The 144,179-nt window shown below is 40.3% G+C and overlaps 1 protein-coding gene and 1 pseudogene across 4 annotated transcripts; one reads left to right on the plus strand and one right to left on the minus strand.

Moving 5' to 3' along the window:
• Positions 1-589: 589 nt before the first annotated feature.
• UBE2W (ubiquitin conjugating enzyme E2 W) lies at positions 590-97,226 on the minus strand. Of its 4 annotated transcripts, XM_021665916.2 has the most exons (8): positions 97,125-97,141; positions 86,874-86,906; positions 49,664-49,755; positions 43,158-43,260; positions 31,364-31,519; positions 26,796-26,871; positions 15,386-15,470; positions 12,956-13,726 (listed from the first exon to the last, which is right to left on the minus strand). In XM_021665916.2, the coding sequence occupies exons 1-7, from the start codon at positions 97,137-97,139 to the stop codon at positions 15,412-15,414; spliced, it is 534 nt and encodes a 177-aa protein (XP_021521591.2). In that variant the 5' UTR covers positions 97,140-97,141; the 3' UTR covers positions 12,956-13,726; positions 15,386-15,411. The 4 variants fall into 4 exon arrangements, with proteins under 4 accessions (XP_012306324.1, XP_021521591.2, XP_064240353.1 ...); XM_012450901.2 differs by lacking the exons at positions 12,956-13,726; positions 15,386-15,470; positions 86,874-86,906 and adding exons at positions 590-1,014; positions 10,067-10,073 and having other exon boundaries at positions 97,125-97,226; XM_064384283.1 differs by lacking the exon at positions 86,874-86,906 and having other exon boundaries at positions 97,125-97,226.
• Positions 50,774-51,417, plus strand: LOC105716306 (large ribosomal subunit protein uL22-like; annotated as a pseudogene).
• Positions 97,227-144,179: the final 46,953 nt, after the last annotated feature.

The raw sequence follows: 144,179 nt of genomic DNA on the forward strand, positions 1-144,179 counted from the left end.
CTGGGCGACAAGGGTGAAACTCCATCTCAAAAAAATACCAATGTTTTTCAAGTTTGTTTTAAACAGCAAACTTTCTTCTAATGCAAACTTCTATAGAACATCAATATGAAATATAGTCACGTGTGTCCCTGAGGTAACTGCAAGAAACTCCTAGCGCTCTGAGAAACAGCTTGAAAATCCTTGGCCTAAACCACAGAGAAAGTTCTATTCTCTTGTATCTTGAGATGAAATCTTCTTTTTATTTAGACAAGATCTCACTATGTTGCCAGGCAGGAGTGCGGTAGCTATTCACAGCCTACTATTTGAAGTGGTAAGATCAGTTCTGGTTACTACACTTTAAAGCATCTTTGAAAATCTTGATCCTACAAAAGAATGATGCAAGGATTTGAAAATGTATCATATTAAAAATCAGTGAGGGAGATGTTTTCCTACGTCATGAAATACGTTCTTGAAATATGTACTCAAAAAACCTGAACATATCTGGAAAAGAGACCAGGACTTATTCCGTGTCTCCAGAAGGCAAAACTAGAAAAAAGACATAGTGTGTGTTAGTTTGTTAGGGCTGCCATAACAAAGTAGTTCAAACTGGATGGCTTAAAAGAAACCAGAAATTTATTGTCTCACAGCTCTGGAGGCTGGAAGTCCATGATCAAGGTGTCAGCAGAATCATGTTCTCTCCCACAGCTTCAGGGAAGAACCTTGCCCTGCCCCTTCCAGCCTCTGATGTCCCCAGCAATCCCTGGCATTCGCTGACTTGTCAACATATCACTCCATGACTACATGGTCTTCTCCCTTTGTGTGTCTGTGTGTCTGCGTCTCTTCTCCAATTCTTAGGACACCAGTTATATTGGATTAAGGGCACATTCTACTTTGGTATGACCTCACCTCAACGAGTGACATCTGCAATGACTCTATTTCCAAATAGGGTCACAATTTGAGGTACTGGGAGTTAGGCCTGTAACACATCTTATTGGAGGACACAATTCAATCTGTAATAGATAGTATGAAGGCAATCTGAAATATATAGTTTCTGAATATCACAGAAACATGTCTTCAAAATGTGCTCAGGTGTCTCTGTGTGTGTGTGTGTGTGTGTGTGTGTGTGTGTGTAAGACATGGTCTCATTCTATCTCCAGGTTGGAGTACAGTGGAACAATGCAACCTCCATCTCCCAGGCTGAAGCAATCTTCACACCTTAGCTTCCCAAGTAGCTGGGACTACAGGTGCACACCACCACATTCAGCTAATTTTTTTTTTTGTAATTTTGTAGAGACGAGGTTTTGCCATGTTGCCCAGACTGGTCTTGAACTCCTGGACTCAAGCAATCCACCTGCCTTGACCTTCCAAAGTGTTGGGATTACAGGTGTGCGCTACAACATCTGGCCTGGAAGAAATAACTTTCTAATAATCAGATTTATTCGAAAGTGCAATGATTTCTGAGTTAGGTTAATCCCATAAATGAAAGTGATCAGGGTGATCACTTCAAAGACATTCAGAAATAATTTATTCATTAATTAGGCTTTTGGACTAGAAAGTATTAAATTCCTGGCTGGGCACAATGGCTCATGCCTCTAATCCTAGCACTTTGGGAGGCTGAGGCAGTCAGATCCCTTGAGGTCAGGAGTTCGAGACCAGCCTTGCCAACATGGTGAAATGCTGTCTCTACTAAAAGTAAAAAAATTAGATTCTGTCACTGTAACTAAGGATGAATTTTCTAGAATTTTATGTAAATAAAGCCATATGGGATATGTGCTTTTTTGCCTGGCTATATTCATTCAGTATAACTAAGATTTATGAAGATACATCAACTTCATTACATGTATCAATAGTTTCTTCCTGTTTTATTGCTGAGCAATATTCCATTGTATGGAGATTTTCCTTATCTGTTCACCTACTGATGGACATTCGGGATGTTTCTAGTTTGGGCACATTACCTAAAACATAAATGTTTGATATAAACATTAGTGTACAAAGCCTTTTGTGGACATATGCTTTCTTTTCTCTTGGGCAAATAGCTAGGTGTGAAATGACTGATTTGTATAGTAGGTATGTGCATAACTTTTAAAGAAACTGCCAAATTATTTTCCAAAGTGGTTGTACAATTCTAAATTCCCACCCGCAGCGTAGGAGAGATTCCATTGCTCCACATTCTTGCCAAAACTTGGTATGGTCAATGCAGTGAGTGTGTAGTGGTATCTCATCGTTTTTATTTGTATTTCCCTAACGACTTAGAGTGTTGAGCAGCATTCCAGATGTTTGTTTGCCATTCCTGTATTTTCTTTGGTTAAGTATCAGTTCAAGTAAAAAAAAAAAAAAATTACCCATTACTTCATTGGGTTTTGTTACTGAATTTTAAGTTTTTTTTTTTAAAGTATAAATATATCCTTTATCAGATATATCAATATAATTTGCAAAGATATTCTGTCGTTTTTATAGTTTGTCTTTTGAAGAACCTGTTTTAAATTTTGATGAGTCCAACCCATTCTTTTAGAATTTGTGTCATAGTTAAGAAATCTTTGACAAATCCAAGACCTCAGATTTTCTTTTTTTTTTTTTTTTAAAGTTTTATTGTTTTTGGTCACAATTTAGGTCTACGATTCAGTTTGGGCTAATTTTGTACACAGTGTTAGGTAAGATTTTTTTTTTTTTTTTTTGCATATAGCTTTCCAAATGTTCTAATGCCTTTTGTTGGATGGACTATTGCTTCACAGAGAAGTGTCTTGACATCTTTTTTGAAAATCAGTTGGCAGGTATTTCTGGACTCTCTATTCTGTTCCATTATGTCTGTCTTTTTTTTGAGATGGAGCCTCGCTCTGTCGCCCAGGCTGGAGTGCAGTGGCACAATCATGGCTCACTGCAACCTCCACCTCTCTGGTTCAAGCAATTCCCCTACCTCAGCCTCCCAAGTAGCTGGGATTACAGGTACCCGCCACCACATCTGGCTAATTTCTTTGTATTTTTAGTAGACACAGGGTTTCACCATGTTGGCTAGACTGGTCTCAAACTCCTGATCTCAGGTGATCCGCCCACCTTGGCCTCCCAAAGCGCTGGGACTACAGGCATGAGCCACCACACCTGGCCATAACGTGGTTTTTTACAACTCAAATTCAACACTTCCACCACACTGTTCTTTCTCATACCTGGGCCTTTGCAGTGTGGGCTTTATCTCAGATGCTGTCATCTTCACATTCCCACCTTTACCGGACAAAAACTCATCCTGCATTTCATCATGTCCCCTGAATTCTCTCTTGGATTCCCTGTGTTGATTGTTCCTGCCTTGACGGTCACCCAGCACTTCGTGATTACCCCAGGACACCACATGTCAAACTGTATTTCAATTACCTGTCTGCCTTCCCTGCCTGATCACAGTTCATTGAGACTCAGTAGGCATTCAATATTATTTGAGTATAAAGACAAACAAGATAGGTTCTCATTGAGAAGATCCCAAGTTATGCTAGGCAGATCAGCAAACCATATCAGATCATGTCAAACTCCTCTAATGCTTTCTAGGTCTGTTTACATTGTTTCTGCTGGTTGTTAATCATGGTATCTTATTTCCTAGAATGTGATTAACTTTATGTCCTAGGAAGAAAGTATCTTCCTCCAGAGAGGATTTTCATTTGCTTCTGCATGTCACCTCCTGAGGACACTGACAGTTAGGAACCACACCTTAATCCAAGTCCAAGGCTTGACATTCCCTGAACCACCCTCAAGTGGATGCAAGTCTGAATCATGGCTGGTTTACTTAGCTGATCTTTACTATAAAGTAGACCTACTGGGTCTAGCTTTAAATTATTTCTTGGCTGGGTGGGGTGGCTCACACCTGTAATCCCAGCACTTTGGAGGCTAAGGTGGGCGGATCACGAGGTGAAGAGATCAAGACTGTTCTGGCTAATACGGTGAAACCCCATCTCTACTAAAAAAAAAAAAAATTAGCTGGGCATGGTGGTACGCACCTGTAGTCCCAGCTACTCAGGAGGCTGAAGCAGGAAAATTGCTTGAACCTGGGAGGCAGAGGTTGCAGTGAGCTATCGCACCACTGCACTCCAGCCTGGTGACAGTGTGGGATGCTGGGGTAGTAGCTTGGCCTTCTTGTTTTAGGCATATCCTGGGCAACTATCCTTGTGATACTACTGCCCACACAGTGGGTCAGTTTCATTACTATTTCTTCCCAATTGATAAATGCTCCGAGGACAAAAGCAACTCTATTGCTGGGCTCATCTCTCCACTAGTGGAAACTGAAGGACCAAATTACTTAAATCTTACCCTGACTCACAAGGACCTACATCATCCCAAATACCCTGCTCATCCTGAATCAGCCACGCAGTTCTTTGTGCTGATTTTCATGCAAGCTTGTCTCCTGTCCTAGCTTTTTGTACTTGGGAACTCTTAAACCCATTTACAAAGTTTACAATTTTCACACCATCAGAGTATTTTTATGACATGGAGTCTTGCTCTGTCACCCAGGCTGGAGTGCAGTGTGTGGTCTCAGCTCACTGCAACCTCTGCCTCCTGGGTTCATGTGATCCTAGTGACTCAGCCTCCTGAATAGCTGGGATTACAGGCGCGTGCCACCACGCCTGCCCAATTTTTTGTATATTTAGTAGAGATGGGGTTTCTCCATGTTGGCCAGACTAGTCTCAACCTTCTGGCCTCAAGTGATCCGCCTGCCTCGGCCTCCCAAAGTGCTGGGATTACAGGTGTGAGCCACCATGCCCAGTTCATGACAATATTAAAAGAAAATAAATCCACAGGGTGCACGTGGAGGTTGGTTACACGGATGTATTGCATAAATGCTGGAGGTTTGGGCTGTATTGAACCACTCACTCAAACAGTGAACACAGTACCCAATAGGTGGTTTTTCAAACCCTGGCACCCATCGCCCACTCCCTTTTGGAGTCCCCTGTGTCTATTTCTATCTTTATGTATGGCAGTACTTTTAGCAGACGTTTCTGTGATATTCAGAAACTATCTGCACCTCTTAAGGCTTGTCACATTTTATATGATATGCTTTTCTATTTATTACCTTCCTTATTACATAGGCCCTTTGAAGATACATACCTCATCTCCCATCCTTCTTGGCATAGGAAAGGTACACAATAATTATCTGTTTAATGTTGGTTTTTAACCTCTACGAATGTCAGGTTTACCTTTATGATTTTACGGTTGAGATGCATTTAGTTTAAAACAATTTGTGACAATTTGCCTTGGAAATAAAGATATGAGAAACACCTATAAAACAGAAGCCAAAACGAATGAAGAATGATTAATGATTTATTTAAAAGTAACTTTCTCAAACTCTCTGGGATAGAAAGAGCAGGGTATTCTGCTATAACATTTTACTCAGATGGTGGTTTCAGACTTATGTTTCAAAATTGCTAGCACCTAAGTTTCTTTGAGAAAGCTAGGATAAAAATACAAGTATAATCAAGTTAATTCAATACACACTTATTAAATGCCTATATGCTACAGGTACTGTATGCTAGGTACTGTGTGCTATGTGCTGGGGCCACAAACACAATTTCAACACTGTCCCTACTGTTACAAAGTTCAGGATAGATGACTGGCAGGGGGTGGGGACAGAAGAAAGGACAAGGATGACAACCTTTCAGCTACCTTTGAACTCGACATTTCATGTAGAAACGCAGATCATGAACATTGTAGGAACAGGGAAGAACATTAGCAAAGGATAGTGGAGGCTTGCATTGCTACTGCTTATCAAACAAGGTTTGTGAGGCTGAAGAGCAGCCCAGGGACACCCAGGCCGGGTAGTGAAAGACCCTAAGAGTTAGGAGACTGGAGAGAGGGTAGAAACCTCAGAGATGTTTTCAAGTTACACTCAGCAGGACTTGAAAAATGCAAGAGGAAGAGGACTTCTCACGAGTGTCACTGCTTGGTTAACTAGGTTGGATAGGTATGTCATAAAATTATAGCAGGATAAAAGAAACATTTTCACTGGGATATGGAAACATAAAATTTTAATGTTGAATTGGCTATCTGCAGGGTACAGCCATCTGTATCAAGTACTTGCCTGATGAAACATATTCACCCACACGAAGTCCTTGAAGGCCAGGTACAGACATGAAAAGATACTTCCTCAGTTGATAAACTTTATTAAAATATTTCCATAATCCACTTAACTGTAAAGGGTATAGGGATTCCCACTTATATATTTCACGTTATCCAGGCAACCATTAAAAATAAATCACACAGGCAACTAAAAAAATGGTTGAAAGGGGCCTGAAACAGGAGAGAGAACCACTGTGGCTTTGAGCTTTACTATCCAAGTACACACAACTCTTAGCTGTGTCACTTGATCCTTCTATTCAGCTTATGTTTAATCTTGTTATCTATTATGTTAGTGTGAAAATGAGTAAGAAATACAGGGAGGACATCAACAGAATCACTTACCTAGAATAGCTTAAACTAGTGAAGAAGTCAAATCCTACCATGGGAGGTAGAAATTACTTTAAGGATTATAATAAAGGAAAAGGGCACCATCAAAGTACAAAGGAAGATGGATCATGTATTTATCTAACCATCTACTAATATAGTTGTGTAGGACGGCAGGAACAGCTTGAGACATGATTGTTTTTATGGCAGAATGGCTGCCTCAATGACTAAGGTGCTCCTGAGGCAAGCAGATCCCCTGTAGAAAAGAAAACTTATAATTACCAGCAGAGCATATTTAATTCTGTTGGGAATAACAGATACTGAGATAGCCCCTTCTTGCGATTATTTCCTTTCTCTTCTTGCAGCTTCAAGAGTCACTCATTTAAGTCAATTAGTTGATCTGTTTGTATACTCCAGAAAGCATCCAGAAGTTCTTTACAGTATGTCCGTAATTAATTGTAAAATTTGAAGTTCAGCAACATCAGACTCACGATAACTCTAAGCAAGTGCCCAGGTCTCCATTTCCATCTCCTCTGAAAACACTCAGTCTTTAATTGTGACTTATTAAAACAAAAAGAAACACTAAATCTATGTATATATTACAAAAAGATGATGTGTTAAATAGGTGGTTTAAGTGACTATCTTCATTCTGTTGCACTCATTTTGGAAATGGATATGCTCCTGTTTCCATAATCCTTTAAAATGCAGTCTTTTGCAAAGAGAAACTACTGTACAAATAAAGTTTTACATCATAAACTAAAAAGAGGTCTGGTATGTATCCAATTTAGTATTCAAGTCTATAGAAAAAATTCAGTGACAACTGCTTTATTATTAAAAGTTATGAAATTCCATAAAGCACACAAAGTAATCGGCATTCAAGTCTGATACATGTATTTAAAAATATATAACATAGATTTATCTGTTTTAACATTTATATTCTATTTAAAAAGTAGTGACTTTACATATTTTGCAACTTGAATTTATAAAATACATAAATCCACCTTATTCAAATCCTCAAGCATGAGCTTCCATTCCTATTAATAAAATGCATAATCTGTAGTTCTGAATGATGAAAGGAAAATGGTACCAACTAAAATGAACAAATTCATTTTGACCTGAACATTAATTTAGTTTTTGGCTACTCATCAACTCAATAATCCATTCAAATAATTATCTTACCTTGAGCCTGACCATCAATTTGCCCTTACATAAGCCATCTGTGGTTAACTATGAAGAGATGCATTTTCATGGTATCTGACAAAATTTACCAAGTTCTTTATGGTAGATTTCAGGCTTTAAATTGTATGTTTCAGGCTTCAAAAGAGGGAGGATAATTCAATCTTTCCACATACCAGAAAATCTGACAAGTAATGTCATTTTGAAATCATGCTTTTGCCTTTGAGAAAACTTAGAATTGTTGTAGAACCCATAAGAAAATAGCTTAAAATTGTTGTAGGACCAATCTTTTCTCAAAACCCAGAGAGTATTATGTGCCAAGAAATAGAACAAGAACTGGATCTCTCCTTTTCCCACCCACTCACCATATAAAACCGGAGTTCCTGAGGTATGATAAGATAGATCAGCTCCTATTCAGCATTCCTTCCACTATTCAAAATACCCTGGTATTTTAACAAACATTTTTTTCATTAAAAAAAGTCATTTAATCATTCTGAAGACTCATCACAAAATACAAGTCACAATATTAACATGTGAAAACTAAAATTACAATTAACATCTCACCAGGATCATAGAACCCTAACTTCAACTTTCAGGACAGAGAGCTGTTTCAAGTACTTCTAGATTTTGTGTGCCTCTAATAATAATAATGCACATAAACCTATCTTTAAATTAGCAAACAGACCAGACATGGTGGCTTGTACCTGTAATCCAAGCACTTTGGGAGGCTGAGGCAGGAGGAATGCTTGAGCCCAGGAATTCAAGATCAGCCTGGGCAACATGGTGAGATCTCGTGTCTTAAAAATATATACATGTATGTCTCCAGGCATGCTGGCATACACCTGTAGACTCAGCTACTCTGGAGAGGCTGAGGCAGAAGGAGAGCTTCAGCCAAGAAGATCAAGGGTGCAATGACTGTGCCACTGCACTCCAGCCTGGGCAAGACCCTGTCTCATAAACAAAAACAACCCATACACAATTCATGTTGAGAAAGCAAGTCTCCCAAAAATTATTTTTAAAAAATAATTCCAGGCTGGGCACGGTGGCTCATGCCACTTGAGGTCAGGAGTTTGACACCAGCCTGGCTGACACTGTGAAACCTCGTCTCTACTAAAAACACAAAAACTGGGCAGGGCGCAGTGGCTCACACCTGTAATCCCAGCACTGTGGGAGACCGAGGTGGGCGGATCACGAGGTCAGGAGTTCGAGACCAGCCTGGCCAACACAGTGAAACCCCGTCTCTCCTAAAAATACAAAAAATTAACCAGCACGGTGGTGCGCACCTGTAGTCCCAACTACTTGAGAAGCTGAGGCAGGATAATTGCTTGAACCCAGCAGGCAAAGGTTGCAGTAAGCTGAGATCATGGCACTGCACTCCAGCCTGAGTCTCTCTGTCTCAAAAACAAAACAAAACAAAACAAAACCAAGTATTAGGTGTGGTGGTGCATGCCTGTAATCCCAGCTACTCGGGAGGCTGAGGCAGGAGAATCGCTTAGACCCAGGAGGTGGAGGTTAAAATGAGCCAAGATTATGCCACTGCACTCCAGCCTGGGCAACAGAGCAAGACTCCATCTCAAAAAAATAAAAAATAGTAATAATTCCACATCTCAAAATGACTTAGAAATTTAAAGGGAAAAATAATTTGTAAGGGCAATAATTAGGCTTTGGGAGTCTTCATCCAAAAATAATAAAAATTTCCTTAATATTAGTAATGAAGAACTAATTACAGCTAACAGCTCATTTACCAAGTAATTATTCAAAAAATTTAGCCATCCATTTACTGATGAACTGAAATCAGTATCAGAAATTCCATGTGTTTTATTTGTACGAAGAAGAGCCTTTTTTTTTTTTTTTTTCTGAGACAGAGTTTCACTCTTGTTGCCCAGGCTGGAGTGCAGTGGCGGGATCTCGGCTCACCGTAACCTCCAACTCCTGGGTTCAAGCGATTCTCCTGCCTCAGCCTCCCGAGTAGCTGGGATTATAGGCATGCACCACCATGCCCAGTTAATTTTGTATTTTTAGTAGAGACAGGGTTTCACCAAGTTCGTCAGGCTGGTCTCGAACTCCTGACGCCAGGTGAGCTGCCCACCTCGGCCTCCCAAAAGTGCTGGGATTACAGGCGTGAGCCACCACACCCTGCTGGAAGGAGAGCCTTTTCATATTTTTCAAAAATTTATGGCATAATTTTAGTATCTTCTTTCTCTAGATTCCCTAACCTCAAAAAAAAAAAAATTAGAAGTGAGAAAGGGAAACTGCTGAAGACTAATACATTGGACCTCTGTGGGAAGAGACAGAAAAATAGGAAGAAAAATAAAGGGATTTTAAAAAAATTTAAAAAGGACTACGAAGAGGACTGTGGCCAGTTGGTGCAGATTAAAAGACACCACCTTCACAGACCTCAATCATGCACAGGCAGTAAGGACATTACTATAACACAGAACAGTATAGTCGCCAATTCTGATAATGAATCCTCAGAAAAGAATAATACTGGTTAAGCTTCAGTTCTTTTTGAAAAGCAATTTACATACACAGTTACACATAATTGGACATTTTAAGCATTCAGCTAAGATATGTACAAAAAAATTAATGAAAGTGAGATCAAGAAATATAAGCAGCAGCAACCATAAAGGCTTAGAACTAGTGACACTGAATTCTTTATTTAAAAAAATTTTTCAACACACAGTACCTCCTCTTCTCTTCTATTTTTAGGAAGAAGTTATAACAAGTTTTAAATATCTCAATTCTCAAAAACAATAGGTTTTTAAAAAATAAGACTTGATTACTAGAAACAGTATGTAGTTACATAACCATTTTCATATCACTACTCATTTCCATTATTTACCAATTCATCTTTGATGCAATTTGGAAACAATTAAGCAGTTACTAGACACCTGTTTTAGAATCTGAAGACAGGATTATCCACCACAGGAATCTAATGATATATATATTTGCATACATTTAAAATTTCATAAGGGAAAAAGTGATAAACTATTCTAGTTACTTTATACCAAATATTGATATTTCTAATCAAAACAACAAGGATTCAGATCTTTCTCCAGGTGAACTGTTGACTATATAAAAGCTATTTCCAGCACTTTCTCCTGGGGATTAAAAATGCTTTATTTCCCTGCTGGGTAAAATGATAAATTACATATCACAAGTAAGTCCTTCAAAAGTGAGTATTAATTCCTTAAGAGAACAACCATAAAATGTATTTTTAAGAAAATTATCTTAAAAACTGAAAACAATCCTTCTGTTTAAAACCTATGACATTAATCCCTACTTGACCAAAAAAATAAAAAAAAAAAAAGGAAAGGGCACCATGTTCATGATCTAAGCGTGCATAAATAAGGAAGTGAATTAAGTTATCACCGTCTTAATAGAATTTGGCAAACCAGAAGAATGGACTAAAAATAAATAAATAAATAAAAAAGAAGAGTGTATATTATCTTCTAAATATGAAAGTCTAATTCTGTAGGCCTATGTAGCAAATAGTGCCCGCCAAGGGAATGCAAGGAGGAGGCAAGTAGCATATTCCTATATACATTTTCTTGATATTCTGGTTGTCTTTCAACAATACATTACAGAGAAATATTCTTTTTATTATTACAAGCCATTCATTTATTGTCCTCTGTAGAGCAATGACTCAGATAAATGCCTTATGACTTTTCATAATGTAACTTAATATAAATTAAATCTAAGTGCAAGGAGTTTTCAATGATTCCTAAATTCAAGAGAGTGTTGTTAATCTGACTATGAATTTTGAATGTTTGTGCTCCTATGTTTTAGAATATTTCATCTTATTTTCTTCTCTTTAAACCGTAAGATGACTGAAATTATCTCATTTTCCTCTACTTTCCTCTGTTTCATTTTAGTTGACTTTATGGTATTTATATGTAGAGAGGTATGCTGAAATATTGTTATAAAAACTCAATTGAGGCTATATATGACCTATTACTCTATAGCATAGCATTGTTAATCTTTGACCCAGTACATTAATTCCTTTGGTGAATAAATGTCACCAGTCATTTCTTTATAAAAGCATTTTACTAAGAGGACCAGCAATATGGAGACAGATTTCTCCCTCACCCCCAGAAAAAGATCAAGTCAAACAGTAGTGTAGAGCAGTTATGTAAAATATGAAAATACATAATTTACCACTGCAATTTTCATATTAAAAGCAGTTTAAAACTATGAGGAATTCAAAGACTTTCTATCTTGGTTAAACAGGTCAACCAATAAAACTGACAGAGATCACTATGAGAATTTATATATATATCTAGTCAAGACAGAACAAAACTGTTTATGATTTTTTAAAAGTGGTCATTGTTAACTAGCAGTATATAAACAGTGTCCACAATTTGGTGGCTGGCCACGGCTTTAATTTTTTTTCAAGTTATTTCTATAGCAGACATATTTTTGAAGTCTACCCACACCCCTGAGTTCAGTAATTATACTTTTAGAGTGTAAAATTATATGCCCTTAATTAACAACATGTACAAAGCTACAAAATGTCATCTATACAGATTAAAAACAATTTTAAAATATTATTTACCAATTATTGATTGAATGGTTGTACTGGGGTACATATTTCAAACCTTTCAGCCAACTGGCTTTTAGTTTTAAGCCCAAATTGATTCATATATTCACTGCAGGATATTTCAAAAAGAGTGCAACAATAAGGCATTAGTAAAAATAACACTGTAGTAGAAACAGATTTTGCATATGTGAAAAGGTAATTTATAAAATACATTAATCACTTTTTTTTAAAAAGAACTCAGTTGTAGTATCATTAATTAACTCACATGGTACTGAGAATTGGACCTTTCAACAATTTTTTTTTTCTATAGAAAATTTTATCTTGCTGTAAGCAAAGTCTTTTCAACAACAACAAAACAAAACCCTCCAGGAAAAACTATATGGCTGTGAGACAAATAAGCAAACATACCATTTGATAGTGATTTTTGCCTAAATTTTAAAATAAAAATGTCCACACTCTTTAGTTAAAACATTAAGCCTCTGTCAAAAATGTATTTCTTATTTTAGGGTACAGGATTAAAGGACAAGATGATACTTACAAGTAAAGAAAATTTACAAGAAAAAAACAAAAGTTTTTCAATAAAAGTATTGTAACATTCAAACTTGATTTATAACAAAAGAAACAAGATTGCAAACAAAAATGTTTACGGGTTTTCCAAACATAAATAAATGAAATAGTGTTTAGGCAGTAGGGCTCATGCTGATGGCTAGCAGGAAGTTAACAGAGTATAATCTACTTGGAAAAAAATATTTAATGTACAAATAAGCCCAAATTATGGACTGCAGCAATTTAATCATCACTGCCATTTTTCTTACTTCCAAAAAAAAGCCTTGATTAAACCATTCATACCCTATATTACTCATACCTTTATTTCAGAGATTGAAGAACTATATACAACAAATGAATTTATTTTCACCATAGGGATAACATACTGTACCTCTCTGCCAATGTTACTTGAAAATCTTCCATGTCAAAACAACTTGACAGCAGATATAAACAATTAAATAAATACGCAATGATCTTTCATTACAGTCCTTTAAAGACGCATGTTAATTCATGCTGTTAATCTTAGGATCACAGTGCATAGAATCCAAATATAAACAGTTGGGGTGACTTTTAAAGTAATGTTGGATCCCTTACTTTATTTATATTCCCACTATAACCGATAAGTTCATTTCATAGGCCCTATCATGCATTAATCATTGAGTGGCAGGAGTTAATGAAACTTTTCCTGTTACAACGTCCATTGCCGGCAATGAACGTACCAAAACCGCCAAGGAAGTCATTGTTATTGCACAATACATGAGGACCTGGAGCTTTTCCAAAAGCTTAAAAAAATAAAAATAAAAAATGGAATTATATTTGACGTTTCCTGACACCTGCATTAATACTGTATGACTAATAAAAGCATGTCAGTTGCCTGGACTGAACCAGCGATCAACATGCGCCCAGAATGCACACGAGTAAAAATGCAGTAAAAGGAAGAAGTCTTCATTGCCTATAGGTCACTTCCAGTCAAAGGTTAAAGTTCAAAGACTGAATGATCAAAGTGCTCATTTTCTCAGTAGGACTATCTTCTGCTAGGAGGATGATAACAGTGGCATCAACAAGTATCATCTTTAAGAAAAGGAGAAAAAAGATAATTAAAAAGTCAAGTATGTTTAAGTAAATTCTACAAGTTTAATATGGAAATAATTTCAATTAGCAAGAAGTACATAGTTTAAATGTCTGATTTGCCTCCCCCAAACCTGTGAATACAAAGTGCAATATGCTTAATTATACAGTGACAAACAAATTAGTTCTTTCAGGGAAATAGTAGTTCACACAAACCTTAAAAAGATACGTTATTAATACATTCTATTTAAAAATAAACTGATATGTGTTAGCACATATTCAGGATGTATCAATCTTAAGAGAATTGTTTTATGAGCAACAAGCTAACACTGTAATGAGACAGGAAGTAAACTCCTAACCAACAGCGTCATGCTATTGAACACAGAAAAATACATGATGTGTCTTTAGACATGAAGTAACCATTCTTCAATGAGATACAATCTCCAAATCAATAAATTATTGAGATTAATTTCCCTTTAGAAAATAAACTTTCAGGCTGGGCATGGTGGCTCACCTCCGTAATCTCAGCACTTTGGGAGGCGGAGGTGGGCGGATTACTTGAGGTCAGGATTTTGAGACCAGCCTGGCCAACATGGTAAAACCCTCGCTCTGCTAAAAATACAAAAATTAGCCAGGCATGGTAGCACGAACTGGTAGTCCCAGCTACTGCAAGGGAATAGCTTGAACTCAGGAGGCAGAGGTTGCAGTGACCCAAGATCACACCACTGCACTCCAGCCTGGGAGACAGAGGGAGACTCTGTTCCAAAAAAAAAAAAAAAAGAAACAGAGAAAGAAAATAAGCTTTCAGCAAGTATAGATACATATGCAAATAGGGTCATTAAAAAAACTCATAAAATTATTTAACAATAACTTCTGATAGCCTCAGCACATACTTATGTAACACAGACAACTTTAGGATTATTTATTTTACAAAACTTATTTCACAAAACATATCTGAAGGATTTATTCTGAGGATGAGTTATTCTTCAGAAGAAAGCAACATAAACTAGGCTGGGCACGGTAGCTCACACCTGTAGTCCCAGCACTTTGGGAGGCGGGCGGATCACGAGGTCAGGAGATCAAGACCATCCTGGCTAACACAGCTAACTCATCTCTACTAAAAATACAAAAACTTAGCCGGGTGTGGTGGCTCACACCTACAGTTCCAGAGGCTGAGGCAGGAGAATTGCTTGAACCTGGGAGGCAGAGGTTGCAGTGGGCCAAGATCACGCCATTGCACTTCAGCCTGGGCAACAAGAGTGAAACGCCATCCCCACCAAAAAAAAAAAAAAAAAAAAAAGAAACGAAACGAAACTGGTGGCCAAGAGTTGTGAAAGTACTCAAGGAAAAAAATTCTGAAAATCCTAGCCAAAATACTTTACAAATTGTCTGATATGGTTTGGATATCTCCCCCTTTAAATCTCATGTTGAAATGTGTGACACCCCATGTTGGAGAGGGGCCTACTGGGGAGGTGTTTGGGTCATGGGGGCAGATCCCTCAGGAATGGTTTGGTGCCCTCCTTGCAGTCATGAGTTCACATGAGATTTGGTTGTTAAAGAGTCTGGGACCTCGTTCCTGTCTCTTGCTCCCTTCTCTTGCCATGTGACTTGCCTGCTCCCCCTTCACCTTCCACCATTAGTAAAAGCTTCCTGAGGCCTCACCAGAAGCAGATGCTGGTACTATGCTTCTATACGGTCTGCCAAACTGTGAGCCAAATAAACTTCTCTTCTTGTAAGTTAGTCTCAGCTATTTTAGAGAAACACAAAACAGATTAATAGACTATCTCATGTTATAATTGATATACTGCTAATTAAAAACCAGTAAAATCTGACTTCTAAGCTCGGCAAACTCTAGAGTATTCCATGATACAGTAATTTCAAGGGGAAAACAGACTGGAGTTTAAAAATAATCATCCCTATTTCATTTGATGCTTTTAAATAAATAAGAATAGTATCTTTAAGAAAACAAGTAGATAGTTTATATCCTCTAAGTTTCACTCAAAATTTTCTTGGCAATGCACAATAGCTCACACCTACAATTCCAGCATTTTTGGAGGCGGAGGTAGATGGACTGCTTGAGCCCAGGAGCTCAATATCCAGTCCAGGCAATATGGCAAAATCTTGCCTCTACAAAAAATACAAAAAGTAGCCTGGTATGGTGGTATGCATCTGTAGTCTCAGCTACTTGGGAGGCTGAGGCGGGAGGATCACTTCGAGTCTCAGTGGTTGAGGCTGCAGAGAGCTGTGATCCCCAGGCAACACTGTCTCAAAAAAAAAGTGATGTTCCGGCGTGGCACGGTGGCTCATGCCTGTAATCCCAGCACTTTGGAAGGCCGAGACAGGTGGATCACAAGGTCAGGAATTCAAGATGAACGTGGCCAAGAAAGTGAAACCCCGTCTCTACTAATACAAAAAAATTAGCTGGGCATGGTGGCGCGTGCCTGTAATCCCAGCTACTCAGGAAGCTGAGGCAGGAGAATTGCCTGAACCCAGGAGGCGGAGGTTGCGGTGAGCCGAGATCGCGCCATTGCACTCCAGCCTGGGTAACGAGAGCGAAACTCCGTCTCAAAAAAAAAAAAAAAAAATACAAAAATTAGCCGGGCATGGTGGTGCATGCCTGTAATCTCAGCTACTCAGGAGGCTAAGGCAGGGAATTGCTTGAACCTGGGAGGTGGAGGTTGCAATGAGCCGAGATCATGCCACTGTGCTCCAGCCTGGGTGACAGAGCAAGACTCTGTCTTTAAAAAAAAAAAAAAAAAAAAAAAACCTTGTGATGGCTATAAAACAAACTTAGGAATATGAAAAAGTTCCTTAAAACACCACTTCTGCAATAGAGTAACATTCTATAGAGTTTCAGTGTGAATCCTGAAACTAACACTAAAACTACTCATACTTAAATCTCTAAGCTAAAAGATGGCGCTAAATTCTACCTAACATGCCAAGATGGCACTAAACTCTACCTAATATGTCAAACTACTGGGGATAAATTTTAGGGTGACACAAGATAACAATGTATACAATAAGAAAAGTTAAAAAAAAAAAGTGATAGATAAAATTCAATTTGAATATAATGTTATCCAGTTAACTACTAATAAATTTGTTATCTCCAAAGACATACCATCTTTGATAGGTGGTAGCATAAATGCATCTTTATTAACTTGTTCATTGCAGGAGGATTTTAGTATAGTAGGTTTCTGTAGAATGTGCTACCAAAATGATTAGGAAATCTTTGTGAAGCTATTTTCCATATCATAATCCCTCTCTTAGACTGATATACTACCCACTTTGAATACCCTAGTTTAGAAGAAACAGATGATCTTTAACAGCTGGATCCACAGGGACTTGCAGGGTTAAAAATCCACGATGGCTATATGTAATCAAGAGTTTATTAGCAAACTCTAAGTATAGATACAAGTATGAGCCAAAGCCATGGCCATCCTTTTTCTAAATAGGAGGGCCATAACTAAGAAGAAAAAAAATTATCTGTTAGTAGAGTAGAAATAACATAGTTTGCTAACAAGATGAAAGTATTATTGGATACCAGGACAGACTAACTCCAAAAACACAAAAAACAAAAAATGTTGTCACAGTAAACCCATTTTGGGTTGAGACAAATACAGGCTGACAAAAGGTGGTAAAAGAATGGTATGTTTAGGCTGGGCACAGTGGCTCACACCTGTAAATCGCAGCACTTTGGGAGGCCAAGGTGGGTAGATAACCTGAGTGAGCGAATGCATTCTCTTACCAGGTCCACGAGGGGGCGTAGTTTTAAGGGCAAGAACTTCCCAGTGCCATGCCCCACCCCCCACACCCACACCCATCTCTCTCCATCCAGGAGACTAGGGAACAAACTAAGAGTCAATCACCCCAGCGGAAGTTTAAAGGAACTCCTTTCATTGGCCAAAGGAACTTGGGGAGGTGGGAATTTCTCCCAGGATAAAATTTCTCCTTCACCCACACCAGATTTCCAGCTCTCTGGAATCCCCTCCCACATAGTGGGAAATCTCTTTCCGCTCCTGGATTTTCTCCCTCTGGGGTCCCCTTCCACCTAGTGTGGAAGCTGCTTTTCCTCTCCTAAACCCCATCTCTTTCTCTCAATTTCCTTCTACTCAGTGTGGAAGCTGTCTTTCCTCTCCTGGATTCCATCTTTCTGGATTCTCTCACTCAGTGTGAGAGGAACTTTCCTTCTCTGGTTTTCCCCCTCTGGGAACCCTTCTCACTCAGTGTGAAAGTGGCTTTTCGTTCTCTCAGTGTAAGAGCTAGCTGTTTCTTCCTCTCTCTCCTTTTTATCTTTCTCTATCTAAATAAATCACTTTCTGCAACCACTTTTAGAGTCCGGTATTTTACTTTATGAGCACACTGCGCCGTGGTCTCCTCTCGTTCTTGAGAGTGACAGACCAAGAACCTGGAGACACGTCCTCTCAGGGAAGCTGAGGACTCCCCTGAACCCCTGAACCCCAACATGAGGTCGGGAGTTCAAGACCAGCCTGACCAACATGGAGAAACCGCATCTCTACTAAAAATAACAAAAAATTAGCTGGGCATGGTGGCACATGCCTGTAATCCTAGCTACTCGGGAGGCTGAGGCAGGAGAATCACTTGAACCTGGGAGGTGGAGGTTGCAGTGAGCCCAGATCATGCCACTGCACACCGGCCTGGGCAACAAGAGTGAAACTCCGTCTCCAAAAAAAAAAAAAAAAGGTATATTTAACCTCTTGGCTACAGTTATCTGTGACAAGATAATGGCTTAAAGAAAAATCTAATATTAATCATTTATATTTTTCCTGGAAATACAGAAGCCTCTACTAAAATTACACTTTCAAATATAACATATGAACTATCAGATTCAAAGAGGCAACACCTACCATGGCTAACTTCACTGGGCTTCTGGGAAATGTAAATGAGAGAGAACTGTATTAGAAAGAGGTCATTTAGTTTTCTCCTGAGAATAAAAACTATCAAATAGTTTCCAACTATCATGGAAACCCATCTCCTTGGATATCCCCAGGGACAGAAGACTAGAAAAAAAAAAAGGAACACAGTAATATAGGTCAGTAGATACGAAGTAGATGCTACCCCCAAGAAAGAGAAGAGAAGAGATTTACAGTTTTGTCTCTTAACAATTTAGGGCATTAAAATTTTCCTTTAATGAACCAATTCAAGAAATATTTCAAAGTAGAGAGACAACAGACTTGTTAACCAGCAGCAAACAGAAGGCACAAACAAACTGAGTAAAAGTCTGGAGTCAGGAATTTAGTAAATGGTTTTGTAACTCTTAAAGGTAGTACAAATAAAGTTCACAACACAGGTAAATCTATGGACAGCAACTATATAGCAGAAGAAAAGGAGTTTGATACTACTAGTCTGAGACAATTTTATGCTCCTGCCCTCTTACAATCTTTGTATTTCTATAGAAATGTTCCAGCTGAACAGAATGAGATTGTAGTCCATGGTTTTTAAAAAATGATATTCCTCTACACCTCCCCCAAATTACAGAGTCATCATTTTGTTGGACATGCTATCTAAACATTATGCCAATTCATTTCCTATAAGCCTAAGTCTCTGAAGCCGGTCTTCAACAGCAGCCTTAATTTACACAGGGTGAGCATCCCTAATCCAATATCCGACACTTTTTAAGCGTTAACATGACACCTAAACTGGAAAATTCCAGACCTGACCTCATGTGACAGGTCACAGTTAAAACGTTGTTTCATGCAAAAAATTGCTTAAAATGATGTACAGGTCCGGTGCAGTGGCTCACGCCTGCAATCCCAGCACTTTGGGAGGCTGAGGTGGGCAAACTGATTGAGTCCAGGAATTTGAGCCCAATCTGGGCAACATGGTGAAATCCCATCTATAGCCCTCTCAAAATATAAAAATAATTAACTGGAAATGGTGGTATGTTGTCTGTAGTCCCAGTTACTTGAGACACTGAGGTGGGAGGATCACCTGAGCCCAGGAGGTTGAGGCTGCAATGACTATGATCGCACCACTGTACTCCAGCCTGAGTGACAGAGTGTGATTGTCTCAAAAAATAAATGAAGTTTTGTGTAAAATTACCCTTAGATCATGTGTTTAAGGTATATGTGAAACATACATAAATTTCATGTTTAGATTTGGCTCCCATCCCCAAGACAGATCATTATGCACATGCAAATATTCAAACAAAATAAAACAAACTGAAATCCAAAACACTTCTGGCCCTAACCATTTCAAATAAGGGATATTCAACCTACAGTTCATAACCAACCATTCAATTTTCTAAAACTTTAAAAAGAATAGTTCCAGCCACAGATCTGTTCTCCCCTCTGTGGGAAGCAAATCATTTATGAATTTAAGTTGTATATGCCCGAGACTGACCTCAGAAAACAAATAGATCAATATAAATAATGGATTTTAGTTGGCTACCTCATTGAAATTATTTTTATGGTCTCACAAAGAGACATACATAAGAAAATTCTTCAGTCCATCTATATGCTGAGGTGAGCTGTCTACTTCGAATACCTATTTTGGTTAGGCTTCTTTATTTTTTGAACCCTATTCTCCCTGCTCAATTGATTATTCAAAGCCTAAGAATCCCCTCCACTCCCCTACTGCCTTAACTGGTAATTAATATATTTGCATTTCAAAGCAGGTGTGACTTCAATTCATTAATGAATAGAAACTATAAAAGAATTCTGGAAAACAAGTTGATAGTCAACTTCAAGTAATAAAGAAATGTGCAGTCACTATCAAGACAACTTTTTATTTAATATATCCAAAGACCTCTGAACACTAATGGGGTGACTTTTACATGGTAACAAATCACTGTGTGCTAAGTAAGAACCTCAAAAATTAAAAATAAATAAATACAAGGTATGATGCATATAAAGACAGTAACAGTGGGGTAAACAGTGACTGGCCTAATTCTTAAGGGATTCTAACTAATAATCTAGAAAACCACAAATTTAAGCTGAGAGAGGTCTCTTCCAAGAAATTTAACACTGGTATCTGGTAGCTCAGCTTTAGCATGTCAGCAGAGTCCTCCTCCTCTTACAAAACTAGGAAATGAAGTGAATTTCAGATTTGTTGTTTTTCATTAGCTGTGCTTCCATCCTGCATCCAGCATCCAGGAAGTCCCCTTTGGAGTATATATATATATATAGTCACTAATCTAAGCCAAAACCTCTCTTGCCTCTTTGCTTAGATCTGACAAACACTGACTCACCTTGATGCAAGTATGTTGGGAAACACCACACAGGAAGACCGTGGACCTTCAGACCTGAGGCATACAATTCCACTAAGTTTCTAGAAATTGAAATGCTAAGTGTTTCAGTGAGTTTATCCAATTCTTAGTAAGCCTTTGTTCAGTCTCTGATCTTTCTGCCTTGAAGGTCACATAAGGAAACTGGCCTGTTCTGTAATCCTTTGAAAATTAGATGATGCTAAGAAACATCAAGAGTCCGTATTTCTTGGTAACTTGATGTTATACTGGAACTAAATCAGCTAAGCAGACAAAGGTATGCTGACTTGTGGAAAGTTCTAATAAACAAAATTAATGTGTTAGGCTTTTTATAAGAGTATGATTATCTTTGGTAAGATCCAAATTTATCTATAATGCTCCAAATTTATCTATAATGCCAGGAAAAGCTATTATTCACATTGCCTGTGACTGCTATTCTGATATATAAAAAGAAGACAGTATGTGCTACACAGGTGAAATGCATTAGCTTTTTAAAAGTGAAGGAAAAGTTCAAAGAAGATTCTCTGCAGCCATCCTAGTTGGATGATAGAATAACTGCTTTACCATCATATTACCATTCTTCGATTGCCTATGAAAGTCACTTTCAAAACAAAGTCTTCCCTTAAAGGGAGAATGGTGGAGGGGAATGATTCAAACATTCAGTGTTCAAGGAAGAGGAGAAAATATATATTAAGAAATAAGACCTGTAATCCCAGAACTTTGGGAGGCTGAGGCGGGAAGATCACGAGGTCAAGAGATCGAGACCATCCTAGCCAACACGGTGAAACTCCGTCTCTACTAAAAATACAAAAAAAATTAGCTGGGCGTGGTGGTATGCGCCTGTAGTCCCAGCTACCTGGGAGGCTGAGGCAGGAGAATTGCTTGAACCCGGGAGGTGGAGGTTGCAGTGAGCCAAGATTGTGCCACTGCATTTCAGCCTGGCGCCTGGCAACAAAGCAAGCCTCTGTCTCAAAAAAAAAAAAAAAAAAAAAAGATAAGAATGGTCATTCCAAGTCAATAAACCAAAGATATTTTAAAGAGAATTATCTGTAAATGAAAAAAAAAAATTATATGTACCCAGGATTGGGGACTGGACTAGAACAGTCATAATTTAGGTGAATAAGAATCCAGTGCCTTTTAAAAATAGCTTATTTGCATTGGTGGGGAGAGGTGAATGAAGAAGGTATACCTTCAGTCAGTTTATAGGAAAAATGCATTACTGTATGAACTTCAGACTATTTTATATTACGTAAAAGGTTAATTTGGTTTGAAAGCTTTTGTTTTGTTTTTGGTACTTCTCGACTTACTTAAAAATTATGTCTCCAAACTACTAAAAAGAACTTTATACTTCTGTCATGAAAGTGTGGATTTCTCAGTAACGTAAAAAATGTTAACTCTGTGAAAAATAACTTCTATTATAAATTGTAATTTAAAGAACTAATCCTTGTATTTCTGGTTTTAACTTTCCCCATTTCTTACTCAAAAGCAGTAAGAAGAAACTGTGAAGTTATTTTGTTTTGTTTGTTTGTTTGTTTTTGAGACAGAGTCTCAAGCTTTCGCCTAGGCTGGAGTCAAGTGGCGTGATCTTGGCTCAGCTCTCATTACAACCTCTGCTGCCCAGTGGGTTCAAGCGATTCTCTTGCCTTGGCCCCTGGCATAGCTGAGATTACAGGTGCCTGCCACCAAGCGCAGCTTATTTCTGTATTTTTAGTAGAGATAGGATTTTGCCATGTTGGCCAGGCTGGTCTCAAACTCCTGACCTCAGGTGATCCGCCTGCCTTGGCCTCCCAAAGCACTAGGATTACAGGCATGAGCCACTGCGTCTGGCCAAAACTCTAAAGTATTCTTAGATGAAAGACTTCTTATAAATCCTTTCAACCATATAAGCCAGCATTAGAGGGGCTAGAAAACCAATTATCTTTTCGAACTTTCTCTACTAGGGAGTAGTAAATAAAGGAAAAATAGGAATATCCCCTAACAATGGGGTGAGAAAGTAGGAGAGAGGGGTGTATTTTAAAAAATATATACATCATAAAAATAAAACAATGTCTTCTCAAGTTGCATGAAAAATCTCAAGGTGGTTTAAAAACACTTGTGGAAAAGAATTTTTCTATTATTAGTAAGACTGAATCTGAACCAGAATTACTGGAGTCTTAACTTTGACACTAAAAAATAATTATGTCTGGCTGACCAGGCGCAGTGGCTCCCGTCTGTAACCCCAGTATTTTGAGAGGCTGAGGCGGGCCGATCACCTGAGGTTAGGAGTTTGAGACCAGCCTAACCAACATGGAGAAATGCCATCTCTACTAAAAATACAAAAAATTAGCTGGGCGTGGTGGTGCATGCCTGTAATCCTAGCTACTTAGGAGGCTGAGGCAGGAGAATCGCTTGAACCCAGGAGGCGGAGGTTGCGGTGAGTAGAGATCGCGTCATTGCACTCCAGCTGGGGCAACAAGAGTGAAACTCCATCTCAGAAAAAAAATAAAAAGTATGTTTGTCAAGATTCCTAATTGGCTAATCTTAATTTTTGATGAATGTGGTAACTTACTACAGTAGGATAAAGGGGTCTCTGACACTCGGGATTTTTTTTTTTTTCTAAAGCTTTTTTGTGGAGGCATGGAGTGAAGAGGCTTAGTGTTTGGTCCTAAAAGGCAAGAGAAGGTAAAAAGAATGAGAAGTCAGCAATGTAAATTGACGTAAAAGGCCATTTAATTAAAGTTGGGTTTTATTAACAATTTGAAGGGAACTTCAGTGTCCAGTAAGAATTAAGCGTGTTTATTAATGAGTCTATTTGGAAACTGTCAAATAATCTCAGAAATAATAGTTCTCATATGACTAGCTACATCAGAATTATCTGGGGGTATCTTAAAAATGAAAGCAAAACCAGCATTCCAGGCACCTTAACAAAGTTTATTAGGTTCCTCAAAGGAGAGAGTACTTAACAAGACTTTGCTGAAAGAGCTCCTAAGAAGAGAGTTGTGTGTGTAGCAGAATTAATTCCAGGCAAATAGCACATGTAGAGGTAACAGATGGCGGACTAAGAAACTGAGTATGTAATAAGTGCTACACTGAATATTTCACAAATATAACTTTTCTTAAGCATTACTTTTTTAGGACGATTCTCTGAAGTTTAATAACTGAAACAAAAGATTTGCTCTTGAACTTTAAGCTTGCTAAATATTGCTAAACTGTTTCCTTAAAGGTTATACGAACTTGCTACATATCACCAGCAAGTATGAAAACACTTTTATTCTACTCTTTACTCTCCTTCAGTAAAGCATTTGTTTTATAAAACTCTGCAGATTCAGAAAATGAGTTTCAAAATCTTAAATGGGTAATTATTTTATTAAGCTGCACTTTTTCGCCTATGTTGTCATTTATCCATAACTAACTTTTATAAAGTCTTTATTTTTAATAAGCTATAAACATTTCACAATTTTTTCAAACTTTATAATGATAGTGGTTTAAAGTTATTAAAGTTATAAAAGTTGTAAATTTTCATGTAACTGAAGGTTTAATTTCTTTGTGATTCCTTTTAAATTCAGAAATTCTTCCTTTCTCCAGGGAGCTGATACTCAACATTGAAAAAAACATTTTTTTGTTGTTATTTTAAAAATACTTAGGCCAGGTGCGGTGGCTTACGCCTGTAATCGCAGTGCTTTGGGAGGCCAAGGCTAGTGGATCACCCTGAGGTCAGAAGTTCAAGACCAGCCTGGCCAACATGGTGAAACCCCTGTCTCTACTAAAAATACAAAAATTAGCCGGGTATGGTGGTGTGCCTGTAATCTCAGCTACTAGAGAGGCTGAGTCAGGAGAACTGATTGAACCCAGGAAGTGGAGGATGCAGTGAGTCAAGATTGCACCACTGCACTCCAACCTGGGCAACAGAGTGAGACTCTGTCTCAAAAAATAAATAAAAAATAAATACAAATACTGAATCTACAGGAAGTATTTTATGCAGTGAAAATATTATTTCTTTCCCCAAAGGATTACCAGTTTTCCAAGATGATTACTTATTAAATAATCCTTCCCCTTCTCACTGATTTGTAAAGCCTTATTTATCATATATTCAAATGTTATATACTACAGGGTCTAAATAAGAGGAATTGTATTTCAGTGATCTATTCTTCCATTAATATGTTTTAGCATCCTGTCTGATAGATTAATTCTCCTCCATTACTTTTATGTTTCAAAATTGAAACTCTGCTCTTCTCATCTACTATTTTTTCCCAAACTTTTCAAACACCTATCTCCCTCCCCACCCTGCAATCATTCACTGGATTTTTAATGAACTCCGTTGAACCTGTAAAATATACGTATTTTTATTTCACGGCTCTTAAAGTTTTGTCATCTTCTAAGTCATATGTGTTTCTCATTGATATTACCCTAAATTTTCACATTCCTGTCTCTCAGGAACAGCATATTTCTTTGTGTTTTCTAATTTGTAACTTCTGGCACAGTTGCACTGACTCTGGTTAGCTACACCAGTTCAATACCTGAGAAACTCTTCTTTTTTTTTTGAGACGGAGTTTCGCTCTTGTTACCCAGGCTGGAGTGCAATGGAGCGATCTCGGCTCACCGCAACCTCCGCCTCCTGGGTTCAGGCAATTCTCCTGCCTCAGCCTCCTGAGTAGCTGGGATTACAGGCATGCGCCACCGTGCCCAGCTAATTTTTTGTATTTTTAGTAGAGACGGGGTTTCACCATGTTGACCAGGATGGTCTCGATCTCTTGACCTCGTGATCCACCCGCCTCGGCCTCCCAAAGTGCTGGGATTACAGTCGTGAGCCACCGTGCCCAGCCCTGAGTAACTCTTAAGTTTTTAATTTACTCAACTTAGGTGAGGATACAAAAGGTTTCACATTGGATAGAAGAAGATAAGCAGGGAAAGCCATAGTTGAATTCGTTTTTGCTAGTTATAATTTCGTATCAGGTTAACATTAAGGAAAAAAAAACCCACACCAAAAAAACCCAAAGACAATACTCTTTTATATAGACCTCTTATTTATATTAGCCACATTAAGCCTAACTGTCTACTCTAGTCTATGATTAGGATGAGCATCTAAATCAAAATATGCACTGATCGGTACATTACAAACTATAGCCCAGACAACTAGAATAGAGAGCTTTCTTTAATTTGAGGAGGTACCTCAAGCCCTCCCCCATGCCATGGGGGATTTACTTACTGTGATTCTCCCTCCCCCCAGCAATGAATAGTACCAGAACTAAATGAATACACTAGGCATCAAAACTTCTATTTCAAACAACAGGTTTCCCAGTAACTAGTTCATCCAGGCTGGAGTACAGTGGCACAATCTTGGCTCACTGCAACCTTTGCCTCCAGGGCTCAAGAGATTCTCATGCCTGTCTCTGGAGTAGCTGGAATTACAGGTGCATGCCACCATATCCAGCTAATTTTTGTATTTTTAGTAGAGACGGAGTTTCACCATCTTGACTAGGCTAGTGTTGAACTCCTAACCTCAAGTGATCTGCTTGCCTAAGCCTCCCAAAGTGGTGGGATTACAGATGTAAGCCACCATGCCTGGGCTCCCAGTAACTAGTTCTAATTTGATCTAAAGATTATTAAGGACTTATTTTTTGTAATAAATGGTAGAGTCTCAGAATATCAAAGTAATTTTACATTTTACTTTTATGATGGTTATAATTCTGTTTGCCCCATTAAAAATCTAGTGTAATTCATCCATTAAATATATCAGAATATTTTAAATAATTTTCTTCATATTACATAAATGTAACACCAATTATATTTTCCCTTCTTTTCCCCAAGTCTTAGCAAACATAATCTTCAAATCAAAATGCTAAAAAGTTATTACAAATTCAAACTGCTTACCATGATACCACCATTTTGTTTTCTTTGGATTCTTGTTACATGTTCGCACATAAAAAGAATTATCTGGTGGTCGTCTCTGAAACAAAAAAGAATTTAAATAGACAAGTCAAAAAACAGTAAAACTAAGGGGGAGACAGTTTTAATAAAAGCTTAAGCAAAATTAACACAAAATGCATAAAAAACAATATAAACATGGACAGTATATCTAAAAGAATAAAAACTAAAAATGTATTCCAGGAAATGTAGATGCTTAACACCTGAATTTAAAAAAAAAAAATAAGGGTGTTTGTGTGTGATCTGCGTTAGGTTCCAATGTTATCAGGAGAGAATCACTATTACACCAGAAGGGGCAACATTAAGTTGCAAACAATTTTGGTTTGATGTATCTTATTAGTTCCCTGGAAATAATTTAATAAATACCTTTGTGAGCTCATTAAAAGTCAGTCCAGGTGAGGTGGCTCAGTCTGTAATCCTGGCACTTTAGGAGGTCAAGGTGGAAGGATCACTTGAGCCCAGGAGTTCAAGACCAGCCTGGGCAACATAGTGAGACCTCATCTCTATTAAAAAACAGAACTGGGCAGGAATGGTGGCTCACGCCTGTAATCCCAATACTTTGGGAGGCCGAGGCAGGTGAATCACCTGAGGTCAGGAGTTAGTGACCAGCCTGGCCAACATGGTGAAACCTAGTCTCCACTAAAAATACAAAAAAAATAGCTGGGCATGGTGGCGGGCACCTGTAACCCCAGCCACCTGGGAGGCTGAGGCAGAAAAACTGCTTGAACCCTGGGGGCAGAAGTTGCAGTGAGCCCAGATCGCGCCACTGCACTCCAGCCTACGTGACAGAGTGAGACTCTGTCTCATAAATTAACAAACATACAAACAAAACAAAAAACCAGAAAAGCCTACTAAACTAGATTTGTCTAGAGAAGTCGAGCAATACACAAACCTCCACAAAGAACTATTTTTTTACTATAATAGAATAACATCAAAGATAGACGAGAAGATTCAGTTTCTAAACAATACTTGAGAAAAAAAGGGAAAAAAATATATATTGGCATTTCTACTATAATTGGCCTCTCTGCTGTACTTACGCCCTGACTAGAACAATATGAGAAATATATGGCAGCTCTGCAAGACAGCTACATCAGATGCCAACAACACTGAAGATATATTATGGAAGAGATTTTTCCTGAAATCTAACCACAGACTTTTTCCTGGATACTAATCAGACAAAAGAAAATGTTACTCTCTACACAGACTTGGAAACGTCAAATTTGTATCAGAGCTATATTAAAGTTTATAAATATGATAGCTATCCTTATCCTTTAGTCTCCTTTATGCCTACTTTCAGAATCATCCTGATAACTTAATTATTTTCCTATCCTTAAATATTTTATAGTGTATACATAGGATTTATTTTCAGACTTAAATCTGCTTCGCTAAGCTAATAAAAATGAGAGATTAAGGGACTCCTTTCCTCTACCTGAGGCTAATGAAAATAAGTGAGTTTGGTATGACATCATTTAAGGAAAGTCTAACCAGAAAGCAATGGTGAGTAGGACTCTGTGATAGGACGGAAAACAGCAAGTCAATTTGACACTTCTAAAACTCATATATATAACTATCATCCTAGCTGAGCCTCATAATGCCCTTGTGTGTTAATATTAATTTCATTTAACAAAAAAAAAAAAAAGTTACAGCACAAGATATTAAAGTGTCCCAAGTTTATCTGGGGACACAATTAGAGAAAATTCCTAAAAAATTAATATTATGAAATTAGATACTTCAAGGAAGGGATGATTCTACAAAGTCAAATCTATGTTCATACGGAACTGGTACTACTACAGCAAATAATTTCACAAATTCATTTTATGTATATATTGATTAGAACCCAAGAATCATCGGAAAAGTCTTCAAAAAATATTTAGAAAAAAATACTCATTCTCATTTGCTTAAATCACCTATCTCCCTGATACGTGATCAGGGAGATACTGTTCTTAGAAAAGAAACTATACAAAAGAAATCTGATGAATTTGTTTTAGGAATGAGATACAAACTGGAAAGTGTGAACAATGTAAGTGTATTATAAAGGCATGCGAGTAAAGTGGCATTTACTGAAAGGCCCATGATCAAAATATCAGAAATTATCTTTAATCCACTGTAATCTAATGACATACTGAATTTAAATACCTTCAGCTCATGGAACCACTCCTGACTGTGTAAAAGGAAACTGAAATAAAAGGATTATGACTAAAGTATCAAACACCTAAAGTAAAATATTTTAATAGTAATAGAATTAACTATTAAAGTAAAGCCCATAGAACCATGTCTACTACAGACTAAAATTTACCCATTTTAATAGTAAAACGTGTAAGTGGGTATTTAAAATACTGCTTTGTTTTGTTTTGTTTTGTTTTCTTTGAGGCAGAGTCTTGCTCTATTGCCCAAGCTGGAGTGCAGTGGTGCGATCTCAACTTACTGCAACCTTGGCCTCCTGGGTTTAAGCAATTCTCGTGCATCAGCCACCCAAGTAGCTGGGTCTACAGGCATGCACCACCACACTCGGCTAATTTTTCTATTTTTAGTTGATGGGGTTTAGCCATTTTGCCTAGGCTGGTCTCGAACTCCTGGCCTCAAGTGATCCACTGCACCTTGCCTAAAAGACTTTTTAAGATTTCTTTCGAGCTAGATCCCCTCAATGCCAAAGAAAATTTCCTTTTCATCTTTGTAACTTATCACTTAGCACAGTAAAAATAGCACATAATAGTAAATTTTTTGAATTTTATCATATTTCATGGAAATCTTGACTTCCAGATCATCTTGGTTAAACATATTATACAATGGTAACAGTAAAAATATAGTTTATTAGTGCTTTAAATGGAATGATTAGTCTTATGCTAAGTATGCAAGAAACACTAGTAGCAGACAATTAGAATGTAAGGGGAATAGTGAAGGTTAGATGATGACGAAGGAAATATACAGAATACAGTCATTCTCTAGTTTTTAATAATAATACATTTAAATGTAAACAAAATCTAATAATCATAAGGCACATGCAAGACTATATACAGGTATCGCTGACGTTCACCTCTTCATAACTTTCTTATTAAATCCTGTTGTTACCATCTTACCTTTCTATAGACTTTAAGCCTAACAGGAACATAGAAGGCTTTGTACCCACAAACTGCTTTGCCCTACGCATAAAAGTTTAATACTTGTGTGTGTTGGGATGGGTGAGAGGAGAAAATATAAAAGCAATAAGCAACAAATGAGTAAAAACAAAACAAAAGCAATTTAACCCATTATTTCATAGAGTGCTTCAGGTTCTAAATAACCTATCATTTTAAAATGAACTATTATCTTAAACGTTCTCCAAATACTAATTTAATAAAAATGACAATCAGTTCAATTTGGAGAACAGAGAAGAAAACTGCAAAACACAAATAGCTCCCTAACTACTAGGGCAAATTTGTTTTTCCTTTAAACAGAACGCAAAAGGAAACCCTCATGGGGACTTAAGAGGGATTTTAAAATGTAGAAATACATGAATATTATGCTATACTAACCCTCAAGCAGGAATGACAAGAGGACCAGAAATGCACAGAGGATTCAGACACATTTAAAGGGTATTCTAAATTTATGTATGTATTTTAAATTTACTGTATTATTTTTGAGATGGAGTCTCACTCTGTCACCCAGGCTGGAGTGCAGTGGCGCAATCTCGACTCACTGAAACCTCTGCCTCCTGGGTTCAAGTGATTCTCCTACCACAAGTCTCTCACACAGCTGGGATTAGAAGTGCACACCATCACACCCAGCTAATTTTTGTATTTTTAGTAGAGACAGGTTTCACCATGTTGGCCAGGCTGGCCTCTAACTCCTGACCTCAGGTGATCTGCCTGCTTCGGCCTCCCAGCAAAGCGCTGAGATTACAGGTGTGAGCCACAGAAGCCAGCCTACATTTTAAATTTAGTAAGTGATTTTTTCTTTCTGTTTCCACGCCCCCCGCCGCCCCCACTTCCAGTAGACAGACACAGAATCTGTACATTAATAAAGGAGAACAGGAAGAAACATCCTGAAAATTCTACTGGTAAACTGGTCTTCCTCCTTCAACCTAATTATTAGGATAGGAAAGCTCTGGTTCCTGAAAAATTCCCTGAAACATGCTGGTAGGGTGGGAGCTGGCAGAGGGGAGAAGGAAGCTATGATGCATATTTCTGAGGCTTTCCACTGTGAAATCCACAAAAAGAATTTCTCGTACACTTTTACCCCGTGCATGCTTTTGGGAATAAAATCAGATTATTTAAGAACATGTGCACACATTTCCTGTTTAAAAAAATATGAAACAGTAAGTCTGGATTCTACCCCATTCAACATTTAAAACTTCTTTTTGGAATGAAAGGTATCAAAATAACTTTCCAATTTATTATTAAACATGAAATTCCCTATAGTTTTAAAACAAAAAGCATAAGTCCTTCCTCCAAATAAAAATAATTACGTATTAAAATTGTTTATCTACCTAAACTGAGAGAAGAGATATTTTCTGGAATAATTCTGAAAAGTCCTACCTTTTCTTTGCAGCTGGAAAGCATGCTAATAATGCTAAGACAAACTGATTGGACTGAGAGCGCTGGGGACCAGTCTTCTGTTAGAATGGATAAACAGATATGACCATTGCTATAAACATGAGGATGAACAGGAATATTTTCACCAGTAAACATGACCTAAGAGAGAATAAAATTCCATTAAAACTCAAATATTCTCTATTACCGAAAACTAAAATAGTCTCCACATTTAACAAGTATTGACTGTACAAAAACAAAATAAAAACAAACCAAAATCAGTGCCAGGAATATGATAAACAACTGCTTATTTGTTTACTCTCATTAACTCAGTAAGTACTGGTTTCACTGAATGAATAACCACGTAGTAGGGAAAAGAATCCAAACTATTTTTTATTTTGGTTATTTTTGATAAATTCTCCTTAAAAATTCTAAACTACTACATATTTTTTCCTATAAGAATGATTTTTTCAAATTCTATTCATTGTTCTCTGCATATAAAAATCAAGTATGTTAAAATTCCAAACAAAAATATTCAATTTTGGGAAAATATGAATGACAGGTGGTAGGAACACTCCTACTACTACTACTACCTGTAACAATGTTAGCTCTAAGGTGCATGTGCAAAGGGAAATGATTGCTATATATTCTACCTCCTCTAAACTCACACATCCATTATGACAGGCACAAGTTACTAGCTGTTAATCAGTAAATAACTGTGTGCCTAGACAAAAAATACAAAAGCTGACCAAGTCTCCCAACTACTTGCTGTTCTACTCTCCTTTTCCTTTTACTCAATTCTTGTAACACTGTTTTTCCTTTCTCTATCTTGCCTCAGCAATGTTTTGAATGGTAATAAATCCATTATTTTCTTCCTTTGCCCTAATAAGTCAGTAAATATCCTATAGTATTTTTTCTTAAACTTGTTTACCTACACAAATAGGCAGGAGAATAAATTCATATATCCTGAGGAATCTGTAAGCATAGTCCAAAGTTGTTTGAAGAAAGCAGAAGTCTTATGTTTATACTGTGTACTATACTTATTCTGCAGGTTAGCAGTAAGTCCTAACTGCTGATCTAGCCATTCAAAAAAAAAAAACAAACATAGCTGAAGATCTGGTTAAAAATACAAATTTGAGGCCGGGTGCGATGACTCATGGCTATAATCCCAACACTCTGGGAGGCTAAGGGGGATAGTGGATCACCTGAGGTCAGGAGTTGAGACCAGTCTGGCCAACATGGTGAAACCCTGCCCTCTAATAAAAATACAAAAATTAGCCAGGTGTGGTGGCACGCACCTGTAATCTCAGCTACTTGGGAGGCTGGGGCAAGAGAATTTCTGGAACCCGGGAGGTAGAGGTTATAGTGAGTCGAGATCGCACCACTGCACTCCAGCCTGGGCAACAATAGTGAGACAAATTCAAGTGTCCTACTTTCACAGATTCTGATTTAGTAGATATGAGATTTTTATAAAGCTCATCAGATATAAACCAACAATTCCTAAATCAGATTTACAGCATCTCTCTCAGCCCTGCAACTTGCCTCATACTCAACTATAGCAGAGTATTAGTAAGGAGAAATCTTACCTTAAATTATAGCAGAAACTGACAAAAGATATACATGTATTGCTTTAGACATACCCTTTTCTCTTTAAAGAGCAGAAAAAAGAACCAGTCAGGTAAGTATAGAGTAAGGTATGCTGTAGTTTAATACAGAATATGTTAAAGGAAATTACCATAAGCTAAGGTTTTATAGACTCTAAGTATGTAGCTATGAATCTGATTTTGTCACAATTTTACAAAGACTTACATGTTAACAAAGCAGTCTTTCGTAAGAGTAGGAGTCTTCTAATAATTCAAATATATTAACTAACATATGGGACACATTTCCTTGGCTGAGGCTAAATAAGACAGCAAAAGGCATTTTTTTCCCCAAAGGAATGATTTTCTATACTTGGATGTTTCTTTTTTTTTTTCTCTCTTTAAATTCTGGACATTGACCCTCTAATTCCCACTTTAAAAAAAAAAAAAAGCTAAAAAGCTAAAGTAAAGTCTCAAAATGAGAGAAGTCAAGTCACTCATCCTACCTAATTACACAAGGCTCCTGAAAGGACTTTGACTTTGTAATGGCTATGCTCTAAGCATGCCATTTATCTCAATAGTATCTCTCCGTGCTAGTGCCCTCTTCATTACTTTTTGCTAAAAAAAAAAGTATTGCTCTGTAAAAGAAAACATGCTTAAATGGTCTTATAGTTCTACACTTTGAGTCTGTCCACAATATTTTTTAATACAATTTTATTTTTAATAAATATGAACTATTGTTTTTACATCATATGCATCTGATATTACCATATGTTATAGATACGGAAAATGGGAGTTTACAAATCTTACAGAATATGCATCTGCGTTGGGGTATTCATTTTGCCATAAAAAGCCATTTGACCAGTAGGATATTTTCATTAAAACACAAGCAATACCCAGGAGTTCATTATCTGGCCACAATTGTTTTTTAAAAGAGATTTTTTTTCCAGTAAGGTCTGTTTCAAGATGTCAAGCACAACAGTGATCTGAAAGTGCAAAAAAAAAAACAAAACAAAACAAAACAAAAAACAAAAAAACTGCCAAATTATCTTCTTTGGCAAAACTACATCACCAACCTTTAAAAAAAAAAAAGAAGCAACATGAAGGTAACCACACAATGTTTCCACCAGCCAATTCAGAGCACAAAGAAAGTAGTATTTACCCTAAAGAGAAACGGTTATAAACTAAAACACTTGGCCTGAGAGCCAGAGGTAGGCATGAACCAAAAGGAACTCAGAAGAAAAGAGAAAGAAAAGCGATGAGTAGCAGTAGAAAACACCTACAGCGGAAACAGTAGACATTCTGTAACCAAAGAATAGAGCCAGAAACAAGACGACAGAAATAACTCTGAAGTAAAATGGGACTCAGATAAAAATAATTCAAAGCTCAATAACCTTTAATAAAACAGCAGGGGCTTTTTAACATTCTCATGGAACTTTTAGCAACCTGAAAATTTCCCTAGCAACCAAAACAAGGGAAATTAATTATTTGCATATATTATATAATAGGTAACCCCGAGGGCCTAACTGGCCAGATACAGAATTTTAGAAGTTTATCTAAACATGGAAAGGGTGAATTTATATGCCAGAGGTGAATTTCTGGAAGAAAAAAAAAAAAGGAAAAATTTTTCAATAGTTCATTCATATAAAAGGCAAATAAGCACAGATTCCACAAATAGTATTTTTTCTTTTCTTTTCTTTTCTTTTTTGAGACAGAGTTTCGCCCTTGTTGCCCAGGCTACAGTACAAGGCGCGATCTTGGCTCACTGCAACCTTCTCCTCCCTGACTCAAACAATTCTCTTGCCTCAGCCTCCCAAGTAGCTGAGATTACAGGTATGCGCCACACCACCCAGCTAATTTATTACAATGGCTTAACAAAAATCAATAATTGAAAGTACCCTTGTAATTGTACAATTCTATATGTTTATACACTTTACCAAAAACCACTGCATTATTGCTAAGAACAAAATAAAGGATGGATATTAGGTAACTTTCTAATATGAAATTCAAGAATTTCCAAACATCAAACCCAGTACTGAAAGACCTTATGGTACTGAGATCTTACCACAAAGGAGGTAAACTACTGTTCAGACTACTGGTGCAGAGGTAGTTAGAAAGTCAATCACCTAATATGGTGTCAAGCTAGGTCAAAACATAGTATATACAAATGAGCAGTACAAAACAATATAATTATAAAAGCCAATCTACAATATGGATACCAATGTTTTTCCAGGGACAGTATGAGGAAAATGTGTTCTGTGATTACAATTATAAGCAAATGATAGTACTTAATGTGTAACTACATAAACTGACCATACAAGCAATGAGTTTATTGTTGTAATGGAAACTAAATCAGATATTTAATTATGTATAACATATGATATAGGTAGTCTACCATAAATGGCAAGTATTTGACAAAAATGACTGGAGACTGGAATTTTAGCATAGCTTTCAATCCCATTTTCTCTTTTTAGTCCTCTCATATATATCAGCAAGCATCCATAAGTGTTCCCTGATACTCTGTAATAACCAGTACCATGCAACTATAGAAGTACCACAAAGAAAAAATTATTGGGCACAATGAAACTAAACTTGGATTCCCTTGGATGGTAATCATTCTCTTTATACTCTGTGTTTTCTCAGCTTACCAGTCTAATCCTCCGTCTTCCTTCTCCTTGACCCCCAAGTCTTCAGTGAATAGGGTTCACTGCTGACCTTCCTTCTGGGGACCAAAGATGCTTGACAATTTAAGGCAATAAAAATTGCTACTCAAAGACTTTGGAAAGCTTGAACATCACCTCATGAAAGAGGATGGAAAATCAGACCAGGAAAAAAAGACAAGATGAGGACATCATGAAAACAGGTCTCGATTTCTGCAATTCATGAATTTTGAGCAACAGAAAAGGGTCTGTGGTAAGGGGGCATAAACAGGAGAGGATTAAAGCTTTATAATTAAGACAATTGTACTTTCAGCACCACTCTTAGTATCAAAAGGGCTTCAAATCAAAGAGACACTGTTCCCTTCCCTCTAAAATAAGTATTTACCCTACTTCTAAAACACTGAAAATTTCCTCACCAAATATTAGTTAAAAATCTCAAAAACAATAACCCTGTGTAACTGGGAGGTTTAAAGGTAGTATAAATCGGGCGCGGTGACTCACACCTGTAATCCCAGCACTTTGGGAGGCTGAGGCAGGTGGATCACTTGAGGTCAGGAGTTCCAGACAAGCCTGGCCAACATGGTGAAACCTCGTCTCTCCTAAAAATACAAAAATTAGATGAGCGTTGTGGTGTGTGCCTATAATCCCAGCTGCTCAGGTGGCTAAGGCAGGAGAATCGTTTGAACCCAGGAGGTGGAGGTTGCAGTGAGCAGAGATCATGCTACTGCACTCCAGCCTGAGCGACACAGTGAGACCCTGTCTCAACAAAAAATAAGTAAAGGTGACATAGATGTATTTGAGATTTGTTCCACTCAAATAGAATGTTATAACAGAAAAAAGGGGTATAACTACTGGACATGTAAAGTAATGGAAGAACTTTATCTTGGATGTAGACACAAAAAGTAGTAGTAGTGTCAAGATACTAAGCTTGAGGACTTCCGAGTTTTGTTTTTTTTTTTGGTTTTGGTTTGTTTTTGAGATGGAGTCTCACTCTATTGCCCAGGCTGGAATGCAGTGGTGTGATCTTGGCTCACGGCAACCTCCAACTCCTAGGTTCAAGCAATTCTCCTGCCTCAGCCTCTGAGTAGCTGGGACTACAGGTGCATACCACCACGCCTAGCTAATTTTTGCATTTTTAGCAGGGGTTTCACCATGTTGGCCAGGCTAGTCTCAAACTCCTGACCTCAAGTGATCTGCCCTCCTTAGCCTCCCAATGTGCTGGGATTACAGCCATGAGCCACCACACTCAGCTGTGGACTTCAGAGTTTTGATGGAGATGGGCCATCCCTCCTAATACCTATGAGAGAAATGTCAAGCTTCTTTCACACTGCAAGATTCTTTTTGATGAGCCCCAAAATATCCTTCCACTCTCTTCTCCTGCTGTAACCCCCACATGTATTGACACATAAAACTACAACAGCTAATATGCTCACAAATCTAAAGAGGCCAAGTCCTTTCACACCTTGCCCTATATTTTTCACATAAACTCTTTGTCCTTTAAGGCCCAGTTCAACCTTGGTTGTTTTCCCTTTTGCTCCCAAAGCATACAATTCAAACTTCAGTTAACTGTCTGTACAGCTGCATACGCCAAAAATCATGGAGTCTTCCATGACTCCTCTCCCTCAGTCATACTCCAAATTAATCCATAAGCAAATCCTGTTGATTCAACCGTTAAAACAGGTCCAAAATATGACCACCTTCCAAAATGTCCACTGCTACCCTTCTGGTGCAAGTCACATCATCTCTCACCTGGGTTACTGTAATGGTCCATCTCATCTCCTTGCACCTTTAGTGCCCTGAACAGTTTTTATGCCACACAACAGCCAGACTGTCCCTTTTACCTTTAAATAAGACTATGTTGTTTCTCTGATCAAAATCTTTCAAAGGCTTCCTCATCTCACAAAGAGTAAAGTTAAAATTCTTACAATGGGCTGTAAATGTCCTATACAATCTGTGATGACCCCTCCAGTCAAAATGATCTCTCTGACTGATACAGTTTGGATGTCTGTCATGTCCAAATCTCATGTTGAAATGTAATCCCCAATGTTGGAGGTGTGAGAGGTGTTTGTGTCACTGGGGTGGATGCGCTCATGAATGGCTTGGTGATGTCCTCGACAGTGAATGATTTCTCTTGAGATTTAGTTGTTTAAAAGTGTGTGGCACCTTGCCACTGACTCTTGCTCTCACACTCACCATGGGAGACACCTGCTCCTTCTTTATCTTCTGCCATGATGGTAAGCTTCCTGAGGCCATCACCAGAAGAAGATGGCAACATTATGCTTTTGTACAGCCTGCACAACTGTATAAACCTCTTTTCTTTATAAACTACCCAGTCTCAGGTATTTCTTTATAGCAGTGCAAAAATGACCTAATACACTGACCTAGGCCTTACACTCTCCTTCCTGTTTATACACTACTCCAGGAACCCATCCTGAATGTTCCACATTTAGAGCCTTTGCATTTTGTCTTCACCTGTTCTCTCAACTCTGTCAAATGGCTTACTCCTGCACATCTTTCAGATCTCTCCTCCAGTATCACCTTCTCACTGAAATCTTTCCAATGACTTTATCCAGTATTTCAATACCCTCATCCCCCTTCCTGTACTTTTCCCCCACCATCTACCATACTATATGTATTTAACTCATTGCTTACTGTCTCTTCCCACAGGAATGCAAACTCCATGTAAGCAGGATTTTTGTTGTTTTTGCAGTTTCAGTCATCACGGAATCACCGGCCCCCAGCACAGTGTCTGTCTCATGATACATGCTCAAGAAATACAGAATGAATATTTACCTATCCAAATACTAAACAGATTATAAACTGTTTAAAGACAGGCTCAATGCCTTTTAAATCTCTGTATTCTCTCTCCTCTCTGAGGAAGAAACAGTATTTGATGCCAAATACATGCCCAATATATGTTGAATTAACCAACCATTTCCCTGTATCCTAAGAAAACAGAATATATACATAGAAAGATATTTTCTGTATGGCTGACAGTAAATGTACATTAGTGGCAAGCAGTGATGAAAAGATGCCTCATCTCTGTTTCCATATTAACTGACAAATTATTTGTTATTATTCTTTCTTTTAAGGCAAATGACTGAGCCAAACATTTCAGAAAAGTGACTTTTTCATCATAAGGCAGGACACAACATGAGATATTAATACAAATAGGAAGAGGAAAAACACAACAAACTATAATGGTGTGTAACAGCCTTACAGATCTCATTTACAGGTACAAAAGCAGTATTTTCACAATGAGATTAATCTATTCTAGAAATATTTCCCAAATTCTACTCTTGTAACTAGTGATAAACTCAGTACTGCTCATGTCATGGAAAGGTGAAAGACTTCTTTTTCTTTCTTTTTGAGATCTGGGGTCGCCCTACACTGCCCAGGCTAGTCTCAAACTCCTGGGCTTAAGTGATCCAGCTGCCTCAGCCTCTCAAGTGCCTGGACTACAGGCATGAGCTACCACACCTAGCCAGAAAGACTAATTTATCTAACAAACGCTAATGCTACAGAGTTTCATCAAATAAAATTGTGAGGGAATTTTACTGCCCTAGAAGACTGATTCCAGCTGCTTTCCCAGGGCAGTGGATCTCTGGAAAATTTCAGTTATTAGAAAAATCTTGATGTCTATAAGCACATCAAGCATTGATGTTTGACCATTATAATTATGTTAAAACCATACAGATTATGTATAAATACATGTTTTAAAATGTTAAAGTATTACTGGCCTAAGAGTAGTTTTGTCATTTTCCCAATCAATGGATATTAGAATATACAGCCTCTATGCCATGAGAGGGACTAACAGAATTAACTGATATTAAAAAAGGAATCCTCACTGGGCGTGCCTATGATCCCAGTACTTTGATAGGCCAAAGCAGGTGGATCACTTGAGGACAGGAGTTCGAGACCAGCCCAGGCAACATGGAGAAACCTTTTCTCTACCAAAAATACAAACAAATTAGCCGGGCATGGTAGTGCATGCCTATAGTTGCAGCTACTCGGAGAGGCTGAGGTGGAGGGAGGATGGCTTGAGCCCAGGAGGCAGAGGTTGCAGTGAGCCGATATCATGCCACTGCACTCTAGCCTGGGCAACAGTGAGAATTTGTCTCAAAAAAAATAAATACATAAATAAATAAAAACAAAAAAAACAGCTAGGCATGGTGGCACATGGCTGTAGTCCCTGCTACTCTGGAGGCTGAGGTGGAAGATCACTTGAACCCAGAAGCTGGAGGCTGCAGTGAGCTATGATTACACCACAGCATAGGTAGGTTACTTTTTTTGATCTACCCCATCAAAAAAAGTGAATTAAAAAAGGAATCCTCATATTTCAAAAAGGGTAAAATAACTGGCCTAGAGCTTTCAAAGGTATCATTTATTCCACAAATAATCTTTTACTTTGAGAGAAAATTACTACATAGATAAGTAGGCATTTTTTCCCACACTGGTACTTGCATCTAATTAACAGTATGGTAAAGGAGGAAAGGAAAGACTTGGGTTTGGGTCTTAACTGTTCTATTAACTAGCTATTACAACATGAACAAGGCACTTCACTTCTACGAGCTTCAATTTCTTCACATATAAAATGAGGATGAATTTACCTCCCCTAACCACTTCATTAAAAGATGTTAGAAGACAAAATCAGAATGGAAGTTAAATTACGAAGTATTATAGAAATAATTGTCATATAGAATGCATGGAGGTGCAAAAAAAGTTAAGTTTGGATGTGACTACACAGGGACTTGAATGTCAGGCTAAAAACTTGATTCCATAGGAAATAAAAACCATTAGGAGGTTTTTACTGTCAGCGGGTGGGGAATTCTGGGGAATGTGGGGTGAGACAGAGTGCTGTGGAAGTGAAGTGGGGGTGGGGGGTATATGTGTGGTGTGTAACCAATGAGATAACTGTGCCTTCAAAGAAATCTAATGGCACCGTAAGAGGATGCATAGGAATCCAAAGACCTAAAGGCTACTGTAACCATTCAATTAAAAGATAAAAACCTGGATTAGGCAGGCACGATGACTCACATATGTAATCCCAGCACTTTGGGAGGCCAAGGAGGTAGGCTTATCATTTGCACCTAGAAGTTCGAGATTAGTCTGGGCAATGTAGCAAAACCCCATCTCTACAGAAAAATACAAAAATTAGCTGGGTGTGGTGGTGGCATGCACCTGTAGTCCCAGCTGCTTGGGAGGCTGAGATGGGAGGATCACTTGAGCCCAGGAGGCAAAAGCTGCAGTGAACTGAGATCGAGATCACACCTCTGTACTCCAACCTGGGTGACAAAAGTGAAACTGTCTCAAAACAAAACAAACAAAAAAACGGACTACAGCACTGACAATAAGAAAGGAGTGGGCTACCTTTCAAATGCAGGAGGGAGGAGTGTAGAAAAAAAGAAAAATTTAATACAAAATAGATAGGTGGACAGTAATCCAGAATAAAGAAAAAAATATTCTTTATTTTGTTATTGGAAAGGTCAAGTCTAGTTGTGTTAAATTTGAGATGTCTGGAGGTACTCAAGTATTTCAACAAGGGTGTGAAATTAAGTCTTAAAAAAAAGAGGTGTTCCCAGAACTGTAGTTCTGGGAGTTAGCTGCTTAAGGCGACTGAAAGTGAAGGAAAAGTGAGAAGAGTAACAGAGTGCTGAATAAAGAACCTAGATAATACCAATGTCAAAAGCGCGGACAGAAATAAAATCAGGGAAGGAGAATAAAATGAATCTGAGGTAGAACGACAGGGAGAAATTATTACAAACTTACATAAATATTAAAAAAGAAATACAATATTATTTTTAAGTTTGATATTCGATTTAGAATTAAATATTAAGGAAAGAGTTTAGAGAACATGTTTTTGACTTGGTTTCATGCTTACAGAAATATTATTTTCCTCTGGTGAAAAATTTGTAAGCTCCCAGAGTAAGCCTTCCCCCACTATCTCCCTAGTCAAAAGCTTCTGAGTTGGTGTGACATAGTCTTCCTTCCCATACCATCAATGAACTTAGTTGAAGATAGACAAATAGGCTGAAGATGAAGAGGGACTGAGATCCCATTGTCTTCACACATTCATAGAAATGATGCTGACCAGCCAGAATGCAACAAGAGAAAGTGATGACAATCTTCTGGAGAGATGTTTGTTTTGACTTTTTATCATAGTCTATAGACGCTTATTATAGACATCTAGAGGTCACAACAACACATACCCTTTCACTTAAAACAATTATGTCTTTATTCTTTACTTACAGCACAATACAAAAACTGACTTCTATCTCTTCTCTTACATGACTAAGAAAAGACTAAGCTGTGTTTGGTATATTGTTTAAAGTAGCAATGAAATACCATTTTCCTCCAAACAGTATACTTCAGCACCCAACAAGCTAAATTTTCAGTATCTGGGAAATATTTCAGGTATTTGGTTCTATATTCCAGAATAGCTCATCAGCTAGCAATACCAGAAGGAGTTGTCATTATGCTTATCACTTTAGCCAACAGATATCAAAAGCCTCAAATTTTAAAAATGAAGTGCTTTGTTAGAATAATTCTCTGAAGAATAAATAATTATAGTAACTCAGTTACTTATCTTACAAAGCCAGAAATCTGCAAGTCATCCTAGAGTCTTCCTTTCTCTAACCTCTGATTAATCATTTACCATATTTAAATAGCTCTCAAAAACATTCCTCTACCACCATTATCCCTTGTCTAAGTATTAAGCTATTAACTAAACTGACTGGGCATAAAATTATAATAATCAGACTTTGGGTGGATGTTTAGATATTTAACATCTGGTGATGTACTCTGCTCTTCCAGTACTAAGAGGTTGCAAAGACTGCAAGTCAATGCAAAATCAAAGTACTCCTTCCAAAGAAAACTTCTCTCTTCACGATGTGATTCTATTATCTGACCTATGGGAAGTGCTTCAGTTATTCCAAAATGCCAACTTCTCCCACATCCTAGAGCGGTTGTCCCCAATACTGCTGGCACAAGGGACCAGTCTGGTGGAAGACAATTTTTCCATGGATGGGGTCGGGGGTTGGATGATGGTTTTGGATTAAACTGTTCCATCTCAGATCATCAGGCATTAGATTTTCATAAGGAGCATACTACCTAGATCCCTCACTTCTGTAGTTCACAATAAGGCTTGTACTCCTATGAAAATCTAACGCCACTGCTGATCTGACAGGAGGCAAAGCTCAGGCAGTAATGCTGCTCACTTCCTGCCGTGAGGCCCTACTCCTAACAGACCATGGACCAGAACCAGTCCAAAGCATGGAGGTTGGAGACCCCTGGCCTAGACACCTGGTTAGATTTCTATTCCCTTTTCTGCTAGCATTTATGGATAAGAAACAAGCAGAATAATTTTAGAAGCACAAATGCAGTAAAGCCCTAATCCCAATGAAGTGTAATGTTCATAGTATCTTGCTTATATTACAAATAAGATATTGAAATAACAAATCCGTCTACATACATATAATTGATTTATATATTTTTACTTAGTCAGACATCACTGGCATTTAGCTATCTTAAAAAAAAAAAAATTTAAAGCAAGGCAATTACCTGAGGAGAGTCAAAAGGATATCGACTACTAAATTTAAATAGAAGTTGAAACTTTTCCCCTTCATATAAGGTACCTGGTGCACCTTCCATGTCTACAATCCACCTAGAATAGAAAAGGCAAATTAAAAACTTAAGATAATACAGACTGGGGTAAGGAGGAGAAAAGAGAACACCAACTACTTCCTATACACTAAGCACTGGGACAAGAGTTGTTTATTCACAACAGCACATGCCAGCCTCACAATAACTCTGAGTGAGTGTTAATACTCATGACATATCCCTTTCTCTGACACTCAGGGGTTAAATAACCAGATGAAGGTGAGACAGCTAGCAAAAGACAGAGCCAGGTCTAAAAAAGCAAACAAAATAAAAACTCAAACTTAGGTGTGCTGACACCAAAGCCCGTGCTCTTCCTACTTGATTTTATACTACCTAATTTTTCTAAAATATCATTTCTCCAATGCTGATATTATGTATTTTACACATAATATCAAACTAATTAACTGCCTTTCTGATTATTACTGGTGGAAGCCATGGAGAAATACGTATAGACAATGACTACAGAGAACTATACCTGTCAGACTTATTTTTCTCATCAACATTCTAGAGAAGATTAACAGGGAAAGGGGAACTAAACTGACATCAGTCCACTTACTCTGAGAGTTAAGGAAAGCTTTGTAGGGCCCTTCCTTTATCTCACACTATCTTTCAATTGTTTAATAAAGCCCAGAATAGATTTCTATGGCATCTATGCAAGCCTGCTTTATTTTCATATGTAACAATCATAAATATAAATGTGTTTTTATTTTTAGTCTATATACTATTTCTTGCTATTTTAAGATGGGGGAAGAATAAGGGATAATGACAAGCAAAGATAACAGGACAGCAGCCAAGCACGGTGGCTCAAGTCTGTAATCCCAGGACTTTGGAAGGCTGAGGTGGATGGATCACGAGGTCAGGAGATCGAGACCATCCTGGCTAACATGAAACCCCATCTCTACTAAAAAAACACAAAAATTAGCTGGGCATGGTAGTGTGCACCTGTAATCCCAGCTACTCAGGAGGCTGAGGCAGGAGAATCACTTGAACCCAGGAGGCGGAGGTTACAGTGAGCCGAGATTATACCACTACACTCCAGCCTGGGCAACAGAGCAAGACTCTGTCTCAAAAAATAAAAGAAAAAAAAGATAACAGGGCAGCATTAGAAGCAAAAGTGAACTGAAGTCATTAACAATGAGTTCCTATTTATAGCTCTGTCACTTATAATTATTGTACCCCTATCCAGTTCTCTTGAACTATTCAGGTATTAAACTTTGTTGTATTTTAAAATACAAGAAAACAAAAGGAAGACAGAAAACACAGTGCTGGGATTCTAGTCATCACCACATATACCATAAATTCCTTTAGGAATATGTAAAATGATAAATATGCTTATTCTCTAAAAGAAATCAGCTACAGTATACAGACTCTTAAGAACATAGCTATTCATTTTTAGAATGCATGCTGAGTACCATACATGGTAATGAAAGATATGACCACAGACCCAAGAGACAATATTTGATAGTGAAACTAGACAGTTATAACTTAAGTTATACTGAAGTGGCAATTATAATTAATCTTAACTAGTTCTGTAAAGCCTCTCCAGTTTTAACTACCTCAATAATAAAACAGACAATAATTACCTCACAGTGTTGCTGGAAAGATAAGTGACCCTACATATGTAAAAAACCTAGCACATTCCTGACTCAGAGCCAATGCATGGTAAATTAAATACAAGACAAAAGCTGCATACAGAACAAAAAACTATCTCTCTCTCTTTTTTTTTTTTTGAGATAGTCTCACTTTGTTGCCCAGGCTGGAGAGCAATGGTGTGATCTCGACTCACTGCAACCTCCACCTCCCGGGTTCAAGTGATACTCCTTCCTCAGCCTCCCAAGTAGCTGAGATTACAGGCATGCACCACCATGCCCACCTAATTTTTCTATTTTTAGTAGAGACAGGATTTTGCCAGGTTCCTCAGGCTGGCCTCCAACTCCTGACCTCTTGATCCGCCTGCCTTGGCCTCCCAAAGTGCTGGGCTTACAGGCATGAGCCACCACGCCAGGCCCAAAGAAACTCCCCCTTTATATATTAGGTCCTTCATAGTCTTTTAAATTCCTATTTTTCCACACACATCAACTAGGCAGTGATATTCCCAAGAAAAATGGTGGTCTTTCGTTCCGCTTAAATTGTAATTTTAGGACACAAAACATAAATTTACATATGATCTATACTAACAAGCACAGCTTTTAAATAAGAGCTAAGCAAGTATCTCATCAATCCTTGTAGTATCTGTTTGACAGGTCAAAGACAGCATAACTTCCAAGAGTTTCAGGTACTTTATAATAATTTTTTATTTTTTGAGAGAGGATCTTATTCTGTCACCTAGGCTGGAGTGCTGTGGCACAATCAGGGCTCACTGCAGCCCTGACCTCCTGGGCTCAAGTGACTCCCACCTCAGACTCCCAAGTAGCTGGGAACACAGGCGCACACCACCATGCCCAGCTAACTTTTTAAATTTTTCTTTTTTTAAGTAGAGATGGGGTCTCCCTATGTTGCCCAGGGTAGTCTGGAACTCCTGGGCTCAAGGGATCCTCCCACCCTGCCTCAGTCTCCCAAAGCATTGAGATTACAGGCACGATCCACCATACCAGGCCTAATAACTTTTATTAGTTAATAAAGTAAGATGTTTAGTGTAGAAACTTCAGAAAAGTATAAATAAAAATCACCCAGTGATAACCACTGTGAAAGTTTTTGGGGGTACACATCATTCTAGTCATTTTGTTTCCTAGCCTATATGAAATGGCAGTCCAATAGCTGTATTTTGTGCACACTTAAATTACATAAATTTAAACCATCAGGGTTTGTGATTCCAATCATGAGCATATGCCCCAGATTAAGGATGTGATGAGACTACATGTGTTGTTCTTTTAATCAGTCTCAGTTCTTTAACACCTGTGAGTACCTAGTAATCTGTAATTCTAATGTTTAAGCATTAGAATGTTTTATTTCTTCATACATCATGGTTCCTAATCAAAGACACAACCATCTATTCCACTCTGGAGGAAAAACTGGCTTTGGTAGATTTATTAAAAGAGAATACATACCAATAAGGTCTTACTTAGGGATTTTTCAAAGATAATTATAACTATACAAAATTTTTACCTTACATGCTGACTGTAGACTATAACTCAAGTGATGCCATTTTTCACTGCACTGCCTTGATAAATCTTTTCCATATTATTGATATTTATACCATTCCCAAATTATCCCTAGAATTAGTAATGCTGAAATGAGTATAGTTAGTTCTAAGTCTTTTTCTAGATCTGTTCCTTTCTTAGGATGGTGTGTAGTAGGTCAAATAGGATAGTATTCACATTGTTTAAGGTCTCGATACATGCTACCAAATTGTCTTCCAAAAAGTTAAAAAAAATTTTTTTTTCTGTGGGTTCAAAGTAGGTGCATATGTCTATAAGGCACATAAGGTATTTTGATACAAGCAAACAATGCATCAGGGTAAATGGGGTATCCCATCACCTCAAGCAGTTATCCTTTCTGTTACAATCCAATTATACTTTTAGCTATTTGAAAATGAACAATAAATTATTGACTATAGTCACCCTTTTGTGCCATCAAATACTAGAGATCTTATTCATTCTATTTTTTGTACCCATCAGAAAGCTTCTTAATGTGCTTTCAACATCCTCTTTATGTATCTTCCACTCCCATATCCACATTTCATATACTCTTAAAAATCTGCTTCTTTATAAGACTATAAGATGGCACAAAGGTAAAACTTTTATGGTTCATTTACAGTAAATCATTAAATCATTTTAAAAGAAAAATTCTTACCTGACCAATATCTCTAAATGATAGGATTTACTCTACAACAAAGGTATTGTTGCTTTGGCTGCTATAATTTGTGGTACTACCTGGTAATCTATTAAAATGTTTCTATTTGTAAAAACTTAAAACATTCCTTCAACTTTTTATAAATTATTGTGTTGTATGGTTTCCCCATTCTCTCAAAAAAGTAAAGGATGAAAGAGGAAGTAACCTCATTATTATCAATTTCCTTGAGAGCTATAGAGACAGCTAATATAGAGACTCCAGATACTCTGAGGTAGGCTAATAAAAGGAGAGAGGAAAAGGATTAAAATGGGGCATAATCTGCATCAGGATGAAAAAAGCGTCAGTTTCATTTGAATAATAATATGCAACACAGCTGGGTGCAGTGGCTCACGCCTACAATCCCAGCACTTTGGAAGGCTGAGGCAGGAGGATCACCTGAGGCCAAGAGTTTGAGACCAGCCTGAACAACATGGAGAAACCCTGTCTCTACTAAAAATACAAAAATTAGCCGGGCGTTGTGGCTCATGCCTGTAATCTCAGCTACTCGGTGGGGAGGCTGAGGCAGGAGAATCGCTAAAACCCAGGAGGCAGGGGTTGCACTGAGCCAAGATGGCACCATAGCATTCCAGCCTGGGCAACGAGAGTGAAACTGTCTCAAAAAATAATAATAATAATATGCAACAAATGCCACTCTAAATGTATGCTCCATTTTTGGTTGTTTTAGAATAAGAGTTTCATATTTTCTATGTATGATATATACAAAAAAATCAGTTTAAAACTCAACAATATATATTTTTTTTTTGGAGACAGAGTCTTCCTCCATCACCAGGCACCAGGCTGGAGTGCAGTGGTGAGATCTTGGCTCACACTGCACCCTCTGCCTCCTGGGTTCAAGCAATTCTCCTGCCTCAGCCTCCCAAGTAGCTGGGACTACAGGCGTGCGCCACCATGCCCAGCTAATTTTTGTATTTTTAGTAGAGACGGGCTTTCAGCATGTTGGCCAGTATGGTTTCTATCTCTTGACCTCGTGATCCACCCGCCTCGCCCTCCCAAAGTGCTGGGGTTACAGGCGTGAGCCACCGCGCCCGGCCAAACTCAACAGTATTTTTAAGTGATTGTTATAGAGCTAAAAATATGTATTAACTTTTTTCAAAAGAGTCTACACATCTATTCATAATATTCTTGAATGTTTTTAAAGCTCTGACTCCTGTCTTAGGTACTGATACAAATGCCAATGTCAAAGGTACCCAGAACTGTTCCCTCTGCAAGTTATATGACTTTTGGTCACTTATACTCCCTGGACCTAGACTACACTAAATATTTGAATTGGCTCATTGTCCTACAAGTTGGTTTACAGCCAATTTTTACCTTATTGGCTACTTTTCTTGAGTTTTTTTTTTAGTGAAGGATAAATTATTTTAGATTTCTCCAAAATTTCAGAACATTTACTACAGTCTAACAAAATTATTAAATAAAAAAGATAAGGAGACTGAGGTGGGCGGATCACCTGAGGTCGGGAGTTCAAGACCAGACTGACCAACATGGTGAAACCCCGTCTCGAAAAAAAAAAAAGATGATTAAGGACTGATTATACTGGTTGTTGAGATTTTAAGATGATAACATTAAAAATATTTCAGACTCAGATGTTCGTTTTTCAGAGAGGCAACTCTCTCTACTTTTCTTGATGTATCTGGGAAGGGCTTTCTGCTCCAATCCCAAGGAAGGACCTGAATTAGAATACTTCTGCGTCCCCTCCTATCCCTCACTTTCTTTTTCATTCTCATGGCACAGATTTTTATATATTCAATGACATTGCTGAGAGTCACACTTTCTCTTAGTTGCCCTTCTGTACAGGATGCAATTAATGTTTTTAGGGCATGGGATATCTCTTGACTATTACTTTCTTCATATCCCTAAAATGAATATTTTTAATTTGATAAACATCCTCACACCAAACGGTTCTTTAATATTATAGATGAGAATCACTTCATAAACAAAGTCAGACAAAAACAGTGAAATGCTACTCAGTTAAACAAAACTTTTTAAAAATTTACCAAAGAGGTCGGGCATGGTGGTTCACGCCTGTAATCCCAACACTTTGGGAGGCTGAGGCAGGCAGATCACAAGGTCAAGAGATGGAGACCATCCTGGCCAACATGATGAAACCCTGTCTCTACTAAAAATACAAAATATTAGTTGGGCATGGTGGCAAGTGCCTGTAGACCCAGCTACTCAAGAGGCTGAGGCAGAAGGATTGCTTGAACCCAGGATGTGGAGGTTGCAGTAAGCCAAGACAGGGCCACTGCACTCCTGCCTGGCAATAGAGCAAGACTCTGCCTCAAAAAAAAAAAAAAAAAAAAGAAAAGAAAAGAAAAATTAATTTAAAAAATTTACCAAAGATAGTTAAAAAAAAGTTTTACAAATTATGCAATAATGTGTATAATATGATACTGATTACATACATATAAATGCATAGAATAAGATCTGTTTACTGTATTTACCTCTTGGTGAAAGAAAGATGAAATGCGAAAATAATTTTGTAATTTTAAAAAGTAGGTGAACATTCATACATTATCGATAACAAAGAAAGAGTAGTTTAAAAACTAAATACTTACTGTGTAATTGAATTCTGAACACTCTTTTCATTTAAAGTCATCCCAGGTGGTGGATCATTTTGCAAAGCCAACAGTTCTTTCTGTAGTCGTTTCTAGAAAAAAAAAAACAGTTTTTTTGCAAAGCCAACAGTTCTTTCTGTAGTCGTTTCTAGAAAAAAAACGACAATAATAATTCGTCCTTTTTGTTTGTTTGTTTTGAGACTGGGTTTGTGTCACCCAGCTTGGAGTGCAGTGGTGTGATCACAGCTCACCACATCCTCAAACTCCTGCGCTCAAGGAATCCTCCCATCTCAGTCTCCCAAGTAGCTTGAGACTATAGGTGTACACCACAATGCCCAGTTAATTTTTTTTTTTTTGGTAGAGACAGGGGTTTCACTTTGTTGCTCAGGTTGGTACTGAACTCCTTAAGCGATTTTCCCAACCTCAGCTTCCCTAAGTGCTGAGATTACAGGTGTGAGCTACCACACTTGGCCTGTTTTAAAAACAACATCCTTCCAGTTATCCTTGATAATATCCTTCTTCAATCTGAAATTATTGATTAAACTTCCTCCAAACGTCCATATCTTTCCCATTTACTAGTCCCTTATATATTCTATATACCTATTGCTCAAAATTCGAATAGCCTGTCCTATAATTCACAATCTACTGTCAAACTATTTCAACACTACAGCTTCCAGGCAGCTGAACAGGAGGAGCTTCCTGGAGGGTGGCACTCCTGGAAAGGACATGGAAGCTCCACATTCCTTCCCTCGTGCATCTCTTCATCTGTATGCATTATGATATTCATTACTATAAACCAGTAAATACATCCATGACAGTAACAGTGGTTCCGACAGCAGACACCAGAGTCTCAAGAGCAGAGCCAAATGGGTGGCTTTCCTGGAGAATCTGCTGGAAGACTTAGAAGGCATGAAAAGATTTAGAGAATTTAAACATAAAAATATCAATGAAGAAAATATTTTGTTTTGGCTAGCATGAAAAAATTTTTTTAATGCATGATAAGCAGATGCAGGAAAAGGCAAAGGAAGTCTATATGACCTTTCTGTCCAGTAAGGCCTTGTCACAAGTCAAAAAAAGAGTCAGTCTTTGCTCAATCAAAAGATCCTGATGAGTTCTCCCAGAAGGCACCGTTCTTCCTCTTTCCCTAAGCAGCCTGAGGTAATCTGTGAAAATGGTTCGCTATTCACTTGATCCGGAGAAACCCCACAAAGTCATGCAAATCAAGAGGTTCCAATCTTCGTGTTCACTTTAAGAACACACGTGAAACTGCCCAGGCCATCAAGGGTATGCATATACGAAAAGCCACGAAGTATCTGAAAGATGTCACTTTACAGAAACAGTGCATACTATTCCGATGTTACAACGGTGGCGTTGGCAGGTGTGCCCAGGCCAAGCAGTGGGGCTGGACACAAGGTCGGTGGCCCAAAAAGAGTGCTGAATTTTTGCTACACATGCTTAAAAATGCAGAGAGTAACGCTGAACTTAAGGGTTTAGATGTAGATTCTCTGGTCATTGAGCATATTCAACTGAACAAAGCACCCAAGATGCGCCGCCAGACCTACAGAGCTCATGGTCAAATTAACCCATACATGAGTTCTCTCTGCCACATTGAGATGATCCTTACTGAAAAGGAACAGACTGTTCCTAAACCAGAAGAGGAGGTTGCCCAGAAGAAGAAGATATTCCAGAAGAAACTGAAGAAACAGAAACTTATGGCACGGGAGTAAATTCAGCCTTAAAATAAATGCAACTAAAAGAAAGAAAAAAAAAAGAGAGATCCTGGAAGAACCACATCCTCTGATGTTCCGGGAACTCCAGACTAGATCTTCAATCTCATGAGGTACAACAGCTACAGTTTATTCTTAAAGTTTGACTAGATTTCTGTTGTTGTTGTTGATTTTTTAAGAGACAGGGCCTCACTCTGTCACTCAGGCTGGCATGCAGTGGCATGATCCCAGCTCACTGCAGCCTAGAACTTCTGGGCTCCAGCCATCTTTCTGCCTCAGTCTCCCGAGTAGCTAGGACTACAGGTGTGCAATACCACGCTTGGCTAATTAAAAACAATTTTTTTGTAGAGACAGGGTCTCACTATGTTGCACAGGCTGGTCTTGAACTCCTGGTCTCAAGTGATCCTTCCACCCTGGCCTCTCAAAGTTCTAGAATTACAGGTGTGAGTCACTGTGCTGGCCCTGATTTGCTTTTAAAATACAAGTAAACTGTAAAAGAGGAGAAAGTTCAGCCTGATGCTCAAACTACAAGTAGAAAATCTTCTAGAATTGTTAACACCAGTTCCCAAAGACTGGCAGATTTATGAAGGAAACAAGTAGGCTGGTGTGGTGGCTCATGAATATAATCTCAGCACTTTAGGAGGGAGAGGTGGAAAAACTGCTTGAACCCAAGAGTCTGAGACCAGCTTTGGCAACACAGTGAGACCCTGTCTCTATTTTAAAAAAATAAATAAAAATTAGCCAGGCATAGGGGCATGCACCTGTACTCCCAGCTACTTCAGAGGATAATGCAAAAGGATCTTTTGAGCCCAAGAAACCAAGGCTGCAGTGAACTGTAGTTGTATCACTGCACTACAGCCTAAGTTAGAGAATGAGATTCTGTCTCAAAAATAAAACAAAAATAAGAAAAAAAAAACATAATAAAAAGCAAAAAAACTTACAATTGCCTTGTTATGTACAAAAACTGAAAGGTACAAAACTCTTCAATGGGATATGTGTATTAACTGCTTGACCAGTTAAGTTTTGCACAATGGCTAATCCTACATTTAAAAAAATTGCTTTGAAGTTTCAGTTCACAAAACGATTTCTTCCACACTGGAAAAAATATTTCAACACTGATGCTAAAGCAGTTTAAAAAAAACTTTCAACACTAAAGCAGTTATGAATAATAGCCAGTTATCTATAAAACATCAAGACTTCATAGCTACTATATTGAGGTTATAGGTTGAATAACCCTTATCTGAACTGCTTGTGGCCAAAATTATTTCGGATTTACCTGATGAGCATCCCAAATCTGAAAATCCAGAATCTGAAATACTCCGATGAACATTCCCTTTGAGTGTCATGTTGCTACTCAAAATGTTTCAGATTTCAGAGCATTTCACATTTCAGATTGGGGATGCTCAACCTGTGTAAGATCTTAACAGCTTGGGTTAAAAGTGCTTAAAAGGGCTGGGCTTGGTGGCTCAGGACTGTAATCCCAGCACTTTGGGAGGCTGAGGCAGTCGGATCAGGAGGTCAAGAGATGAAGACTATCCTGACCAACATGGTGAAATTCCATCTCTACTAAAAAATACAAAAATTAGCCGGGCGTGGTGGTGCAAGCTTGTAGTCCCAGCTACTGGGGAGGCTGAGGCGAAAGAATCATTTGAACCGGGAGTCAGAGGTTGCAGTGAGCAGAGATTGCACCACTGCACTCCAGCTTGGTGTCAGAGCGAGATTTTGACTCAAAAAAAAAAAAGTGCTTAGAAGTTTTAGCTGTGCTTCCTTTGCTGCTTTCTAATTATAAAAGCCACGGTTCTCCATAATCCTTAAAGAATGTCATTTCACAGACAAGCTTTCCAGAGAAGTTCTAAAAGTAACCCTTTACGCAAAAAGCCTTTTGAAAATGTTAGGCTTTGTGATGAGAATCAAATCAGAAGAAAAAAAGAAAATAAAATATTAATAAAATGTTAAAAGATTCTATATATATAATTTTTAAAAAATTTAAGTAATTTAAATCTATAATCTATTTGTTTTCTTAAATAGGATCACCTGCACATGGTTTAATATTTCAAGGTTATTGTTACGAACATCATTTCTAGAACATCATAATACAACATATTATGATCTGAGATATGTTGAGATTTTCTTCTTACATACTAGGTATCCTAAAATGGCTATGTGTTTTGCATACTTATTTGTACAGCTTTTTATTGTATGCCTCTTCCCTTGTTATCATCAGTGTCCATTCTTTTTCAGTGTAGAACAAGGCAAAAACAAAACAAAACAAACAAAAAGCACAGTAGTCCCTAATTTATGAACTATAAAACAACCAAATAAACAATGTTACTAAAATTGCATGCAAGATTATAAAGATTCTTACTATGTCTTTTTTTTTTTTTCCTCAGAAATAGGGTCTCACTAAGTTGCCCAGGCTGGAGTGCACAGGCACAATACCACTACTGATTGGCACAGGAACCTGGGTCATTCACTCTTCCTGAGGCAACCTGGTGGTCCCTCACTCCAGGGAGGTCACCATAATGATGCCGAACTCAGTGTGGACACCCAATCAGCATAGCACAGTACAGCCCAGAATTCCTAGGCTCAAGTGATCCTCCTGCTGCAGCTTCCCAAGTAACTGGTACTACAGGCACCACCACTGCACCCAGCATAAGTCTTTTCTTAAAGTGAAGAAGACAAGTATGGATACTTGTTCATTACTTAAGAGTTCTCTGCTTAAAAAGTGGTTCCTTCAGGCTGGGTGCAGTGGCTCATGCCTATAGTCCCAGCACTTTGGGAGGCCAAGGCGGGCAGATCACCTGAGGTCGGGAGTTGGAGACCAGCCTGATCAACATGGATAAACTCCGTCTCTACTAAAAATACAAAAATCAGCTGGGCATGGTAATGCATACGTGTAATCCCACCTACTTGGGAGGCTGAGGCAGAAGAATTGCTTGAACCCGGGAGGCGGAGGTTGCTGTGAACCGAGATCATGCCATTGCATTCCAGCCTGGGCAAAAGGAGTGAAACTCCGTCTCAAAAAAAAAGTGGTTTCTTCTTTTTTTGAACAGTGAAATATTACTATCAGTATGGTAATGTTTCTAGGTCTTTTCAATTTATGACACTTTAAATAAGCTTAGCCATCCAACACCACTAAAGATAGAAAACTCTGTTGTGAATCGCTGTAACAGACTTTAAATTTGCTTAATTTGTTTTGAATAAAGACAGACAAATTTACGGCAAATTTCTTTTTTTTTTTTTTTTCTTTTTTAATATGAATAAGACACAGGTATTGAATGCAGGGCATAATTGAAAGGGAATACATTCTTGAACACTAATATTTTCTTTTTTTTTTTTTTTTTTTTTGAGAAAGAGAGAGAGAATAGGAAGGAGAAAAAAGGAAGAGAAAGAGAGAGAGAGAGAATGGGGAGGAGGGAGAAGGAAAAGAAAGAGGGAGAGAGAATGGGAGTATTGCTTTCTTGCCCAGGCTAGAATGCAATTTAGTAATGGGTATTGAAAACCTCTTTTATACTGATAATTATACTTAATGATGTAGTCAGGAAGGAATAAGGGAAGAAGATAACAAACAAACAGCCAACCAATATTTAATTTAAACCTATGAAATGCTATGCGATTACTGAGGAGTGATTTACTTCCAATTATATAGTCACCTTTGGAATAGGTGTGAGGTGGTAATGTATATTTTGTGTATTTGAAGTGGAGAGTACTATAAATATTTATTAAGTTTACTTGTTCCGGGTCTGAGTTCAAGTTCTGAATATCCTTGTTAATTTTCTATCTCGTTGATCTATAGAATCGTTAGCTCTTCTTGTTGCATTGATCCTTTTGCCATTATGTAATGTCATTCCTCGCCTCTTTTGATCTTTGTTGCTTTAAAGTCTACTTTATCAGAGGTGAGAATTGCATCTCCTGCTTTTTGTTTATTAGTTTATTTTTACTCTCTGTTCAATTGGTAAGTCTTCCTCCTTCTCTCTGAGTCTTTGTGTATTGTTTCATGTAAGATGGGCCCGGATGCAGCATACCGATGGGTTTTGGCTTTTTATCCAATTAAAATATATATAAGTTTAATACCAGCATTTGATGCTAGCTGGCTGTTTTGCCCATTAGTTGATGTGAATTTTTTATTGTGTTAAAGTTCTTTGCTTTTTGATATATTTTTGGAAAGGCTGATTTTGGTTGTTCCTTTATATGTATAGTGCTTCTTTCAGAAGCTCTTGTAAAGCAGGCCTGGTGGTGGTGAACTCTCTAAGTACTTGTTTGTTCGCAAAAGATTTGATTTTTCCTTCGCATATAAAGCTTAATTTGGCTGGATAGGAAATTCTGGGTTGAAAGTTCTTTTCTTTAAGGATGTTAAATATTGGTCCCCATTCTTTTCTGGCTTGTAGGGTTTCTGCTGAGAGATCTGCTGTAAGTCTGATAGGTTTCCCTTTATGGGTAACCTGAACTTTCTCTCTAGCTGCCCTTAGTATTTTCTCCTTCATTTCAACCCTAATAAATCTGGCAGTTATGTGCCTTGGGGTTGGTCTTCTTGAAGAATATCTTTGTGGTGTTCTCTGTATTACCTGGAGTTGAATATTACCCTGCCTTGCCAGGTTGGGAAAATTTTCCTGAATGATATCCTGAAGAGTATTTTCCAACTTGGATTCATTCTCTTCATCACATTCAGGTACACCTATCAAACGTAAATTAGGTCTTTTCACATAGTCCCATATTTCCTGGAGACTTTGCTCATTCCTTTTCATCCTTTTTTCTGCATTCTTGTCTTCTCGTTTCATTTCACTGAGCTGGTCCTCGACTTCTGATATCCTTCCTTCTGCTTGATCAATTCGACTGTTTAAACTTGTGCATGCTTCGCGAAGTTCTCGTGTTGTGTTTTTCAGCTCCATCAATTCACTTATATTCTTCTCTAAATTGTCCATTCTCATTAACATTTCGTCAAACCTTTTTTCAAGGTTCTTAGTTTCTTTGCATTGGGTTAGAATAAGTTCTTTTAATTCACAGAAGTTTCTTATCACCCACGTTTGGAAACCTGCTTCTGTTATTGGAACACCCGTGTAATCTATTAAGCCTTGTTCCGTTGCTGAGGAGGAATTGCAATCCCCTGTAGAGGGAGAGGCATTCTGATTTTGAGTATTCTCTACCTTTTTACGCTGGTTTCTTCCCTTCATTATATATTTGTCCGTCTGTCGTCTTTATAATTACCGACTTTCTAACTGGGTCTCTGACGTCCAACTTGTTGATTCCCTGCGCCGAAATCTGAGCAATCCACTGAGCCGGCCAAAACAGCGGTGTTAAGATTGATGGTGCTTTTCTGCCCGGGAATCTCCGGACTCTGCACCAAGAACTGGCGTGCTAAGGCACCAGCAAAACCGCCACGCCGGCCACAAGAGTCGCCCTGGCGACCCGTGGAGCTCCTCCACTGGGAATCTCGTGGTCCGTGAGCAACTAATATTCGTCTGAAAGTGTGGCGTCCTCTCGTTCTTTGCGCTTTCACTGGGAGGTACGTGCCCGAGCTGCTAATCATCAGCCATCTTGGATCTCTCTCCCCGGCAAATTTCTATGTTAGAGTAAGGTTTTCATTATTTTCTACTGATATTAACAAATGAGGGTTCTGTGATCAAGTATATTTTTTAAAAAACTGGGTCAAACAAGAATTGGCCTCTTCAACAGAACTTTTCATATACTAACTTGTACAGTGATTGTCCAAAGGGAGAAAGATGACATAAAGAGGTTTCCAAAAATAGCTGGGCACAGTCATGCATGCCGGTAGTCCCAGCTACTCAAGGGACTGAGGCAGGAGAATGGCTTGAGCGTCAAAGTTGAAGTCCAGCCTGGGCAACACAGCAAGAACTTGTCTCTAATAAAATTAAACAAGGCCAGGCATGGTGGCTCAAGCCTGTAATTCCAGCACTTTGGGAGACTGCACTGCAACCTAGGCTACAGAGTGAAACTCCATCCCAATAAAATAAACAAAAAACACAACAACAACAACAAAGGAGGTTTCCAAAGATAAAAGAACCTTTTGAGTATAGAGCATCTCAAAGAAGCTTTATCAAGGATCATATTTTGGGAAACACTGCTGCAGAAATCTTTCAGATCTTGAGAACTTTACTAGGCCAAGAATGATAGCCCTTCTTAGTAGAAGCAAGTATATAAAGGAGAATCAATCTGTATAGCTACCAAGCAAAACACAAGAAAACAAAAGCAAACTAAAAAAGGCTTTATTGGTATCATTATCCCTGATCTCCTGAACACAATGGTGAAGTCTCCCCACCCTTAGACTTCTTACATCGCCACAAAGAAATGGATCTGTGGTAGCCAACTTTCAGGAGAATTTCCAATGAACTGTAAAGGTCCTAGTAGTCACACCCTTGTGTACTTCCCTCCCAATGGAATACAACAGAAATAGTATGTCACTCCCAAGATTAGATTATTTTTAAAACTATGGTTTCCGTCTTGGTAATTCTCTCTCTCAAATCACTTGCTCTGGAGGAATCAAGCTATCATGCTGAGAAGAGCCTAATTTAGAGGCCTTCCATAGTGAGGAACTGAAGCCTCCTACCAATAACCATATGAGTGATTTGTAAGTAGATCCTTCAAGTCAAGCTTTCAGATGACTACTGCCCTGGCCAGTATCTTACCTGCAAACTCAAGAGGGACACTAAGCCAGAACCAACCAGCTATGCCTCTCTGATTCCTGACCCTTGAAACTGTGAGATAACATTTGTTGCTTTAAATCGCTAAGTTTAAGGGTTTGTTATGCACTGCATAACACTTACCTATCACTATAGATAATACAGGACCACTGCTCCATCCTCCCCTCCATCCCAGAAGAGACTGTCATCTACTTCCTCATCAATATCACTAAGTCACAATCTAAGACATTCACTGGACCATGTTTTTTTACTGAGGGGGTGGAGTTACATTAAAAAAAAAAAGACAATTCATGCCAGCCCCCAGCCATCTTAGCTACTAGGCAATAAACTGCCTTGCATATTCACATTCTTTGCAATAGAGAGAGATCAGCCAGCATTTGGGGAGTTAAATGAGTACATACATTCAAAAATAGAACATTTTTTAAAAAGAAACAAATAGTGGAAGGTCAAACAAAGTGTAGTATCTATTTTGCAGGTTCATAAAAACAGAGAATTCACCCTTAGGTGTATCCTTCCGGGAACAATAGTTCATTAGACAGGGAAGGAAAAATCCTGAAGTCATGATTCTAAGAAACTAGTTCTAAGTTTCCCAAATGTGGACATAGAAGAGCTGAAGAAGAGTATTTAAAGAGTCACAATGTAAAGACAAATGAAAACTCACATTTTGTTTGTAAATATGAAGAACTAGTATGACCTTTTAGAAGTCATATAATCCAGAAAGCTACAAACACATGAGGCTGCATTCACCATACAACTGAAGACAAAATGTTAACAAATTTGATAAGAAACACTAGTATTTAGGACAGAACACTAGCTAAAGCAATGACACCACTGGCTTATAAAACCATCATGGCAATACTGCTTTCTCAGGCGGTAGGGAAAATGACAACTACAGACTGAGATAACTACAAAATGGAAAATAACTGCAGAATTAAAGCAACAGAAACACCCAGAAACCATAGAGGAAAAAAGGGAAGAGGACATGAAAAATTAGTGTTCAAGTAGTTCATAGCCAAATGTTACCCTTGTCTGTCCCTAAATTGGTGAGGTATAGGAAAATTAATCACAAATATATTACAAATATACCACTGTCCTCTAAATCTAAGACACACAATCAATTGTAAGATGTATCATTATTTTATGTAACATCAGGAAAGAAAAACTGCTGCCAATTAAACAATGACACACAATTAATAATACATATCCTAGTTTGAAAGATGTTAAAATATGGAAAAAATGCATTTAAAAAAATTAAGTGTGTAAGGTGGAATGGCTCATGCCTGTAATCCCAGCACTTTGGGAGGCTAAGGCAGGCGGATCACCTGAGGTCAGGAGTTCGAGATCACCCTGGCCAACACAGTGAAACCCTGTCTGTACCAAAAATATAAAAATTAGTCCGGCATGGTGGCACGTGCCTGTAATCCCAGCTACTCAGGAGTCTGAGGCAGGAGAATCACTGGAACCCAAGAGGTGGAAGTTGCAATGAGCCAAGATCATGCCACTGCAATCCAGCTTGGGCAACAGAGTGAGACTCTTATCCTTAAGAAAAAAAAAAAAAAAAAAGGCTGGGCATGGTGGCTCACACCTGTAATCCCAGCACTTTCAGAGGCCGAGGCAGGAGGATCACCTGAGGTCATGAGTTCAAGACCAGCCTGACCAACATGGAGAAACCCTGTATCTGCTAAAAACAGAAAATTAGCCGGGCATGGTGGCACATGCCTGTAATCCCAGCTACTCAGGAGGCTGAGGCAGGAGAATCGCTTGAACCCAGGAGGCAGAGGTTGCAGTGAGCACCACTGCATTCCAGCCTGGGTAACAAGGTGAAACTCCGTCTTAAAAAAAAAAAAAAATTCTGAAGTGGTATTAAATTTCCCTAAGTCTACAGTACCAGAACTACTTGAAAAATAAAACTTCATCAATTATGTTTCTGAGTAAATTTTTTTTTTTTTGACAGAGTCTCGCTCTGTCACCAAGGCTGGCACCGCAACCTCCGCCTCCCGGGTTCAAGCAATTCTCCTGCCTCAGCCTCCTGAGTAGCTGGGATTACAGGCACACGCCACCACACCTGGCTAAATTTTGTATTTTTAGTAGAGACGGGGTTTCACCATATTGGTCACACTGGTCTCGAACTCCTGACCTTGTGATCTACGCACCTCAGCCTCCCAAAGTGCTGGGATTTTACAGGCATGAGCCATCGCGCCCGGCCGAGTAAATTTTTTAAAATGATTTAAAAGTATATACTTTGTAGAGATGGGTTTTAGCCATGTTGCCCTGGCTGGTCTCAAGCAGTCCTCCCACCTCAGCCTCCCAAAGTGCTAGGATGATGGGCCTGAGCCACTTCGCCCAGTCCCTGAGTAAATTTAAATTCCCCAAACGATTCTTATCTCTGTATTTAACACCTACCCCAAAACACATGCCTTCAGCAAATCTTTAAATATGCACTTTATTCCCAGAATTTGCAAATGAGTACACAGATATAAAGGCGTAAATTTATTTGCAAACGAATCTCGGCCCAGCAGAGACTGTTCCCTTTTTCTTACTCTTCCATCCAAAAAAGCCAGCCAGGTCCAGAATTTACGTTCTTTGTAATTCTTACATGTTTTGAAGCATCTCAAATCTGAAGTAAATCTGAAAACTCTAGCCCCTATCTTGTGTTGGCTCAAGTCTGCAAAGCACCCAGGAATTTGAACTCTTCAAAGATACCCAAATAGGTTTACAAATTCAGTAAGAGGATTCTGACACATCTAAATACCACAGAGATCAATGATTACACACTATTAGAATTGGCTGCTGTCTAGTTCTATATAGTTCAGACAGCAGCCAGCTCCCTTTCTCTCCTTCCTCACCATAAAAATAAATCAATGATATGAAACCACACTTATTTACTCCTTTTTTTTTTCCTGGTAAGAAAACCATCTACAAATTCCATAATTAAATATTGTCAATGACAATGTACTGGGACATACCACAAAATGGAATGCCAAATCCATATGTCATCATACCATGGTTAAAAATCTCTACTCTAGATCACTACAAGAGCCTGGGTTATGTGACCCTCAACTTAACAGTGACACCAGCCAAGGCATCATAGCTTACAACTGTAATCCCAGCACTTTAGGAGGCCAAGGCAGGAGGATTATTTCAGCCCAGGAATTCGAGACCAGCCTGCACAACATAGTGAGACCCCGTATCTAAGCAAAAAAAGAAAGAGATGATACTGGTTCAGTTCCTAAAACTATTTTCTACTTGAACGCATGTGAAGGACTGCTCCTGATATTTACTCTCCCCTATGACTGGGACTTACTACAGGGGTTGAGGAGAAAATTTATATAACATCAAAAAGATGCCCAGCCTCTAACTGACTGCTTTCTGGAACTAATCAGACTGACTGTGGGCCACCACTTCATTTACATGAAGTGAGCACCAAGTCGCCAATGGGAAATCTCTAGTAGGTATTTGGACCTAAGAATATTTCATATCAAGGCTGGGAGTGGTAGCTCACGCCTGTAATCCCAGCACTTTGGGAGGCCGAGGCGGGCGGATCACGAGGTCAAGAGATCGAGACCATCCTGGCCAACATGGTGAAACCCCGTCTCTACTAATAAAATACAAAAATTAGCTGGGCATGGTGGCACGCGCCTGTAGTCCCAGCTACTCGGGAGGCCGAGGGAGGAGAATTGCTTGAATCCGGGAGGCAGAGGTTGCAGTGAGCAGAGATGGCACCACTGCACTCCAGCCTGGCACCTGGCGACAGAGCAAGACTCTGTCTCAAAAATAAAAAAAGAATATTTTGCGTCTGGGGCCCCTGAGTGGCTGCTCCGATTGCTCCAACCCTGTGGAATATAATTCATTTTCAATAAAGCTCTGCTTTTGTTGTTTCATTCTTTCCTTGCTTTGTTTGTGCATTTTGTCCAATTCTTTCTTCAAAACGCCAAGAACCTGGACAACCTCGACTGGTAACAAATGCCTGTACTTACATATTAGTTTAAGTTTGATATTTCAGAGAGCTGAGATGATAGGTAAATCAGTACTGAAAAAGCACTACTACTTAGTTCTTCAGTAGGGAATATTACTGTTTAGAATGAATAGTACATCAAATGAAATGCTCCTGGTTGTTTTGTATCATGAAAGACATTTTTTAAAATGCTCCTAGTAAAAAAAAAAAAAAAAAAAAAATGAGTATTTTGGCCAGGAACAGTAGCTCATGCCTGTAATCCTAGCACTTTGGGAGGCCAAGGTGGGTGGATCAACCTGAGGTCAGGAGTTTGAGACCAGCCTCACCAACATGGTGAAACCCCATCTCTACAAAAAAAAAACAAAAAAAACAAATACAAAAAAATTAGCCAGGTGTGGTGGTATACACCTGTAATCTCAGCTACTTGGGAGGCTGAGGCAGGAGAATCACTTGAACCCAGGAGGCAGAGGTTACAGTAAGCCGAGATTGTGACACTGCATTCCAGCCTGGGTGACAGAGCAAGACTCCATCTCAAAAAACAAAAACAAACAACAACAATAAAAAAACAAATATTTTGGGCCGGGCGTGGTGGCTCACACCTGTAATCCCAGCACTTTGGGAGGCCGAGGCGGGTGGATCACGAGGTCAAGAGATCGAGACCATCCTGGTCAACATGGTGAAACCCCGTCTCTACTAAACACACAAAAAATTAGCTGGGCATGGTGGCGCGTGCCTGTAATCCCAGCTACTCAGGAGGTTGAGGTAGAAGAATTGCCTGAACCCAGGAGGCGGAGGTTGCGGTGAGCCGAGATCGCGCCACTGCACTCCAGCCTGGGTAACAAGAGCGAACTTCCATCTCAAAAAAATAAAAAAATAAAAAATAATTTTTTTTTTTTTTTTTTTTTTTGAGACGGAGTTTCGCTCTTGATACCCAGGCTGGAGCGCAATGGCGCAATCTCGGCTCACCGCAATCTCCGCCTCCTGGGTTCAGGCAATTCTCCTGCCTCAGCCTCCTGAGTAGCTGGGATTACAGGTACGCGCCACCGTGCCCAGCTAATTTTTTGTATTAGTAGAGACGGGGTTTCACCATGTTGACCAGGATGGTCTCGATCTCTTGACCTCGTGATCCACCCGCCTCGGCCTCCCAAAGTGCTGGGATTACAGGCTTGAGCCACCGCGCCCGGCCCAAAAAATAATTTTAAATAACATCCTAAAAAGCTCATTCATTTGTTTTCTGTGTTTTTTGGTTTTTTTTGGGTTTTTTTTGAGACAGAGTCTTGCTCTTTCACCAAGGCTGGATGGTGTACAGTGGTGCAATCTTGGCTCACTGCAGCCTCCACTTCTCAGGTTCAAGCAATTCTCATGCCTCAGCCTCCCGAGTAGCTGGGACTCCAGGCATGCGTCACCACATCTGGCTAAATTTTGTATTTGCAGTAGAGACAGGGTTTCACCATGTTGGCCAGGCTAGTCTCAAACTCTCGACCTCAAGTGATCCACCTACCTTGGTCTCCAAAAGCGATGGGATTACAGGCATGAGCCACAGAGCCTGGCCAAAAGCTCATTCATTTTTAAATTAGTTTGGCTTCTAAACTAATTCATTTCTGAAATATCCCACATTAACAGATGTTAAAAGTAAAGCACAAAAAATTCAAATTATACTCTTGTGGTTATGAATCAAAACCAGAAAAACAGAATATATCCCTTTTAGATGCTAATAATGGCAAAATATCAACCAAGAAATGGATAAAATTCCTTACTTTACTATATTTACTTTCTAGTGAGGGAAGAGATATTCAATAAATAAAAACAAAACTAGTAAGTATGCAGTTGTTCTTCTGTATCCTCAGGGGCTTGATTCCAGCAGCTGCCTCCTTCTACGTACCAAAATCTACATATCCCAGGGGCTGAACTTGCATACAGATCAAAATCAACTCTCTGTATACTCAGCTTTAAAATGCTGGGAATTGGGGGGAAAAAAATCTGCACAGAAATGGACCCATAGAGTTCAAACTCGTTGTTTCAAGGCTCCACTGTACTATATGATATACTAAAATGTGAAGAAAAATAAAGTAAATTAAGGGGATGGGGGAGGTATACCGATCTCACATTTTGTTAAGTTTTATCTCAAATTGACACTTTGAGAAACTATCCTACAGGGTAGAAATCCTCATTCAGGGAAGGGAAAAATACAAACATGAGAAGGAAAAACATTAAAAATGTGGGAATACATGATATATTAATACAACTGTATATAAAATGACCAAGAATGTTTTCTCCAATTTCATCTAACAACCAACTAAAGATGGAAGGTTAAAAACAGGAGAGCATGATGGAAAAAAATACGAATACCATATACATTAATATTAATAGCATTACACTAAGAAGTAGCTATTATTTTCTCCCTAACAACATTAAGAAACAATTCTAACAGTGGCCACTTCTCCTTCAGAGGGAAATGTGAGGCAATGAATTTGTTTTTTTTTTTTTTTTTCCTTTTTAAACAGAACTAAACTCATGCAAAGTAAGGAAACATTTTCTCTCCTAACTGAATTCTGATTACATTTCTAACAGTTACTTACTGAAACTGTTTTCCCTTTCAGGAAAGAGAAGGCAATGGAGATATCCAATCTTAGTTTAAGCTAAATTTTTCAAAACTCAGACAGAAATGCACAAAGTGCCAGGACTTAATGATTTCTCTTCTTAAGAACCCACAGCCCAAAAAAGAAAATAAACGTTCAATAATTTCCGAATGCTTTCAGAGTACAGTGGTGTCCAAAAGAAGAGTGGAGAGAGGAGAAAAACCAGAATTGTGGTATGCAGAAAGCCAAGGAAGAATATGTTTCAAGGACTAACCAGACTTTCATTCCCAGCACAATGACAGAGTATATACCCTGGATAATTACAGAGAAAACAAAGACAAAGTGAATGCAGGAACTCTGAAATATAAGGATTAGTACTGGATTTTGCCATGGAGATTTCAAACAAACCCAATAGCAAATCCAAAGTGAAGACGCTAACAGAAGAGCTACCTGAAACTATGATCCCTCAATGGAAAGGTGAACAAGAAAATGAGAAAAGAGACAACAATGAAATTTGCCTACTTTAAGCTTAGTAATGGGTGAAGGAAGAAAAAAATTCTTCCCTGAAATTTCATAACCTCAACCCACATGGATTCAGTCTGAATTCCTGCTATCTGAGAACATTAAGCAAGGATTTAATCAAAAGTAGTCCAGGAAGTGGTGGCCTCAAGACAAGTGGTAGAAACAAATACAAATATAAATGCTGGAGAAATGCAAGTTCTATCCTTTGAGGCAACAATTTCACTACTCAGAATCTTAGGAAGATACATATAAAATAGCTTCACTGTAAACAAAATCTAGAAATACGTATCTATCAATATAAGGTCTTTTAGGCTGACTGACAGCGCCATGGACACCATGATAATCTCTGTGACCTGCGTGGACATTCCAGATGAGTTCCTGGAAAATCTGAAGTAACTGGAAGACCATGAAAAGGGGAAGAAATGAACAACCCCCTGTCGCACCTAATTAACTTTGAAACATTCTCTATTGTTCAATTGGACTTGGTAACTGACCTTGGTCAGCCTCATGACTCCAGACCCTATGACTCCCTCCCAATATGCAAAAACTGCCCAAACCTATAAAACCAACTCCTATCCCACTGCCCTCCGCTGACTCTCTTTCTGGACTCAGCCTGCCCACACCCAGGTGAATAAACAGCCATGCTGCTTACACAAAGCCTGTTTGGGAGGTCTCTTCATTCAGAGTGCACATTTTAACAATCAATAGGTAAATTATACAAATTATGGCATATCAAACTAAGACTATGCAGCCATTAAGAATGATGTGGACCTGAGTACTGACAAAAAATAAAAAACTCCAAAACATACTGAAATGAAGAAAAAGTAAGCTTTAAAAATATACGTAATTTATGTTAAAATAAAAGAGGTATAACTATACAAACCTATAAATGCATACAAAGGACCAGAAAAAAGCACACTCAATTATCTGATAGATGGAAATGGCAGTGGAGAAAGAGGACATACTGTGTGCACTACATACCTTTATATTATTTGGCTCTTTTACAAAAATGTAGAAGTATATTTTCTGTATAATTAAAAAATAACTCAATGGATGATGAAAACACATTCACATAAAAACATACACATTCATAGAAGCATTATTCCATAGTAGCCAAAAACCAACCCAAATGACCATTAATTGAGGAATGAACAAAATGTTACAACCATACAATGAAATATCATTTCGTCTTCAAAAAGAATGAAGTACTGACGCATTTTACGACACAAATGAAACTCAAAAACATTATGCTGTTTTTGAATGAAGCCAGTCACGAAATACCACATACTGTATGATACCACTGATATGAAATGTCCATAACAGGCAAATCTATAGAGACGGAAGGTAGACTGGTGGTTGCCAGGAGCTGGGAAAAGGAGAACGGGGTGATGGAGAGTGACTACTCATGGACACAAAGGTTTCTTTTTGTGATGTTCTAAAGTTAGATTATAGGTATGGTTGCACAACAGAGTAAATACATTGAAACTATTGAGTGTAGAAAATGGGACTATTTTATGGCATGTATGTAAATTACATCTAAACAAAAAATTGTTTGACCAGGCACAGTGGCTTGTGCCTGTAATCCAAGCACTCTGGGAGGCCAAGGCAGGAAGATCACTTGCAGCCAGGTGTACAATACCAGCCTGGGTAACATAGTGAGACCACATCTCTACCAAAAAATAAAAAATTAGCCGGGCATGATGGTGTTATGCACCTGTAGTCCTAGCTACTCCAGAAACTGAGGCAGGAAGATTTCTTGATCCCAGGACTTTAGGTTATAGTGAGCTATGATCTAGCCACTGCACTCCAGCTTGAGTGACAGAGAGAGCCTGTCTCTTTAAAAGAAAAAAGGAAAACCTCAATGGGTAGAATAAATAAATCAAACACAGGTGAAGAAAGAATTACTACTTAGGAAGATGGTCTGAAGAAATTATCCAGGATATAACTCAGAGAAATAGATAATGAAAACATAAAAGGTAGAGAGATCCCCCCCACCAAAAAAAATTTAGGGAACAGAAAGCAAAGTTTTCTATAAATGTTTCTTAAATAATAATGCCTGAGAATCTCCCAGAACTGTTTAAGACAGCAGCCTTCAGGTCAATGAAACCCAATTAATTCTAAGCAGCATAAATAGAAGAAATTCAAACTTAAACATCACTGTGAAAGCATAAAACACCAATTAAAAAGAGCTAATTCTAATGCCAAACATAAAAGATGGATTACCTACAAAGTTATAGAAATTAGAAGGCAGGCCCAGTGCAGTGGCTCACACCTGTAAGCACTTTGGGAGGCCGAGGTGGGCACATCATGGGGGCAAGAGTTGGAGACCAGTCTGACCAACATGGTGAAACCCTGTCTCTACTAAAAATACAAAAATTAGCTGGGCGTCATGGCGGGCACCTATAATCCCAGCTACCCAGGAGGCCAAGGCAGGAGAATCACTTGAACCCAGCAGGCAGAGGTTGCAGTGAGCCAAGATCATGCCACTGCACTCCAGCCTGGGCTACAGAGTGAGACTCTGTCTCAAAAAAAATAAAGTAAAATAAAATACGGCTGGGCATGGTAGCTCACGTCTGTAATCCCAGCACTTGCGGAGGCCAAAGCGGGCAGATCATCTGAGGTCAGGAGTTCAAGACCAGCCTGACCAACATGGAGAAATCCTGTCTCTAGCAAAAATACAAAAAAAAAATCAGCCATGAGTGGTGACTGGCGCCTCTAATTCCAGCTACTTGGGAGGTTGAGGCAGGAGAGTCACTTGAACCCAGGAGGCAGAGGTTGCAGTGAGCCGAGATTGCACCACTGCACTCTAGCCTGGGTGACAGAGTCAGACTCTGTCTCAAAAAATAATAATAAAATAAAATTAAAAATTTTAAAATGGGTAAATTATTTTTTAATATTTACCCATTTAAAATATAAATGGGTAAATATATTCATACATGGCAATAATTAGCTGAGCATGGTGACATACGCCTGTAATCTCAGTTACTCGGGAGGCTGAGGCAGGAGAATTGCTTGAACCTGGGAGGCAGAGGTTGTAGTGAGCCGAGATCACACCATTGCACTCCAGCCTGAGCAACAAGAGTGAAGCTCCGTCTCAAAAAAGAAAAAAGAAGGGGGGGATGGCACATATTCTCAGGACCTCCTAAGGGCTGTGTCATGGGGAAAAAAAAAAAAACACCTCATTTTAAATGAATGAGTAAGTTATGTGAATTATTTCTCAATAAAGCTGTCAACAAAAGCAAAAGTTTATTAAACAAAAAATAAAAGATAAAGCAAATATGAAAAATGTTAATTGTTGAATCTACACAAAAGTTACAGAGGTGTTACACTGTTTCTTTCTACTTTACTGCATGCTTGAGATTTTTCATTAAAAAAAGTGTCCAATAAAAAATAACAGTAAAATAAATGCAAAAAACAGCTAAGGTAACAACTAAAAAAAAATTGTTGTAGGCCGGGTGTGGTGGCTCATGCCTGTAATCCCAGTACTTTGGGAGGCCAAGGCAGGTGGATCACTTAAGGTCAGGAGTTTGAGACCAGTCTGGCCAACATGGTGAAACTCCGACTCTACTAAAAATATAAAAATTAGCCAGGCGTGGTGGCAGACACCTGTAATCCCAGCTACTTGAGAGGCTGAGACAGCAAAATCGCTTCCCGGAGGGCAGAGCTTGAGTTGAGCCAAGACCATACCATTGCACTCCAGCCTGGGCATCAAGAGCGAATCTCCGTCTAAATAAATAAATAAATAAAATTGTGCATAACTTCCAAACTAGTAGAGGTAGGAAAAACAAAATGAGAAAACGGGAAAAGAAATCAATCCAAAATAAGGAAAGACACAGACATAGGAAGAAAAAGCAAGACAAATGAAAAGCACTTAAAAAGAAAGAAATAAATTATATCAATTACTCATTAAAAATTGGACTAGGTTCTTTAGTAAACAGTAAAGAATATTAGATTGTGGTTAAAAAGTATGGTTGAGATTTTTAAAAGATATTACTAAAATGTAAGATCACAGAAAGGTTCATAGTCAAACATAGAAAAAGATACTAGGCCAAATTTTAAGAAACAAAGCTGGCATAGTTATACTAGTCTCAAGTGAAAAAAACTTTAAAGCCAAAAATAACAAAAGAGATAGAGAATAACTATACAATGATATATTTACCATGACCATAAAACCTGTATACACTAGTAACAACCTCAAAATACATAAGCAAAGGAAAATTTACAAATCTGTCTCCACAGAAGATTTAACACCTCTCAAAGTAATGAACAGCTCAAGCAGACCAAAAAATAAACAAAAGGATAACCAAATTGAAAAACAGTCAAAAGATAAGAATAAGCATTTAATAGAGGAGCCACAAATGGTCCCAAAACACATACAATTATACTCAATTATTCTTACTAGCTAAGGAAATATAAAACAGAACCATAAGGAGTATCTTTCACCAAAATAAGCCAAGTGTTAGGGAGAATGTGGTATCCCCGGAACTCATGTACTACGAGTAAGAGCATAAACTGACATAATTACTTTGGAACAGTGTGGCGTTATTTAGGAAAATGGAACAGACATGCCATAACCTAGCACTTGCACTTGTAGGTCAATACCTTAAGAGAAAACCATGAAAATGTGTTACAATATTTAAAGCAGCACTGTTAATAACATGTTAGGAGTAAAACTGATCAAGTGTGATAGTTTATACCATGAAATACTACTTACTCAGCCTTAAAAATGTACTGCTATGGCTGGGCACGGTGGCTCACACCTGTAATCCCAAAACTTTGGGAGGCTGAGGCAGGTAGATCACGAGGTCAAGAGATTGAGATCATCCTGGCCAACATGGTGAAACCCCATCTCCACTAAACATACAAAAATTAGCTGGGTGTGGTGGCATGTGCCTGTAGTCCCAGCTACTCAGGAGACCGAGACAGGAGAATTGCTTGAACCCGGAAGGCAGAGGCTGCAGTGAGCCAAGATCACGTCACCGCACTCCAGCCTGGGCAACAGAGCAAGACTCTGTCTCAAAAAAAAAAAAAAAAAAAAAAAAGTACTGCTACATCCCTGAAGATGGATTAATCTTGAAATTATAAAAGTCAGAAAAGAATTACTAACAGTATGGTTCCATTTACCTAAAGTGTAAAAACAAAATGTATTGTTTAAAATAAAACTATAAGGGGGCCAGGCACGGTGGCTCACACCTGTAATCCCAGCACTTTGGGAGGCCGAGGCGGGTGGATCACGAGGTCAAGAGATCGAGACCATCCTAGTCAACATGGTGAAACCCCGTTCTCTACTAAAAATACAAAAATTAGCTGGGCATGGTGGCGTGCGCCTGTAGTCCCAGCTACTCGGGAGGCTGAGGCAGGAGAATTGCTTGAACACAGGAGGCGGAGGTTGCGGTTAGCCAAGATCGTGCCATTGCACTCCAGCCTGGGTAACAAGAGTGAAACTCTGTCTCAAAAAAAAAAAAAAAAAAAACCATAAGGAAAAATAAAAGACAACAAACATAAAATCCAAGACAGCAATTTACTGTGGGAAGGAAGCAGTGAGGTACAATCTGCAGGACATTAAAAAAAAAAAAATGCTTTAGTGTCTTCTTAAAAAAAAAAAAAAAGCAGGACATAGAGGAGGTTTCAAAGGTAATGGCAACTTTTATTCCTTAAGCAAGGTGAATATTTTATAAAGATTCTTTAAAATATTCACCTACGGCCGGGCACGGTGGCTCACAACTGTAATCCCAGCACTTTGGGAGGCCAAGGTGGGCGGATCACGAGGTCAAGAAATCGAGACCATCCTGGTCAACATGGTGAAACCCCGTCTCTACTAAAAATGCAAAAAATTAGCTGGGCACGGTGGTGCATGCCTGTAATCCCAGCTACTCAGGAGGCTGAGGCAGGAGAATTGCCTGAACCCGGGAGGCAGAGGTTGCGGTGAGCCGAGATTGCGCCATTGCACTCCAGCCTGGGTAATAAGAGTGAAACTCCGTCTCAAAAAAAAAAATATTCATCTATGGCTCCCTCACTCTCTCCCTCCCATAAAAAAAATTCACCTATGATTTTCATTTTTATATTTTAACTTTTTTTGAGACAGGGTCTCACTCTGTTGCCCAGGCTGGAGTACAGTGGCGCAATCTCGGCTTAATGAAACCTCCGCTTCCTGGGCTCAGGTGATCCTCCCACCTCAGCCTCCCAAGTACCTGGGAACACAGGCACGCACCACCACACCCTGCTAATTTTTGAAGAGATGGAGTTTCACCATGTTGCCCAGGCTGGTCTTAAACTTCTGGGCTCAAGTGATCCTCCCACCTCAGCCTCTCAAAGTGCTGAAATTATTGTAGGTGTGAGCCACCATGCCCAGCCACCTATGATTTTTTAATTCTTTTGTAAGCATGTTTCATTATCTTTTTTTTTTTTTTAGGACACTCTTAAATTTGATTGTGAAGGGAAATAAATCAACAGGGTGGTAACAGAACTGAGGCAGAGTCAGTTGTTTGCTAGGAGAAACTTCTGCATCTGTAAATACTGAAGGGAAAGATAAAGGTGAGAGGAAGGTGGTGATAAATGACATGTAAAATATCTGAGAAAAAAGAGATTAGCTAGATGCTGAGTACAGAATTAGAGACTTTACAAGAGAATGTGTTTTCAATGGGTGTTATGTCTATATAGGAAAATATAGACATTTTTAAAAATTAAAATCACTCCTTGATCTCACCATCTAGTGATTTCCTTGGAGCAGTGATTTTTCTTTCCATGAATCTGTATTTTCTAATATCCAACAATGAATACGTCTAAAGTATTTTTTAAATAAAAATATGATCATGCTGACAACAGTGTGGCAGAAGTACTGGAGAAGTTAAGACTAAAGACAGGGAAGACAGACTGAAAACTACTAGAAAAATATTAGAGTTGAGACATTTCTAGTGAACAACTAGAGGAACAGAAGTTCATTAGGATGCAGAATGAACTAGATTTGGTGATAACTGGATGTGGAAAGTGAGAAAGAAAGAGAAGAAATGAGGGTGACCCACGAGTATTAGTATGGATAGATGGCAGTGTTCTTAACTATAAAAGAAATACAGGAAGAACCTAGCTAGGCATGGTGGCTTCTTGGCCTGTAATCTCAAGTACTCAAGAGGCTGAGGCAGGAGTTGAAGACCAGCCTGGGCAACATAGTAAGAGCTGGTTTCCTTAAAAAAAAAAAAAAAAGGGAAAGAAGGGGGCAAGGAGGAAGGGGAAGATGAAAAGGAAGGGGGAAGGAAAGAGGGACGGGGAGAAAGAAGGGAGAGGTAGGAGGAAAGACGAGCAATACAGGTAGCTGGTGTTTACAAAGGGTTGGAGGCAACTGAGATTAAGATTAGTTTCGGACCTGACCAGTTTAAGTTTCCTGTGAACTTTCAGACTGATAGAACAAAACAACGGAACCAGCCAGAGCTGAACGACGACTGTTCCCTTTAAATGGAGGTGCCCTCTTTAGGGTGGGCATGCTCCCTACCATGAATCCAATGTATGTACATATACCTTAAACCTGCTTGGCTCCAAGAAGCAAAGAGTTTACAACCCTAGAATCAAATTTTAGTTTCTCAAGCTAGCTCAGAAGTTACGTGTCTAGTATTAAGAAAATGAACACTCCAAATGAAATATTTGTTTTCCGAAAACTCTGATTCAGAATGAAATAAAATACAGTTCTGTATCTTTCTCTCACTGATCCCTGTATTTCATGCCATAGATGAAAAGCAGTAAGCAGTGCTAAGTTTGACAGAGTTAATGTTTCATTTAAGCCAACCATTTTCATTTTACTTTGGAAGAATAAATTTTTTTTCTTGTAAAAATACAAGTCAAATTTTTTACCTTCCAGATTTGGGCAGGTTAGGCTACCTTTAAAGATTTCAATATATATAATTAAGAAGTTACAGGCCGGGCGCGGTGGCTCACGCCTGTAATCCCAGCACTTTGGGAGGCCGAGGCGGGTGGATCATGAGGTCAAGAGATCAAGACCATCCTGGTCAACATGGTGAAACCCCATCTCTACTAAAAATAAAAAAAATTAGCTGGGCATGGTGGTGCGTGCCTGTAATCCCAGCTACTCAGGAGGCTGAGGCAGGAGAATTGCCTGAACCCAGGAGGCGGAGGTTGCGGTGAGCCGAGATCGTGCCATTGCACTCCAGCCTGGGTAACAAGAGCGAAACTCCGCCTCAAAAAAAAAAAAAAAAAAAAAAAAAGAAGTTACATAAATATCATTAAAGCATGTTATGTGGCAAAAAATGTAGATTGCAGTCAGGTCCGGCACACAGGAAGTATTAAATATGCTGAATAAAATGACTGATAATACTACCTTCAAAAGGGTGGAAGTTTGGTTTGACCAACAAATTGAAACTACAAATCTCATAAAAGAACTATGTAAACTACGTGTTAGTATACTAGGGTATGTCATGTATTTCTTCAAAATGTAAGCAAAATGCAAACTTAAGACTGTAAGTTAGGTGCTGTAAGGGATATTCTATGATCTGAAGGTTTATGTTCCTGCAAAATTCATATGCTGAAATCTAATTCCCAATGTACTGGAATTAAGAAGTGGAGCCTTTGGGAAGTGACTAGGTCATGAGGGTGCAAAATTGGTGAATGAGGTTAGTGCCTATAAGACAGAGAGCTAATCTGCCTTGCTGCCAGGGGAGGATACAGTTAGAAGGTGCCATCCTGGACTACTCAATCTGCTGGCACCCTGGATCTTGGACTTCCCAGCCTCCAGAATAGTGAGGATTAAATTTCTGTTGTTCATAATTACTCAGTCTAAGGTATTGAAGTATAGCAGCCTGACAAGACAGACAGATAAAATAGTCGGTTAGAGATTGCTTATTTATTTATTTATTTACTTGGCAAAGTCTTAGTTGCCCAGGATGGAATACAGTGGCACAATCATACCTCACTGCAATGCTCCCGCCTCAGCCTTCTGAGTAGCTGGGCTACAGGTGTGTGCCACCATGCCCAGCTGGTTTATTTTTTATGGAGACAGAGTCTTGCTATATTGCCCAGGTTTGTAACTCCTGGCCTCAAGCCATCCTCCTGCCTTGGCCTTGAAAAGTGCTGGGATTACAGGTGTGAACTATTGCTCCTGGCCCAGCAAGATATATTTAATTGGAAACTCAATCTCTGATTTGTAGAAGTGTTTAACACATGCAACTTTGGATAAGTAACAATGTGTATCTTAGTATCTTCATAATTAAATACCTCAGAATACTATTGAAAGTATACAACAAGATGGGCTGGCAGATATAACTATTTTCCCAAGTAGCTGGGACTATAGGCGCGCATCACCACAGCTGGCTATTTTTCGTATTTTTAGTAGAGACCAGGTCTTGCCATGTTGGCCAGGCTGGTCTCAAACTCCTGACCTCAAGTGGTCTGCCTGCCACAGACTCCCAAAATGCTGAGATTACAGGCATGAGTGACTGTGCCCAGCCACATTTACACATTTCTAAGCACTATTTACATAGAAGATTTCCATCAGCAAGAATAAAATCTTTTATTTATTTATTTTTTTTCAGGCAGGGTCTCACTCTATTGCCCAGGCTGGAGTGCAGTGGTATGATCTCAGCTCACCGCAGCCTCTGCCTCCCAGGTTCAAGCCATTCTTGTGCCTCAGTCTCCCAAGTTGCTGGGAATACTGGCACCTGCCACCATTCCTGGCTAATTTTTGTATTTTTAGAAGAGAGGGGGTTTTACCATGTTGGCCAGGCTGGTCTCAAACTCCTGGTCTCAAGTGATCGGCCCACCTCAGCCTCCCAAAGTGCTGGGATTACAGACGTGAGCCAGGGTGCCCAGCCTAAATTTTTAAAATGAGCTACTAACTTTATGGTTCCAGGGTAGTTACTTCGTCAAGGCCCAAAAATACACTTAATAACAAGACAGTTTGGACAACTTTTTCATTTAAGGAAGAGAGTGATTTGTTTCCTTCTTTAGCATGCTCAGGTATACTATACTGTGATTTTAGGGACTTTATCGATACTTTCTCCTGATATAGTAGGTGGAAACTTGTATAATGCCAGTGAGTCATTAACGAGTAAGAAAAAAAAGATCACATTTAATGCTCATAGGAAGATTTTCTAAGCTGAAAAATACAGCAAAAATGTTTAAACCCTAGCACTTAAGGTAGATACCAAACTAAAGTATCTCATACACAGAGAACTGTAGAAAATAGAAATATGAACTTTTTCACTAGAATAGTTTTTATGTGCTCTAAAATATAATAATTATAAAAGACTGCAAGTATGTTAGACTAATATTTTGATAAAGAGCAAGTTCAATCTTCTAAGCCTTCTTAAAAACAACTTCTGCTTCAATGTTTATACAAATTTGGGCCTCAGTTGCCAAAATTGGCCATAGAATGATTCTGAGATTCTCAGAATACTTTTAAGTAGCTGGACACAGAGGCTCATGTCTGTAATCTCAGCACTTTGGGAGGCTAAGGCAGGCAGATCACCTAAGGTCAGGAGTTGGAGACCAGCGTGACCAACATGGCAAAACTCCGTCTCTACTAAAAATACAAAAATTAGGCTGGGCGTGGTATCTCACACCTGTAATCCCAGCATTTTAGGAAGCTGAGATGGGTGGATCACCTGAGGTGAGGAGTTTAAGACCAACCTGGCCAACATAGTGAAACTCCATCTCTACTAAAACTATAAAAATTAGCTGGCTGTGATGATGCACGCTTATAGTCCCAGCTACTTGGGAGGCGGAGGCAGGAGAATCGCTTGAACCTGGGAGGCAGGGACTGCAGTGAGCAGAGATCCCACCATTGCACTCCAGTCTGGGTGACAAAGCAAGACTCCATCTGAAATATATATTAGCCGGGAGTGGTGGTGCATGCCTATAATCCCAGCTTACTTGGGAGGCTGAAGCAGGAGAATCACTTGAACCTGGGAGGGGGAGGCAGTGGCTGCAGTGAGCCAAGACTGCATCACTGCACACTCCAGCCAAGGCAACAGAGTGAGACTCTCTTTTTTTTTTTTTTTGAGAAGGAGTTTCACTCTCGTTACCCAGGCTGGAGTGCAATGGCACGATCTCGGCTCACCGCAACCTCCGCCTCCTGGGTTCAGGCGATTCTCCTACCTCAGCTTCCTGAGACTCTCTTAAAACAAAAACAAAAACAAAAAAAATCATAAAACGTATTTACAACAAGTTTCATTCTTAGAAGAATTTAAGAAATATGAAAAGTATGAATACTGATTTATAAAATCAATTGTGGTATTCTATGTTGCCAATTCAAGAAATTATCAGTTTAACTTTCAATCGTTTTCAATTATTAAAACTAGAACAGCTGAATTTGTAAAAATTCAGTATATTAGTTGTTGCTAGTTCATGAAGACTTAATTTTAAAATGTAATATATCTTTAAAAGAAAAATCTGACATCAGTCATAAACAGATATATATTTTAAAAAAAAGGAGCAGCTAGCACCTTTTAACACTATTTTCACTATTTAGGATCATGGGTAATCCTTTCCAAGCCGTCACCATTAGCTTTCTTAACTGTTACTTGTATCATTTTCATCACAAACTTCTGAAAACAGGCTTACAAGGACTGAACCAACCTTCTCTGTCATTGGAAGGGTGGTTTTTTTTGGTTGTTGTTTTCTTTTTGGTGAGAGTCTTCTAAACTGAGCAATTTCTTCAAGCACAGTTGACCCTCAACAACACAGGTTTGAACTGCACAGGTCCACTTATACATGATCTTGTTCTGCCCTTATCACTCCTGAGAGAGCAAGACCAAACCCTCCTCTTTCTCCTTCTCACCCTATTCAGTGTGAAGATAACAAGGATAAAGTTTTTTGTGATTAGCTGGAAATGGTGGCTCACTCCTGTAATCCTAGCACTTTGGGAGGCTGAGCTGGTTGGGGGGCAATCACATGAAGCCCGGAGATCCAGACCAGCCTGGCCAACATGGCAAAACCTCTTATCTACTAAAAATACAAAAATTAGCTGGGCATGGTGGCAGCGCCTGTAATCCCAGCTACTCAGGAGGCTGAAGCAAAAGAATCACTTAAACCCAGGAGGCAGACACTGTGGTAAGCTGAGATCAAGCCACTGCACTTCAGCCTGGGTGACAGAGCACTTAATGAATAGTAAATATATTTTCTCTCATGATTTTCTTAATAACATTTTTTTCTCTAGCTTACTTTATTGTATGGATACAGCATATAATACATACATCACACAAACTATGTGTTAATTGACTATTTATCTTATAGGTTAGGTCTCCAGTTAACAGTAAGTTATTAGTACTAAAGTTTCTGAGAAATAAAGTTATATATGGATTTTTGACTACACAGGTGGTTGGTGTCCTGTTGTTCAAGGATTAACTGCAAATCAGAAGAATCTGAAGTAAAGCTCTGTCATCATGCAAAAGCTGTAACTATGTTTCAGAAACCCAATCTGTATTTCATAGACATTAACAGATGTTCTGTCCTCTGCAACATCTAAAAGAACCAAACACAAACTCCCTGAGCCAAAATATTCCCATCTCCTCTAAGCATAAATAGATCTACTCCCAGACATGCCTTAAAAATAAAACATTTAGAAAGGGAATACAATTTCAAAAATGAGGAAAAGTATCCAGAGACACAACATATTTGAGTTTGGAAAGAAGACAATCACATAATCTCATTATCAACGAAGCAAGACCTAAAATTACTTGCTGTCAGTAAGGGTACATATAGGAAGCATAAGAAAAAACATACCACCACAAGGGTGGGGGGGTGTGCAGAAGAAAAGATACTCTCTCATCGAAGCATTATCTGCAAAGTCAAAGAATTACCAACCAAATATTAACTGAGCTGAAAGAGATGTATATCATTAACAGGAAGCTTACCCTGATTTTAAAATGCTGTATAAATTTTCCTATTCAACCCAATTCTTTACTTTCTCTAACTGGGCCAAGGCAGAAGCAAAAGATAGACTGCAATGGAATCAGAGATAAGGCAAGAAGGCAATATATCCAACTATATTTTCCTGTGTTTTCTAACCTATTTTGAAAACAGTACTATCTACCCGAATCTTTGTTCTATTTATTACCCCGGAAACATTTGAGTGATTACTTCCAGTAAGCACTGCCCTCCTTGAGTTAAAAATGTAATAAAGACAGTGTCTTTATAATAGCTAAAAGGCAGAAGTGAAAAACCCTATGAAAGAGGTAAAACATGATATGGAGGCACACTAGGTACTAAAAAGTATGTATAGCTGTGAGGATGAGGCTAAGGTTGGTGGATTTATGATGTCAAATTACAGAGTTATAAAGAACTAAAGTGGATTTTGAGTAAAATTTGAATTCAGGAAGAAAGTTCAGAAAGTGGAGGGGCTAACTAAATTACCTGCTAGGTAAGTTTTAAAAACAAACAAACAAACAAACAAATACCTTAGGAACAATAAAAAAACAAGATGGGGAGCTATCAAAACTGCCCAGAATTCAAAATGGAAATTCAGGCTAGACTTGGTGGCTCATGTCTGTAATCCCAGCATCTTAGGAGGCCAAGGCAGGAGGATCAATTGAGGCAGAATCTGAGACCAAACTGGGCAACGTTATAAAAAATTTATTTATTTATTTATTTATTTATTTATTTATTTATGAGATGGAGTCTTGCTCTGTCACCCAGGCTAGAGTGCAGTGGCGCAATCTTGGCTCACTGCAACCTCCACCTCCCAGGTTCAAGCGATTGTCCTGCCTCAGTCTCCCAAGTAGCTGGGACCACAGGCATGCACCACCACACCCCGCTAATTTTGTATTCTTAGTAGAGACGGGGTCTCTCCATGTTGATCAGGATGGTCTCAAACACCTGACCTCATGATCCACCCATCTCGGCCTCCCAAAGTGCTTGGGATTACAGGTGTGAGCCACCGTGCCTAGCCTACAAAAAATTTTAGAAATTAGCCCAGCATGGTGGCATTTACCTGTAGTCCTAGCTACTTGGAAGACTGAGGCAGAAGGATCCCTTGAGCCTAGAAGTTCAAGGTTACAGTAAGGTACAGTTGTACCAATGCACTCCATCCTGGGCAACAGAGGGAGGGAGGGCCTATTTCTAAAAAAATAATAAAAATAAAATGGAAATTCAACATAAAAAGTCACTAATAATAGTTGCTAAATATTCCTAGCAAATAAAGGATGATGACAGAATCTCCATATATGCGGTAATATCCATTTCAACCTAAGAACAAGAGAGATACAGGCCCAGAGGCCTGCGTCATAAACAATTTGATTCTCAAGAATTTTAGTGGACTGGTAAGTTCTGCATAGGTCATACGTACAACTAGAGATGCAAGGACTAGCAATAATAATGACCCCAATGAAAGGTGGAAGACTAAAAACAAGAATAACATTCCAAGTACCTAGAAAGGACTATTCTTTTTTAAATATAGGGCCCTGATATGGTTTCATACAGGCCCCTAAGACTATTTTTGTTACTATTTTTTGTAGAGATGGGGTCCTGCTTATCACTAGGCTGGTCTCAACTCCTGACCCCAAGCAATCCTCCCACCTCGGCCTCCCAAACTGCTGGGATCCCAGGCCTAACCAGCTTAGATTATGTTTTAAATGAGATTTTTATGCATATTCAACTCCAAAGATTCATGATGTAATAAAATATTTTTAAAATTTGTTTAGGTGGACTCTGTTGGCATAAAAGAATACTCAGCTCATAACTGAGCCTACGGAACTGCCCCATGGCCACATCTTAATGTACTTAGTTCACTAAAATTGCTCCACAAAGAACTCTCATGACAGATATTTTGTTTGTTGTAGAAAACAGCCATCAAACAAAACATTTTACTAAAGTTGGTAAGACACTCAACAACTGCTCAGATATGTACAGGAAATGGGTGGTCTTTGACAGAACTATAATTACATAGGAACAAAACAAATAGAGATATTTCCAATCTCAAATCTGATTTTTTTTGTGTAGGACGGGCCGGGGTGGGGAGCGGGGCAGGACTCGAATTTGATTCTTAAAGGTCTTTCCAGAGGACTAAACTTTGAAATGTCTCCTGAACTCTAAAACAGGTGCAAGGAGATGTATTACGACTTATCCAATTTATATAATTGGCACACCTAAATTCCTGCATTGTAGTGAAGACAAGTCTACAACTTTGGTTGCACATTAGAATTACTTAAAGGTCAGGCACGGTGGCTCACGCCTGTAATCCTAGCACTTTGAGAGGCCAAGACGGGCAGATCCTATGAGGTCAGGATTCAAGAACAGCCTGCCCAACATGTTGAATCCCCATCTCTATTAAAAGTACAAAAATAGCCAGGCATCATGGTGTGTGCCTATAATGCCAGCTACTTGGGAGGCTCAGACAGGAGAATCGTTTGAACCTAAGAGATGCAGGTTGCAGGGAACCGAGATCACACCAAGGCACTCCAGCCTGGGCAACAGAAGAGAAATCATCTAAAAAAAAAAAGAATTACCTGAAGAGGTAGGAAAAATTCCAGTACCCAGGATGCACTCCAGAGCAACTAAATCATAACATAGGGAGAGCATGTTTTTAAAGTTTCTCGGGTGATTCTGATGTGATACCAAAGTTGAAAACTACTGGTTTGAACTGCATGGTTAACTCAAAAAAAAAAAAAAAAAACCAGGGAAGGTATGTATTGGTCTACAGTAGAAAATGAAAAACAATCAAACAAGAAACCTGGATGTAGCAACATCATATTTTACTAGTTTTTTTGGGTGTTTTTTTTTTTTTTGAGACAGAGTCTCTCTCTACTGCCCAGACTGGAGTGCAGTGGCACGATCTCAGCTCACTGCAACCTCCGCCTTCTGGGTTCAGGTGATTCTCCAGCCTTAGCCTCCCGAATAGATGGGACCACAGGCATGCGCCACCAAGCCCAGCCCAGCTAATTTTTGTATTTTTAGTAGAGATGGGGTTTCACCATGTTGGCCAGGATGGTCACCATCTCTTGACATCGTGATTCGCCCGCCTCGGCCTCCCAAAGTGCTGGGATTACAGGATTGAGCCACACCCAGCCACATTTTACTAGTTTCAACTGGACTTTAATACTTTCAAATCAAAAGTGTACTGAAACTTAAATCAAAATACAGTTGGGCATGGTGGCTCACACCTGTAATCCCCGCTCTTTGGGAGGCTGAGGCAGGTAGATCGCTTGAATTCAGGAGTTCGAGACCAGCCTGGCCAACATGATAAAACCCCTTCTCTACAAAAAATACAAAAAATTAGCCGGGCGTGGTGATGTATGCCTATGGTCCCAGCTACTCGGGAGGCTGAGCCAGGAGACTCGCTTGAACCCAGGAGGTGGAGGTTGCAGTGAGCCAGATCACGTCACTGCACTCCAGCCCAGGCGACACAGTGAGACTCCATCTAAAAAAAAAAAAATTAGCCAGGCATGGTGGTGTATGCCTGTTAAACCCAGCTGCTTAGAAGACTAAGGCACAAGAATCACCTGAACCCAGGAGGTTGCAGAGAGACAAGACCTTGCCACTGCGCCTCTGCCACTGTGACAGAGCAAGACTGTCTCTAAAAAAAATTTTTTTTAATTAAAATACAGTCAATTATCATTATTCATAGTAGTTAAGTTCTCCACAAAGTTGTGGCAAACACTAAATTAGTAAATATGGAATCTACTGCTATAGGAAATACAGGGTTAGATTCCTGCCAGCCTCTGATCACATTATTTTCTTCAGCCAATCAAAAGTAACTTGTTTCTTCTGTGTTTGTCTAAAGACTTTTTTTTTTTTTTTTTTTTGTGACAGGGTCTCACTCTATGGCCCAGGCTGGTGTGCAATGCCTTGATCTTGGCTTACTGCAACCCAACCTCCACTTCCCAGGTTCAAACAATTTTCTTGCCTCAGCCTCCTGAGTAGCTGGGATTACAGGTGCATGCCACCAAGTCCAGCAATTTTTTTTGGCAGGGGAGGTATTTTTAATAGAGACAAGGATTCATCATGTTGGCCAGGCTGGTCTCAAACTCCTAACAAGTGATCCACCCACCTCAGCTTCCCAAAGTGCTGAGATTACAGACATGAGCCACCATGCCTGGCCTCTTATTTACTATATATTGTTGATTATCGAACTCACGGCCAACAGCACTATAATGCATGCCTGAACAAATTTTCTGCAAAAGGCACAGCACAGCCTTCATGTATACATAGAACACTAGACAGCACATCAGTTAAACAGTGAAATTACCAACAAAAAGCACAAAAATGCTAAATACTGTGGTACAAAACAGACCTAAAAAATAATCCAGTACAAGCCAAGCGTAGTCTTGTTTGACCTCAGCTGGGAGTGGGTGCACAGAATGACAAAGTCACTGCTCTTTAAGTGAGCAAATGGCGCAAAAAAAAAAAAAAAAAAGGCAAGCAAGCCAGAGTATGCCCAAGTATCAATTTTACGGTTACAAGTAAGTTTTACAAAGAAGTGAATTCACAAATACAGAATTCATGAATAATGAAGCTGGACTACAGAAACAAATAAATCAAGGTAACTTAAACAAATTGTTATAAAGAAATGAATTATATGCCTGTAATCCCAGCATTTTGGGAGGCTGAGGTGGGAAGACTGCTTGAGCTTGGGAATTCTAGATCAGCCTAGGCAACATAACAAAACCTCATCTTTACCAAAAATACAAAAATTAGCCAGGCATAGTGGCGTGCACCTGTAGTCTCACTCAGCAGGCTGAGGTGGGAGAATGGCTTGAGTCCACGAGGTCAAAGCTGCAGCGAGCCGTGACTACACCCTACTCCAGCCTGGGTGAGAAACCCTATCTCAAAACAAACAAACAATATGCCCAAGAAGATAACTTTCTCCACTAAAATCCTTAAATTGGTTTTCCTAAGAATACAGCAAGTTTTCTTTTATCAAATCTCTTTAAAACCTATTACTCGATTTCCTTAATATGTATGTTCATTTCATGTAGTACAAAAGACTATTTTTATTTAAAAAAATTTTTTTTAATTTTATTTTATGGACTATCTCTAATCATAAAATGCAGCAATATTTAAAGAAAAGGCAAGGTGGTTAGACTAGATGACATGTGAGATGCCCTCTGCCTCAAAGATTTTCTAAGTCTAAAAACTGAAGTTGATACACCTCTTTTAATTACAATAAAGGCTTATATGTTAAATAAAAATATTCTCAGCAATATTCTACACTACAATCACATTTTTCAGTAGGACTGCAATGTAAATTCTTATCTGAAAAACAGCTCTCCACTAACCCAGAGAAGTAACTTGAATCCAACTTGATACTATCAAACCTAATGGGCTCTCAGCTTGGTCCTATATAACTTCAAATGGAAAACAAGCTACCATATTAATACTATGAAACTAAATAATCCCTACATTATATGCAAAAATGAATTCAACATGAATCAAAGGCCCAAATATAGAAGCTAAAATTATATTTTCAGAAGAAAACTTATATGCAAATCTCCAAGACCCCCTGGATTAGGCAATGATTTCTTAGATATGACACCAAATACACAAACAACAAAGAAAAAAATCATAAATTTTGCCAAAATTAACAATTTTTGTGCTTCAAATGTCACTATCAAGAAAATGAAAACACAGCCCACAGAAAAACAGGAAATTTTTGCAAATCACATGTCTAATAAAGGACATTTAGTCTAAACATATAAGAATTCTTACAATTCAACAATAAAATGACAAATTTTTTAGAATTGGTGCGGTGGCTCAACCCTGTAATCCCAGCACTTTGAGAGGCTGAGGTGGGTGGATCACTTGAGGCCAGGAGTTCGAGACCAGCCTGTCCAACGTGGTAAAATCCCGTCTCTACTAAAAATATAAAAATTAGCTGGACATGGTGGCACATGCCTGTAATCCCAGCCACTGGGGAGGTTGAGGGAGGATAACTGGTTGAATCTGGGAGGTGGAGGTTACAGTGAGCCAAGATCATGCCACAGCACTCCAGTGTGGGCAACAGAGTGATATTCCATTTAAATTAAAAAAAAAAAAAATTTAATGGGAAAAAATTTGAATAGATATCTTAATGCATCATTAGTCATTAGTGAAATGCAAACGAAAACCACAATGAGATACCACTTCACACTAGGATGCTATCATCAAAAAACCACCCTAACAAACATTGGCCAAACACAGAAATTGGAGTTCTTGCACACTACTCACAGGAGTGCATAATGCTGCAGTTGCTGTGAAAAAATTTGGCAATTCTTAGTGTGGTACTGTGATTTACAACCAGAAGGATATATTTAGTCTTCATGTAGCTCCTAAAACCCTTGGAATCTTGGAAGTTATAAATATCTTTTTATATGTTAATGCCATGACTGGTGGCTGGCGGCTCTTGAAGAGCCTCAGAATGGCAACTAGTAGCCAAAGGAACCAACCATGTGATTAGAGGGTGAAAACTTTCAGCTCCACCCCATCACTCTTTGGGGAAGAAGGGAGGAGACTTAAAGGTTGAATCAATCACCAATAGCCAATGATTTAATCAATCATGCCTAAGTAATGAAGCCTCCATATAAACCCAAAAGGCGAGTTTGAAGAGCTTTTGAACTGGTGAATAAGAACGTATCCACATACTCCATGGGACCAAAAGCTCCTGAGTTCAGGGTCCTTACAAACCTCACATATGCAAAGCTTCATCTGGCTGTTCAATTGTGTCCTTTAAAATATCGTGTGTAATACATCGACAATTGTGAGTATACTGTCTTCCCTGGTTTCTGTGAGCTGATCTAGCAAATTACTGAACCCAAGAAGGGGGTTATGGAAACCTCCAATTTGTAGCCATGTCAGACACAAGTTGTGGGTTATCTGGGAACCTACAACTTCTGACTGGTGCCTGAAGTGGGAGCCTGTCCTGTGGGACTGAGCCCTTAACTCTGGTTAATGCCAGAACTGAATTGCCGAACACCCAGCTGGTGTTGAAAAATTGCTTGGTGTGAAAAAAAAAACCCACACATCTGGTGTCAGAAAAGGAGAATCAAGTGTTGTGGATGAGTACAGGAGAAAATCATTGTTTATTCACTACAGACTTAGAATGTTAAAACATTCTAATGTTACCATATGACCCATTCATTCAACATTTACTGAGGTCCTCCTATATGCAAGGTATATAAAACAAATTAAAACATAAGCCTACATAAAATGTGTACATACATGTTCACAGCATTATTCACACTAACTAAAAAGTAGAAACAATCCAAACTCAACCAATTGATGAATAAAAACAGGAAACCCAAGTATCTGATATTTAAATAACTGATGAATGGATAAACTGTAGTATAACCAAAAAATGGGCCATTACTTGGCCACAAAAAGGAATGAAGTATTCATACAAGCTACAACATGGATGAACCTCAGAAACACTATGAACTGGGCATGGTGGCTCAGGCCAATAATCACTTGGGAAGCCCAGGCAGGAGGATTGCTGAGACTGGGAGTTTCAAGATCAGCCTCAGCAACATAGCTAAATTGTCTTTATAAAAAATTTTTTTAAATTAGCCAGGAGCTGGGCATGGTGGCTCACACCTGTAATCCCAACACTTTGGGAGGCCATGGTGGAGGAAGGAGGATCACCTGAGGCCAGGTATTCAAGACCAGCTTGGGAAACATAGTGGAACCCCGTCTCTACAAATAATTAATTTGAATATATATTTTGGCCAGGCGTGGTGGCTCATGCCTGTAATCTCAGCACTTTGGGAAGTGAAGGCAGGCAGATCACCTGAGATCAGGAGTTCAAGACCAGCCTTGCCAAGATGGTGAAACCACATCTCTACTAAAAATACAAAATTAGCCAGGCATGGTGGCTCACACCTGTAATCCCAACACTTTGGGAGGTTGAGGCAGACAGATCACCTGATGTCAGGAGTTCAAGACCAGCTTGGCCAACATGGTAAAACCCCATCTCACAAATATACAAAAATGAGCTGGGCATGGTAGCTCATGCCTGTAATCTCAGCACTTTGGGAGGCTGAGGCAGGCAGACTGCTTGAGGTCAGGAGTTCAAGACCAGCCTGGCCAACATGATGAAACCCATCTCTACTAAAAATACAAAAAAAAAAAAAAAAAAAAAAAAAAAAAGCCAGGTGTGGTGGCTCTTACCTGTAGTCCCAGCTACAAGGGAGGCTGAGGCAGGAGAATCACTTGAACTCAAGAGGTGGAAGTTGCAGTGAGCCAAGATCACACCCACCACTGCACTCCAGTCTGGGTGACAGAGCAAGACTCCCATCAAAAAAAAAAAAATTACAAAAATTAGGCAGGTATGGTAGTACACGCCTGTAGTAGCAGCTACTAGGGAGGCTGAGGCAAGAGGATCATTTGAACCCAGGAGGTGGAGGTTGCAGTGAGCCTATGGCGCCACTGCATTCCAGCCTGGGTGACAAAATGAGACCCTGTCTCAGACAAACAGCTAAGTGAAAGAAGCCAGCCACAAAATGTCATATATTATATGATTCCACTCTCACAAAATACCCAGAACAGACCAATCCAGAGACAAAAAATAGATGAGTGGTTTCCAGACAATGGGGAAAGGGGGAAATAGGGAGTGACTGCTAATGGATAAGGAGTTTCGGGGGTGATGAAAATGTTCTGGAAACAGCGATGATGGTTCTGAATTTATTAAAAACCACTGAACTGTACACTTTAAAAGGGTTAAGTTTTATGATACGTGGATTATATTTCAATTAGAAGAAAACATTGTGCTTTAAAAGGTTGTTAAAATGGATGTTAAACGCTCGAAGTTTTATTTGACTAATTCTCAAATTTTGAAGAGAATTGGCAAAAAACACTTACTGGAAACCATACTTCCACCCTCCTTCCTGTGGTCTGAAAATACAAAGAGAGACCTCATGTAACACATGTTCATAAAGGAAATCTATTTTTTCCATTGACCGATAGTGCAGGGACTAGAAATCGGCGGGGCGGTGGGGGGTGGGGAGAGACAAAAGCATCCAGTAGTTATTTTAAAATGGGAATGTATATTAAAAAAAAGACAAAAGCATCTAGTAGAGTTAGTTTAAAATGGGAAGCGTATAACATTAAAAGATAACTCACAAACAACTCCAAAGATCCATGAAATGAAATAACCTATTTTTACCTTATATGATTGTTTTTATCATCCCTATTTTACGTTTGGGGGGTGGAAGGTTATACAGCTATTAAGCAACAAAACCAGAATTCAGATCCAAGGTTATTTGATTCCAAAAGCTGTGCTCACTTACTCATTTATTCAACATTGACTAAAGCCCTCCTACATGCCAGGCACAAGTTACATCCAAGAAAATAGTATATAAGCTAATTAATAAATAATAGTCAAAGGTATGAAGAATTTATCAAGGTAAAGGAAATTATTAGTGCTAGGGTGGGAGAGCTATTTTATGTTGGGTGGTCAGGAAGGCCTCTCTTTAAAAAAAAAAAAATTTGAACGCCTGTAATCCCAGCACTTTGGGAGGCCGAGACGGGTGGATCACGAGGTCAAGAGATCGAGACCATCCTGGTCAACATGGTGAAACCCCGTCTCTACTAAAAATACAAAAAATTAGCTGGGCATGGTGGCGCGTGCTTGTAATCCCAGCTACTCAGGAGGCTGAGGCAGGAGAATTGCCTGAACCCAGGAGGCGGAGGTTGCGGTGAGCCAAGATCACGCCATTGCACTCCAGCCTGGGTAACAAGAGCGAAACTCCGTCTCCAAGAAAAAATATATATATATTTGAACAAAGCTCTGAGTAAAAAAAAAGGAAGTCATCCAGATGTGTGATAAGAGCATTCCAAGTAGAGAAAATAACAAGGCAGGAGTAGCAAGGAGGCCAATAAAGCTTCAGAGACATGAAGAGGTTAAAGCTTCTTAGGCCAAAACATGAATTTTGGATTATATTCTGAGGAAGAGAGGAAAGCCACAGGATTGTGAGTGAAATGACATGACTTTTGTTTTGAAAAAATCTATTGGGAATCTAAAGGGATAAGTAAAGGGATGCGGGCAGAAGCAGGAAAACCAGTATGACACTACTAATATAATCCAGGCAAGGAATGAGGATGTCATCTGCATTTATACCAGGAAGTAGTTCAGAAAAACAGTTGAATTCTGGATATATTTTGAAAGCAGAATAGACAGAAATTTGCTAACGGTTTGACTATAGGGTGGAATGAACCCAAGGTTTCTGGCTGAGCAAATGGAATGAAGATGCCCATATACCAACATGGGAAATATTACAGAAAACTAGTTTGGGGAGGAGAAATAAAAAACACAATTTTATATGTTTACCTATCTGCTAATCTCTTTTTGTCTTGCTTTTTAAAAAGTAGTGAAGGCCGGTAGTTTTTTAAAAGTAGTGCAGTGGCTCACGCCTGTAATCCCAGTACTTTGGGAGGCTGAGGCAGGCGGATCACAAGGTCAGAAGTTCTGAAATCAGCCTGACCAATATGGTGAAACCCTATCTCTACTAAAAATAGAAAAATCTGCCGGGCGTGGTGGCACACACCTGTAGTCCCAGCTACTTGGGAGGTTGAGGCAGGAGAATTGCTTGAATCCAGGAGGTGGAGGTTGCAGTGAGCCAAGATTACACCACTGCACTCCAGCCTGGGCAACAGAGTGAGACTCCACCTCAAACAAACAAAAAAAGGTAGCAAAACAGGACTTGAATCTGAGTCTTTTGATTACAGAGCCTGTGTTCTTTACCTCTAACGAAGTTTTACGAAAGCAATTAAATGAAATTAAGAGTCTTAGAATAAAACAACTCAAAAGCACGCACTGTTTCTTGGTGATCTAAGAACTACATTAACAAATAAAGGCTTTCAAACGAGGACATTTTAAAAATACCTGACAGGTCAGTCGCAGCGGCTCATGTCTAATCCCAGCACTTTGGGAGGCCGAGGGGAGCAGATCACTTCAGGTCAGGAGTTCGAGACCTGGCCAGCATGTGAAACCCCATCTTTACTAAAAATAAAAAAATTAGCCAGGCATGGTGGCACATGCCTGTAGTCCCAGCTATCTAGGAGGCTGAGGCAGAATGGCTTGAACCTGGGAGGCAGAGGTTGCGATCAGCTGAGATTGCACCATTGCACTCAAGCCTGGACAACAGAGCAAAACTCCATCTCGAGAAAAAAACATGATCAAGTATTTTACAGACACTATGCATAATGAAGCAGACAGCAATGATCTAGAGATGGAATAAAATTCACATAACAAATGCTCAATTTAGGTAAATACTAAGGAGAACTATATTTTCAGAGAGATACCACATCATTCCACTTTAATTTGTATTTATATATACAAAAAGTATATTTATATACTTTTTGAGACAAAGACTCACTCGGTCTTCCATGCTGGAGTACAGTGGCATGATCCTGGCTCACTGCAGGTTCAATCTCCCCAAGCTCAGGTGATCCTTCTTCCTCAGTCTCCCAATTAGTTGGGACCACAGGCACATGAGACCATGCCCAGCTAATTTTTATTTTTTTGTAGAGATGGGGTTTCGCCATGTTGGCCAGGCTGGGATCATCCCACCTTAAAAACTGTCCTTGATAATGAAGATTATCTTTGAAGGCCAGGCATGGTAGCCAGACTTCAAAGATAATCTGACATTATTTTCTGCTTTAGATTTCCTGCTTCATGAAAGCAGGAAAAATACTTTCCCTCTATCCCTTAAATGTGCACAAAGTGACTATAGTAAATATTTGTCCATTACTTAACACTTCAAAAGGCATTCCTAAATATCAAATTCCACATTAGTTTAATTCTACTTTAGGTCAGTCTATTAAGCAATTCTGTAACAGTAAGGTTCAGTACCTATAAAGGAATAATTTAAAATTCATATTTATAATATACCAAAAAAGTGGCTCATTTTATTGCTGCATGCATTTGCCATAACTTTAATGTTCTTCATAGTATTTTCAAATTCTTTATAAAAGAGGAAGTCAACTAACCTAATTTCATTCTTATAAAGACGTAGCAGTAACTTCTGATAAGTAAGTACTTATTTGGAAAGTGACTTACTCAAAACTACATAGTAACTGAGTAGTGAAGCTACGATTAGAAACTAAGCTCTGAAATCTGTTGATGTTGTGAAGGTTAAGGAATGAACACAGTTTTACATTACAGAGAAATCATTGGTGTAATTATGTAACTTTTCAGTCAAGAATTAAGCATTTACTACATTATCTTATAACTTCTAGAGCTAAGAAAATTAGAATATTCCTTAGAGTTTATAAGGTTATGTAACAAATTTTAAAAAGATCTTCCTCACGTGTATACTTGTGTACTGAGTAAAATTATAATGGTAAATTTTTACTGTTCAAAGATAATCTTTTTTTAAATTTTATTTTAATTAATTAATTAATTTAGAGATGGAGTCTCACTTTGTTGCCCAGTCTGGAGAGCAGTGAAATGATCTTGGCTCACTGCAGCCTCTGCCTCCTGGGATCAAGAGATACTCCTGCCTCAGCCTCCCAAATAGTTGGGATTACAGAAGTGCTCTACCACGCCTGGCTAATTTTTGTGTGTGTATTTTTAGTAGAAATGAGGTTTCAACATGTCGGCCAGGCTGGTCTCGAACTCCTGAACTCAGGAGATCCGCCCACCTTGGTCTCCCAAAGTGCTGGGATTACGGGCTTGAGCCACCAAATCTGGCCCATTTTCTAACTTTTTATTATGTTGTAACCCTTTCCTAATGACATCAACAAACAGATGTGGTATCTGTCAAGGCAATATGACTACTATAAGAGTAATGTCAGTAAGAGTCCATATTCCATCTCTCTCAGTCACTATAACCAATTACTTGAGTAAAGAGCTGTGGGCCAGGCACAATGGCTCATCCTGTAATAATCACAGCAATTTAGGAGGTCAAGGTGGGCAAATGGGCAACATGGGCAAACAGGGCAACAAAACCCCATCTCTACAAAAAATACAAAAATTAGCCAGGCATGGTGGCATGTCTGTAGTTCCAGCTGCCTGGGAGTCTGAAGAGGGAGGATCACCTGAGCCGAGGAGGACAAGGGTGCGATGAGCCAAGGCCCTGTCATTGCACTCCAGCTTAGGTGATAGAGTAAGACCCTATCTCAGAGAGAAAAACTTTAAAAAGCTGTGAATAATCCAAAATAATGCATTATTTCTAAGTCTGAAAATAAGCACACATTCATACTTTATCTCCTGTCATTAAATCTCAACCTCCTCCTTCCATCCAGCCAAACTGACAGTTAATAGTCTAAGACCAACGCCGGGCGCGGTGGCTCACGCCTGTAATCCCAACACTTTGGGAGGCCGAAGCGGGTGGATCACAAGGTCAAGAGATCGAGACCATCCTGGTCAACATGGTGAAACCCCGTCTCTACTAAAAATACAAAAAATTAGCTGGGCATGGTGGCGCGTGCCTGTAATCCTAGCTACTTAGGAGGCTGAGGCAGGAGAATTGCCTGAACCCAGGAGGCAGAGGTTGCGGTGAGCCGAGATGGTGCCATTGCACTCCAGCCTGGGTAACAAGAGCGAAACTCCGTCTTAAAAAAAAAAAAAGTCTAAGACCTAGCTAGGTAAGAGAGGAAGTAAAAGGAGAAAATTCACAAGAGCAATTCAACTGACCATTTCTCTCAATTATTTCACTGTTTTTAGAGTTGACAAACATCAACTACCATGCACTGACTTTCTAAGATCTTAAGACACAATGTAACAGGAGGCTGTGTCTAAAATTAAAAAATCTAGAATGTCAAATTAGAAAAGTATATAGAGTATATGTTAAAATTTCTAATTTAAGAGAAGTCTGAATGAAGCAGTTAAATTCTAAAATCAGAAATTATATCCAGGAGACCAAGTATTTAATAATATTAAATAAGCTATAGGAAAGAGAAAAAGATTATAAAATTTAAAAGAGGCATTTAATAAAAAAAATACGATTTTAGGATTTAGCTGAGAACAGAATACCTCAATACTGCTACACTTTCAAAAATGTTTAGAATCGGCCAGGCATAGTGGCTCACACCTGTAATTCCAGCACTTTGGGAGGCCAAGGCGCATGGATCACAAGGTCAGGAGTTCAAAACCAGCCTGGCCAACATGGTGAAACCCCAAAACTACAAAAAATTAGCCAGGTGTGGTGGCCTGTAATCCCAGCTACTCAGGAGGCTGAGGCAGGGAACTGCTTGAACCCAGGAAGTGGAGGTTGTAGGGAGCTGAGATCCTGCCATTGCACTCCAGCCTGGGCAACAGCGAGACTCCATCTCAAAAAAAAAAAAAAATGTTTAGAATCACGTTAAAAATTCACTTTAATAAAATAACACTTTTGCAGTTTGGGGATAGAAAGTTTCTACCAAATAATCACAGTCCCTAAAATGCTAAAATTAAAAATTTGCTACAAGAAACTTTCCATGTAATATTTTAAGATTTTCAGAATTACCAAAACTAAATGTAGATCTGTTTAACTACTGTCAATTTTAAGTATCACCACAAATATAACACTCTCTTAAGAATGGTTTCTCACCAGACGCAGTGGCTCATGCCTGCAATCCCAGCACTTTGGGAAGCCAAGGCAGGCAGATCATGAGGTCAGGAGATCAAGACCATCCTGGCCAACATGGTGAAACCTCGTCTCTACTAAAAATACAAAAAATTAGACAGGCGAGACAATGCACACCCGTAGTCCCAGCTACCCAGGAAGCTGAGGCAGAAGAATTGCTTCAACCCAGGAGGCAGAGGCTGCAGTCAGCTGAGATTGCGCCACTGCACTCAAGCCTGGGCAACAGAGTGAGAATCTGTCTCCAAAAAAAAAAAAAGAATGGTTTCTTGAAGCTGGGCACATTGGCTCATGCCTATAATCCCAGAATTCTGGAAGGCCAAGGCAGGTGACTGCTTGAGCCCAGGAGTTCAAGATCAGCCTGGGCAATACAATGAAAACTGTCTCTACAAAATACAAAAGCTTATAGTCCCAGCTACTCAGGAGGCTAAGATGGAAGGATCACCTGAGCCCAGGGAGCTCGAGACTACAGCAAACCAAGATCGTACCACTGCACTCCAGTCTGGGTGACACAGTGAGACCCTGTCTCCAAAAAAAGAAAAAGTTTCTTAAAACATAATTTACCTGTAATCTTACTTGGTGATACATGAATTTTTCTTAGAAATAACAGTAAGAGGGGAAAAAGAAAGAAATGAATAATGTCTCAAAGGGATTACATTAAGTCTGAAAACCACTTCCTTGAATTGTATATGGCAGAACTCTAGCAATATTAGGGAGTAGAGCTTCCCCAGCATTTACAAGTGTGCCAGAATACTGACCTCCCATTCCAGGTTATTTCACGAGGAGCTGTCTGCCAGGTCCTTCTAGCCTCCCAACCTCATCTACCTTAGTGTACTATTCAAAATTTATTTTCTATGTGGACACAACCTAAATATGGTTGAGAGGCACTGACAGAATACATTAAAGCAGTTACCAGCTCAACTTTAAAATACGTACTCTCCAATAAGAAATTCAAAGTCTACCCTTACTTGTTTTACTCCATTGATACTAAAGACTATTAAACTTTTATCAAGTAATGAAATTCCATGTTATGTTTGTATAATATGGCATTAAGAAAAACACAGTTCCTCTTAACAGCTTAAGTAACTTCAGCAGCAGCAACATCCTGGTACGGGTAAGATAAAGAAATCCACTAAAAGCTTTTTGTGTAAGGACATGGTCATTCCATGTCACAGCTTATTTTCTCCTAATTAAAATCCCCAAAATACCAATTTCCTAACCTTCTTCCATGTTTTTTCTCCACTGCACTATTACCTTCTAATATAATAACACAATTGGCCGGGCGCAGTGGCATACGCCTGTAATCCTAGCACTTTGGGAGGCCAAGGTGGGAGGATCACGTGAGGTCAGGAGTCCGAGACCAGCCTGGCCAATGTGGCAAAACGCAGTTTCTACTAAAAACACAAAAAAAATTAGCTGGGCATGGTGGCCGGTACCTGTAATCCCAGCTACTCAGGAGGCTGAGAACCCTGGGGGCAGAGGTTGCAGTGAGCTGAAATCATGCTGCTGTACTCCAGCCTCAGCGAGATGCCCTCTCAAAACAAAAACACAATTAACTTAAATATTTTGTTCTTATCTGTCTCTTCTTACCAGACTATTTATTATTAAATCCACGAAGGCAGAAATCTTGTGTGCTTTTGTTCATTGCTATAACCGTGGCACCCAGGTTAAGTGTCTGACACATAGAGGGCCCCCAAAAGATAACTGCTGAGAGAATAAACAAATTTGATAATTTGATGAAGGTTTATGTATAATCTAATTGTCTTAAAAGAGCCAAACTTTGCCATTAAGATAGGATACAAACTTTGTACAACAAAGATACAAAATAACCCCACAAAAAGTAGGGTTGTCTTTTAAAAAGCTTGACTTATACATATTAAAATTTCTTAAAGATACTACTGGCTGGGCTCCGTGGCTCATGCCCATAATCCCAGCACCTTGGGAGGCCAAGGCGGGCGGATCACGAGGTCAGGGGATCAAGACCAACCTGGCTCACACAGTGAAACCCCGTCTCTACTAAAAATACAAAAAATCAGCCAGGTGTGGTGGTGCACACTTGTAGTCCCAGCTACTCGGGAGACTGAGGCAGAAGTTGCAGTGAGCAGAGTTTGCGCCACTGCACTCCAGCCTGGGCGACAGAGCGAGACTCCGTAACAAAAAAAAAAAAAAAAAAGACACTACCAGAAAATCTGCACTAGATATTTCAAAATACAAATAAAAAGGAAAGATTTTTTATTTTAATAAAAATAGGAAGTATCTGTTTTCCATTCCTCTAACCAGAAAACACAGAAGAATAGAGAGTGGTAAGATTTAGATAGAATAAGTGAAGGAAAAACTTTAAAATAAAACAGCCGGGGGGCAGTGGCTCACACCTGTAATCCCAGCACTTTGGAAGACCGAGGTGGGCAATCACGAGGTCAGGAGATGGAGACCATCCTGGCCAAAATGGTGAAACCTCGTCTCCACTATAAAAATACAAAAGTTAGCTGGGCGTGGTGGCGTGCCCCTGTAGTCCCAGCTACTCGGAAGGCTGAGGCAGGAGAATTGCTTGAAACCGGGAGGTAGAGGCAGCAGTGAACCGAGATCGTGCCACTGCCCTCCAGCCTGCCGTCTGGCGACAGAGCAAGACTCTGTCTCAAAAACAAAAAAACAAACAAACAAAAAAAAGTGACAAGACAGTCTGAGGTAGTAACACTTAGGGCACAGAAAAATGCACTACTGCACTATCAATCAATCATTTGTTTCCATTGCTTCCGACACTATGTAAAGTTCAAGATTACCAACTTCTCTCTTATAAACAAATCTGCCTTTTCCAGACTAGATAAACAGATAACACACTAAGTTCTCTTGTCAAATATTATCATAAGTGTTGTGGATTTTAATCTTAATCTTTAGCCTCAAATTACGTTTTAATCTTAATACCGATAATCTTAAACTCATAAAAAATGTTTTAATCTTAACACAGATAAAAATCTTTAAGTGGTCCTGTAGCCTATTGCGTCTACTGTTCAACTAGCATTCCACAGTTCCTTTTTCGGCCTCAAATGACGAAACTTCTCTAACGTCTCTGGGGAAACTAGTGTAAAGTATAATGTTTCCTGAAATTGTTCTTGTTTTTTCCCTGCACCATTCATGACATCTCTTCAACTAGAAATGTTATATAAAACTTTTCTGTTCTGCAGGCAAGTCCAGAGGGAGAAGCAAAGGTAAAAAGAATACTGTAAGGAAAACAGGTTGAAAGGGGAATAACATAAAAGCACAGGAGTAAATGTGAAGCAAAGAAATATTTATACAAAAGAGGAAGATGCAAAAAAGGGAAGAAAAACACTTTCAGCAGAGAAAAGAAAAAAAAGGAGGAGGAACAGAGACTTACTTCTTCCAGAAACAAAAGCAAAAAACACTAAGAAAACGTGGTCTCTCTCTTTACCCAAGGGGATGTTATTAAAATGCTAAAGGGTATTCAGCTGACACTCCTATTTAGAGTTCTACTTTCTCTTCCTATGTCCTTTGATACTGCTCGTCTTCATCAATGAATTACATGCAGGGTATACATAACACAGTCAATATCTACAAACTACAATTGTGGTTGCCATCTTTGCCTGCAAAAATAAATAAATAAATAAAACAACTCCCTGGATTCGGGAAAAAGGAGTAAATTAACTTGGAAAACCAGAAAACCACGCCTTGCTAAGCAGGGTAGAAAGGACACAGGTTAACAAACGCCTCCTACCAAATTAAGATTCTACTAAAGGTCTGGGTAATAAGGGCAACAAGAAGTAGCCTTACCGCGACCGCAAGGGTGGGGCATTGTAGGGGGAAACAAAATAAAGGGCGAACTATCCCGAGAGGTTTAAGGGGGCTGAGGACTCGGCTCTCGGGAGATCGTCCATCAGGCGGTGGACTCGGGGCAGCTTCGAGAGGAAGGAGACAGTGGACTGCTGGAGGAATGTCAGTGAGAATGCCGGTGCAGATGGAAAGAGAAGGTACCCACGAGCACAGAATTAAGTCAAAGGGAAGAAGAGAGGCCCGGCGTGGGAGGCCGGAGCAGAGGCCGCTGAGCGCCGTCTGCAGCCAGCAGCCTTCTCCGGAGACGCCTTCTCGGCTCCCCCACTCAGCCCCTTGCCGCCCCTGCCCCGGCTACAACCGCGGGCGCAGCTGTTTCCGTCGGGCCAGGGACGGCGGGGCAAAAGCAATCGTGGGGCTGGCGGGCAGCAGATTGGCAGCGGCTGTGTGTGTGTGTGCGGGGAGCGGATTCTGAGACCGGAACGCCAGACTTCGCCCTTTCTCCCGCAAGCCTCCTTTATCACCCAACTTCCCAGTCGGCTGGTGTCCGCTTCGACCGACGGATACCGCACCCCCCCCCAACCCAACGCCTCTCGCCGCCTCTCACCCCTCCCCCGACGCCCTGAGCGGAGGGAAAACAGACCACCCGGACCCATCCCGAACCCGCCCGGGTGTCCCCGAATCGCGGACACCGCCCCCGCCCGAACGCTGGCACCCTCTTGGCGGCTCCCTGGCCCGCCCAGATGCAGCAAACTCCTCTCACCTGCATTGACGCCATGATGGAACCATCCCCCCAAGGCCGGCGAGGCCAGAGACGCAGGGGGCGGAGCTGCCGTGCTCGCGTCACGCCGCGGGGGCTCAACATCCCCGGCGCGGGGGCGGGGTCTGTGATGGGAAGGGGATAGAGAGAGGAGATTGGCTGGCATGCTAGGCGGACGGGAGGAGGGACCGCGGGGCGGGGCGAGGGCACGGTAAATGGCGCTGTGAGTACCTTCGGTCACTGTCGGATTCGCCGGTCCCGAGTCCGGCCCTCGTTTACTCTCGTTACCGAGAACACACGGCTCCAGTTTAGACTCGGTTACGGTTGTTTTCTTCGTCTGTACCGCGAAATCCTTATGACGTCCGGATCTGCACAGCTTTTTTCTGTTCGTTCTGTTTTTCCAACCACAGCTGTGCGGTACAGATTTTTCCCTTGGGATGTGTTTTCCATACTACCAAGCCCACTCTCAGAGCCTTGGGGCCCCATAAAACTTCCCGCGCAGCTACTTTCTGGTCTTTGGAGACTTGAAAGGTTTCTTGGGGGATTTTTTTTTTTTTTTTTTTTGAGACGAAGTCTCGCTCTGACGGCTTCTAGTATTCTTAATTTGGGGAAGAGAGACATAGGTTTCCTTGTACAACAGGATGAGGATTTAAGAGCAGAACAACACTGATATTTTAAAGGCGAGGGTATTTAGATTTGTGGAGCTGAAACTTGCCTGAAAAGGGAGAGAAAATTTGGAAGTTTGTATGTTGTGTGCAGTTTCTGCCCCTTACCCCAGCCCTTCAGTTTTAAACTTCACATGTATCAACAATAGTTACGGTTGTTGGGGCAGTCTAAATTTGATTAGCGAGTTGACCCTAGGCATTAATTTTTTTTAAATATGCCAATGTCATGTTATAATAGACACATACTATTATGTCCAGACTTCTCTTAAGCCTATTTCGTGGTGGGCAGTTTTGTGGTCATTTAGGGATTATCTAACTTGGGTAGGGAAAGCTGAGCATACATAATTTATTCTAGGAATGCACCAGTTCTGCCAACATTTATCAGAAGTCACGTTTGAAAAAAGCTATTCTGGAACTGAAGATGTCATTGGTTTATAAGAGGAAAATGGAAGCCAAAAACCTGCACCTCATGCTCTATCTTTAAAACTTAAGGTGGCAGACACAATGAGTAGAAGGCTTTTATGTTACCAAAATGAAGGCTTAAAATCTGTCATTTTATTGACCCGGCTTTCTTTTTAGAAATTTCTATAAATGCAATATAGAATATCACTTACACTCTTAAAATAGATTACGTTCTTTGGAACTTCTCTAATCTGAAATGTGTTTAAAAAGAAAAAGATCTTTAAAATATGCCAGTTAGTCTATGGTATGATATTAAACACACTATCCATCACTAGAGAAGTTATGGTGGTATACCCTCCCCTCTCTCAGATGTCTACCCTATTGCCAGAAGAGCAGATTTTCCCTTTGTTGTGCAAAGTGACTGTCCTTGAGGGATGTTGCGATGCTCTTGGTAAACCGGAATCAACCAGAAGCATATCTGGTGTTAGCCCCATTGTGTCATCAACATTACAACAGTGAGGAAATTCACATATCCCAATGAAAGAGGAAAGCTTATAGAAGAAGTTTCCAATATATTTCCTTTGAGATATCTTTATTCCTGTGACCTCAGAAGATCAGGTTTTACCGTCCAAGGTTCACTTTGCCTAAAAGCTTGATTGTTCTTATGGAAAAAGTGGCATCGGATGACCCTACAAACAAAGCATTATGACATCATCAGAGCCAACAACCTGCCATGACTGATACTAATAAGGAAAAAAGTTACAAGAATTCTGACACTAATCACAGTGGAACCAATATCTGATCCCTTGGGTTACATATATGTGAAAAGTATCTTCACAGGAGGGAAAAGTCAATGCCAGTCATATCCTTTCTAGGTAATATGAAATAGCACATAATAACCTGTCTTCTTCCTTCTTAATATTTAATAAAAAGATCCTGACATAGGAGCCAAAACAGTGACTTACAGATGGTGTGGGGGGTGTATATAATTATCTCCAGTGAGCACGTAATATTAATATCTAAGACACAATTATGCACTGTTTGAAGACTAGGCGCATATGTCTACAGAGCAAGGCTTACTATCATTACTATCAGACAGGCAAAAGTTAAAATGTCTGACAGGATATGCCACTGCACTCCAGTCTAAGTGACAAAGCAAGACGCTGTCCTGTCGTCTCAAAAAAAATTCTGACTATACCACAAGTGAGAGAGGAAGTAGAGCTCTCATAAACTCTATAAGAGTGAAACTAATACAATCACTTTGGAAAATAATTCAGCAATAATGAAGTTAAAGTTTCCCATATCCTTACTGGACATTATTAATAGCAACATATGTAATTAAGATATATATATATATTTTTTTGAGACAGAGTCTTACTCTGTCACCCAGGCTAGAGTGCAGTGGCGAGATCTTGGCTTATTGCAGCTGCAGCCTGCCAGGCTCACGTGATTCTCCTGCCTCTGCCTCCTTAGTAGCTGGGACTACAGGCATGTGCCACCACACCTGGCTAACTTTATGTATTCTTAGTAGAAACCAAGTTTCACCATGTTGCCCAGACTGGTCTCCAACTCCTGACCTCAAGTGATCCACCTGCCTCAGCCTCCCAAAGTGCTGGGATTACAGTCGTGAGCCACCGCGCTTAGCCACTTAAGGGATATATTGAACAAATGCATATGTTAACATTGTTTGGATCTAGATTCAAGCAAACTGTAAAAAAGATATTTTTGAGACATCTGGAGAAAATTATAGAATAGATATTAGGGGATATTAAGGAATTGTTATTATTGTTAGATTTGATACTGATGTTCACTTTTTCATTTCCACAGCAATTAGAAATGACCATCGAAGGCCAGGCGCAGTGGCTCACGCCTGTAATCCCAGCACTTTGGGAGGCCGAGGCGGGTGGATCACGAGGTCAAGAAATCGAGACCATCCTGGTCAACATGGTGAAACCCCGTCTCTACTAAAAATACAAAAAATTAGCTGGGCATGGTCGCGCACGCCTGTAGTCCCAGCTACTCGGGAGGCTGAGGCAGGAAGACTTGCCTGAACCCAGGAGGCGGAGGTTGCGGTGAGCCGAGTTCGTGCCATTGCACTCCAGCCTGGGTAACAAGAGCGAAACTCCATCTCAAAAAAAAAAGAAAGAAAGAAAAGAAATGACCATCGGGTGAAAAGGAGGAGATTTTTTTCTCATCTCACAAACTACCCACATCTCCACTTCCCTGGAAGAAAAAAAATCCAGACATACACGAGGTGTGTATGTGCCTGAGATCTTCCCTTTCAAGGTAAAGAGAGAGCTTGAGACAGAGAGGTCTAAACTAGCATCTGGACTTTCTGCCAGTAAAGAAAAGGAAATATGGGAAACCAAATAGTCTGGTAACATTAAAGGACCCACAAAGGGACTACTGGGTAAATGCTACAATGGGTAATGTGATTTATGAATGCTTTTGTCTAGTGATTTATTAAACTGGAAAGTCAGAAGCAGTCCTGTGAACATTTGTTTGTTGAAGCTTGAAAAGGCAGAGTTGGCGAGTACTTGCTTGAGTCTACGCCTCTACAGAGTAGTTTGTTCTTAGTCTCCTAGGGGCTGATCTCAGCAGAGAAATGGAGGCAGTTCGGCCACCAACAGTTTGTTTATTGGATTTTGGAAAAGGCACCAAACTAAGAATCCAAGGCTTGCATTCTTATCTTAGCTCTGTCATTAGCAAGCTTGGGTGAGGCTTCTAATCTTTCTGGGTTTCCTTCCTCATTAATAAAATGAGCAAGTCAGACTGCATAATCTTTACAGTTTCTTCCAGATTTCAAATTCCATGAATCTGTTAAAGACAATCAAAATTTTACATGATTTGTCTAAAATACCATGTTAAAAAGTCTAAGATAAAATGCAATGGGAATGACATACCATTTTGAGTTTAAAAATCACTTTTGTAAATATATTAAGGAATGAACTTGGCTTCATTGTAATTTATGTAGAAATACTGGGAAGTAGAGGGGGCTTTGGTTAACAGTTTTAAAATGCTAATGTAATCCAGTTGAAATATAGATGAGATTTCATAAAGTAACAAAAATTCTATATTCATAATTCAGAGTGATAACAAAAGCATATCTACAAAGCAAAAGTGTATTTTTAAAAATAATTTTAAAGCCGGGCGCGGTGGCTCAAGCCTGTAATCCCAGCACTTTGGGAGGCCGAGGCGGGTGGATCACGAGGTCAAGAGATCGAGACCATCCTGGTCAACATGGTGAAACCCCGTCTCTACTAATACAAAAAATTAGCTGGGCATGGTGGCGCGTGCCTGTAATCGCAGCTACTCAGGAGGCTGAGGCAGGAGAATTGCCTGAACCCAGGAGGCGGAGGTTGCGGTGAGCCGAGATCGCGCCATTGCACTCCAGCCTGGGTAACGAGCGAAACTCTGTCTCAAAAAAATAAAAATAAAAATAAAAAATAAAAAAAAATAATAATAATTTTAAATCCCAGTCATTTCATTTAAATCTTCTGATAAAGGACAAAGAAAGTGAACAAAATAACAATGGTTTGTATGTTTGACTTATTTTGAGTGTGACTTATTCTACATGTCAAAAATAGTTGATTTATATACATATATAGTTTGCAAAGAAAATTGTGAATCAGGAAAACTTTTACTTTATTCCCTGTCTTTGCCCTTCTCTAGCAAGAGTTCTTTACCCATGTCTGCAGCCCTTGACATTCCCTGCTTATTTCTCCCCTAGACCTCTTACCAAACATGGTCATAGCAAGCTATTACTTGAAAAGACTGTGGTTCCTTATTTACTTTTTTGCCATGGATCTCTTTAAAATCAAATGAAAGCCCTAGATCCACTCCACAGAAAAATACACACACCCATGAAAATTTGTGTTTCAGGAAGTTATCTGACCCTTAGAAGTTCGTCCACCAGGGCCAGGCATGGTGGTTCATGCCTGTAATCCAAGCATTTGGAGATGCTGAGGCAGGAGGATCACTTGTGCCCAGGAGTTTCAGACCAGCCTGGGCAACATAGCGAGACCCCATCTCTACAAAAAAATTAGCCACGCATGGTGGCGCATGCCTACTACTTGGGAGGCTGAGCTGAGGGGATCACTTGAGCCAAGGATGTCAAGGCTGCAGTTAACTGTGATCATGCTACTGCACACCAGCCTAGGTGAGAATGAGGCCCTGTCCCCTGACCCCCCACCCAAAAAAATTTATCCATTAGATTAGCAGCAGAGGTGTATAAACCTCAAGATAAGGCTAGGCATGGTGGCTGACACCTGTAATCCCAGCACTTTGGAAGGCTGAGGAGGGTGGATCACCTGAGGTCAGGAGTTCGAGACCAGCCTGGCCCACATGGTGAAACCCTGTCTCTACTAAAAATACAAAAATTAGCCAGGCATGGTGGCACGTGCCTGTAATCCCAGCTACTTGGTGGCTGAGGCAGGAGAATTGCTTGAACCCAGGAGGCAGAGGTTACAGTGAGCCGAGATTGCGCCACTGTACTTCAGCCTGGGCAACAGGGGACTCTGCCTCAAAAACAAACAAACAAAAATCACCTTTCCCTTGTGTAGAAGCTGGATTTTAGGCCAGGCATGGTGGGTCACACCTGTCATCCTAGCACTTTGGGAGGCTGAGGCAGGTGGCTCACTTGAGGTCAGGAGTTCAAGACCAGCCTGGGCAACACAGTGAAACCCCATCTCTACTAAAAATACAAAAAATTAGCTAGCCATGGTGAGAACACTTGTAATCCCAGCTACTTGGGAGGCTGAGGCACGGAATCACTTAAACCCAAAAAGCGGAGGTTGCAGTGAGCCAAGATGGTGCCATTGCATTCCAGCCTGGGAGACAGAATGAGATTCCATCTCAAAAAAAAGAAAAAAAAGCTGGACTGTGGAAAAAAATAATAATACTTTTCATGAAGAGATAAAGATAGATACCAGCTCAATCTCTTGCCCTTCTAAAATATGTCTCTTTTAATTTTTTTTTTTTTTTTTTTTTGAGACGGAGTTTCACTCTTGTTACCCAGGCTGGAGTGCAATGGCGCGATCTCGGCTCACCGCAACCTCCGCCTCCTGGTTTAAGGCAATTCTCCTGCCTCAGCCTCCTGAGTAGCTGGGATTACAGGCACGCGCCACCATGCCCAACTAATTTTTTGTATTTTTAGTAGAGACGGGGTTTCACCATGTTGACCAGGATGGTCTCGATCTCGGCCTCCCAAAGTGCTGGGATTACAGGCGTGAGCCACTGCGCCTGGCCCTCTTTTAATTTTTTTGAGACATAATTTCATAACACTTGTTCTCTTCTTGTTCAGTTGTTTGTTTTCTGGTCTTCCTGAAAATCAAGATGCTGTGTGAAAAGCCGTGGATTGGGAACCAGAAGAGTTGAGTGCTCATCTTACTCCCTCCCAGAAGTGATACTAAACTTGCTTAACAACAGGTGTGGCATAAGTACCAACCATTTACAACAACAGAGACTGCTTATTACCAGTGTGGGGTCCTGAAAAGTCTCTGCTGAGAGCGCTGGGTATCCTTAGTTAGATCATGGGGAATTCCAGGTTCTGGGGTGGTTGAGATGCTATGAACAGGAGGTTCTTTGGGGGTCTGAGGTCAAGAGCTATTTATTTACCACTGCAGAACTATTTCAATGTTTTCTTTTTGGTGGATGGAAATATTCTAAAAGTAGATTGTAGTGATGGTTACCCCGACATGTAAACATATTAAAATAATTGAACACTTACAGTGGGTGAAGTTTACGGTAGGTAAATTATACCTTGATAAAGCTGTTTGAAAAAAGAGTTGGGGGGGCATTGTAATATTTTATTATTATTATTGAGATGGAGTTTTCACTCTTGTTGTGCAGGCTGGAGTGCAATGGCGTAAGCTTGGCTCACCATAACCTCCACCTCCCAGGTTCAAGCGATTCTCCTGCCTCAGCCTCCCAAGTAGCTAGGATTATAGGCATGTGCCACCACGCCCAGCTACTTTTGTGTTTTTAGTAAAGAAAAGGTTTCTCCATGTTGGTCAGGCTGGTCTTGAACTCCTGACCTCGTGATCCACCTGCCTCAGCCTCCCAAAGTGCTGGGATTATAGGCGTGAGCCACCGCGCCTGGCCCATTGTAATATTTTAACTCTGGTATAATTATGAATCCTGGATGGCCTTAAGCCTGGCTCTCCCGTCAGTGATGAGACCTATGGCTGGTTACGCATCTCCCTGAGTCTGAATTTTTTCATCTGTAAAATGGGTGGTCAATGATTTCTTTGAAATTTTCCAGATAAATTCTTTTCCTTGTCAAAAAGTTTCATAATGTGTCATCATAATTTATATTGCCTCACTTTCAACCTGCTTTTAAGTTCTTCACTACTCAAATACATGTTTGTCCTTTCTTTGCTCCTTAGAGACCATGGCAGCCCTAGTGATTTTGTCCCTGCCAGACAGTTCTGCCTTATCCTGCCTAGCTTTCCCATCTCCATTTTGTGCCCCTTGTTTGCCTGATCTCTGTTTCACATATATTAGAAAAGGAGGCTTGATTCCTCACTAAGCTTCCTGTTAGCTCCACGATCTGGAGTTGGTCATTTAAACTTCTTTAAACTTTAGCTTCTTTATTTTTAAAATGAGAATAAAATTTCCAACACATGGTTTGTGATGGGGTCTAAATAAGATCGTGGATGTGAACGACCTTTGTGAATTGCATAGCACCACTAGATACTGCTTTGAGATGAGATATCTAGTTTTCCTTCCTCATTACTCAGTGCTCTCTGTCCAGTAAGCAGGTGCAATGTTGACTGGAGATAAGGAATAAGATATGTGACAGTGACTGAGAAATACCTATGCCAATATTCTCAAATTTCCTGTCACTTATAAACAAAGAAGAGCCTGGGCAGACACTGTGCTATAGTCTGAATGTTTATGTCCCCTTTAAATTCACATGTTGAACTCTTAATTAACCTCCAAGGTAATAGAATTAGGTGTGATTATATCATAAAATGCAGCCTTCAAGAATGGGATTAGTGCCCTTATAAAAAAGACCTCATAGCCGGGTGCTGTGGCTCACGCCTGTAATCCCAGCTCTTGGGAGACCAAGGCAGGTGGATCATCTGAGGTCAGGAGTTCAAGACCAGCCTGACCAACATGGTGAAACCCTGTCTCTACTAAAAGCACAAAAATTTGCCAGGCATGTTGATGCATCCCTGTAATCCCAGCTACTCGGGAGGCTGAGGCAGGAGAATTGCTTGAACCCAGTAGGCAGAGGTTGCAGTGAGCCGAAATCGTGCCATTGCACTCCAGCCTAGGCAACAAGAGTGAAACTCCATCTCAAAAACAAAACAAAAACAAACAAACAAACAAAAAAACCTCATAAAGCCTAAAGACCCTCACAATTCCCACTATGTGAGGCACAGCAAAAAGATGACTGTCCATGAACTAGTAAGTGGACCCTCATTAGACACTGAATCTTCCAGTGTCTTGATCTTAGATTTGCCAGTCTCTAGAACTGTGAGAAATAAGTTTCTGTTGTTTATAAGCTGCCTAGTGATGGCATTTTGTTATAATAGCTCAAATGGACAAAGCACTTTAAACAGAGCTTACTATAGACAAAATTTCAAGGTTGGAGCCAGAGCATTTCGGCAAGAGAAAGAAATAAAAGGCATGACTGGTGCAGTGGCTCACACCTGTAATCCCAGCACTTTGGGAGGCTATGGGCAGATCACATGAGGTCAGGAGATCGAGACCATCCTGGCTAACAGTGAAACCTTGTCTCTACTAAAAACACAAAAAATTAGCTGGCGTGGAACCCCATCTCTACTAAAAATGCAAAAAATTAGCTGGGCATGGTGGCACACGCCTGTAGTCCCAGCTACTCAGGAGGCTGAAGCAGGATAATTGCTTGAATCCAAGAGGCAGAGATTGCAGTGAGCAGAGACTGCACCACTGCACTCCAGCATGGGTGACAAGACCGAAACTCCATCTCAAAAAAAAAGCAGACCGGGCATGGTGGCTCACGCCTGTAATCCAAGCACTTTGGAGGCCAAGATGGGTGGATCACCTGAGGTCAGGAGTTCAAGACCAGCCTGACCAACATGGTGAAACCCCATCTTATTAAAAGAAAAAAAAAAAAACAGCAATAAAAGGCATCCAAATTGGAAAAGAGGAAGTCAATTGTCCCTGTTTGCAGACGACATAATCTTATATATCAAAAAAACCTAGACTCTTCCAAAAACTCTTAGAATTGGTAAATTAAAGTTACAGGACACAAAATTAATGTACAAAAATCAGTAGTGTTTCTATACATGAACAATGAACTAGCTGAAAAGGAATTCAAGAAGTACCATTTATAGTAGCTACAAAAAATAAAATAAAATACCTAGGAATAAATTTAACCAATGAGTGAGAGGCCTCTATAAGGAAAACTACAAAATACAAATAGAAGAAACTGAAGATAACACAAACAAATTGAGAGACATCCCATGCTCATGGATCAGAAGAATTAATATTATTAAAATGACCATACTACTCAAAGCAATCTTCAGAGTCAATCCAATCCCTATCTAAATCCCAATGGCATTCTTCACAAAAATAGGGGGCAAAAAACTCTAAAATGTATAGGAAACCACAAAAGACCCCAAATACCAAGGGAATCTTGAGCAAAAAGAACAAAGCTGGAAGTATCCATACTACCAGACCTCAAAAAATATTACAAAGTTGTAGTAACAAAAACAGCATGCTACTGGCATAAAAACAGACACATAGACCAATGGAACAGAATAGAGAACCCAGAAATTAATCCACATATCTACAACCAACTTATTCTTGACAAAGGTGCCAAGAATACTCAACAAGGAAAAGCCAGTCTCTTCAGTAAATGATGCTGGGGAAACTTGACATCCATATGCAAAAAAAAAGAAACTAGGCTGGGCACAGTGGATCACACCTGCACTTTGAAAGGCTGAGGCAGGAGGATCAGTTGAACCCAAGAGTTTGAGAACAGGCTGGGCAACACAGCAAGACCCTGTCACTACAAAAATAAAAAATCAGCCAGGCATGGTGGCACACGTCTGTGGTCCCAGTTACTTGGGAGGCTGAGGTGGGAGGATCACTTGGGCCCAGGAAATTGAGGCTGCAGTGAGCCATGACTGTGCCACTGCACTCCAGCCTGGGCAACAGAGTGAGACCCTGTCTCAAAAAGAAAAAAAAATAAATTAGATTATGAACTTAGACCCCTATCTTTCACCCTATATAAAAATTAACTCAAAATGGATCAAAGGCCAAAATGTAATATTTGAAATCTTAAAACCACTAGAAGACATAGTGGAACTGCTTCAGAGCATTGGTCTGGGAGGAGGTTTTATGAATAAGACCTCAAAAGCACAGGTAACAAAAGCAAAAATAAACAAATGGGATTATATCAAACTACAAAGCTTCTGCACAGCAAGGAAAGCAATCAACAGAGTTAAAAGACAACCTACAGAATGGGACAAAATATCTGCAAACTAATCATCTGACAGGGTATTAATATCTAGAATACACAAGAAGCAAACTTTTTAACTCAATTTAATTTTATTTTTTGAGACAGGGTCTCATTCTGCTGTCCAGGCTGGAGTGCAGTGACATGATCACAGCTCACCATCTCAACCTCCCAGGATCAAGCGATCCTCCTACCTCAACCTCTTGAGTAGCTGAGACTGCAGGTGCACACAGCTGCACCTGGCTAATTTTTTATTTTTTTTGTAGAACAAGTCTCACTATGTTGCCCAGGCTGATCTTCAACTCCCTGATACAAGCAATCCTCCTGCCTCAGCCTCTCAAAGTGCTGGAATTTCACGCCCAGCTGAAATGGAAACATCTCAACAGCAAAAAATCTCCAAACAATCTGATTTTTAAAATGAGCAAGCCGGGCATGGTGGCTCACGCCTGTAATCCCAGCACTTTGGGAGGCTAAGGCAGGTGGATTGCCTGAGCTCAGGAGTTTGAGACCAGCCTGGGCAACACAGTCAAACCTCGTCTCTACTAACCCCCCCAAAAAATTAGCCAGGTGTGACAGTATGCACCAGCTACTTGGGAAGCTGAGGAAGGAGAATTGCTTGGACCTGGGAGGTGGAGGTTGCAGTAAGATCACACCACTGCACTCCAGCCTGGGTTGACAGAGTGAGACTTTGTCTCAAAAAAAAAAGCAAATGATCTGAACAAATATTTCACAAAAGAAGAAATGGCCAACACATATACAAAAAAATGCTCAGCATCATTAATCATAAGGGAAATGCAAATCACAACCACAATGAAGTATCAACTCACCACAGTTACAATGGCTATCAAAGACAAAAAGTAACAAACACTGGTAAAAATGCAGAGAAAGGGGAACTTTTATACACAATGGGAATACAAACTAATACAACCACTATGGAGAACAGGATGGAAGTCCCTCAAAAAAACAAAAATAGAACTAACATATGATCCAGCAATCCCTCTACTGGAAATTTATCCAAAAGAAAGGAAGTAATTATAGCAAAGAGACATCTAGAACCCTGGGTTTATTGCAGCACTATTCACCACAGCCCAAATAGAGAATCAACCCAGGTGTCCAACAACAGATTATAGATGGGGGCCGGGCCTGGTGGCTCACGCCTGTCATCCCAGCACTTTGGGAGGCCAAGGCAGGTGGATCACAAGGTCAGGAGTTCGAGACCAACCTGACCAACATGGTGAAACCCCGTCTCGTGCCGGGCGCGGTGGCTCATGCCTGTAATCCCAGCACTTTGGGAGGCCGAGGCGGGTGGATCACGAGGTCAAGAAATCAAGACCATCCTGGTCAACATGGTGAAACCCCGTCTCTACTAAAAATGCAAAAAATTAGCTGGGCACGGTAGTGCGTGCCTGTAATCCCAGCTACTCGGGAGGCTGAGGCAGGAGAATTGCCTGAACCCAGGAGGTGGAGGTTGCGGTGAGCCGAGATCGCGCCATTGCACTCCAGCCTGGGTAACAAGAGCGAAACTCCGTCTCAAAAAAAAAAAAAGAAACCCCGTCTCTACTAAAAATACCAAAATTAGCCAGGTGTGCTGGCGCGTGCCTGTAATCCCAGCTACTAGGGAGGTGGAGGCAGGAGAATCGCTTAAACCCGGTAGGCACAGGTTGCAGTGAGCTAAGATCTTGCCACTGCACTCCAGGCTGGGTGACAGAGCGAGACTCCGTCTCACAAAAAAAAAAAAAAAAAAAATGGGGCCAGGTGTGGTTCACACCTGTAATCCCAGCACTTTGGGAGGCCAAGGTGGGTGAATCACCTAAGGTCAGGAGTTTGAGACCAGCCTGACAAACATGGAGAGAGAAACCCCATCTCTACTAAAAATACAAAATTAACTGGGCGTAGTGGCAGCTGCCTGTAATCCCAGCTACTTGGAAGGCTGAGGCAGGAGAATCACTTGAACCTGGGAGGCGCAGGTTGCAGTGAGCTGAGATCACACCATTGCACTCCAGCCTGGGCAACAAGAGTGAAACTCCGTCGCAAAAAAAAAAAAGAAAAGAAAAAAAAAGAAGAAAATATGGTACATATACACCACAGAATACTATTCAGCCATAAAAAAGAATGAAATCCTGTCATTCATAGCAACATAGATAGAACTGAAAGACATTGGCTGGGTGTGGTGGCTCACTCCTATAATCCCAGCACTTTGGGAGGCCAAGGCAGGCAGATCACTGGGTCAGGAGTTCAAGACCAGCCTGGCCAACATAGTGAAACTCTGTCTCCACTAAAAATACAAAAAAATTAGCCGAGTGTGGTGGTGCATGCCTGTAGTCCCAGCTACTCAGGAGGCTGAGGCAGCAGAATCGCTTGAACGTGGTAGGCAGAGGTTGCAGTGAGCCGAGACTGCGCCATTGCACTGCCTCGGTGACAAAGTGAGACTCTGTCTCAATAAAAAAAATAAATAAAAAGAACTGGAGGACATTATGTTCAGTGAAATAAGCCAGGAACAGAATGTTAAACAGTGCATGTTCTCACTCATATGCGGAAGCTAAAAAAATCGATCTCAGAAGTAGGAAGCAGAACAGAGGCTACTGGAGACTAGGAAGGGTAGGAGGAAAGGAGGGAGAGATCTGTTAAAAGACACAAAATTATAGCTAGATAGGAGGAATACATTCGAGTGTTCTATAGCACTGTAGGATGACTACATAGCGTTGTTACAGTGGGTAATCAGACATGAGCAGGGCAGGAAAGGGCGCCCCATCCCCATCAGGAATGTCAGGCAACCATCAGGTGATGGTCAGGCAGTTGTTAAACTTCTAATGATTGATCGCAGCCAGCGCCAGGGAAAGGCAGTCGCCCAATAGATAGAAACACCTGAAACTGGTCATCAGTAGCTTCCTGATAAGATCTCAGGAGTTGGACAAGTAGGCTCAAGCATGCGCACTAAGGGGCAAAATGGGACTATTTAACTGGTATATGACCTTCTTCTAGGAACACTTGACTGGTAAGGCAAAATGCCTCAAGGAAGCATGAGCACAATTCACACTGTGCATGCAGCCCCTCCCAAATGCTGGCAGGCTACTGTACATGTGGACCGCCCACCCCAAGAGAAGAATGAGGAGAAAGAATGCAACCCCCCAGAGTATGTCTATGTAAAAAACCCTTAGTCAAAGGTCAAACCATTCACTTGAATCTTCAAATGGCCTGCTTGGTCTCCTTCCGAATGTACTTTACTTCTTTTAACTCCTGCTCTAAAACCTTTAAATAAGCTGAAACTTGCCTCACAAAAAAAAATAAAATAAAATAAAAATAAATAAATAAATAAAAAAGGAAGGGCCAGGCATGGTAGCTCACACTTCTAATCCAGCACTTTGGGAGGCTTAGGTGAGTGGATCACTTGAGGTCAGGAGTTTGAGACCAGCCTGGCCAACATGGTAAAACCCCGTCTCTACTAAAAAGACAGAAAATAGTCAGGCATGGTGGTGGGTGCCTGTAATCCCAGCTACTTGGGAGGCTGAGGCATGAGAATCACTTGAACCCAGGAGGTGGAGGCTACAGTGAGCCAAGATCACACGACTGCACTCCAGACTAAGCAACAGAGCGAGACTGTCTCAAAAAATAAAACGAAATAAAAATAAAATAAAATACAACTTGTCTCAGACTCTTACTCTGCCTTATGCCCCTGAATTGATTTCTTTATTCTGAGAAGGCAAGAACTGAGGTTGCTGCAAACCCTTATGGATTCTCCACTGCTAAAAGTTTCAGATAGCTAGGAGGAGGATATTAAATGTTCTCAACACAAACAAAGGATAAAACTTTGAGATAATGGATATGCTAATTACTATGATCTCATCACCATCCAGTGTATGTATTAAAACATCACTATGTAATCCATGTATATGTACAATTATTATTTGTCAATTTAAAAAATACAATAAAACAAACAGGCCAGGTGTGTTGGCTCATGTCTGTAATCTCAGCACTTTGGGAGACCAAGGTGGGAGGATCATTTGAGCTCCGGACTTTGAGACCAGCCTAGGCAACATGGCAAAACCTTCTCTCTACTAAAAGTATGAAAATTAGCCGTGTGTGGTCCCAGCTACCAAAAAGGCTGAGGTGGGAGGATTGCTTCAGCCCAGGAGGCAGAGGTTGCAGTGAGCCAAGATTATGTCACCCTACTCCAGCCTGGGTGACAGAGAGAGACCCTGTCTCAAAAATAAATAAAGAATACAATAAAACAAAACAAAAAATTTTAAGGTTGGGATGTCGCCTCTCCCCACCCGCCAGTGTAAAAAGGTATCCTCATGATTGTTCTACCTTCCCTACATATGGCATCTTTCCAGACCCACCTTTATTAGTGAAAATGATCAAAGCAAATTTGGATTGAATATTTATATATGCCACATGAGCACTGTGAGAAGCACTTTGTGTTTCTTGTGTAGGGGCAAAAAAAAAAAAAAAAAAAGCGCTTCCCTGTATCCTCCTAGATTCAGATTCTCTGGTTGGTCTACAAATTAAATTGACATAAGGCAGATTAACAGAAAGAAAACCATTTTACTATTTATTTATTTATTTATTTATTGAGACGGAGTTTCACTCTTGTCACCAAGGCTGGAGTGCAATGGCGCAATCTGGGTTCACTGCATCCTCCACCTCCCAGGTTCAAGAGATTCTCCTGCCTCAGCCTCCTGAGTAACTGGGATTACAGGCATCCGACACCACAGTCAGCTAATTTTTGTATTTTTAGTAGTGATGGGGGTTCACTATGTTGACCAGGCTGGTCTTGAACTCCTGACCTCAGGTGATTTGCTCACCTCGACCTCCCAAAGTGCTGGGAGTACAGGCGTGAGCCACCGCGCCTGGCCAGTGGCCATTTTAATGACACACCTGCACACGGGAGTCCCACAGAAATGAGACTTAAAGAAGTGGCCAGATGATTGAGGCTTAATTATAATGCTGAGCTACAGAATGAGTTTGGGATTTCTGGGGGGTGGTGGAGAGAGTGGAGACAAATTATGGGAGGGTGAGGGGAGGAAACGTGATGAAAGTCTCTCATGTGATAAAAGTTGTTTGATGAGTAACTCTCTTCCTAGTACAGATGCCTTTATAAATGAAAATTTACTTTTTATAAATGTATATTTCCTTTACCAAATGGTAACCTTTCAGAGCTTCTGAATCTGCAGTTCTCCAAAATAATCAATATGCTAAAAACCAAAACAAAAAAAAACCACAGTCTGTTTTAGGGTGGCATATTCTGGCCTCCTACAGTCATATTTCAGAGTGGCAGGTCCTGAACCCTATCAGTTGAATTATTTTATCTTTATTTTATTTATTTATTTATTTATTTATTTTGAGATGGAGTCTCACCCTGTCACCCAGGCTGGAGTGCAGTGGTGTGATCTCTGCTCACTGCAACCTCCACCTCTCCCTCCTGGGTTCAAGCAATTCTCCTGCCTCAACCTCCCGAGTAGGTGGGACTACAGGGTACACTACCACACTCAGCTAAGTTTTTGTAGTTTTGGCAGAGACAGGGTTTCTCCATGTTGCCCAGGCTGGTCTCGAACTTCCTGAGCTCAAGCAATACACCCACCTAGGCCTCCCAAAGTGCTGGGATTACAGGCCTGAGCCACCATTCTGGACGATTTTTTTTTTTTTTTTGAGACGGAATCTGGCTCTGTCGCCCAGGCTGTAGTGCAGTGGCATGATCTCGGCTCACTGAAACCTCCATCTCCCGGGTTCAAGCGATTCTTCTGCCTCAGCCTCCCAAGTAGCTGGGATTATAGGTGGCTGCCACCATGCCCAGCTAATTTTTGTATTTTTAGTAGAGATGGGGTTTCACTATGTTAGCCAGGCTGGTCTTGAACTCCTGACCTCGTGATACACCTGCCTTGGCCTCCCAAAGTGCTGGGATTACAAGCGTGAGCCACTGCACCCAGCCTATTTTAAGTTTAAAACAGCACTATGAGGTACATAAAATGATTTTCTTCTTACAAATAAGGAAACAGGCTTAGAGAGGCTAATTTGCCAAAGTCACCCACTTTATGAATAGAAAACTTCAAATTCTACCTTGGGAGTTCTATTTTTTTTTTATGTTGCTTTTTGTTTGTAATGATGTCAACACAAAGGATCTGCCTTGGGAATTCTAACTCTAGAACTCTAAAAATTGAATTCTCCAACCAGTACACATACTATCTTCCAGAACCCTTCCTTTTAATGACCTATATCAATAGGATTTTAGAAAAAAAGTAGTACTGATCAAGTTTATTCATTTTGAACTATGAAACTTACACTTCAGGTAAGGCGGATTTTACATTTTACCAAGAATATCTATGCCCCCAAATATATCTAACTGGTGAATTTTCAGTTCAACAAAATTTTTTTAAATGTGACAATGTTGTCCAACAAGCCTGTATTGAATGCCAGACACTAGAGAAACAGCGATGAATAAGATACAGTCCCTGCCCTCACATTGCTTATGCTCAGGAAGACGGATCTAAGAAAGGATTTAACAGATTATGGAAAAGTTACTTACTAGCTACAATGGAAGCAAACGGTAGGAGCATTTGGCCCCACTTGGGAGCTAAGGACATCTGTCTGGAAGAGCTGACATCTGAGCAGAGGTACAAAGGGGTAGAGGAAAGGAATTCGGAGAGGAAGCATAAGTAGGTGATTGGTGTTTACAAGGGATGACAAACAGATTGATGTTGCCTAACAGAAATTGTAAAGACAGGGTGAAGATGAGACCAAAGAGGCAAGTAAGACCACGTCACGCACAAGAAGAGAAAATCGGACACCGCATGTTCTCACTCATAGCTGGGTGTTCAACAATGAGAACACATAGACTCAGGGAGGGGAGCATCACACACTGGGGTCTGTTGGGGAGGGAAGGGAAAGGACAGCGGGGGATGGGTAGGTTGGGGAGGGACAACATGGGGAGAAATGACAGATATAGGTGATGGGGGGATTGAGGCAGCAAACCACATTGCCATGTATGTACCTATGCAACAATCCTGCATGATCTGCACATGTACCCCAGAACCTAAAATACAATTTAAAAAAAAAAAGACCACATCACGGAAGGATTTATTTATTTATTTAATGCACGACCCAGCCTTCAGGTGATTCTCAGAACATGTGCCCCTCATGGAAGTTTCTGTTGGCTAATGAGGGGGCTGGACTTGATCTTAGAGACCATTTGATACATTTGAGGTATTTCCAAATAGAAAGTGGTAAACCAGGCTGGGTGCAATGGCTGACGCCTGTAATCCCAGCACTTTGGGAGGCCAAGGTGAGTGGATCACCTGAGGTCAGAAGTTTGAGACCAGCCTGTCAAACATGGTGAAACCCCGTCTCTACTAAAAATACAAAAATTAGCTGGGCGTGGTGATGCGTGCCTGTAATCCCAGCTACTCGGGAGGCTGAGGCAGGAGAATCTCTTGAACCCGGGAGGCAGAGGTTGCAGTGAGCCAAGATTGTGCCACTGCACTCCAGCCTGGGCGTCAGAGCGGAGACTCCATCTCAACAAACAAACAACAACAAAAATGGTAAACCAGACGTGTTTTAGCATGATTGTTCTCATGGCTGAACAGATTTGATGAGGTAAAATCAGAAAAGAAAAATCAAGAAAGGAAGCTATTGCCAGGGAGTGAGAAAGTGGGGATGGACTAGGACATGTATGGAAAGGAAGGGAAGGGCTCTAGTGATGGGAAGGAGAGCAGACAGAACTGAGAGATTGTTGTTTGTAGGGGATGAGGAGGAGCAAAGAGTTGAATGTTAGATTTCTGGTTTGAAAGAGGAGTTAGTAGAGACGGAGGCAATGAAAGTAGAAGAGGAAGAAGAAAGAATTCCCTTTTGGACATGTTTGAGGTTTTCAAGTTTTCTGTAGGCCATCTATTTCAGTCAGGTCTTTTTCAAGTGTAAGTTGTAAAACTTATCTCAAATGAATTCAAGTGGGGAGGGGAGAATAAATTTCTTAAGAAATCTTGGGAGCAGAAGCTTAGCTGAAGTAGAGGGCCACTTTTTCTGTCTGTCTCTGTGGTCGAGAAAGTAACCCACGGTCTCCAGGCTCATATCCAACCTACCAGCTCAGCAACCCCAGGGATAGTTCTACAAAGATCTGATTGGCTTTAATAAGCTCCATCTCTCAACCAATCATAGTGATGAAGGAAGTGAGTTACTTACTCTGATTGGTTAGGTTGGCTGGCTGACTCTTACAACGTTGTCAGGGGTAAGGCCAGGCGTGGTGGCTCACGCCTGTAATCCCAGCACTTTGGGAGGCCGAGGTGGGCGGATCACGAGGTCAAGAGCTCGAGACCATCCTGGCCAACATGGTGAAACCCCGTCTCTACTAAAAATACAAAAAATTAGCCAGGCCTGGTAGTATGTGCCTGTTGTCCCAGCTACTCGGGAGGCTGAGGCAGGAGAATTGCTTGAAACTGGAAAACGGAAGTTGCAGTGAGCCGGGATCGCGCCACTGCACTGCAGCCTGGCGATAGAGCGAGACTCTGTAATAAAAAAAAAAAAAAAAAAAAAAAAAAAGACTCTGTAATAAAAAAAAAAAAACAGAACAACTTTGTCAAGGGTAGAAGGGTGTCAGCCCCATCCAGGCCACGTGTAATGAGACATCCCATGAGGAAGAAGCTTTTTAAACTAAAATGGGAGGAGATGAGATGCCAGAGAAACAAAAAACTACAGATGTCCACTACTACAAGGAATATATTCAGCAGACAATTCTATATCACAGGTTTCCACACCTTAAATGAGAGAAGGTGGGGAGAAACTATTATTTATTTATTTTTGAGACAAAGTCTCACTCTGTCATCCAGGCTGGAGTGCAGTGGTGAGATCTCGGCTCACTGCAACCTCTGCCTCTCGGGTTCAAGCCATTCTCCTGCCTCAGCCTCCCAAGTAGTTGGGAGGTACTACAGGCATGTGCCACCACAGCAGCTTTTTTTTTTCTTTTTTTGTATTTTTAGTAGAGACAGGGTTTCACTGTGTTAGCCAGGATGATCCACCCACCTCAGCCTCCCAAAGTGCTGAGATTATAGGTGTGAGCCACCGCACCTTGCTGAAACTCTCATTTAAGTGGAAGTTTTTGATTGTGTTAACATTAGATGGCTTGAACAATTTAATATCTGATAAGAGGCTGTTCTTGTGACTAGAGCAGTTCTGGCAACTTTCTGAGATTTCATCCAGGACAGAAAAAGCCCATCAAGCAAGTTTGAAAGGACAATAAGCAACAGCACCACATGGAGTCCAGTTCATTCAGTAAAATGATTACATTTAAACCAGGAAAATAAAGAGATCATCCCAAAACAGATTAGGAAAGAGAAGAACATGATGCTGAAGTCAGGAGCTAGGGGAACATCAACATTTAAGAGGAGGAGAGTACCTAGAAGCCAAGAAAAGGGTCCTCAGGAGTCAGTACTCAGTAACGTAAGCACCATACTTTCTGTTGGAATGAGTTGTGGAGTGAACTGGTAACTGAAGAAATGGATACATCAAGAAGCTTAACTGAAGCCAGGTGCAGTGGCTCACGCCTATAATTCAATGGTTTAAGAAGCAGGGTGGGGGCTGGGCACGGTGGCTTGCACCTGTAATTCCAGCACTTTGGGAGGCCGAGGTGGGCAGATCACTTGAGGTCAGGAGTTTGAGACCAGCCTGGCCAACATCAGGAAACCCTGTCTGTACTAAAAATATACAAAAGTTAGCTGAGCATGGTGGCAAGAGCCAGTAATCCCGGTTACTGGGGAGGCTGAGGCAGGAGAATCACTTGAACCTGGGAGGTGGAGTGTAAAAAATAGGGAAGTTCGTCTTCCAGGTTTTCATCTTAGGACTTAAAGAATAACAAATTCTTACTCTAAAATCCCTATCCATTTTTAGCCTCTATATTCTAGCCCAGCTATCCGCTTTGACTTATTATTTTTAATTTTTATTATTTTTTTGAGACAGAGTCTTGCTATGTCACCAGGCTAGAGTGCAGTGGTACAATCTCGGCTCACTGCTACCTCTGCTCCCAGGTTCAAGCAATTCTCCTGCCTCAGCCTCCCAAGTAGCTGGGACTACAGGTGAGCGCCACCACGCCCAGCTAGTTTTTGTATTTTTTAGTAGAGACGGGGTTTCACCATGTTGACCAGGATGGTCTTGATCTCTTGACCTCGTGATCTGCCCACCTCGGCCTCCCACTTCCCAATGTGCTGGCGTGAGCCACCGCGCCTAGCCTGCTTTGACTTATTGAGGCATGCCCAGACAGGCCTGGGCAAGTCTCAGCCCGTAGTTCATGCCATTCCTTATTTGGAGCCACTTCCTTGACCATCTCCTGAGCAACTTCCTCTTTTCTTTGTTCTCTCTCCCTTTTTGTATTTAGGAAAGTTTTAAGTCTTTAGCCAATTGGGTAAAGTATAGAATGTGAGGTCCTGCTCCAGGCAATGGAGACCAGACATAGCAGAGGGTGGACACATCAGGTTATAAATAATCCTGTCTCCTTTGTTCAGTGCACTTTCTCGGCAAGACTGCTGGTGAGGCCAGGTGTGGTGGCTCACACCTGTAATCCCAGCACTTTGGGAGGCCAAGGCAGGCAGATCACAAGGTCAGGAGTTTGAGACCAGCCTGACCAACATGGTGAAACCCTGTCTCTACTAAAAATTAGGGCACGGTGGCTCACACCTGTAATCCCAGCACTTTGGGAGGCCGAGGCGGGTGGATCACAAGGTCAAGAGATCAAGACCATCCTGGTCAACATGGTGAAACCCCGTCTCTACTAAAAATACAAAAAATTAGCTGGGCATGGTGGCACGTGTCTGTAATCCCAGCTACTCAGGAGGCTGAGGCAGGAGAATTGCCTGAACCCAGGAGGCGGAGGTTGCGGTGAGCTGAGATTACGCCATTGCACTCCAGCCTGGGTAACAAAAGCGAAACTCCGTCTCAAAAAAAATACAAAAATTAGCTGGGCATGGTGGTGGGTGCCTGTAGTCCCAGATATTCAGGAGGCTGAGGCAGGAGAATCCCTTGAACCCAGGAGGCAAAAGTTGTAGTGAGCCGAGATCATGCCACTGCACTAAAGCCTGGGCGATAGAGTAAGACTGAGCCTCAAAAAAAAAAAAAAAAAAAACGCTGCTGGCAAGCAGTGCCCTTTCTGCAGAAAGTAAAAGAAAGCCTTGCTGAGAAACCTTTTGTCTGAATGCTGATTCTTCTCTGCAACATTGGAAGATAAGCACTATTCCCAACAATTTGGTGGCCCATACGGAGAGGCATTCTGCTCTGGGGTGGTCTCCAGCCCTCTCTCATGGGGAGGCATGCCCCGCTGCCTGGTTGCAGCGGCCCTGAGGGTAGAGAGCTGGGATCCACCCAGTGCAAGGAATAAATCCGGATTCTCAGCAATGCGGGGGAAAGAGAGACTTGCAGTACCAGCAGCCAGGCAACCTCGTGCACAAGGCATGCCCTACCTTGGAAACGTCACAAGAGGGTGACAGAGTACTTCTTCAGTGGTCAACTTCTGGAGGATTGAATGTGTATGCGCGAATGTGCAAAGGACCTTCAGAAGGGAAAAGGGAGGGAACAGGTCAACTTCCCAGGGCTGGAAAGGCAAGACATCCCTAGCTTGAGGGGTTGGGCCTTTCACTGGTTTCAGGAGATTAAACCCGACCAGTATATGATATGGGTAATGCTTCTAGTAAAACAAAGACAGGAAGTAAAGCTGACTCCGGTGATCAGATTCCTCCTGACAATCCTTTAGAGCTTATGCTAACATATTCGAAAGATAATGAAAGGACTAAGCATAAGAAAAACAACAAATGATAAAATATTGCTGTTTTATTTAGACCAAAGAACCAATCCTCAAGCCTGCAGTTGTCTGGCCAAAATTTAGGTCGGATGGATTAGGTCTGTCAAATTCTGATAGTGTATGTCAATAATAAGAGCCTGGTCTTAAAAGAGGAGATAGATTATGCTCTCTGTTGACGGCACGGGCTGTCCTCCTTTACCAGTTAGGGAGGGAAGGAAACAACCAGGGAGTAGAACAAAGTTAGGAGAGGCCTTTGCCTGACAAGGGCAAAGTTTTTATCCATGAGCAACCCTCAAATAAGTGGAACCCCCTAGATCTTCTTCCCTGTGCCCACCGCTGCCCACAGATCCACCACTCCCAGCTCCCCCAGCTCCGGCACCTGTACCCACCCTTCTTCCTCCCATGCCTCCTGTTTCAGCCCACTGCTGCACCACCTCAAGGGGAGATGCAACAATGTAAAAGAGCTACCCCAATTTTCCTTTTCCCTCCTCGAAAGAATTAGCTTCAGCTTCAAAGCTTTTTCCGCTAAAGGAAGTGCCTCAAGGAGGGGGCATGATTGGCTTCGTGAATGCTCCTTTGACTGCTTCTGAGGTCCGAAATCTGAAAAGAGAACTTAAGACATTACTAGATGACCCTGATAGAGTAGCAAAACAGAATCAGTTCTTAAGGCCCCAATTATATACTTGGACAGTGTTAATGTCCATTTTAAGTATTCTTTTTTTCAAGGGAGGAACGGAACATGATCCGTAGGACTGCTATGGCGGCCTGGGAGCATGATCATCCTCCAGGCCAAGATGTCCCAGCAGCAGATGCAAAGTTTCTAGCTCAAGACCCACAGTGGAACAATAATCTTGCAGCCCATCAAAATAACAGGAGAGAATTGAAAGAAATTATTGTTAAAGGAATTCGAGAGTCAGCTCCTGGACCTCAAAGTCTCTCTAAAGCTTTTGATATACAAAGCCCTCTAGGACAAAGGATGTTAAAGCTGCATTTGTTACAAATAGCTGGCCAGATAATGCAAAGAAGTTACAAAAACTAGACAATTAGAAAAGCCAGTCAATAAACGTGCTTTTAGGTAAAGCCCAGAAAGAATATGTAGGGAGAGATAAAGAAGGAACAAAGAGACAAAGAGGCCCTAGGTTAGAGGTCAAAGTGTTCAAGTAGATTACACTGAAATACCCTCAGTTGGCCATCTAAAGTATTTATTAGTAATAGTAGGTCATTTCACACACTAGGTAGAAGCTATTCCTTTCTCAAAGGCAACTGCCAGTAGTAAAGGCATTAGTTGAACATATTATACCTAGATTTAGACTAATAGAAAATATTGATTCAGATAACAGGACTCATTTCACTGCATATATTATTAAGAAGCTGGCCCAAGTGTTAGACACAAAATAGGACTTTCATATTCTCTGGCACGCCTCCTCTTCTAGAAGAGTAGAAAGAATGAACCAAACTAAACTCAAACAAAAACCAAAAAAACTATTTAACTAAATTAATTCTTTTTTTTTCTTTTTGGATAGTTACACCATGTTCAGAAAACTAAATTAATTTTAGAAACACAGTTACCATGGACCAAATGTCTTCCCATCGTGTTATTGAAGATTAGGACTGCTCCCCAGAAGGATTCTGGTCTATCCCGATACGAAATGTTATATGGATTACCTTACCTACATTCCTCAGCTGACATTCCCATGTTTGAAACCAAAGATTAATTTTTTAGAAACTATATATTTGGTCTCTCTTCCACCTTCTCTTCTCTTACAACTAAAGGTCTTTTAGCACAGGTGCCACCTTAGTTTCCAGTGCACCAGCAGCAGCCTGGGGATCACATTTTCATCAAAGGATAGAAAAGAAAGAAGCTCAAGCCAGCCTAGGAAGGACCCTACCTCGTGTTACTAACCACCAAGACTGCTGTTCGTACAGTGAAGGGGTGGACCCATCATACTGGAATCAAGAAAGCATCATCATCACCAGAATCATGGGCTGTCGTTCTGAGGTCAAGCCCTACCCAGTTGAAATTAAAGAAAGTTTAACTTTCATATACTTTTTATATTGCTTCTTTTCCTTTTATTTTGTTACTAGCGCTTTTGTTATTAATGTAACTAAGTCTGACTCACCTCAGACCATTGCCTTTGATGCTTGTTCTGTCATACCTTGTGGAGGTGTAAAAGATCAACAATAGCTAACCTTTTCAAATAAGTATTTATGCCCCGGCCTTCTAATCGATACAGCTACTCCTAGTTCCCATCGTTGTGATCACTTGCAACCAAGAGGCCAATTTTCTGTTCCTACAACCTGGCAGCTCTGTAGCAGTTAAGACTATACTATGTTCTTTTTTTTTTTTTTTTTTTTAAGACAGAGTCTGTGTTCTGTAGACCACTCAGTACCAAGGTTAGACTTCCACAGGTGAGGTTTCTGCTGATTTAAAGGCCCTCCTCTATTTCACTAAAGGAACTGCCCCTTCCAACTGTCAGTCTTATCTATGCAACCCTGTCCTCTCTATCACCACTTCCACCTTAACTGACTCTAGGCCTGCCCTTAGTTGCTTCTATAGTGTAAGGATTTATGTAAATGGAAAGGATCCCTTAGGCATTTTTGAGATACACATTGTTCCCCCTTCTTCTCCGATTTCAGTAGTCAGTCTTAGGCCGGATACTGGTTGTTCCTGCATCTAATGATATAACTAAGGTGTCTATTATAAAAGTAGAAGATCTAAGGCAGACCTTAGCCATTGAAACAGGATTCCGAGATGCAAATGCCTGGCTGGAATGGATTAAATATTCCATCCGCACCTCGAATAAGAGCAACTGATACACTTGTGCGCACGGCAGGCCAGAGGCCCAGATTGTCCCCTTTCCACTTGGATAGTCCCTTTGTTGACCAGGTCTGGACTGTATGGTAGGTCTTTTCAGAATCCCACAGCCTAGCCCATGCCGAGTTCTCTCTCTGCCGTTTACTGAAGTTCAACACCCTGCAGGTCAGCCCCTGAAGGCAATCCAGCTTCCACCTCTAAATGCCAAGTTTACTTCATGCCTTTTACAGCAAGGGGAGAATTTGACATTCCTCGGAAGCACAAAAGGATGCAAAGAACTCAAGCCCTTCCAAGACCTTACCCATCAGTCTGCCCTCAACCATCCCCCGAGCGGATGTGTGGTGGTACTGTGGAGGACCTTTACTGGACACTCTGCCAGATAATTGGAGCAGTACTTGTGCTCTAATCCAATTGGCTATCCCTTTCACCCTGGCATTTCATGAGTCTGAGAAGGTAAAAACAAAACACCGTAAACCAAGAGACACTCCTTACTAGTCCTTTGATCCGCAAGTTCATATAGATGCCACTGGAGTCCCACAAGGAGTGCCAGATAAATTTAAAGCATGAAATCAAATAGCTGCAGGGTTTGAATCTACTTGGTTCTGGTGGGTAACAATTAATAAAAATGTAGACTAGATAAATTATATTTATTACCATCAACAATGCTTTGTGAATTATACTAAAGATGCGATGGATGCTATCAGAGGAAGAGCTGACAATTAGGACCCACCAGACAAATGGCTTAGGAGAATAGAATAGCCTTTGACATGATATTAGCAAAAAAAAAAAAGAAAAGAAAAGAAAAGAAAAGGAAGTATTTGTGCAACAATTAAGACCTAGTGCTGTACCTTTATTCCAGATAACACTGTTCCCAATAGGAGCATAACAAGCACTCTGTAAGGACTTGCTGCCCTATCAAATGAGTTAGCTAAAAAATCTAGCATTAATAATCTCATTTCAAATTAGTTAGAAATCTGGTTTTGGCAAATAGAAAAAGACCATTGCTTTGATTCTGACCTCTTTAGCAACTGTAATAAGTATACTCTTTCTTGTCAGATGTTGTATTATACTCTACACCTGAGGACTAGTGCAGAGATTAGTCGATATGACTCTTACCAAAACATCCCTAACTACTCTTCCACCTGATTCAGAAAGATTGCTTCTTTTAGAAAACCAAGGAGAGCAACAAAGCCAAGGTATGTTAAGTAAGTTTGAAGAAGAATTATAAAATAAAAAGGGGGAAACTGTAAGGAATAGAGAAGTTCTTCAATTTTCATCTTAAGCATTTTTTTTCTTTTTTTTTTTTTTTTTTTTGAGACAGAGTTTCGCTCTTGTTACCCAGGCTGGAGTGCAATGGCGCGATCTCGGCTCACCGCAACCTCTGCCTCCTGGGTTCAGGCAATTCTCCTGCCTCAGCCTCCTGAGTAGCTGGGATTACAGGCACGTGCCACTATGCCCAGATAATTTTTTGTATTTTTAGCAGAGACGGGGTTTCACCATGTTGACCAGGATGGTCTCGATCTCTTGACCTCGTGATCCACCCACCTTGGCCTCCCAAAGTGCTGGGATTACAGGTGTGAGCCACCGCACCCAGCCCTTCATCTTAAGCCTTAAAGGATAACAAATTCTTACCCTAAAGTCCGTATCCGTTGTTAGCCCCTATATTCTAGCCCAGCTAGCTGTTTTGACTTATTCAAGCATGCCCAGACAAGCCTGGGCAAGTCCCAGCCCATAGTTCACGCCATTCCTTATTTGGAGCTGCTTCCTTGATCATCTCATGAGCAACCTCCTCTTTTCTTTATTCTTTCTCCCTTTACCTATTTAGGAAAGTTTTAAGTTGTTAGCCAACTAGGTAAAGTATACAATGTGAGGTCCTGCTTCAGCCAATGGAGGCCAGATAGAGCAGTAGGGTGGACACATCAGGTTATAAATAATCTTGTCTCCTTTGTTCGTGGCACTCTCATAGCAAGCCTGCTGGAGAGCAGTGCCCTTTCTGCAGAAAGCCTTGCTAAGAAAAAAAAAGAAAGCCTTGCTGAGAAACCTTTTGTCTGAATGCTGATTCTTCTCTGTGACATCAGAAGATAAGCATTTATTCCCAACATGGAGGTTGCAGTGAGTGAGATTACGCCACTGCACTCCAGCTGGGCAACAGAGCAAGACTCTGTCTCAAAAAAAAAAAAGGGCCAGGCACGGTGGCTCACGCCTATAATCCCAGCACTTTGGGAGGCCGAGGCGGGTGGATCACAAGGTCAAGAGATTGAGACCATCCTGGTCAACATGGTGAAACCCCATCTCTACTAAAAATACAAAAATTAGCTGGGCATGGTGGCGCGTGCCTGTAGTCCCAGCTACTCAGGAGGTTAAGGCAGGAGAATTGCTTGAACCCAGGAGGCGGAGGTTGCGGTGAGCCGAGATCGCGCCATTGCACTCCAGCCTGGGTAACAAGAGTGAAACTCCGTCTCAAAAAAAGAAAAAAAAAAATCTGGGAGAGGAGGATTGCTTGAGGTCAGGAGTTAAGAGACTAGCCTGGGCAACATAGTGAGACCCCATCTCTACAAAAAAATTTAAAAATTAGCTGAGTGTGATGGCATGCACATGTAGTACTACCTACTCAGAAAGCTGAGGCCAGAGGATTACAAGAGTCTGGGAATCAAGGTTACAGTGAGCTATGATCTCACCATTGTACTCTAGCCTAGGCAATAGAGTGAGACCCTGTCTCTATTAAAATAAATACATACATACATATATATATTACATATTATATATATATATTTATTATTTATATATAATTACCATATGATGTAGCTACTCGACTTCTGGGTATATACCCAAAAGAATTGAAAGTAGGGTCTCCGGTCAGATGCAGTCGCTCATTCCTGTAATCCCAGCACTTTGGGAGGCCAAAGGGGGTACATTGCTTGAGCTTAGGAGTGTGAGATCAGCCTGGGAACATGGCAAGACTCTGTCTCTATCAAAAAATACAAAAATTGAGGCTGGGCACAGTGACTCACACCTGTAATCCCAGCAATTTGGGAGGCCGAGGTGGTGGATCAAGAGGTCAATAGATCGAGACCATCCTGGTCAACATGGTGAAAGCCCATCTCTACTAAAAATACAAAAATTTAGCTGGGCATGGTGGCATATCCTTCAGTCCCAGTCACTCGGGAGGCTGAGGTGTGAGGATTGCTTGAGCCCAGGCTGGGGGAGATTGCAGTGAGCAGAGATTGTGTCACTGCACTTCAGTGTGGGTGACAGAGTGAGACTCCCATCTCAAAAAAAAAAAAAAGAATTGTTGAAAGTAGTCTCAAAGATGATTTGTATGCTCATGTTCATAGCACCATTATTCACAATAACAAAAATGTAGAGGCAACCCAAGTGTTCATTAACAGAGGAATGGACAAGGAAAATGTGGTGTACACATACAATGGAATATTATTTAGCCCCAAAATGAAAGGAGATGACATATGCTACAACATGGATAAACCTTGAGGACATTATGCTAAGTGAAATAAGCCAATTACAAAAAGACAGTCCAGTGCTGCTTAACAATGTTTTGGTTAGTGAGGGACTGCACAAATGATCGTGGCCCCCTAAAGCTGAAAAATTCCTATTACCTAATGCTGTTGTAGCCATTGTAACCTTGTAGCTCAATGGATTACTCATGTTTGTGGTGATACTAGTATAAATAAATGTACTGTGCTGTCAGTCATATAAAAGTATATAGCAGCCAGGCCGGCTGCGGTGGCTCACGTCTGTAATCCCAGCACTTTGGCAGATCACTTGAGGTCAGGCGTTTGAGACCAACCTGGCCAACATGGTGAAAATAATTCAGTAAGCTAGAAAGATAGAAGATAAACATACAAACAACATATTTTGTGTCTACCAAAACACAAAAATTAGTCGGGCATGGTGGCATGAGCCTGTAATTCCAGATCACGAGGTAAGGAGATCGAGACCATCATGACTAATACAGTGAAACCCCATCTCTACTAAAGCTACAAAAAATTAGCTGGGTGTGGTGGCACATGCCTGTAGTCCTAGCTACTTGAGAGGCTGAGGCAGGAGAATCACCTGAACCTGGGAGTGAGCCGAGATCGCGCCACTGCACTCCAGCCTGGGCAACAGAGTGAGACTCTGTCTCAAAAAAAAAAAAAGTTTATTTGGGAATAGGGCATTACAATGGGAATTAATGTGCCATAGTAAATTATGTGTGTATTCAGGGAGGTAAAGGAAGACAAAGGTTTTTTAGCCCTTTTCCCATTTGGCCCGAGAATACTTGCCAGCAGTGCTTGTGGCTGCAGCATACCCCAAGATAACTTTGCCACAAGATACCTCGCTTTTATTAATATTATTATGTTTGCATCACTCCAGAGTATTGACTTTAGAAACAAAAGATATCATTCTATTTATAGCATTCTGCTTTTAATAGTGGTAGTTCCATTTACAAAACAGTAATTCTCGATCACTAAAAATGTCAAATCCCTAGAAAACGTTGCATTCCTGTGTATAATATTAATTATTCTCAAACAGTTGTTGGTCCAAGATTCATTTGATGAATCTGATTTTTCCTAAATAGATGATTTTGGTGATTCAGACAATTCTGATGTCAATTCTGTTTAGAAATAACTCTAAGAATACGTTTTATATTTTATTTTCACATAGAAAATCAGTTAAATTTGCTTCAGCCTCAAAGAGCATTTTATGTAATATTAAATGACTGCTGGCAACAAGCTGCACCTTTTTTTCTAAATGGGAAAAGGGATAAAGGAAACATGAAGAAGATGATTATATAATTGTTTTGAGATGATTATCCTTGGCTACAAGAATCAATAACCAGGGTGATGCCAGTTGAATCAATAACCAGAGTGATGCCTGCAAATGGATAGGCAGTTGCTGGGCAGATAGCCTCACAGAAGTATATTTTTGTGCAAAGTTGTGATGGCCTTTGTGTAGGCTTGTGGGTTTGGCAGTCTTTTGTGGTAATTCTTGTAGTTAGGCATATGTATATGAGAACCCTCCCTTCATGGCCTTCCCTGGCTCTATTTGTCAGGGCTCTGTTTTGTTTTAACATAAGTGACTACTTTAATTCTGAGACCTTTTACATTCCCCACTTTGAGAAAGATCTTTCTCCAAAAGCATCACCCATCAATCATCCTGTAGGTAGGTTTTGATTGTCCCTTGGTGCCAGGATGGACCTGCCCCAGGTTGCTGGTCTGGTCCCATGTTGAAGAAGTGATTAGTGACTAGGAGTCAGTGTCAAAACCTTTGAAGGCACATTGAGCAACAAGGGAGGTTTGAAAAGAATGGCTCTCAGGCTAACTGTACCTGGAGTTTATTGTTAAATCCAATTTTGTCTGTTCCGTAGTTTTTGCTATAATCTAAAAGTTCAAGGCCAGAATTACTCTGTTAGGAGTCGTACTTCTGCAAAAGTTTAACAGGTAACAGATACAAATTTTAAAAGGTAAAATACGGCAGAGCACAGTGGTTCATGCCTGTAATCCCAGCACTTTGGGAGGCCGAGGAGGGTGGATCACAAGGTTAGGGGTTCGAGACCACCCTGGGCAAGATGGTGAAACCCCCGTCTCTACTAAAAATACAAAAATTAGCCAGGCATGGTGACAGGTGCCTGTAATCCCAGCTACTCAGGAAGCTGAGGCAGAAGAATTACCTGAACCCGGGAGGCAGAGGTTGCAATGAGCCGAGATCACACCACTGCACTCTAGCCTGGGCCACAGAACAAGACTTTGTCTAAAAAAAAAAAAAAAAAAAGGTAAAATATAAAGTAAAACTAACAGTTTATGACAATCCTAGTTAGCATATAGCATAATGGATTTGAGCTATGACTTAGGCTTCAAGGCAACCAATTAAACGAATCAAATGATTGTTATCAGGTGGAAAGGCAAGTATTAAGAGTCTCTTGGGCCTGGTGCACTGGCTCACACCTGTAATCCCAGTACTTTGTGAGGCCAAGGTGGGTGGATCACTTGAACCCAGGAGTTCGAGTCCAGCCTAGGCAACATGGAGAAACCCTGTCTCTGCTAAAAATAGGTAAATTAGCCCACTGTGATGGTGCGCACCTGTAGTCCCAGCTACTTGAGGCTGAGGTGGGAGGATCACCTAAGCCAACAACTGGAGGTTGCAGTGAGCCAAGATCACACCACACCACAGCACTACAGCCTGGGCCACAGAATGAGACCCTGTCTGAAAAAATAATAATAATAGTAATAACTAAAATAAAAAAGGAAAAAGAAAACAGTCTCATGGCCAGGCATGGTGGCTCATGCCTGTAATCCCAGAACTTTGGGAGGCCAAGGCACATCACCCGAGGTCGGGAGTTTGAAACCAGCGTAACCAACATGGAGAAACCCCATCTCTATTAAAAATACAAAATTAGCCGGGCGCGGTGGCTCAAGCCTGTAATCCCAGCACTTTGGGAGGCCGAGACGGGTGGATCACGAGGTCAAGAGATCGAGACCATCCTGGTCAACACGGTGAAACCCTGTCTCTACTAATACAAAAAAAATTAGCTGGGCATGGTGGCACGTGCCTGTAATCCCAGCTACTCAGGAGGCTGAGGCAGGAGAATTGCCTGAACCCAGGAGGCGGAGGTTGCGGTGAGCCGAGATCGCGCCATTGCACTCCAGCCTGGGTAACAAGATTGCGAAACTCCGTCTCAAAAAAAAAAAAAAAAAAAAAAATACAAAATTAGCTGGGCATGGTGGCGCATGCCTGTAATCCTAGCTACTCAGGAGGCTGAGTCAGGAGAATTGCTTGAACCTGGGAGGCGAAGGTTATGGGAGCTGAGATTGCGCCTGTTGCACTCCAGCCTAGGCAACAAGAGCAAAACTCTGTCTCAAAAAAAAAAAAAAAAAAAAGAGTCTTATGATACGGAGTCTTATTCTGACCTCTTGAGAAAAGGAGTTGGGTTAACTTTTTCTGTAGTCTATATATCAGACATAAGACTTATTTATTTATTTATTTATTTATTGAGACAGAGTCTTGCACTGTCACCCAGGCTGTAGTGCAGTGGAGCGATCTCAGCTCACTGCAGTCTCCGCCTCCTGGGTTCAAGCAATTCTCCTGCCTCAGCCTCCTGAGTAGCTGGGACTACAGGTGTGCACCACCATGTCCAGCTAATTTTTTTGTATTTTTAGTAGAGAAGGGGTTTCACCATGTTGGCTAGGATGGTTTTGATCTCCTGACCTTGTGATCTGCCCATCTCGGCCTCCCAAAGTGCTGGGATTACAGGTGTGAGCCACTGCTCCTGGCCAACTTATTCTTTAAAAGTCATCTAATTTTGAATTATAGGGCTTCAGAACAGAACAGTTCTCATTTTTAGTATTTTCGTTCCTTTTTGAGACAGAGTCTCGCTTTGTCTCCCAGGTTGGAGGGCAGTGGCACGATCTTGGCTCACTGAAACCTCTGCTTCCTGGGCTCAATTGATTTTCTGGCCTCAGCTTCCCGAATAGCTATTGGAACTACAGGTGCACACCACTACACCCTGCTAGTTTTTTGTTTGTTTTTTAGTAGAGATGGGGTTTCTCCATGTTGTCCAGGCTGGTCTTGAACTCCTGACCTCAAGTGATCCACCCGCCTTGGCCTCACAGAGTGCTGGAATTACAGGCATGAGCCACCACACCCAGCTCTATTTTTAGAATCTTTATGGAAGAAGGTTGAATTGGAGGAATCTAGAAGAATTTAGGATCTAATCTTGGCTATAGGTAGGTAACAAGAGCTCAAAAACAATGCACAGGGCTACAATCTAATACCAGGTGTATTATAGTTTTTCTTTTAGAAATATTTTCTCTCTACATTGACCACATAGAAATATGTCAGATTTAAAAACTTCTTGGGGCTAGGAAGCCAAAACCAAGGAAGACTTTAGATTCTCCTACAGTGTGAAGGTTCCTGGACCTGTCAGGAAGTGACAATATTTACTCACGTCACTGTAAGGCTGAGAAGTCTTGAAACCAGGGTTCTATTCACACTTTCAAATATGATATTTTAGTCAAGGCAGTGGTAATATAACCCATGTTTCCAATTGTATCCTGTTATAAAGTGAGAACAGATTTTTACTAAACTTATGCAAACAACCATATTGCCATAAGAAAACTCACAAATAACTTCTGAATTTTGGAGGGATCAAGTAGGGAGAAAAAGCACATGCTTCTACCTTTGTTCACAAAAGTCTACTTTACCAAATTGCTGTAAACTATAGATAGCTTACGAGAAAATTTCTTTAAATCTGGAAAACAAAACATTTAAGTAAAAAAAAGGTTTTAAAATAGAAGTCATAAAAACATTATCTTCATCAGTTACTCAATTTCATGAAATCAATTTTTGTTTCCTTTGATCTTAATTAGCAGTTTTGTGAATTTATCAGAGTTCTAGAAAATTTTTATTTAGTCTGTTAATCTTAAAGTTATTTAAGTTTTTAAAGTTATTACTTGTTTTAGGAGTACTTGTTAGAATCTTTTCCATGAGTCTGATTACGGATACCATTAGAGAAAAATCAAAACCCTGGATGATAGAGACAGAATACCCATGTTTAATCTGATGAACATAGGGCCGGGCGCGGTGGCTCACGCCTGTAATCCCAGCACTTTGGGAGGCTGAAGTGGGTGGATCACAAGGTCAGGTGTTTGAGACCAGCCTGACCAACATGGTGAAACCCTGTCTCTACTAAAAATACAAAAATTAGCTGGGCATGGTGGTGTGCGCCCATAATCCCAGCTACTCAGGAGGCTGAGGCAGGAGAATCGCTTGAACCCAGGAGGCGGAGGTGGCAGTGAGCCGATATTGCGCCAGTGAACTCCAGCCTGGGAGACACAGTGAAACTCTGTCTCAAAAAAAAAAACAAACAAACTGATGAATGTCCATTATAATCAGCAGTTGACAAGTAAAATTACTGATAACCAAAATTATAACTGATGATATACTAGATTTTTTTTTTTTTTTGAGACGGAGTTTCACTCTTGTTGCCCAGGCTGGAGTGCTATGGCATGATCTCGGCTTACTGCAACCTCTGCTTCCCAGGTTCAAGCAATTCTCCTGCCTCAGCCTTCCCGAGTAGCTGGGATTACAGGCATGCACCTCCACTCCTGGCTAATTTTGTATTTTTTAGTAGAGATGGGGTTTCATCATGTTGGCCAGGCTGGTCTCAAACTCCTGACCTCAAGTGATTGCCCAGCTCGGTCTCCCAAAGTGCTGGGATTACAGGCATGAGCCACCACGCCCGGCCGATATGCTAGATTTTTAAGAATTCTGGATAAATCTAGAAAATTTATGTCAATAATATACCCATGAATGTAACTGAAAAAAAAAATCCAGTTTGACTTACTATTTGACAGTAATAATGACTTCCTATAAATTTAATACATCAAACAAGCTTAATAATTTAGCATCTCTACAAGATGAGAGATATATCCTTTACTTTATTTTTGTTTATGTTTCATACAGGGTGCTATTGCAGGTAACCATCAGAGAACACACTGCTATTTTCATCTTTTTTTTTTTTTTTTTTCCCTGAGACGGGTCTTGCTTTGTCACCTAGGCTGGAGTGCTGTGGCAGTATCTCGGCTCGATGCAAGCTCCACCTCCCAGGTTCAAGCGATTCTCCTGCCTCAGCTTCCCGAGTAGCTGGGATTACAGGCATGTATCACCCTGCCCAGCTTATTTTTGTACCTTTAGTAGAGATGGGGTTTCCTCATGTTGGCCAGGCTAGTCTCTTGACTTCAGGTGATCCGCCTGCTTCGGCCTCCCAAAGTGCTGGGATTACAGGTGTGAGCCACCGTGGCTGGTCCACATTGCTATTTTCAAATATACAGAACTGAACAAAAGCATTTTAGCATGCTGCCTTACTGTACATAGAAAACTGGTGAACATCTTCAGAAACTAAGATCAGGAAATAAAATGAGTGAATGCTATTTGTTGATACATTTATGAATCACTCAGCAGTGTTAATATAGGCTATCTTTACCTAAAATCAGAATCACACTCAGTCTGGCAGCACTGGGCAATTCTAAAATGCAGGTCTAGTGAAAAGTAGGTACAACCAGTAAGCAAGCAAGGGGCAGATGCCATGTCTGCTTCCGAAGGGAGTGACTGATTTGGAACCAGGCTCCGCAGATTTTAAGAACTTACATAGCCATTTTAACAGCTTAATATTGAGTTTCCCTTACCTTGTATGTTGGCAATCAACAAAAGTGAGAATTTCTCAAAAGAGCTAAATAGGATTAAAAAGCAGAACACTATCAATATAACAGAATTGCTGCTTCACAACTTTTGCCCAGTTCTCACCTGTTGTCCTACAAAAACTTCTCATAGGGTAAGTTTTAGTGAAAATCTCTGCTAACTATAAGACTTTTCCCAGCCCAGCTCTAGATACTTAGTATCAGAAACAAGGCTTGTAAAGTGGATGCGTTCAGAGGAAAATGCAGTGTTTTTACTGGAGGTAAGTGTCCAGTTTCCTCTAGATGTTGCCAAAGGAATCTGCTCCCATATAATCAGCCTGGCCCTGTTCTCACTGCTCCTTCTGTTCTTCCTTGGATACAAAAGGCTGTGCCGTAGCTGGGATCCCCAAGAGACAGACGTGATATGGCTCCTGAGACATCTTCCACATTTACATATTAGCAGGTGTCTTTGACAAAGCCGAATTGTTGAAGCAGAGGTAAAACTCTTTTTTTTCCCTCTGGTTTGTCCATGTTGAGGTCTCAAACCCTTGACTTCAAGTGATCCACCCACCTCAGCCTCCCAAAGTGCAAATTACCATTTTAAATGAAAAAGACAGGACTTTAAACTTTGAATTAAGAAAATTAAATGTAAATGTAAAACAAAAAATGTGCAGAGAATTAAAAATCAAAACTTGCAAATTTTACTAATAGCAGATCAACATTTCAAGAAAAGCTTATTGTTCTAATGTAGGAGACCACATTTTTTGTTTTGTATCAGTGTATTTTTAATATTAAAGTTCAATCTTTAAATGATCTAAGTAATTCCCTTCTAATTATAGTCAACTTGACTACACACAAAATTTCTTTCATAAATTCATTCTTTGTGATCTTTTACAACCTGCACAGACTTTCAATGACATGCTTAGAATTTCTGCTTTTTCCAATGCTTCCTCTTTTCTAAGTAACTAGTCATTTTACTTTAGAACAAAAACTGATCACATAGCTTCTTTCTCCTACAAAATTATCCTCTTTTTCCCTTTAACCTTCTTTGCCAAAAATACTTTTTCATACCTATAACTTTCTTTATGTTTCCCTCCTACTTAACTGGTATCTTTCTATCTTGTTTCTATTTATTTCCTAAGCCCATTTTTTTTTTTTTTTTTTTTTCTCGAGATGGAGTTTCGCTCGTTACCCAGGCTGGAGTGCAATGGTGCGATCTCGGCTCACCGCAACCTCCGCCTCCTGGGTTCAGGCAATTCTCCTGCCTCAGCCTCCTGAGTAGCTGAGATTACAGGCACGCACCACCATGCCCAGCTAATTTTTTGTATTAGTAGAGACGGGATTTCACCATGTTGACCAGGATGGTCTCGATCTCTTGACCTTGTGATCCACCTGCCTCAGCCTCCCAAAGTGCTGGGATTACAGGCGTGAGCCACCGCGCCCGGACCCTAAGCCCATATTTTAAAACAACTTTTAAATAAACTCTGATTTGAAAAGAGTATTAATTTTCTCAATAAAGAACACAGTTTTGGCTGGGTGAGGTGGCTCATGCCTATAATGCCTGCACTTTGGGAGGCCAAGGCAGGTGGATTACTTGAGATCAGGAGTTGGAGACCAGCCTAGCCAACATAGCAAAACACTGTACAAAAAATACAAAAATTAGCTGGGCGTAGTGGCGGGTGCCTGTAATCCCAGCTACTCAGGAGGCTGAGGCTGGAAAAGTGCCTACAATTGGGAGGCATAAATTGCAGTGAGCCGTGATTGCACCACTGTACTCCAGCCTGGGTGACAGAGCAAGATTTCGTCTCAAGAAAAAAAAAATCACAGTTTTTAATGCCTTTCTTATAAGGTTTTTCTTTTAAATTAATTAATTTTTTTTTTTTTTTTTGAGATGGAGTCTCACTCTGTAGCCCAGGCTGGAGTGCAGTGGCGCGATTTCGGCTTACTACAACTTCCGCCTCCCCGGTCCCGGTTCAAGCAATTCTCCTACCTCAGCCTCCCAAGTAGCTGGGATTACAGGCACGAGCCACCATGCCCAGCTAATTTTTGTATGTTTTAGTAGAGATGGGGTTTCACCATGTTGGCCAGTCTGGTCTTGAACTCCTGACCTCATGATCCGCCCGCCTTGGCCTCCCAAAGTGCTGGGATTACAGGCGTGAGCCACTGAACCTGGCCTCTTATAAGTTTTATAATCAAAAACACATCTGGCTCGGTGCAGTGGCTCACGCCTGTAATCCCATCACTTTATGAGGCTGAGGCAGGTGGATCGCTTGAGGTCAGGGGTTCGAGACCAGCCTGGCCAACATGATGAAACCCCGTCTACTAAAAATACAAAATTAGCCAGGTATGGTGGCAGGTGCCTGCAGTCCCAGTTATTCAGAAAGCTGAGGGAGGAGAATCGTTTGTACCCAAGAAGTGGAGGTTGCAGTGAGCCTAGATCGTGTCACCTCACTCCAGCCTCGGTGACAGAGTGAAACTCTGACTCAAAAAAACATCTAGGCCGGGCATGGTGGCTCACGCCTGTAATCCAAGCACTTTGGAGGCCAAGGCGGGCGGATCACCTGAGGTCGGGAGTTCAAGACCAGCCTGACCAACATGGTGAAACCTGGTCTTTAAAAAAAAAAAAAAATCTAATTTTTTTGGTACACACATACACACACACACACATATATATATATTTGAATTTTTAACTCTTAGTAACTTCAGTTTCTAGCAAGAAATATTGTTGTTTTTCTTTTTATTTTTTTGAGACGGAGTCTCACTCTGTTGCCCAGGCTGGAGTGCAGTGGCACGATCTCAGCTCACAGCAACCTCTGCCTCCTGGATTCAAGTGATTCTCCTGCCTCAGCCTCCTGAGTAGCTGGGATTACAGGTGCCTGTCACCATGCTGGCTACTTTTTTTTCCCTAGCAAGACATTTTGAACTGTCACATATCAGTATTTCATAGATGAAAATCATTTCATAATTTTTATTTTTATTTATTATTATTATTTTTTGAGACAGAGTCTTACTCTGTCACTAGGCTGGAGTGCAGTGGTGCAATCTCGGCTCACTGCAACCTCCTCCGCCTCTGAGGTTCAAGCAATTCTCCTGACTCAGCCTCCTGAGTAGCTGGGACTATAGGTGCATGCCACCATGCCCAGCTAATTTTTGTGTTTTTAATAGGGACTAAGTTTCACTATGTTGGCCAGGATGGTCTGGATCTCTTGACCTAGTGATCCACCCACCTTGGCCTCCCAAAGCGCTGGGATTGGGAGCCATAGCTCCCAGCTTCATAATTTTTATTTTTATTTATTTATTTATTTATTTAGAGACAGAATTTTGCTCTGGCCACCCAGGCTGGAGTGCAGTGGTGCGATCTCAGCTCACTGCAACCTCTGCCTCCCAGGTTCAAGCAGTTCTCCTGCCTTAGCCTCCCAAATAGCTGGGATTACAGGCATGTGCCACCACCTCTGGCTAATTTTTGTACTTTAGTAGAAATGGAGTTTCACCATGTTGGCCAGGCTGATTTCAAACTCCTGACCTCAGGTGATCCATCCGCCTTGGCCTCCCCAAGTGAGATTACAGGTGTAAGCCACCGTGTCCGGCCCCATTTCATAATTTTTAGAAACATGTTTCATAGCTGGGCATAATGGCTTGTGCCTATAATCCCAGCTCTGTGGGAGGACAAGGCGGGAGGATTGCTTAAAGTCAGGAGTTTAAGACCAGCCTGGATAACAAAGTGAGAACCCATCTTTACAAAACATTAAAAAATTAGCCAGGCGGCTGGGCATGGTGACTCATGCTTATAATCTTAGCACTTTGGGAGACCAAGGCAGGTGGATTATCTGAGGTCAGGAGTTCAAGACTAGCCTGGCCAACATGATGAAACCCCATCTCTGCTAAAAATACAAAAATTAGCTGGGCTTGGTGATACACGTCTCTAATTCTAGCTACTTGGGAGGCTGAGGCAGGAGAATCACTTGAACTCAGGAGGTGGAGGTTGCAGTGAGGCGAGATCATGCCACTGCACTCCAGCCTGGGTTACAGGATGAGACTCCATCTCAAAAAAAAAAAAATCTATATATATATAGATAGATAGATAGATATATAATCCAGGCATGCATGGTGGCATATGCCTTTGTCCCAGCTACTCAGGAGTCTAAGTAGGAGGATTGCTTGAGCCCCAAAATTTGAGCATGCAGTGAGCTGTGATTGTGCCACCACACTCCAGCCTGGGTGATAGAGTGAGACTTTGTCTCAAAAAACAAAGAAGAAAGAAACACATTTCCTCTTAACACAATTTTTATGTATATTAATATACTCCAGTATATTTAGTCTTTGTGTAAAATGTAAGAAGCCAAAGACAAACTTGTATTTACATTCAGCAATTTTAGGTTTTTTGTTTTTTTTTGAGATAGAGTCTTGCTCTATCCCCAGACTGGAGTGCAGTGGTGCGATCTCCACTCACTGCAACCTCTGCCTCCCAGGTTCAAGTGATTCTCCTGCCTCAGCCTCCTCAGTAGCTGGGATTACAGGCACGTGCCACCACACCTGGCTAGTTTTTGTATTTTTAGTAGAGGCAGGGTTTCACCATATTAGTTGGGCTGGTCTCAAGCTCCTGACCTTGTGATCCTCTCACCTCGGCCTCACAAAGTTCTGGGATGACAGGTGTGAGCCACCGCACCTGGCCAGCAATTTCAGTTTTTAAAAATCTTATTTGGAAATGATCCAGATATTTCTGAGTATTTATCACTTAATTTAGCATAACATTAAGATTCCAAATTACATGTAAATCTTATTAACATTTCTCATTTACATTTACGTAATTAATCTATTTGTAATTGTTATAAGAATTATAACCTAGATTAGTTATGAAAACTGATATATTAGATAAAACTAGTTATTTCAAGTTGTTTCCCTGTTAACCATTTTTATAGAGTATGAGTATCAGGTGTTCATCTAAATAAGAACCTTAAGTTTACATATATAGATATTTTACCTATAACTCAGAAGATACCATTATTTTCATTATACCAACAATATTAAGACTATTCTGATTTTAGGCTGAATTTATAATTTGATAACCTTTGTGTCAAGCCCTTACACTTAAAACATCTAGTAGGCACAAATATAAAACTGTCTGACCAGTAAATCCAGACAAAAATGTATACTGACAATTCTGAAGACATTTTTATTTTACTACCAAATTTAAAATCCGCTTGTCAAAATTTACTTAAGTCACATGAACTAAAAAGCACTGAGTTAATTATTTCATATGTTTACATGAATGCTCATTTATCTAAGCCAATCTGAATAGAATTTCTTAAGGGAATTTTGGTTGATAATGCCGTATTTTACCATGTAAACACAACATATAACATAATACATATACATGTACACAAACATACCTAAACACATACACACACAACGCTCTTATAGCTTTCATTTTAGAATTTTATTCATGTGATAGTAAAACAAACACGAGTTTATAGAAGACAATTGCATCCAAATTACCTTTGGACAAAATGGGACCTGTTCACATGGCTAAATTTTTATTTGACCTGAAAAGTAATCTAATGAAGGCTGTGAACCAAAATTTTAGGCAAAACAGTTCCCACAGAAGTTTCAATTAAAAACAAACTGTTTTTACCCTTTTTATAGCTTCAAATGAGTTTAGGGTTAAATATTTAAATGTTTACATTTTAAACTGGCTAAAATGTATAAGAAAAACAAAATCTCCAAGTGGCCTGGAATTAGTAACAAATTTGTCATTTGTTTACTGGTCTGGCTTGCTTCACTAGTCAATGCAGGCAGGAAAGCGTTTCAGCAGTTTTTTCCCATTGGCTTTTGCTTGTTTTAGCCTGTGTGGCAGACAAAATAATGTTTATGCTGGACAGAGATTTATTTATTGCTCTGAACTCAAGATTTCAACCTGTTTAACCTAAGAGCCTAACTTTCATAAACATTAATCTAGTTCTTTTTCTTTTAGGATAGCAATCCTTCAATTAACTGTTTTATTACCAGGAGCAACTATCAGGCAAACCTACTTTTACATTTTCAAACGGTGTCCTGGTTGTTGGTTGTCATGGAGTTGTTGTAATTTATAAAGCCATTAATTTAAAAGCCCTTTAAGACTTTTAAGCCAGGCATGGTGGTTCATTCTATAATTCCAAAACTTTGGGAAGCCAGGGTGAGTGGATCGCTTGAGTTTTGGAGTTCAAGACCAGCCTGGGCAACACAGGGGAAATGCTGCTTCACTAAACCAAATCAAACCAAACCAAACCAGAACCAAAAACAGAAATTAGCTGGATGTGGTAGCAGAGGTCTGTAGCCTTGTCTACTTGGGAGGGAGGATTGCTTTAGCCTGGGATGTCAAGGCTGCAGTGAGCCGTGATCATGCTACTGCCTTGGCCTCCCAAAGTTCTGGGATTACAGGCATGAGCCACTGTGCTCGATCAATTCTGTTTTTTTTTTTTTTAAACAGGGCCTACCCTTGGGAGAAACTACCTGATAGTTTCTGTGCCAGAAGTAAGAAATTGCTCAGAAAATAACGAGGACATGTAAAAAACACCCATGATGCATCTTCAAGGGATTCCCATTGGCCATTTTTGAGATGCTTTGGATACCAAAGCAATAATAATAGTAATGGATTATAAAACACTGATTTATTTAAAAATAATAAATCATAATGTTACAGAATATCCAGGAGACCAGAAACTAGTGGATGAAACAGGTGGCCACTGGCTCAGAGGATTAGCATCCCAAGGCTGAGTACAGAAGAAAGAAAATGGGGTACTTTTTATACATCCAGGATGACATAGCAGCTAACAAGTTTACAGAAGCCAGAACAAAGAACAGTTAACTAATTTGTAACATGTTTTGTGCTGTACGTTACATTTGAAAAACAGCATTTTGATAAAAGCATTGTACATTCTTTGAGTGTTATTTTGTCCTGTGACCTTGCAGCAAGGACGACAAGAAAAACAGGAATCTTGAGATGCCTGAGAACTTTGCTGTGAATGTGAGGAGAAGAGATAATGTAGGTTTTACAGGGAGTTAGTTAATTTTAAGCAGAGTGGGGATTAGGTTTTATTTTAAACAGCTTACAACGGCAAAATTTACTATGTGCTTCTTGATGGGATAGTATACAGCATTGCTTATTGTTGCTATTCACTTGGGTGGTTGGCAAAATATTAAAGATATATTGGGAAAAGTTATAGATTAGTCTCAAACCTTTTGGAAGGCCAAAAGATTTTACTGGGGCAGGCTGAAGGCGGCTGGCAGTTCATTAAGTTAGGGAGAAGATAGGGACGAGGCTTTCTCAGTTAAGTCTGTTTACCCCACATCCCTTTGTCTCCACTCTGTTTACTCATGTGAACTTTGTGCTGGATGGCCCCCTCAGGGGGAGATCAAAGGTGAATTAACTGTTAATAGGGTTTACTCTGGGCACAGGACCTAAAGCTTTTATCACTCAAAAAACCACCCTTTTAACCATGTTAATTATCCACACGTGTGTTGACTTAGAACTTCTGTTGTGAATAAATGTGTGGATGGACAGAGGGTCTTGGTTGATTGAAAGCAGCCCCCTCTGAAAGCAGCCAATGGCTGTTATCCCTCGCCCACTTAAATCACCATAATGGTGTGAGAGTCTCAGCTTATTTAGTATTATTTGACTAAAGTTTTAACCTGGGCTGGGCGCGGTGGCTCTCGCCTGTAATCCCAGCACTTTGGGAGGCTGAGGTGAGTAGATCACGAGGCCAAGAGATCAAGACCATGGTGAAACCCCGTCTCTACTAAAAAATACAAAAATTAGCTGGGCGTGGTGGCACCCGCCTGTGGTCCCAGCTACTCCAGAGGCTGAGGCAGGAGAATTGCTTGAACCCGAGAGGTGGAGGTTGCAGTGAGCCAAGATTGCACCACTGCACTCCAGCATAGCACCTGGCAACAGAGCGAGACTCTGTCTCAAAGAAAAAGAAAAGTTTTAACCTGAATCAATCATGAAGGAAAAAGTCAAACTCAAACCCAGATTGTGAGAGATTCTATAATAAAGTTGTCCTGGGCTCTTCAAAAATGTCAGTATGAGGCCAGGCACTTTGGGAGGCCAAGGCAGGAGGATTGCCTAAGCTCAGCAGTTGGAGGCTGCAGTGAGCCATGATTGTGCCACTGCACTCCAACCTAGATGACAGAGCAAGACTCTGTCTCAAAAGAAAGGAAGAAAGGCCAGGTGTGGTGGCTCATGCCTGTAATCCTAGCACTTTGGGAGGCCAAGGTGGGCAGATCACTTGAGGCCAGGAGTTTGAGGCCAGCCTGGCCAACATGGTGAAACCCTGTCTCTAGTAAAAATACAAAACTTAGCCAGGTATGGTGGCACACACCTGTAGTCTCAATTACTCAGGAGGCTGAGGCAGGAGAATGGCTTCTACCTGGGAGGCAGAGGTTGCAGTGAGCCAAGATTGCAGCATTGCACTCCAGCCTGGGTGACAGAGAGAGACTCCGTCTCAAAAGAAAAAAAAAAAAAAGAAAAAAAGAAAAAATTCAATACGATGAAAAAAAAAAAGGTGGAGGATTGCTCTATAATTAAAAAATTAAAGAGACAACAATTAAAGGCAATAACTAATCTTCAGTAAATTCTAGTTTTAAAAAGTTATTGGGATAATTGGGGAAATTGTAATGTTGTTGTATGAAAGTTAAATTACCTTGTTGTGCCAATAGTATAGTAAAGAAAGTCCCAATCCCTAGTAGAAACATTTTGACATATTTGTGGATAAAGTGTAAGGATTCTGCAATTTACTTACAAATGGTCCATCAAAAATACAAATTTTGTGGCTGGGCGTGGTGGCTCACACCTGTAATCCCAGCACTTTGGGAGTCTGGGGTGAGGTCAGGAGTTTGAGACTAGCCTGGCCAACATGGTGAAACCTCATCTCTACTAAAAATACAAAAAGTAGCCATGTGTGGTGGTGGGCGCCTGTAATCCCAGCTACTTGGGAGGCTGAGGCAGGAGAATTGCTTGAACCCTGGAAGCAGAGGTTGCAGTGTGTCAAGATCATGCCACTGCACTACTGCCTGGGCAACAGAGCGAGACTCCATCCCCCCACCAAAAAAAAAAATTGGCCAGGCACAGTGGCTGAGGCCTGTAATCCTAGCACTTTGGGAGGCCAAGGCAGGTGGATCACCTGAGGTCAGGAGTTCGAGACCAGCCTGACCAACATGGAGAACCCCCACCTCTACTAAAAATACAAAATTAGCCAGGCATTGTTGTACATGCATGTAATCCCAGCTACTCGGGAGGCTGAGGCAGGAGAATCACCTGAACTCGGAAGGTGGAGGTTGTGGTGAGCTGAGATTGTGCCACTGCACTCCAGCCTGGTCAACAAGAGGGAAACTCTGTCTCAAAAAAAAAATTTTCATGGACACTTACAAACATATATGTATTTATATTATATACAATGAGAGATGGAGAAATATATAGAGAAATACATAGATCATTTTGATGATTAATTTCTTTCTTTTTTTTTTTTTTTTGAGGCAAGGTCTAACTCTGTTGCCCAGATTAAAGTGTGGTGTTTCAATCACTGCTCACTGGAGCCTTGAGCTCCCAGGCTTGAGTGATCCTCTAACCTCAGCCTCCCAAATAGCTGGGACTACAGGCATATGCCAACATGCTGAGCTAATTTTTGTATTTTTAGTAGAGACAGGGTTTCCCCATGTTGCCAAGGCTGGTCTCAAAGTCCTGGGCTCAAGCAATCCACTTGCCTTGGCCTTCCAAAGTGCTGGGATTACCAGTGTGAGCCACTGCACCTGGCCTGATGGTTAATTTCAAGTATCAATTATTCTGTGCTATAGTACCTAACTTATAATCAAACATTAATTTAGGTAATGCTGTGAAGGTATTTTGTAAACCTCGTTAACATCTATAATCTGTTGATCTTCGTAAAGTTTACCTTCAGTAATCTGTGTGAGGCCTCATTCAGTTGAAGGCATTAAGAGCAAAAACAGGTTTTTCCTGGAGAAGAAATCCTCCCTTAAGATTGCAGCATCAACTCATTCCTGAGTTGCCAGCTTGCCACCCTACCCTCCAGATTTCAGACTTGCCAGCCCCCACACTGCATAAGCCAATTCCTTAAAATAAATATACATACAGATTGAGAGAGAGAATTATTTCTATATAGAGATACAGATAGATGATAGATACTGATATAGATACATTCTCTTGGTTCTTTTTTTTTTTTGGACAATCTTGACTGATACAATAATATAGATACATATATACATAACAGATACATGTATGTGTATATAAAGATGGACATACAGCAAATGTGGCGAGATGTTAACTGACACACATAAGTGAAGAGTATTCATTGTACTGTTCTTTTAACTTTTTTCAAAGTATGAAAATTTTTATAACAAAAAATTGAGAGACAAGATTTTAAAAATGTAATTTAGGCCCTGTGCAGTGGCTCACACACCTATAATCCCAGCACTTTGGGAGGCCAAGGTGGTGAATCACCTGAGGTCAGCAGTTCGAGACCAGCCTGGCCAACATGGTGAAACCCTGTCTCTACTGAAAATTCAAAACTAGCCAGGCGTGGTGGCTCATGCCTGTAATTCTAGCACTTTGGGAGGCCGAGGTGGGTGGATCACCTGAGGTCAGGAGTTCAAAACCAGCCTGGCCATCATGGTGAAACCCCATCTTAAAAAAAAAAAAAAAAAGAAAATTCAAAACTAGCCAGGGGTGGTGGTGCACACCTATAATCTCCAGCTACTCTGGAGGCTGAGGTAGGGGAATAGCTTGAACCCGGGAGGCGGAGGTTGCAGTGAGCCAAGATGGTGCCATTGCACTCCAGCCTGGGCAACAGAGGGAGACTCTGTCTCAAAAAAAAAAAAAAAAAGCCAGGCACAGTGACTCACGCCTGTAATCCCAGCACTTTAAGAGGCTGAGGCAGGCAGATCATGAGGTCAGGAGATTGAGACCATGCTGGGCAACATGGTGAAACCCTGCCTCTACTAAAAATACAAAAATTAGCTGGGTGTGGTGGCATGTGCCTGTAATCCCAGCTACTCAGGAGGCTGAGGCAGGAGAATCACTTGAACCAGGGAGTTGGAGGTTGCAGTGAGCTGAGATCATGCCATTGCACTCCAGCCTGGCAACAGAATGAGACTCCATCTCAAAAAAATGTAATTTAATAAAATTTTTTGTCAAGGTAATACTGATCAATTACCTCAGAGACCTATCCCAATGAAAATGCTAAAATTTAAATATAAATGAGAACTCCTATAGAGACTGACTTAAAAAATATCAGGAAAAAATCAGTCTGGCCTCAGAATTCTCCATGGTAGCCGGGCACGGTGGCTCACTCCCAACACTTTGAGAGGCCAAGGTGGGCAGATCACGTGAGGTCAGGATTTCTAGACCAGCCTGGCCAACATGGTGAAACCCTCTCTACTAAAAATACAAAAGTAGCCGGGTGTGGTGTAGCATGCCTGTAGTCCCAGATATTGAGGAGGCTGAGGCACAAGAATTGCTTGAGCCCAGGAGGCAGAGGCTGCAATGAGCCAAGATTGTGCCACTGCACTCCAGCCTGGGTGAAAAAGTGAGCCCAAAAGGACATCTCAAAAAGCCAATCTTCATTTTTACAACGGTGATGTTATTTACAGGAGTAACTGGGGAAGTTGCAAATCAATGACATCCACAATAATGGTTGAATTCAGGCCACTCTCATTCACCTAACTTGGTGGTCTTTCATTAGTTTCGTGAGGGTAGTTTAGTTTTGGGGAGGATGATCATCTTCTTTTTT

Source organism: Aotus nancymaae, unplaced genomic scaffold (genome assembly GCF_030222135.1).
Source record: "Aotus nancymaae isolate 86718 unplaced genomic scaffold, 86718_ANA_hifiasm-v0.15.2.pri h1tg000036l, whole genome shotgun sequence".
Lineage (NCBI taxonomy): Eukaryota > Metazoa > Chordata > Mammalia > Primates > Aotidae > Aotus > Aotus nancymaae.

Coding starts and splice junctions, on each gene's coding strand:
- UBE2W (XM_012450901.2), bottom strand. CDS start 97,226: ATGTTGAGCCCCCGCGGCGTGACGCGAGCACGGCAGCTCCGCCCCCTG. Junction 31,520..43,157: donor ATCCTTTTGACTCTCCTCAG/GTAATTGCCTTG, acceptor ATTCTCTCTTAG/GTCATGTTTACTGGTGAAAA. Junction 26,872..31,363: donor TTTCCAGCTGCAAAGAAAAG/GTAGGACTTTTC, acceptor TTTTTGTTTCAG/AGACGACCACCAGATAATTC.